The 144179-nt window shown below is 43.7% G+C and overlaps 2 protein-coding genes across 2 annotated transcripts; one reads left to right on the top strand and one right to left on the bottom strand.

Annotated features, from left to right (window-relative positions):
• Nucleotides 1-7550: 7550 nt before the first annotated feature.
• Nucleotides 7551-41427, bottom strand: PSMD9 (proteasome 26S subunit, non-ATPase 9). The gene is made up of 6 exons (XM_030217731.1): nt 41198-41427; nt 37845-37947; nt 36950-37143; nt 15291-15392; nt 11397-11485; nt 7551-7907 (listed from the first exon to the last, which is right to left on the bottom strand). The coding sequence occupies exons 1-6, from the start codon at nt 41306-41308 to the stop codon at nt 7880-7882; spliced, it is 627 nt and encodes a 208-aa protein (XP_030073591.1). The 5' UTR covers nt 41309-41427; the 3' UTR covers nt 7551-7879.
• A 24240-nt stretch (nt 41428-65667) lies between these two features.
• LOC115479662 (4-hydroxyphenylpyruvate dioxygenase-like) lies at nt 65668-125992 on the top strand. The gene is made up of 14 exons (XM_030217730.1): nt 65668-66249; nt 66481-66507; nt 67711-67773; nt 82679-82783; nt 84385-84427; nt 88472-88554; nt 91577-91666; nt 92607-92710; nt 101904-101981; nt 103506-103668; nt 108462-108533; nt 110410-110532; nt 112393-112509; nt 124819-125992. Exons 1-14 carry the CDS (start codon nt 66247-66249, stop codon nt 124927-124929), a joined length of 1182 nt encoding a protein of 393 aa, XP_030073590.1. The 5' UTR covers nt 65668-66246; the 3' UTR covers nt 124930-125992.
• Nucleotides 125993-144179: the final 18187 nt, after the last annotated feature.

Raw genomic sequence — 144179 nt, 5'->3', positions numbered from 1 at the left:
CTATGGTATAATGCAAGTTTTACAGCATGCATTAGCAGTAAATTTGAGAGACTGAGATCATATTCCACATGCTTAAGAGTATGGTTCATTCCTGTCAAAGTATGCACAAAACTAACCCATTTGGAGAAATTGCCCTCAAGAGACTGTGCATACAAATGGCAGATGACATTTAATATGAGCATGTGCAAAGTAATGCATGTAGGGAAGAGGAACCCATACTATAGCCACTTGGTGCAAGGTTCCACATTAGGAGTTACTGTCCAGGAAAATGATTTAGGTGTCAACATTGCTGATATGTTGAAACCCTCTGCTCAGTGTGCAACGGTAGCTATGAAAGCAAATAGAATGTTAAGAATTATTAAAGAAAGGCGTGGAGAACAAATCTGAGAATATGACAACTTTGGATCACTCCATTATGCAGCTGCACCTTGACTATTGTGTGAAATTTTGGTCACAGCGGAAGGTACAGAGATTGACATAAAAAAATGATAAAGAGAAGGGAATGACTTCCCTATGAGGAAAGGCTAAAGAGGCTAGGGCTCTTTGGCTTAGAGAACAGATGGCTGAGAGCAGATATGATAGAAGTCTCTAAAATACTACTACTGCTACTTATTTCTATAGCACTACTACATGTACTCAGAACTGTACACTAAACATGTTAAGAGACCCTGCTCGAAAGAGCATACAATCTAATCAAAACAGGACAAATAAGGGATTAGGGAATTTCTTATGATGGGAATGATAAAACAGACATGGGTCCTTTACAAGTGAATAGGAGTTAAAAGCAGCCTCAAAAAGGTTGGCTTTTAGCCTAGATTTGAATACGGTCAAAGACGAAGCTTGACGTACTGACTTAGGAAGTCTATTCCAGGCATACGGTGCAGCAAGATAAAAGGAATGGAGTCTGGAATTGGCAGTGGAGGACAGGAGTACAGATATGAGGATTTACCTGATGAATGGAGTTCCTGGGGAGGACTATAGAGAGAGATAAGAGTGGAGAGGTACTGAGGAGTTGCAGAGTTAATGCACTTATAAGTCAATAAGAGGAGTTTGAACTATATGCAGAAACATACAGGGAGCCAATGAAGTGACATGAAGAGGGTTAATATGAGCGTAGTGACACTGATGGAATATAAGTTGTGCAGCGGAATTTTGAACAGATTGAAGGGGAGAGATGGCTTAGTAGGAGACCTGTGCGAAACAAGTTGCAGTAGGCTAAGTGTGAGGTGATAAGGGTTTTGGTAGTGCACTCAGAAAGGAAGGGATGAATTTTGGTGATATTATAGAGAAAGAAACAGTGAGGATGAGAGTGTTATGCACAGAGATAAGAGAATGGGGGAAGTGGGTTTAGGGGGGAAAAAATCCGAAATTCAGGCTTGGCCATGTTTAGTATCAGATGGTGGTGAGACATCCAGGCCGAGATTTGGGCCTGGATTCTTGCTGCCTTTGTTGGTGTGGCGAGGTAGATCTGGAAGTCATCAGCATAAAGATGATACTGAAAACCATGGGATGGGATCAACGCAACAAAGGAATAAGTATAGATGGAGAAAAGAAGAGGTCCGAGGTCAGAGCCCTGAGATATACACTAACTGATAGTGGGATAGAAGTGGAGGAGAATCCACCAGAGCATACTAAATGTACGATGGGAGAGATAAGAAAAAAACCCCAAGAAAGAACAGAGCCCTGAAATCCAAGTGAGGACAGCTTATCAATGAGTAGGTGGTGTTCAAGTGTCAAACCAAGGGTGGAAGCAAGACCAAGTCCAAATGACCAGCCCAAGCAATAGAGTGACGCCAGAAGCATTGAAGTGCTAAACAAGCACAGGCAGGATAACGCTGCATTCACAAAGTACACAGTCTCAAGCATCGCTGCTGTAGTTTCATGTTACCCAACCCCTGAGAAAGGCTTGTTGCCGAAACACGGACCGTGTTGGGTCCCAATAAACTTGTTTTGAAGCTCTATTGCTTGGACTGGTCATTTGGACTTGGTCTTGCTTCCACCCTTGGTTTGCTGCGCTTCTGTTGGTGTGGAAGATGTGGACCCCCACCCCCCTTTCCCGTTCCCATCAATCGTCAAAAGCAGCAAATAGATCAAGGATGAAGATAGAATAGAGACCTTTGGATCTAGCAGGAACAGGTCATTGAAGACTAGCACGGGCTGTTTCAGTTGAATGTAAAGGGTGAAAGCCAGACTGAAGTGGATCAAGCATCGCTTAAGATGAAAGAAAGTCAAGACAATAGTGGTGAACAGCATGATCAAGTAGCTTGAATAAGCAAGGGAGGAGGGAGATGGGATGATAGTTGGAAGGGCAGGTTGAAATTTTTTTGAGGAGTGTTGCAACTGAGTGGAGTGTAATTGCTTGTTTACTTTTTTAAAAATTCAAAGACTAGGGGGCACGCAATGAAGTTACTAAACAAATCAGAGAAAACATTTCTTCACTCAATATGTAATTAAACTCTGGCTTTTGTTGCCAGAGAATGTAGTAAAAACAGTTAGCTTAGCAAGGTTTAAAAAAAAGGTTAGGATAAGTTCCTAAAAGAAAAGTCCATAATTGTTACTAAGATGGACTTTTTCCTGGGATAAGCAGCATAAAATCAGTTTTACTCTTTCGGGATCTTGCCAGCTGAATGTGACCTGGCTTGGCCACTGTTGGAAACAGGATATTAGACTTCACGGATCTTCGGTCTGTTCTAGTATGAAGATGCTTATGTACCAAGAAATAGAGAACAAATTTGTTTGTAAAAGATAATACAAATTACAGTGAGTATAGTGAAAACACCATTCCCACAGCCCCTCCCCCACTTCTTTCATTGCCTGTTTGGTACAGAACCTATGGTTCATGATTGAATTGAAGATTGTGTAGTATCATATGCCTCTGTTGTGCTTTAGCTGCAGGATTATTCTCTTATACTCAGAGGGATGCCCCTCCAAATTGAACATTTATGCTCTGCAAAGTGTTTTCCTCATGGCTACAATATGAAAGTGACAGCATCTGTGCAGATCCACATCCTTCTATGTCAGTAGGTACCTCATATGCTTTCAGGTGTGTTCTAAAACTTAGAAGTACTAAAGTTACATGGGTACAAATGCCAGTCCTGACTGGATATCCAAACATTGGTCATGCCATAAAGGCGGAGGCCTGACCTTTCTCATTTTAAACATGACCACGGAGAACTTCCTATGTACCCTAGTCTTTGCACAAAGGTGTCTATCCCCCATTGAATTAACATTTTGCTGTAAAGCAAAGTTACTTACCTGTAGCAGATGTTCTCCAAGGACAACAGGATGCTTAATCTGACTGATGGGTGATAGCATCCAATGGAGCCGTGTGCGGGAACCATTCCCTAGCAATATTTTAGAAACATTTGAGAGCGATGCACCATGCATACACCTTCCCACCTGCCATTGTTGCATTGGACCAGGTCAGTCTATTACTATTGCTAAACTATAGCGTACAGAATACAACTCTAAGGGGAGGTGGGTCGGGTAGCGACATGGAACGCCTCTATAGAATTTGTACTTAATGCGCATCTTCCTAGTGCATAACTCTGGGCACCCTATGCAGAATTTTCTCCATACCCATAAATGCACCTGGGGACGTGATAGGCACTTATGTGTGTATCTAGAAAAAACACCTATATGCATTTTTTAGCAATTCATACACACACACTTACTTCTGACTCGGAGCAGCTGTAACTTTGGGCAAGTGATTTCTGAAAAAGCAAGTCTATAAAGGTTTATAGGCACACGTTGGCCTTACAACAGGTGCAACAGAAACCCTTACGTTTTCAATGCCTAGGTGCACTGCTATAAAAATAGCCCCATGTAGACTACATCCTATAAACAGGGGAAAGCTTATTATGTAAGGCTGTGTCATGTCACTGCCAGCATTAAATCTGCCATCCCATGGTGCAGTCTTCTTTTAAATCTGTGTTAACATCTGCCCCTGTACAGAGTCACTTCGACCATCTGGGTATGACTATCAAGTACATAAAACAGAGATTCTGGAAGACTAGTGCTTTCTTAACTCAGTCTGAGACCCACCCAGCCAATCAGGTATTTAGCACATCTACAATGAATATGTGTAAGATCAATTTGCATACAATGGAGGTCATACATGCATATTTATTGTGTATATCCTGAAAACCTGACTGGCTGAGAACCACTGTGCTAGACAAACAAACTCATGTTCATTACTTTGGAAGGCAGCTGGAGAAAACAGGATTCAAATATAATAGTATGGGCTATCTACAGAACAAATTGGGAACGAGCAATTCTTTTCCTTTAAATCTGAGGTTTTCAATCCAGTACTTGAGAAACACCCAGTCCGTCAGGGGATATCCTGAAAACCTCGATGGGCTGGGTTGAAAGCCTCTGCCTTAAATACTGAATTCATTTTGTGTTTATGCAAATGACATCACAATTGTTTTCTCCTCACATAAATAAAAAATAAGATTCATATTTTTAGGTAGAGGTACAAAACATTAGACTGCCGATAATACTGGGGTTTTGACTCACATCTTGTGAGTGTTTCCACATTGCTTCCATTTCAGGAGAATATATCATATTGAAGTTCAATAATTGAACTGTATAATGTGATGATGTGATGATTATGTTTAACAATGTGGTTGTGGCATATGACTGGGATATAGCTATACCTGGCTATAATCTATTCAGGAAGGACAGGGTAGGAAAAAAGGGTGGAAGAGTGGCATTATATGCTAAGAATAATATTAAAATGACAGAACTGCAGGAAGAAGCGCTGTGGGTCAAACTGGCAAGGGGGAAAGGAAAATGTATTTACATCGGAGTAATATACAGGTCACCTTCACAGTCAGAAGAAATGGACAGAGACTTAACTGAAGACATCCACAAGACTGCTAGGAAAGGGGAAGTAGTACTGATAGGTAATTTTAATAAGCTGGATGTTGACTGGGGCATTCCTGCTGCGGGGTCATCCAGAAGCAAAGGGATCTTGGAAGGAAGAATTGTTTCAGCAGTGAGTAATGGAATCGATGTGGGATGGAGCTATTCTGTACCTGGTGCTTACAAATTGAGAGAATATTTCTGATGTCACCGTGGGAGACCATTTGGCATCTTCTGATCACCGAATGGTGTAGTTCAATATTAAGATAGAGGAGAGAGCTTATTCGAGATTGAAGGTCCTGGATTTCAAAAGAACTAATTTTGCCAAGATAGGGGAATTTCTCAAGGAAGAGTTGGCAGGTTGGAAACAGCTGAAGGATGTAGAACAGCAGTGGACAAGACTGAAAGGAGCTATTTTAAAGGCAACTAACATTTATGTTAATAAATTACATAAAGGAAAGAGGAAAAGAAGGCCGCTCTGGTTCTTGAACATAGTAGTCAAAAAGGTAAGGAAAAGGATTTTAGCCTTCATACGATACAAGATGACTCAGAAGAAGACAGGCGAGAATACCTGGATAAGCTAAAAGAAGCTGGAAAAGCTGTCAGGAAAGCAAAGAGGCAAATGGAAGAAAAGATGGCTAATACAGTAAAATTGGGGGATAAGACTTTTTCAGATATGTAAGCAACAGGAGGAAATGCCAAAACAGCATTGTGAGGCTCAAAGCAGAAGGGGAGGAATATGTGGAAGCTGGTAAGGATAAAGCTGAACTGCTTAACAATTATTTCTGTTCTGTGTTCACGGATGAAAGGCTGAGGGTAGGTCCGCAGAAAACAAATGCAAAAGGGGATGGATGTATGACAGTGTTCGTGAGGAGCTAGCTAAACTAAAAGTAGACAAAGCGATGGGGCCTGATGGGATACATCCGAGGATGCTCAAGGAATCCGGAGAAATTCTGGCGGCTCTGTTGACTGACCTCTTCAATGCTTCCTTAGATTCTGGTGTGATACTGGAGGACTGGAGAATGGTGGATGTGGTCCCTTTGTACAAGAATGGAAGTAAGGAGGAGGTTGGGAATTACAGACCTGTCAGTCTGACCTCGGTGGTGAGTAAACTAATGGAAATGCTTCTAAAGCGGAGAACTGTGAAGTATCTGAATGGCATGCAGGATCCGAAGCAGCATGGTTCACTAGAGGCACGTCAATTCAGACAAATCTGATTGACTTTTTCGATTGTGTGACCAAACAGTTGGACATGGGCGGGGTTCTGGATGTGGTGTATTTGGATTTAAGCAAGGCCTTTGACATGGTTCCGCACAGGCAACTCATAAATAAACTGAGTTCGCTCGGTATGGGACCCAGAGTAACTGACTGGGTTAAAAATTGGTTGAACAGCAGGAGACAGAGGGTAGTGGTAAATGGAGCTTGCTCTGAAGATAAGGACGTTATCAGTGGATGGTCCTAGGGCCGGCTCTTTTTAACATCTTTGTGAGTGTTATTGCGGAAGGGCTGTCAAGTAAGGTTTGTCTCTTTGCGGATGACACCAAACTCTGCAACAGGGTGGACACCCCAGAGGGTGTGGATGACATGAGGAAGGACATAGCGAAGCTTGAGGAATTGTCTGATATTTGGCAACTAAGATTTAATGCTAAAAAATGCAGGGTCACAAGAATCCAAGGGAACAGTACAATATTACTACTACTACTACTATTTAGCATTTCTATAGTGCTACAAGGGATACGCAGCGCTACACAAACATAGAAGAAAGACAGTCCCTGCTCAAAGAGCTTACAATCTAATAGGGGGGTGAATTGCTTTTGTGTACAAAGGAAGAGCGGGACTTGGAGGCGATTGTGTCTGATGACCTTAAAGTGGCCAAACAGGTAGAAAAGGCAATGGTCAAAGCCAGAAGGATGCTTGGGTGCATAGGGATGACCAACAGGAAGAAAGAGGTGATGGTGCCCTTGTATAAGTCTCTGGTGAGGCCCCATTTAGAGTACTGGGTGCAATTCTGGAGACCATACCTACAGAAAGATATAAACAGGTTGAGTAGGTCCTGAGGGCGGCTACAAAATTGGTAAGTGGTCTTGGACATAAAACATATAAGGACAGGCTTATGAACCTCAACACGTATATGCTGGAAGAGAGGAAGGAAAGAGGAGATAAGATAGAAACATTTAAATATCTCAGGGGCATTAATGTACAGGAAGAGAGCGTTTTCAAACGAAGGAAAACTCTAGAATGAGGAGGCATATGATGAAGTTAAGAGGAAACAGGCTTAGGAGGAATCTAAGAAAGTATTTATTTACGGAAAAGGTGGTGGAAGCATGGAATGGCTTCCCAGTGGAGGTTGTGGAGACGAGGACTGTGCTTTTAAATCATGTAACGATGTTATCATATCTACACTCTGTAAGCCACATTGAGCCTGTAAAAAGGTGGGAAAATGTGGGGTACAAATACAATAAATAAATAAATAAATAAAGTAAGCATGGGACAAGCATGTGGGATCCCTTAGGAAAAGGAGGAGTTAAGGGTTACGGAGGATGGGCATACTGGACGGGCCATTTGGCCTTTATCTGCTGTCATATTTCTATGTTTCTATATCATGTCAAGTACACCATGATATACTTGTCATAGCAAAGTCCAGTGACTTTTTTCCAGTCTTTTTCCAAAGATTTTCAATTTATTTTTAAAAAATTAATTTTTACATGCATTTTAAACTTCCACAAGTGTATACCTTTATTGGTAAATTTTATTTCCCTTATGAAAAATGCAAACAAACCTGTCAGAAGATAACACCAAAACAATAGCACAATAAGCACCACAGAGGGAACAGGAATGAGCGCATTCATCCTGCAAGTCATGTCATTCCCTGTGTTCACCGACACCTCTACATCTTCCAAGCCTGAAGATTAAACCTGGGACCCATTTGTACGGCTACTTCAGTGTCAAACCTAGGTTCAAATTGTACCGGAGAATTGAAGCAAGTAGAAACTTATCAGTTCTCATCTCTGTCTCATCTTTGCAATGGAATAATATTGCATCTGGGAAAAAAAAAACCACCAAGTGTTTAAACGATGCCTTTTACCTTTCTAACACATTTATATTATTCCTAACTGAAATGCCCATCTTTAACCAAGCTGGAAGACATCACTGAGTGCAAAGGATTGAGATCATTCTAAGAGTTAATACTAAGAACAAAAATAATTTGTTTTAGGCACCCACTCCTTATATCCAGGAATGTAACATTTTTGTAACCTGACTAGAGGCTATTGATGTACAAACTTAGGAGCCTTCAATGACTTGCCTGCCTCTCTTTGTGATCTTGAGGAGCACCAGAAGATCTGTCTCTCTCTATGCCCAGCACTAAGAGCCACAGGAAAGCCTACCTACTAGAGACTGACACGGGGACAACGTTTGTCCTTGTCCCCACCCCATCCCTGCGAGCTTTGTCCCCGTCCCCGCGAGCTCTGACTCCATCTGCTAATGGATTTCACCAATGATATGTACTGGGGACTGAGTGAAGACACAGCAAGATATCTATGAGGAAGAGGAAGAGGGGTGAGGGAAGAAGCCATACTGGGGACAGCAAGGAAAGAATTTAGGAATGGACTACTTTAAGCCAATTTTGGAACGAACTACTTTAAGCCAGCCTGAGAAATGTATTTCTCCCAGACCACTCCTTTATGACCAGTCACATCCCCTATCCCAACTCTGCTTCTCTTGTACCTCAGACCCTACCATAGCCAGTACAACAGGGGAGCAACTGTGCATTTGGAATTTTCTGAGGCACTGCAGGTGATCTGGCCCTGCCATCTGAAGAGGAGGAGGAAGGCTGGCAGAGATGGGGGTCTGGTGATGGCTACATTACAGCGGAGGAGGGCGAGCCCAGAGTTCGTGGCGCTGAAGAATGGCAGGCATGCCCACCACACTGTAAGTAGCAGCACCTCACTCTCACCCTCTGGAACCCTGAATGGTCTGGGGCTGACAAGCCACGAAATGCCTCGGGTGGTCCCAGGTTCAGTATCTGTTGGACAAAAAACCGTCTCCCTTTCATTCCTCCTCGCCATGGGCAATACTTGCATTTTCCTGCAGCGATTCAATCACAGGCTGATTCTATGCTCTTCTTCCTGCCACGTCCTGCTCTCTCTACTTCAACTTCCAGTTTTGACGCTAAACAGGAAGTTCTAGTAGAGAGGGCGGGACGCAGGAGGAAGAATAAGGAGCCGGCCTGCAACTCTGAATCACTGCCAGCTGCAGGAAAATGTAAGTGACGCCCGCGGGGAGGAGGACAGGAAAGAGGAAAGGGTTTTTTTTTTTAAACCACAGGAACAAGGCTTTTTACCGTTCCCACAGGGTGGTAAAAAGTTTTGTTCCCACATCCGCAGTGATTCTAGTTAGGGTGTGGCCCTTACTGCAGATTTACCATGGTAATGGTAACTGTTATTCTCTACTACCTACCTCTAAATTTGGTCCCAAGGAACTGCAGATGGAATGCCTCTCTTCCCATGCAGCCCTGAGGAGTTGTAAGGTCTACCTGCCTCCTGACCCTGTCCAGTCAGACTCAAGCAAAAATCTCACCTTTTTGTTCCTGTGTTCATCATTTAGAATTCATTTCAGTTTTTCTAGATTTACATTATACCATGCTGCAAATAATGTCAGTGCTAGACAGGTAAAATTTAAGAAGATGAAACTTTCTTTTGATTTAGGCACACCTAAATTTAGACGTACTTTATAGAATAAGCCTAAATATCCACGTGGTTTTTCTACAGATAAACCCTCTTATCGCAGAAAAGGGCTTTTATAAAATGACCTCACATTTTAACATCCATAAAATTACAAGCAGCAGCAAGAAGGCGAACATTTTTATGCAACCTGTGTGTAGGCAGTCCCAGGGGCGTAGTATGGGCAGAGCTCACAAAATATACACCTATGCACGGTCTTCACCTGTGAACACTCATGCCTGCTTTTGAGCAGGCGCCAATGTATGCTGGTGCATTTTAGCCATGACTGTGCAGGTTTTGTGGGGCTTCACTGGCTTCCACTTAGAGCTCACATTGCCTTCAAGTATGTCTGTATGATTTTTCAGGTTTTGTATGGTACTACTTCTGACTTCCTTATTCAAACATTTTCTGACCCTTTTTTTTTTTTTTTCTTCAAGGCTGTGTCATAGTTTCTTATTGCAACTTCTTGTGTTTAATAGCGTTCGATTAAAACACGGCCATGTCGGGTAGTTTTTTTTATATAATAAAGCATTTTTTTGGTATCCTCATTTGTTTTCCTCACTTTTTTGTTCAATTAAAATGCCAATTTGAGGCCTTGTTTTCTTTTCAGGGACTCACTATCTGGAAAGCTCTTACTACATGCTTCTTCTTAAATTTGTTATATAAGTCACATAGAACCTGAGCTTTCTTGGGAAAATGCGGGGTACAAATGTCTAAATTAATCAATCCGATCTGATGTGAATTACATGCAGTTGTGTAAAAAATTGAAAACTTTTTTAATAGATTGTAGGCTGTTCATTGTTATATGTATTTTTGTAATTCCTCACATTGTCTGAGTTATCTTATTTTGTAAACCACCTTGAACCTCACGCTGGGACTAGTGCAGTCTATAAATCTCAGATTAAATTGGCATGTATGCGACTTTATAAAATAACCTCAAAATAGGCGGCTACTTGGACTTCCGCCCTAAGGATCCGTTTCAAAAATCAGCCTCCCTGTGGGTAGTCTTAATTTTAATGTATTTATTTCAGGCATTTGATATACTGGTACTGCCATTAACAAAGTATCAAGACGGTTTACATAGTCCTGTTCAAAGCAGACTTACAAAGGGAAGCTACCATTAATCATTGTGTAACATGACAAAGAGCAAGGTGAGGAATAACAGGACACAAATAACCTAATCCATTCCAGAATAGAAAGGTGAAATCATAGAAAGCTAAGGACTAAGCAGTGAATTTATTAGAATTGTCAAAGGGGAAATACCAACGCAGTTTCAGTTGGAATACTTTGCAATTATACGGATTGTTTGAAAATTGCCCTTAAAATAAACTTAGTAGATGGCAGCAAAACAGAAAGAAATAGGCCCCTCCGGAGGTTCAGGGGAGGAGAATGGGGCGTAGGGATTTTAGGCTTATACTGGATGGGTGTTAATCTGTTTTTCTTTTTGAAAATCTATACAAAATGAAAGTAACAGTGTTACATTACTTGTTTTAGAGATGATGCTAGAGGTTATATTTAGGCTGTTCTCTTATTTTTACATGTTGCTGTTCTGTGCAGTTTGGATTAATTTGTCTGTTATTATTCTCTTGATTTAATATTTAACAAGACTTTCATAAATAAAAAAAAGAAATAGCCCCCTCCAATCTGGCAACTTGTTCCCCTCTAAGCTGATTGCCTGCAGAATATCTTTCCTTATCTGAATCAATTAATGATATCGTTTTCCTTCTTTGGGCCTCTACCGATCAGGACAGATGAGCACACAGATTACAGTTCTATGATCATAAACCAGCTAAATGATAAAAAACTTACCCCAGGAGTCCTTTCCCACTCCATCGTTGGGGCGTGAGCCCTAAATGTACTTTTTTGCCCTCACGGATCACTGTCACACTCAGTGGTTTCTGAAATGTAAATGTATTTCACTCCAACCACAGTACCGAAACAGTACTCATTACCCTCCTAACCAAATTCAAACAAGAAATTGCAACTGGTAAAAGCATACTTCTCCTTCAATTCGACATGTCTAGTGTGTTCGATATGGTAAACCACAAAATACTACTAAACATCCCAGAATACTTCGGGATCGGTGGTAGTGTACTTAGATGGATAAAGGGATTCCTAACCACAAGAACATACCAAGTGATATCGAATTTGAATATATCATCACCATGGAAACCAGAATGTGGAGTACCTCAAGGATCACCGTTATCACCGACCCTTTTCAACCTAATGAGGACCCCACTTGCCAAATCCCTATCCAATCAAGGCCTTAACACTTATATATACACAGATGATGTCACAATAAACATCCCATTCAAACACGATCTAACAGAAATAACAAACAAAATCAAACTCAGTTTCCAAATCATTAACTCATGGGTGGATGCATTCCAACTAAAACTCAACGCAGAAAAAACACACTGCCTCATCCTATCATCCCAATACAACACGAACAAACCCACCAATATAAACACCCCAGACTACACCCTTCCTGTCTCAGATAGCCTGAAAATTCTCGGAGTCACAATCGACCAAAACCTCACGCTAGAAAGCCAAGTGAAAACTACAACAAAGAAAATGTTCCAATCAATGTGGATATAGGAGAAAGTGGGATGTTTGACCAAGGTAAACCAAATCCTGGATAGATAGATGTTAAAAACACTTGCTTATTGATGAAAAAAGACTCAACACAACTGTTGTGTTTTGGCCGTTAGGCCTGCATCAGGAGTCCACAAGATACATATATACACATATACATTAGTAAAAAATGTTGACTGTACAGTCATCACAGATAAAGCAAAAACATATATTCAAAAACTTTAATAAACTAAAGAAATTTATAATGAATAATAGAACTAAACACTAATCAAATGAAACGATAAAAAAATATTCAAAAGCTATATATAAAAATATAAACAAATATAAAAATATGTATCAGTTAAAAAGCAAATAAACAATGTGTATACATCAATTGCTATACATAACCATACCACATTTATATGTGTGTTCTTAAAACATTCTTGTGTCAACCATATTCTTCAGTTTCAAAGTACCATTCTATTATTTTTATATATATTTTTTGAATATTTTTTGATTATCGTTTCATTTGATTAGTGTTTAGTTTGTTCTATTATTCATTATAAATTTCTTTAGTTTATTAAAGTTTTTGAATATATGCTTTTATCTGTGATGACTGTACAGTCAACGTTTTTACTAATGTATATGTGTATATATGTATCTTGTAGACTCCTGATGCAGGCCTAACGGCCGAAACACAACGGTTGTGTCGAGTCTTTTTTCATCAATAAACAAGTGTTTTTAACATCTATCTATCCAGGATTTGGTTTACCTTGGTCAAACATCCCACTTTCTCCTATACCTGTATTCTCCCATGGGGCGTTCGAGTTCTCCGCCCGTTTGTGGATTTGTTTGACCAATCAATGTGGAAACTCAAACAAGTAAAACCTTTCTTCCTGAGGGAAATATTCCGCAGCCTGGTGCAATCAATGGTGCTAAGAGGGGCATAATCGAACGTCGCCGGCGAAATAGGTTGCCGGCGGCGCAACAGCTGGCCGGAACTGTATTTTCGAAAAAGATGGCCGGCCATCTTTTTTTTTCAATAATACGGTTTAGGCCGGCCAAATGCCAGAGTTCGCTGGGTTTCAGATCGCCGGTTTTGTTTTTCAGCGATAATGGAAAAAAATGCGGGCCATCTCAAACCCGGCGAAATCCAAGGCATTTGGTCTTGGGAGGAGCCAGCATTTGTAGTGCACTGGCCCCCCTGACATGCCAGGACACCAATCGGGCACCCAAGGGGGCACTTCTAAAAATTAAAAAAATATATACAAATAGCTCCCAGGTCCATAGCTCCCTTACCTTGGGTGCTGAGCCCCCCAAATCTCCCCAAAACCTACTCCCCACAACTCTACACCATTACCATAGCCCTTATGGGCGAAGGGGGGCACCTACATGTGGGTACAGTGGGTTTTGGGGGGGGGGGGGGTTGTAGGGCTCAACACTTAGCACCACAAGTATAACAGGTGGGGGGGGGGGGGGGGGGGATGGACCTGGGTCTTGTACAGTCTGCCTGCCTGAAGTGCATTGCACCCATTAAAAACTGCTCCAGGGACCTGCATACTGCTGTCAGGGAGCTGGGTATGACATTTGAGGCTGGCATACAGGCTGGCAAAAAAGTGTTTTATTATTTTTTTTTAGTGTGGGAGGGGGTTGGTGACCACTGGGGGAGTATGGGGAGGTCATCCCCCATGCCCTCCGGTGGTCATCTGGTCAATTGGGGCACCTTTTTGAGGCTTGGTTGTGAAAATTAAAGGACCAAGTAAACCCGGCGAAATACTGATTAACGCCGCTTTTTTCCCCCATTATCCGCAAAAGCCGGCCATCTGGTAGCCATGCCCATGCCCGCCCATGTCCTGCCTTCGCTTCGCCGCTGACACACCCCCTTGAACTTTCGCCGGCGCGGCAAAGGGAAAGCGGCGATGCTGTCAAAAAACGCCACTTTCGATTATACCGATTTCACGAGATCGCCAGCCATTTCCCGATTTATGTCGGAAGATGGCTGGCGATCACTTTCGAAAATAAGCTTGTAAGTCACCTAGATTACTGCAATGCAATCTATGCCGGATGCAAAGAACAAATCATTAAGAAACTCCAAACTGCTCACAACACCGCAGCCAGACTCGTATTTGGAAAAACGAGATTCAAAAGTGCCAAACCCCTACAAGAAAAATTGCACTGGCTCCCAATCAAAGAACGAATAGTGTTCAAAATCTGCACCCTGGTGCATAAAATTATTCATGGGGAGACCCCGATATACATGGCAGACCTCATAGACATACCAACCAGAAACACAAAAAGGACAACACGCAAATACCTAAATCTTCACTACCCAAGCTGAAAAGGACTAAAATATAAATCAACCTACGCATCCAGCTTCTGCTACATAAGCACACAACAAATGTCACAAAAACAATGCATGACCTATCAAACTTCTGGAAATCATTAAAGACCAACTTGTTCAAAAAGGCATACCAAAACGATCCAACTTAAACACCAGAAACATGCAACACAACAAAACCTATAATGGAACTGGACAAAACTCAACTCTTCTACTCAATTTACTATACCACTCTTGAACTCTAACGCAATATCACTCTGTATTTCTCATACCGGAATTGGCGATCGCCATCACAGTAAACCACATTGAGCCTGCAAATAGGTGGGAAAATGTGGGATACAAATGCAACAAATAAAATAAATAAAACTATTATGCACCGCTGCTGATTGCACAAAAACAAATAAAAGCATCCCCGATGCAATCCTTCAGGGTTCTCAACCCCGTCCTCGGGACATAACCAGCCAGAAGGTTTTCAGGATACCCACTATGAATATGCACGAGATAAATTTGCATTTACTAACTCCACTGTATGCAAATCTCTCTCATGCATACTCATTGTGACTGACTGGCTGGGTGTGTCTCAAGGACTGGGTTGAGAACCCCTGTTCTAAAGTGAACATCCATCAAAGGCTGTCCCTCTTTTATGATTTGTAAGAAAACATTTCAGTAAAACTTTAATTGGAACTAATATATTTTAATTACATATTCCCAGTGGATATATTCTTTAAGTGATTTGCAGCTGCAGCGTCTCACTGGCTGAAGCAACATGAAAATCAGGAAAAGGCACTCACCCCTTCGCTATGCTGTACAACTATGGCAATGTTCTGTAGTGTTTGGAAGTTACTGGTGTTCACAGAACCAAATTCAATAATCTCATCTCCAATTTGTAATCCCTGAAAACACAGAAACAGACAAAATGACAGCAGATAAGGATTCTAAGACCCATATAAATTTCTTCAATGACACTCCTGGTTAATCAAATTTTAAAACCTTGAACTTCAACTAATCTCCAGTTTTTTTTCCTCTTAATGTTTACTTGGCATATGCAACACTGTACACAAACAGGTAAACTGACAGTCCCTACTTGACAGAGCTTATTTATTCATTTATATTTTTATGCAGTGCTTTTTTTGTAGAAAAAAAGGTGCCAGTACTCATTATGGGCAGAGTCACCACATATGGCTCCATCCCTATGATAGCCACATCCACATTAGCCACACCCCTTATACCAGCCATGGCGCATATAAACAGACATCATTGAAAATATACTGGTATAATAGAAAAACAATAACTTGTGATTTTTTTTTCATTATAAATCGTTTCTGTAAGATGTTACAGCTCCAGTATACCCAGTGCAAAATAAGACAGCAGATGTAAATTCTCAAATTGGACAAATTCCAAACACTAAAATGAAAATAAAATGATTTTTTCTACCTTTGCTGTCTGGTGACTGTTTTCTATCCATACTGGTCCAAGCGTCTGATTCTGCTGCTCTCTATCTGTTCTCTTAACTCCGTTTCCAGGGCTTCCTTTCCATTTATTTCTTTACTTTCCTCCTTTATTCTTCCATGTACAGTATTTTGCCTCTCTCCCTGCCAACCCCTCCATCCATCCATGTCCACAATTCTCCTCTATCTCCTGCTATCCTCTCCATCCATTTCCAGCATTTCTCCTTCCTCCCCTGCCATCTCATCCATGTGCATCTCCTTCCTATCTTACCTCCCCTCCATCCATGTCCAGCATGTCTCCTCTCTCCCCTGCCCTCCCATGTCCAGCGATTCTCCTCTGTCCCGTCCTCTCCTGCCATCCATGTCCAGCGATTCTTCTCTGCCCCCTGCCATCCATGTCCAACGATTCTCTCTTCCCTGCCCTCCCCTCCCAGCAATGTCCAGCAATTCTCCATTCCCTGCCCTCCCCTTCCAGCAATGTCCAGCATTCTCCGTTCCCTCCCCTCCCAGCAATGTCCAGCAATTCTCCGTTCCCTGCCCTCCCCTTCCAGCAATGTCCAGCATTCTCCGTTCCCTCCCACCAGCAATGTCCAGCAATTCTCCGTTCCCTGCCCTCCCCTCCCAGCAATGTCCAGCAATTCTCCGTTCCCTCCCCTCCCAGCAATGTCCAGCAATTCTCTGTTCCCTCCCCTCCCAGCCATGTCCAGCAATTCTCCATTCCCTCCCCTCCCAGCAATGTGCACCAATTCTCCGTTCCCTCCCCTCTCCTCCCAGCAATGTCCAGCAATTCTCTGTTCCCTCCCCTCCCAGCAATGTCCAGCAATTCTCCATTCCCTGCCCTCCCCTCCCAGCAATGTCCACCACCAATTCTCCGTTCCCGCCCCTCTCCTCCCAGCAATGCCCAGCAATTCTGTTCCCTCCCCTCCCAGCCATGTCCAGCAATTCTCCGTTCCCTGCCCTCCCCTCCTAGCCATGTCCAGCAATTCTCTGTTCCCTGCCCTCCCCTCCCCTCCCAGCAATGTCCACCACCAATTCTCCGTTCCCTCCCCTCCCAGCAATGTCCACCACCAATTCTCCGTTCTCTCCCCTCCCAGCAATGTCCAGCAATTCTGTTCCCTCCCCTCCCAGCCATGTCCAGCAATTCTCCGTTCCCTGCCCTCCCCTCCCAGCAATGTCCACCACCAATTCTCCGTTCCCTGTCCTCTCCTCTCCCATGTCCAGCAATTCTTGGACCTTTTTTTTCCCCCCTCCCCCCCCCCCCGGCGACATTCCCGGTGAGTCCTGACCTTAATTTTTTGTTTTTTTAAGACTCCCTCACCCTCTGCGAGTCCCGCCTATGCGGAAACAGGAAGTTGTAACAACGAAGGCGGGACTCGCAGAGGGTGAGGGAAGCTCCGACGCAGACGCCAGACAGCCTCTTTCAATCGCTGCTGGCTGCATCATTCACGCGTTCTGAGTCTTAAAAAAAAAAAAAAAAGTAAGTGCAGGACTCGCCCGGAGTGTCGCGGGGGGGGGGGGGGGGGGGGGGCCCAAAAAAAAAAAGGTGCCGGTACACCGTACCGTTGCGTACCGGCACAAAAAAAGCACTGTTTTTATGAAAAACGTATATACTACCACTAACATTGTCTTCCTAATATAATCACAGCCAATCTCAAATGCATTAATAATTGCTCTGGTAAACATTAGGGCTCCTTATAATTGCCCAAAGTGGTGTACAGCAGGTACAGTTTAACATAAAACTTACAATTTTGTTAACAGCATAACAATAGTAAATAATATAAGCACAAATACAATCAATGAAATAAACTTGGAAATGGCGATTTGAAACCCAGTAATAGGCCTAACATGAAACAGTATCAGAAATATACTCATTTAACAGAACTGTAGAACAATAATATAACAGAAATATCAGTACAATACAAACAATACCATAAGACATGGAAGAACATTCAAATAACAGATATAATATCATGTCAGCATACTAGCAATGGAACATCTAATAAACCTAATATTTAGTTTGTAGAGGTCAGCTGTTTTAAAGCCGCTGACAGCTGTATGCTGAATTAGACCCAGACATTCATGTCCAGGCATCAGCACAAAACACATGGGTCTTATAATCTATTCAAGATAGACAAACAGGACAAACAGAGATGAAAGAGCTTAACTTATTATGGGAATGATTAAAACATCATGGGATTGATATTCAAAGCGATTTAACTGGTTAGAAACGGTTCTTGGCTGGTTAAATCGCTTGTACGGGGCTAACTGCAGATCTACAGTGGCCCTATAACCAGATAGCACCCCTGAAAATGTCTGCTTTGCGCCCAACGTGGCGAATCTGGGAGTATTCCGGGGGTGGAATCAGACTTTGGTCACTTAAATGTTGATATTCAGCACTTAACTAGCCAAGGTAATCACATAAAAGTCAGTCCTAACTTTAGGCCTGTTATCAAGCTGTGCTAGCAGTTCCCGCTTGGCAATGCTGACAAAGCCCATTCAATGTCCAGCATTCAATGTGAATGGGCTTTGCTGGCATTACTGCACCAGGGGCCGCTAGCACAGCTTGATAAGAAGAGGCCCTTTATGTGGTTCACCATAGCCGGTTAAGCGCTGAATATTGCATCTAATTGCTATGTTTTTGCCGGCTCCATAAACCCCGAAATGCAGGAGCCTGGACACGGCCCCGGCATTGAATTTCTGGGCATAACACTGGCGACAGTCAGCAAAATGCTGATCGCTGCCGGCTGAATATTGGGCCCTATGTGTATTAAACAGGTGAATAAAGGGTCAAGAGTTAAAAGCAGCCTCTAGAAGGTAGGCTTTAAGCTTGGATTTGACTAGAGCCACAGAGAAGCATGACATACCAATTCAGGATTCTCTGTATTATCCCAGACTCTCTTGAATTCTGTTACTGTTTTTATCCCAGTAGTAGTAGTATCCCCACTAATTTCCTTTAAGGACTACTGCATGCCTCCACTGCCCTTTCTATGAAAAAGTGGTTTCTAATCTTACGCCCGATTCTGTTCACTATAAGCCTTTTATCTTGTGACCTCTTGTTCTCAAATTCTTTTTTGTTCACAAGCAAACCCAAGTACACCGTAACACAGTAAATGACTATTCTGCCTACCATGTTGTTCTCCTCCCTGGTTTCCTACCCTATGGTGTGTATGAATTCAGTTAAAACTAATACCATTCCCCTTCCTCATCCTGTTTATCCAACCTCTCAACCCTCTCCCTATCACCAAAATCCCTCTGTCCTAATGATGCTCGTTGATGTTGGGTTATAACCATGGCTGTTGGCTGCAGATTATACCACCTTTGTTGGAAAGATAACACAAACATACCATGGCTCTGCCCAACTGGTTTGTATTCATCACCCCCCACCACCACCACTGGTTCTCTTCAAGTTTCATAAGATTAAAGTAGATACTCAGCTTCTGTCTATTCTTCTACCTGTCACCCCACATCTGCCTTTCCCTCTGTGTTCCATGTCTGTCCTGTGCAAGTCTAAATTCAGTCATACATCTCTGGTTGCCACTGCCTCTGCTGATAGATCATTCCAAGCATCCACCACACTCAAGAGATATGCTCGTTTCCCATCCCTTCTTTCCTCCAGTTTGTACATTTATCACAGGCTGTGCCCCTTTTCCAAGTGCACCAGTTAGAAATCTGCTCATTGGTCAGCTATTCTGGTCAGCAAAGTTTGCATTAGTCATGGCAAATTGATTTACTTCTCTTCTCAAATCTGAAAAATATCCAACAAAATATAATGTGACACGATAGATCACTAGACTAGCCAGTTCAAACCCCCTACCACCGATGCCCCCATCTGACTTTGCCCTAGTTACTATCATCAGTAAAACTGATTTCTCTATATTGTACAAGCATCATGCAGTTCAGGTATGCTAATGGGCATCAATCTAGAGGAGGCTGCCCACGGGTTTCTCAAGTAATAAATGGCACCTATTCTCTAAGGGAGAGGAAGGGATTGCAGAGCTTAGTAGACCCTGATGGGTAGATTAGACAGGCTACATGGTCCTTATCTGGGATCATTTCTATATATCTACAAGGGCGGAGGATGCATGGAATAATCTCCCAGTGGAGGTTGGTGAGATGAGGATTGTATCTGAATTCAAGAAAGCATGGGACAAGCATAGAGATCCAGCTTTGACCAATGTTTGTACACCCAAATTCTTATTACCATTTTATTTTTATAAACAGATTTAGGGGACCTAGAAACACAGAAAGGCTAAACAGCTTCTATCGGTACCTGCTGTTGTGCTGTCTCAGGTATTGCTAGACCTGCAGATTTCTCCATTCCTCTGCAACTCAGGTCCCTTTAAATCTATCCCATGCATGCTTAATTCCTTCCACTGTTTTTACTCCTATATCCTTTACTGTAAGTCTGTTCCAGGAGTCCATCACACACCCTCTTAAGTGAAAAAAAAAATGTATCCTCATATTCCTCTAGAGCTTCCTTCCTGTGGCTTTTCACTCTATGGAAAATGCTGTCCTCTGCTACTTGAGTCTGTATTTTCATTTTTCAATTCATGTGTTAATTTATACCTTGCCTATCCTTTCCATGCTAAGTGAGGTACAACATGCATACATAATTCAGGTCAACATACATATCCAATGTATGGTTTCAGGTTTCAGTTTATTCTTGATGTACCGCAAATCATATAAAATATACTTCCAAGCTGTTGTTAAAGTATTTAAAAGGGGAAAAATATAATAGTGTATGCCATCAATAACTTCTATTTGCATCTACCTTGTCAAAGCCCTTTGGACATTGCTAACGAACTGAATACTCAAGATGGGTCTGACAAGAAATTTGTACAGAGGTAATATGACTTCCAATAACAAATCTGAAGAAAATGTTTTGCCTTTCTTAGGGGGACCCAACACTGTTACATAGAGGCTGGAAGGCAGTCACACTAATAGGGCAGGTTTGCAGACAGACTGTACTATTTTAGTACAGAATTTTCAGGAGTCCTAGAGGGTCAAATATTATACTAACAAGGATAGGTACTGCAACCTCACCTCCAAAAAGCAAATAATTAAGCATTAATTAGAATCTACAGCATCACTGGTTCTAATGTTCCACTCTCTAACCGCATGAAAATTTGTCACTTGCTTGAAAGTTCAACTCTGAGACCTTCTGAACATTCCTACACCTTCTGCAGTGCCTCATTTCCTCTTCTGCTTCAAACATCTGCACAAGCGCCCCCCTGACCAAAGCCATAAAAGAAAGTGGAAATTCAATTACTTATGATGCAAGAGTTCTTTTTCTTCTGCCCAGCACTGAAGCAAATGTCTGTGAAAACCAGAATAACAGTCTTGATGAAGACCAGATGGGAATTCTATAAGCGATGGGGAGGGGGGAGAGGCACAGGAGGACATCATTTTAACTGCAGTTCCTGGTATTACAGAAACCTCATCCATGGACAGATTGAGTAATCCCAGGAGACAATCTGCTGTGTGCTAAAGAAAATAGATACAGTAAAGGCAGCTCTCAGCTTCCTACAGCCAAGAGAGAAAAAGCAGAGAACACTACAAGTATGTGACTGCCACACGAAAAACAAAACAAAAAACAGGGAAAACCAGAAAGCAAAGGTACTTACCTGTAGCAGGTGTTTTCCGAGGACAGCAGGCCGATTATTTTCATGTCTAGGTGGCGTCATCCAACACAGCGCGGTGCAGATGCTGGCTAACGAGTAATGTAGAAACTTCTAGCAGCATACCACCGCACATGCACTGGTGCCGCCTTCCTGCCCAATGCGCGAGTGTGGGTCCTCCAGTCAGGTGAAAAAGAAAAAAGCCTATACCATACAACTAAATTCAACTCCTAGGGGAGGTGGGAGGGTATGTGAGAATAATCAGCCTGTTGTACTCGGAGAACACATGCTACAGGTAAGTACCTTTGCTTTCTCCGAGGACAAGCAGGCCTTCTTATTCTCATATCTTGAAATCCCTAGCTACCAGGCTCACCGAAAAGAAGAAAGCTAGGATAATTGAGTCTTGAAATGTTGAGACTAAAACTTCAATCAACCTGAAACTATATACATGCTAGCTGTGTAGATGCAGCCTGGCACAGAACAAAACGGCCTAGGATGGTGGATTTGGATTCTAAACATCAAACTAATTCTGCAGAACTGCCTGTCGTGTCAGGTATCCTGATCAAGACAATAATGGGATGTGAATGTGTGGACTGAAGACCATGTTGCAGCCTTGCAAATCTCCTCTATGGAAGCTGATTTCAAGTGGGTTACCGATGCAGCCACGGCTCTGACATAATGAGCCTTGACTCTGACATAATGAGCCTTGACATGTCCCTCAAGAGTCAGCCCAGCTTGGGCATAAGCAAAGGAGATACAATCTGCTATCCAATTTGAAAATGTGCATTTGTCGATGGCCACCCACCATCTGTTGGGGTCAAAAGAAACTAAAAGCTGGGTGGACTGCCTATGGGCTTCAGTCCGCTACAGACAGAAGGCTAATGCTCACTTGCAATCTAAAGTATGCAGTACACTTTCACCAGGACGGATATGTGGTTTTGGGAAAGATGTTGGTAGAATAATTGACTGGTTAAGATAGAACTCTGACACTACCTTAGGAAGGAACTTAGGGCACATGTAAAGAACTACTCTGTTATGATGAAATTTAGTATATGGTGGATGAGCTACTAGGGCCTGGAGCTCACTGACTCTGTGAGTTGAAGTGACCTCCACCAGAAACACAAATTTACAGGTCAAAAACTTCAGATGACAGGTATTCAGAGGATCAAAAGAGCTGGGTAAGGTCTATGTTGATCTCCCATGACACAGCAAGAGGTTTGGTAGGGGGCTTTGTAAGCAACAAACCTCTTATGAAGCAAACTAAAGCCTGTACAGAGACAGACTCACCTCCTACATGGTGACGATAAGTGCCATTTGTACTAAGGAGAACCCTTACACAGTTGGTTTTCAAACCAAACTCAGAGTGGTATAGAAGGTACTCAAGCAGTTTTTGTGTAGGGCAAGAAAAGGGGTCTAATGCTTTGCCCTACACCAAATGACAAACCTCCTCAACTAAAAAGAGTAACATCTCTTAGTGGAACCTTTCCTAGAAGCCAGCAAAATATGAGACACACTCTCATGGAATCCAAGGGGTTCAAGTTCTACGCTCTAAACATCCAAGCCATGAGGGCCAGAGACTGGAGGTTGGGATGCAAAAGGGAACCCTCTTTCTGCATGATGAGGGTTGGAAAACAGTCCATGGATCTTCAGAGGACAACTCCAGATCTGCCGCAGCCAGTATGGAGCGATCAAAATCATGGTGCCCCATTCTTGCCTGAGTTTCAGTAAACTCTTCTCTATGAGACGTATGGGAGGATACATATACAGGATTCCTCGTCCCCAATGCACGAGAAAGGCACCTGATGCTAGTCTGCCTTGTGACCTGAGACTGAAGCACAACCAAGAGACTTTGATGAGTGGCAAAAAGATCCACTGAGGGTGCCACACTCTAGGAAGATTTTCCGGGCTACGCCCATGTTGAGAGACCACTCATGTGGTTGCAATATTCTGCTCAGTCTGTCTGCCAGGCAGTTCTTGCCAGGAAGGTAAGTGGCACACAAGTCCATAACGTGAAGCAAACCCCACCACCACTTGCCCACTGCTTTCTGACACAAGGGGTAGGAACCGTACCTCTCTGCTTGTTGACATAGAACATCACAATCTAGTTGGGCCTGAATGAAAACAAGTTGGTTCTGGAGTCAATCTCTGAAAGCTTTTAGAGTGTTCCATATGGCCTGGAGCTCAAGGAGATTGATGTGGAACTGAACCTCCTGAGTAGACCACTGGCCTTGAGTGTGAAGCCCATCTACATCAGCTCCCCAACCCAGGCTGGATGCATCCATTGTCAACACCTTCCAAGGCGGTGGAATTTGGAATGGAAGTCCCAGGGTCAAACTGGACCTGATTCTCCACTAGAGAAGGGCATGAGACAATTCTGGGGGAACGTGAATGACATCTGTTAGGTTCCTCGTCACCTGACACCACTGGGAAGCTAGGTCCACTAGGCCACTCTCAAGTGGAGATGCTCCATAGGAGTGACATGCACTGTTGAGGCCATGTGGCCCATCAATATAAACATTTGCGAAGCTGAAGTCTGCTGGCAGCTGTGGACCTGCAAGGCAAAAGTTACCAAGGTATTCGGTCTCGCCTGAGGAAGAAAGGTCCAAGCCTGCACTGTATTGAGCAGGGCTCCTATATATTCCAATTGGCGGACTGGATGTAGGTGGAACTTGGGGTAGTTGATGACAAACCTCAGTAGCTCCAGTACCTGAATAGTTAGGCACATGAACTCCATGGCTCCTTTCTGAGATGTGCTCTTGACCAGCCAATTGTGCTAATAAACTACTACTGTACTTACTGAGCTCGCACTAATAAACTACCATGGGAGACTCACAGGACCCGGCTCGCTGCAACACAGCTAGTGTTTTCTGAACCAAGCCCGCCTCCTCCGATATAAACTTCTGGGATTGGTGCAGGAAGTACTACTGGATCCCATGGTAGTTTATTAATGCGGGTCTGGCACAGGTACACAGGGGTGGGGGGGGGGGGGCGACACTGTGCTGCAGGGTCGCAGTGGATGGGAGGGGAGAGGGAGAGAAATTAGGCAACTAGATGGGTGGGGAGGGGGAGAGAGAGAGAGACAATGACAGAGAGAGATGGCGCTATACTGCATTAGAAGGGAGGGGGAGACAGAGACATTGGCTGGGGGAAGGGAGAAACTGGGCAAGACTGGATGAGAGGGGAAGGAGAGTGAGAGAGAGATGGGGCGATACTGAATAAGGGGTGGGGGAGACAGAGAAATTGGGCAAGACTGGATAGGTGGGGACAAAAGGAGTCAACTTTTCAAAATGACTGAAGATGCTAAACCCAATAGAAATTACCCCTCCATGAACACAGTCAAAGGGTGTGACCCTTGGAAAGAGAGTTAAAAGAAGAAAGGAAAGCAGTAACCAGAGACTGGGACCAACACAGTTAGAAAAATTAAATGGCCAGACAGCAATGATAGAAAAAATAATTTTTTTAAAATTTAGAATGAAGTAATGTGGTAGCCATGTTAGTACACTTTAGAAGTTAATAAATATAAAGAAAAGAAAAGCAAAACAAAAAAATAAGGTGAAACCTTTATATTGAACTATATATATTTTTTGACAAATTTCAGAGACCAAAACTACTACCTGAAGTAGTTCAGGTCAGGACAGTATACTGCTGTCAGGGTCGGTCTTAGGCAGGAGCAAATGGTGCAGCCGCACAGGGCCTCAGGGGCCCCGCACTGCCGACTAAAGACCTGGCTCAGCTGCACAGGAATGGGGCAGATCCAGCATCAGATCTGATCCCTTGCCTCCCTGTAAGTCCGGTGCCTCCCCACCCAAAAAAACCTGCCATGTGGGAGTTCCTGGCTGCCGGCTCGCGCTGTGCTTCCCCTCCATGGCTTTCCTTCCTTTGGCATGACATCACCGCAACGTCACTGGGAATCCCAGCATTGATTGGTGGGGTCACTGCACAAGGCGGCAGGAAGGCTAGAATAAAGAAACACCGCCGAGGAGAGAAGGTCTGACTCCTCTTTGGCGGTAGATGATACAGCTCACAGAAGGCAAGAGCATGGGGGCAGAAAAAAGTAGTTGCAGAAGAGAGCTGGAACTAAACCAGCAGCTTCTTTGCCATGCCGGCAGCGGTAACAGGAACAGGCTGTCTGGACCGTCGCCGATCTGGTCCTTCCCTCTGCAGCGTTCCTCCTGCACTTAAACAGGAAGTTGCATAAAGGCGAGACGCTACAGAAGGAAGGACTGGTTGGCCCAGACAGCCTGTTCCCGTTACTTCTGCTGGCACCAGCAAAGAAATCAGGCTTTGGGAGCTGGGGGGGTGGGGGGGACGGGAGAGGTGCTGCGCTGGATCCATAGCTGGAGAGGAGAGGAAAGGAAACAGAGGGGAACTGAGGGAACGCAGAGCTGCTGGGCTACAAGGGGGAAAGGAAGATACAAGACAATAAGTGCTGGACCATAGGGGTGGAAGGGAAGGGAGGGTGGACAAGTAAATGCATCATAAGGGAGAAGGGTGGGGATCGGAGACAGGGATTTGATGGACCACAATTTGGGGTAGATGGGAAGGGAGAGAGAAGAATCGCTGGACATGGATGGAGAGGAGAGCAGTGGAGAATTGCTGGACATGGATGGATGGAGGGGAGGGAAGGGGAGAAATGCTGGACATGGATGGATGGGGAGAGAAGGCAGAGGAAGGAGATGCACATGGATGGAGGGGATGGGGAGAGAGAAGAATGGAAGTGGAGTTATGGAAGCAGATAGAGAACAGTAGAATCAAAGACTGGGACCAACATGATCAGAAAAACAAAGTCACAAGACAACAAAGGTAGAAAAAAAATCAGTTTATTTTCATTTTAGTGTTTGGAATATGTCCAATTTGAGAACTTACATTTGCTGTCTTATTTTGCAATGTATAGCAATGTTCTGTTTTTCTAGTATTGTGCTCCATGCAGAATCTGTATGCTAATTTGGTTTGTGTCATTTTGGGTATACTGGAGCTGTAACAGCTTACAGAAATTATTTATAATGAAAAAAAAAAAACAAGTTATTTTTCTTCTCCTGTACTGGTATAATATTTTCAATGATTACTGTTTATATGCGTCATGGCTGGTAAACGGGTGTGGCTAAATGTACCAACATTGTCCAGTTCAGCACACTATTAGCAGCCAAGTTCATACAAAGTTAATTATGTTCAGTGGAAAATAAATCTGTTGGCTCAGGCTGCTTGCTAACTGAATATTCAATCACTGTTTCATTATTGCTACCAAGTATAACATATTATGTTTCAACGTTTTTATTGATGATGATTCAACAAAATTACACATTCAATATACCCATTCAATTTAATCTTACTAACATCACAAACCAAGTGAACATAAGAGCATAATAATCAATTAATCACCACAATTTACTTATTTTCTCCCCCATCCCATCCATTCTTACTCCCCCCCCAACCCTCTGATTCTAAAGACAATCTCTAGTAGTATTTCAAATTGGCGTACTTGCTACCACATTAGAGTTATTAAATAGAATGCAATGTATTTTTGCCTCGATCTAAGTCCCCTGTTCCTCCCCCTTACCCCCTACTCTTCCACTAACCTCCCCTCCCCAAGTATTACATATTAAGGGATTCATTTTAATTCATTTATCTAGTCCTTACGTGCATATGGTTTTGCTTTTTAAACCCAAAGGTTTCCTAGTATAGCATTTTTTAAATCTTATTTTTCAAGGCCAACATTGACCCCGGGAGTAAGGAGACTGGCTCAGGAAGTGGCCAGTAGTTCTTTCACCGGCTTTTTTTCAGTCAAGCAAAGTACAGCATTAAGAAAAGACAGTTTGTTATAAGTTAAGGATTGCATTTATATTTAAATTGAATTGGAAGATTTTTTTTAGCCAATGATGAAGAGTAGACCCATACAGAGTTGCATTTAGCTTTATAAACTTTCTGAGGCTATTTTCCTTTCTTTTTTTGCATAGACACTTGATATTTTGCCGTCTCTGGTTCTATGAATGAATATATATTGGTGGATCACTTTTTTACGAGAAGTTGTTTCCACATCCATTTATTGTTATAGAGGATTCTACTAATCTGTACTAATCCAGCTTGTTTTGCTTTCTAATAGGTGTATTAATGTTCTTCAGCCCACTGCAATGCTCAGGGTGGTGTATGTTTTTTTTTTTTTTTTAGAAGGGCCTTGTGAACCCCCCTAGAAGTTTGCTTGTAAACATACTAGATTGTTTGGTCCAACTTATAGTAACACTACTGGAACCAAGCCCGTTTCGTCAAAAATGAAACGGGCCCTAGGAAAGCTCTCGTCTATGCGATTTTTCCCCCTCTCCCCTGCCCTCCCCTCCATATCCAGCGATTCTTCCCTCCCCTCCATGTCCCGCGATTCTCCTCTGCACCGCCCTCCCCTCGGTGTCCTGCAATTTTGGCCTCCCCTCCATGTCCAGCGATTCTCCTCTGCCCTGCCCTCCCCTCCGTGTCCCGCGATTCTGGCCTCCCCTCCATGTCGAATGATTCTCCTTTGCACTGCCCTCCCCTTGGTGTCCCGCGATTCTGGCGTCCCCTCCATGTCCGGCGATTCTCCTCTGCCCTGCCCTCCCCTCCGTATCCCACGACTCTGGCCTCCCCTCCATGTCCAGCGATTGTCCTCTACCCTGCCCTCTCCTCCATGTCCCGTGATTCTCTCCTCTCCTCCCATCCCATCCATGTCCATCGATTCTCCTCTGCCCTGGCCTCCCCTCCATGTCCACCGATTGTTCTCTGCCTTTACCTCCCCTCCATGTCCAGCGATTCTCCTCTGCCCTGTCCTCCCATCCGTGTCCCGCGATTCTCTCCTCTCATCAATGTCAATTCTCCTCTGCCCTCCCCTCCACTTGATGTCCCTCGATTCTGTCCTCCCCTCCATGTCCAGTGTTCCGTTGCTGCCTTCAGTTGGGTTCGTAAAATCCTGACGTCAGCTCGCCTCCAGCGTTCCCTTCCCTCTCATTGTCCCGCCCTCTGGCATCATTTCGTCTTTACGTGAGGGCAGGACAGTGAGAGGGAAGGGAATGCTGGAGGCTTGCTGACGTCAGGATGTTACAAACCCAGCCAGCCAGAGAACGTTGGAGGTACAAATTATATTAGATAGTAGATGACAGCAAAAAAAGACCTGTATGGTCCATCCAGTCTGCCCAACAAGATAAACTCATTACAAAAGGCATTATGTGATACCTGATCTTCATTTGTCCTTGCCATTTTGAGGGCACAGACCATAGAGGTCTGCCTAGCATTGTCCTTGTTCTAAAACTTCTGAAGTTGTCATTGAAGCCCCTGAAAAGTGCTACACCAAACCATCCAAATCTATACAGCCACGATCAGGGCACAGACCATAGAAGTCTGACCAGCACTGGCTTTGTTTCTCAATTACTGGTGTTGCCACCTAATCTCCACTAAGCTTCTTTGGATCCATTCCTTCTAAACAGGATTCCTTTGTGTTTATCCCACACATTTTTAAATTCCATTATGGTTTTCATTTCCATCACCTGCTGCGGGAGGGCATTTCAGGTTATCTACCACCCTCTCAATGAAAAAATACTTCCTGACATTATTCCTGTCGGCCCCCCTTCAACCTTAATTCATATCCTCTAGTTCTATCACCTTCCTGTCTCTGGAAAAGGTTTTTTTTGCAGATTAATACCTTTCAAATATTTGAACATCAGTATCATATCACCCTGTTTCTCCTTTCCTCCAGGGTATACATTTTCAGGTCATCAAGTCTCTCCTCGTACGTCTTGCTACGCAAACCCCATACCATTTTGTCACTTTTCTTTGAACCATTTTAAGCCTTTTTACATCCTTGGCAAGATATGGCCCCCAAAACTGAACACAATACTCCACGTGCGGCCTCAATAACAACTTGTAAGTACAGTGGCATCAACACCTCCTTTCTGCTGCTGGTTATACCCCTCTCTATGCAGTTTCCTCACCTTGAGATCCTCAGACAAAATCACCCCAAGATCCCTCTCCTGAGCGGAGTTTACCAATCTCTCCCTCCTATCTGGTACATCTCTTTTGGATTTCTGCACCCCAAGTGCCTCACTCTGTACTTCTTGGCATTAAATTTTAACTTTAATAAATTAATAAGTACAGTATTCAAATACCAAAAATGAAATATTATAGAGAGAAATGTGCTCAGTCCATATCTATTCAAAACATTACAACCTCAATAAGTCACTGGCTGAACCAAAGGAACCATCGTTGCACACTGCATGTATGTACACAGATCTACCATCCTCCGGATAGGATATACAATCACAGTCCTAAACAACGTTAAACTTACATAGGTGTTACTGCATATTCATACGTACAATATAAATGTGCAATGAAACTATACACTATACAGAGGACCCCAAACTACAATGCAATACTTATCTTACTAATCATACCCAATCCTGCAAATATGCTCAGTTACTCTGGTTCACCTCAGTCCTGTGTGTTCCCAGACCCAGTGAATTTAAAACATGGCACCTCAGCGTTGCACGCCATTCATTCAGCGTCCCCTTGACTGTGGCCCAGTTTCACAATGAAGTTTTCTCAGAAAGGAACCTGCTACAATAATATAAATCCAAACATGATCACAAAAATACAAACACAAAACATTTCTTTCCCCACTAAAAAATAATCTAAATTACTTACTGAAAATAAACTTCAACTTCACTCTTGAACGCTTTCCCTGGGGAGAACCAAAACATGTCCACACTGCACGAGAATGTAACCATGCTCACGCAAGCACAAATTTAAAGACCAAGATTCTTTAAAGAAGCACACCCACCTAATCGGTGTCAAAAGTCACAGCAATTCAGTATCTTTATTTAAACCATAAGGTTGTATAGTGTTCCAAGAAAAAATAAATCATTGTTCTTTGCAGATCAAAATATCAGAGGAGCCCCCAGATCAAGAACCACCTGCAGCAAAACAATGAACTGCAAATTCTCGATTGTATGATTATGTTCTTTCCAGTGAGACAAAAGAGGCTCTTCCGGTTTCATGATCTTAATGTTACTTATATGTTCCCCAATGCGTGTTTTGATCTTACGAGTTGTTTGACCGATATACAGTAAGTCACAGGGGCAGCGAACACAAGAAATGAAATCAGTTCCAGCCTTCAAATAAATTGACATGAAATTTGAGGTATATAAATACTCTTCTCCTCAATCGCATGCTGACAATAAATGCACCTTCCATATTTATTTTACTTTTATTTATTAAATTTGTATCCCACATTTTCCCACCTATTTGCGGGCTCAGTGTGGCTTACAATACATTGTGAATGATGGAAATACAATTTGTTAAAGAACGATTATGAGTTACATTGTGAAGAGTTATGGGAAGACAAAGTCAAAGTCAAAACATCATTTGGGAATAGAACAATGGAATGTAACAATGGGGAAATGATAGGGCGAAAAACAATAGCAAGAGAACATTAGGGTATACAATTTTATCTGTGGGTAGAGTTTTAAGTGTGGTGAAAATACGGGGGGGGAGAGACCCTTATAAAGACCCTTCTCGCCCATCTCCACTGTAACTGTAGATAACAATTCCCCCTGATTTTTGTCTCTACGATATGCAAACCATGACAATTCATGTATGTTTCAACAATTTTTATTGATGAATTCACATAGTATACAAGTCCATATCAATCAATATAAATCTTACAACAAATTATTCTATCGCATGTTAATGAACCTAAAACTTCTATCATCAATGTTTTCCAATCTTTTCTCCCCTATCCCTTCCCTCTTGTCTTCTTATATATTTGTGATGTGTACATATATAATTACAGTACAGTTGCATAACTATTAACAATAAACTTTTTTTTATTTTTTTTATTGTTAATAATTACAATATTCAATAAATCTTGAATAAAATACACGAAATATGCATCATCATCATAGGAAAACAGTAATACAAAGAGAAATAGAAAAAAAAAACTCTTATCGACCACAATTTAGGAATTGATCCAAGAAAAAGAAATTAAATTATAAGCTAATATAACAAAGCCTATTCTCTAATTGTTAAACCAAAGACTGCACCATGCTCTGTTGACTTAATCCAAGCTACTATACAGTGTTGCATTCAGGATTAAATTTTCACAATTACACTCTCTTTGCTTAATAGAAAATCCTCTAACTGCTTAGGTTCAAAAAATTGGTATTGCTTTGTTTGATACAGTATCCTACAAACACAAGGAAATTTCAATTGAAAATTTGCTCCTAAAGCTACTACCCTAGGACGCTGTAAAAGAAATAAGTTTCTTCTCTTTTGGGTTTCCCTGGATAAATCCGGGAAAACCCTTACTTTTGAACCTAAAAATAAAGAATTCAAATGTCTTAAGGACAGTCTGAGTACAGCATCTCTATCTAATTCTAATGCAAATGTCACTCACAAAGTAGTTCTTTGCGTCACAACCTCCAGAGATGATTCCAGGAACTCAGTCATTACACCTTGAGGGTTTAAATTATCTGGGTTTTCCCAGTAATTTGCAAATAGTATGCCCTTGTAATAGGTGGTAAAGAATTTTCAGGTAGTCCCAGGATTTCTACTAAATATTTCTTAACCATTTGTACTGGTGACACAAGTGGAGATTTAGGAAAGTTAATAATTCTTAGGTTAAGTCTCTTTGATTGATTCTCCAAATATTCCAAGCGTTTAGAGGCAAAATTCCTTTCTTTAATTAAAGACTGCTCCACGATTTCCATTTTTTCAAGTTTGCCAGAGAGGGTTTTTACCTCTGCCGCTTGGAGATCATTAATTTGTAATTGTTTCAATGTAGACCCAGCCAAAACCGTGATAGTTTCAGAATTCTTTACTATCATAGTTTGTAAAGCAGAGAGAGTTGTGGAATTTAAATCCCAAAGTGACTCTAATGTCACTACAGCAGGTCTTTCCAACTTCCCCTCAAAAACCAGTGGAGGTGCTTTAGCAACTTGTTCCAGGAGACTCACAGTCACAGCAGGAGTAGAGCTTTCCTCTGGAATATTCAAGCTTACAGTGTTTGTTCCAGCTTCGAGCAAGTTCCCTCCCTGAATGCTCCTTTCACCTGACAGGATTGAAGCAACAGGACTCGCCACAGAGCTCTCTCTTCCTGGTTGGGGTGGTGCTGTACGTGGGACAGGGCTCAAAGAAGCCCCGTTGACACTGTCAGGCAGCTCCGAGGGGCGGACTCCAGCAGCAGGAGTAGAGGTCATACCTGAGCCAGATGCAATTCCAAAGTGTTCGAGCGTCGGCTGTTGGAGCGGGGGTTTATCACCTGGGGAAGAGGGAATCTCCCTGACTTTCCCTCGTCTCTTACCCATCTGAAACAGCAGGTAAGAGGCTCTTTCCAGAGTCAGCTTGAGCACTATTCAGAACGCGTCTGTCGGTGCAAGTCACACCGTCGCCATCTTGGATCCCCCTTAGACCTTTCTAACAAACTTTTATATTAAACTCCAAAAATTATATCTCGTGTTTTACTCTGTGTACTATCCCAACAGTATTTACAGGTGGGCCCTCTGTGTTATTGCAAAGGATTGCTCTCCTAGCTAATAATACACATGTCCTTCCAATATGCATTGAGTATTACCCTTCCTGATTCTATGCCCCCCTCCCCCCCCCCCCGTCTACTCTTATGGAACCTTCTTCTTACTTCATGGTTTAGCTACCTCTACCTCTCCGCGTGCTATAACTACCAGAGTGTAGGTTATTGTTCTTGCTTCATTTGGCACTTTACAACTCTTTCTGTGCATTCCCCAACTAACCTCCCCCAATCTATAGTTCATGGCAACTCATGTAAAGGGGCACGATAACCAAGAATATGCCAAAATTCTAAAATTATGTATGAATGTCATGAGACCTTGAAAAGTAAGGCAGCATACACACAAGCGGGGGAAGATTGATTGCTCTGACCAGAATCCATTAGCCAACACCTGTCCACTTGAAGTGCTCATTTATAAGCTTTTATCACATAGGCAGGATACCCATGTTGAAACCAATTATACATTCATGTAACAAGATGTTTAAACTGAGCCTCAGAAGAATACAGTCATTTCAAATGGAAGAACTGAATTGAGGGAATATTATACCTTAAATGTTTGTGATGAAAACTAGAGTAATATAATAACATATTACGATCAGTATCCTTTCTATAGATCTTAGTACTGAACTCCCCCTCCGATGAAAAGGGTGTGAAGGGTCATTATAAATGCAGTAACACCTATGTAAGTTTAACATTGTTTAGGACTGTGATTGTATATCATATCTGGAGGATGGAGGATCTACGTAAATACATTTAGTAATATTGGAACATGTAATGTGCAATGATGGTTCCTCTGGTTCAACCAATGACCTGTTGAGGTTGTAATGGTTTGGAATAGGTATGAACTAAGAACATTTCTCTCTATTTATAATATTTTGTTTTTGGTACTTATTAATTTACTGAAATTGGTTAGGAGTGCAGAAAGTTTGGGGTTTTTCCCCCCTAGATATTTGTAGTATTACATTTTAACTGCCAGACCTTTGACCATTCTTCTAATTTTTGGAGATCTCTTCTCATGAGTTCTACTCCCTCCGAAGTATCCACTCTATTGGCTATGTTCGTGTCATCCACAAAAAGGCAAACTTTTCCTTCTAACTCTTCAGCAATGTCTCTCACAAATATATTAAACAGAACTGGTCCCAGCACCGACCCATGAGGCACTCCACTGCTCACCTTCCTTTTCTCCGAGTGAATCCCATTTACCTCTGCTGCATGCCAGTCAACAAGTTTCCAATCCAGTTCACCACTTTGGGTGCCAAGTTCAGCCCTCTCAGCTTATTCATGAGTCTTCTGTAAGGGACCGAATCAAAGGCTTTGCTGAAATCCAAGTAGATTACATGTAGTGCACGTCCTTCATCCAGTTCTTTAGTTACCCAGTCAATGAAGTCAATCAGGTTCGTTTGGAAAGATTTTCCTTTGGTAAAGCTGTGTTGCCTCGGATCCTGCAACCTGTTGGCTTCTAGAACATTAACTATCTTCTCCTTCAGCAGTGAATCCATTATTTTTCCTACTACCGATATGATCTATCAAATAAAACCTTAAGAGGTACCGCCAGGACTTCTCTGAGCTCCCTCAGTATCCTGGGATGTATTCCATCCAGCCCCATAGCTTTGTCTACTTTCAGATTTTCAAGCTGTTTATAAATGCTTTCCTCCGTGAACAGCGCAACATCCACTCCATTCCCAGATATACCCTTGGCAGCCTACCTCGGTCCTTCCCCAAGGTTTTCTTCCATGAACAATGAAGAGAAGTATTTAACACATTCGCTTTATCCTCATCATTCTCCACAAAGTCATTCTCAGCATCTTTCAGTCATATAATTCCATTCCTATATTTTCTCCTTACCCCAATATATCTGAAAATAGTCTTGTCACCTCTCTTAACATCTTTAGCCATATTTTCTTCCGCCTGCGCTTTCACTAGTCGTATTTCACTCTTCGCTTCTTTAAGTTTAAGCTGGTAATCATTTCCATGACCCTCTTGTTGAGTTCTTCTTTATTTCTGGAACAAAGCTTCTTTTGCTATTATTTTTTCAGCCATTTCTTTGGAGAACCATATAGGCTTCCTCTTGTTTACTTTCCTTGTTAAAAATACTGTTTTACTTTGTAGTAAAAAAGTAGTTTTAAGAGCTCTCCTTTATTATTTTTACTTGAGTATTTTTTTTTTGGATAAGACTTCCTACTTTTACTTCATTACTTTTGAAGCCAGTATTTTTACTTTTTGCTTAAGTATTTTTAAAAGTTATGAATCCATCTCTGATAACACCAGTAGTGGTCAGCAAAATAATGATCCACCGCCAGCTGAATATCAGGTTCAAAGTTTCTGGAGGAGTCAGCACTCTTAATTTAGGAGTAAGTGACATGGAATTGATCTCTTCAATCAATCTTCCAAGCACTTTCGTGTTACCTGCAATGGCCACTGTTGGACCTAGGATATTGGGCTCATGTTCTTATGCTCAAAATACAGCAAAGATCACAAAGATTTTTTGTTTTCATTTTTTTACAATAAATATTATGAACAATTCAAATAACTAAAAAAAATTATATTGCATTCAGCTTGCCTGTTTTATTTCCCCAACTCTTTTGGTCTAATTTCTAGAAACAGTTTTTTTTCTTAACTATAATGATTTTAACTCTTGTAGTGGACAATAAACAGCTTACAGTGTTCAATGCACAGCAATAAGCACCATTCAAAACCCCAAATTTCAGCCTAAGTTTTAAAAGTCACCCCAAATATCTTTTGCCTTGTTCTTGTTTTCTTTTCTCCTTTCCTTTGGCTCACTGAAAGATCTCCCTGTAGACTGCCTGCAGGTAAGTGAACCCGTCTAGAAGTGAGAAGGAAGGAATGGTAAAGTGGAATAAAACTGGATTTGATCACAGACATCCTGCTCTAGTGCTCTATGTGGCAGCCTCACCAGCATTTTCAGGAGGCAGAACTTGCTCCACTTTCCCAGCTTCACCCACTTGCCCAGTTCTCCACTCACATAAGAATTTGGCCAGTGCTTTCCAGTTCCATTCCAAGGTAAAGCTATTCAGTTGAATTAGCTATCAAAATAGAAAGGAGACTGAAAACCAGGGATGTGAAGGTCCACAAAGAACAAGAAGAAAAAATAAATCTCTTTCTCTACTTTCCCCAAAACTAGAAATGGATATGTTTCCAATTTTTCCAGTTGTAGCCTTGGAAAAACCTAAGCCTTCACATATCATCTATAGATAAACAGAAAAGGCAGGTAGCCCAATAGAATAACAGACACGAGACAGGTTTGGGTTCAAATCCCATTAGTACCACTGGCACTTGCTGTGACCTTGGGCAAGTCACCTTATTTTCCTGTATCTCAAGTCCCCAAATAGAGGCACTTAGGTCTCTGAGGAAGGCATTCTAATGTATTGTAGAATGTCCCAGTCTAGGGAGAATATTTAAATGCCAAAATATTATTATTTATCAAAGAACAAATGAAGACAGACGTACAAGGCAAGTCGGTCCTCGTGTGGCTCATCCATAGGTTTTCTGACAGATGTCAAATCATACAAGTATAAACAAATATTTAAGAGCAACCCAGCATCTGTCTCTTTTTCTTCGCATCATCTCAGCTATATCACTACAAGTATCCAAGCACAATACCACTGGACAATCTTTGCAAATTGCTAAGGAGGGCCAACTTGGAGCAAAAATATTCTCCCAGTAGGTATCACTACAGGCAGAACAAATTTGGAATAAGGCATAAAACCAGAAATGTCATTAATATCCAATTAGATTGGAAGGTGGAGGGTTTTCAAGGATTCCAGGAGAACAGCAACAACTTTCTGCAGAAAGAGCACATGGCTCTTTAATTCCCGTGAAACACTTACCGACATGCTTGCAGGAGAACCGGCAGTGACAGTATCCACTTTAGCAAAAGCGCTCGGCAGGCTTTCCGCCTGGGTCATCGCTTCCACTCGAGCCTCCGCCTCATCCTTTTCTCGTTTCTTCTTCTCGCGGGCATGCAGCTGATGAAGTGCCTCTTCTATTTCCTTCATTATTGTCTTATGATCGTTTTGCAGGCCTATGGGAAAAATAAAACATGTGAACACAGGCAAACGAAAGGAGTATTTGGATCTGATCCACTAAAGCCTTCCCTTATTCTGTGTCTATGAGGAAAAAAAGGAATCAGTCCAATGAAGGGCAAGTCTATAATCTAAGCATATGTGTTACATACATAAAGTCTAGAATCCTAACGCACACATATGTGCACACACACCCAGGTAAAAGTCAGCAGGGTGCTCGGGTGCATTCTGCAAATACTCACTTAACTTGCAAGGTGCATATTTGCAAAGGGGGGGGGCGTACACCATGCGGAGCATGCGCAAGGCTCCCACTTGTGTGTATTAACTTACAAAATACCGCAAGTTACATGCTTCTATGTTGCATTTACAAGCCCCCATTTACGCCAGTTCTTTGGCTGGTATAACTATGAGTGTCAAAATATTAGTTGCAACGATACCAAGTTCTGCTTGTATTCTATAAAGGAATCTGGGTGCTCTATCTCTGTTTTAGAATAGGATCCTACAGCGCAGCTTCTGGGCACAGGTACGGAGGTGCCCAGTTATAGAACTGCCTCCTTAGTGTGTATGGGAGAAAGCACTGAGGGGGTCTTTTACAAAGGCATCTCTAACATTTAGCGCACGCCTTTGTAAAAGGGGCCCTCAGTTCTTACTCTCTTTCATACCTGCACCACTTCAATAGAGGTCTCACAAAATTACTTACAGATGATGCTATGCCTGGCAGTACGAACTTGATATAGATCAATATCTGCACGTGGATATCCTTCAATATCAACCAGTGGCCCATCCATGCCAACTCCTTTTTGCTGTAAAAGGAGAAATATTTCACAGTAACTGATAAATATTTAATTGCACACAGACTTTATTCCAAAGAACTCCTCTCTCTGACCGAGATGCTCTCCTTAACAAAGGTCCCTCTTAGTCTTAGCCATTAGGGGGTAAATTTGTAACTGCACAAACATAAGTACATATGTTCTACATTAATTTATGCACATACACATGTATTTCCAAAGTCTGTGCATCAATTCAAACCCCTCCCTAAACCGCCATGGGAATACCTCACTTTGGGCCCCTTTTACTAAACCGTGCTAGTGATTCCTGGCTTGTAACTGACATGCACTGTATTATATTAACTGCACAGCTGTCCTTCTGAGATTAAAACTAGAGCTTTTAGGGCTAGGTGTACTAAAGGGTTTTCTTCCCTTTAGAGTCTATAGGAAAATATTTAATATAGCTAGCTGTAAGCGATTCCCATAACTAGGGCTAGCTCAAGGAACCCGTGGTGCCCTGGGCCAACTTTTGGTTTGGTGCCCTCCCTTTGGCACGCCCCCCCCCAGGCCATCCTCCCCCTTGGCCTACCTTTAAAGGCAATTTCCCCTTCCTGAATACCGACAGCGTTTCACCTATCACCACCCTCATCAGCCCGTGTCTTCCCTCTGCTGAACTCCCGTGGAAACAGGAAGTTATGTCAAAGGAAGGGCGGGGCATGGCAGGTAGTGTTACATAAAATGCTGTCTGTGTTTGAGAGGGGAAAACTGCCTTTAAAGACTGAAAGGGGAAGGTGGCCTGAGACAGAAAAGAGGAAGGGAGTTGCTGGATCTTCTTTTTTCCCTGCCCACACAATGCTGTCAGATAACCTATATGGCCAGTGACATCACCAGCTCAGGCATTTGGTGCCCTTCATATCCGCATCCTGGGCCACAGCCTCACCTGGTCCATTGGCTATGCTGGCCCTGCTCACAACTGCAATCAATCTGCAGCCACCTGTTTCTGGATCACACTATCACTAAATTATTTAAATGATGGAGGAGTGGCCTAGTGGTTAGGGTGGTGGACTTTGGTCCTGGGGAACTGAGGAACTGAGTTCGATTCCCACTTCAGGCACAGGCAGCTCCTTGTGTTTGGGACAAGTACATGGGATCTCTAAGAGAGTGATAGGGAGAGTAGATGACATGGATGGGCAGACTGGATAGGCCATATGGTTTTTATCTGCCTAAATGTTTCTCTGTTTCTATCTCACTATGCATATTTTAGAAGAAAAGCAGGATAGGGGATATACAATAGAGATATTTAAACACTTCTGTGGTCTAAATGCACAGGAGTCAAGCCTCTTTCAATTGAAAGGAAGCTCTGGAATGATGAGCTATAGCATTAGGGTAAAAGGGGATACATTCAGAAGAAATAGAGTGGAACACCGTTATAACGTGATGTTTGGGATCCATAAAATCATGTTAAATGCAGGGTCACGTTATATCAGGGTCAATTGAGAATGGCACCAGGAGCCAACAAAGCCACTTGGATAAAGAGTCCACATGTGGTAGATGGCAGAATGGCACCTGGAGCTGAAAACAGCTGCATTTATAATGAGCCCACCGGGAGCAGGAAAAACCGCTTAAAGAGTCCACCCATGGTAGATTATTGAACAGCACCTGAAGCTGAAAAAAGCCACATTTATAAAGAGTCCACCGACAGCAGGAAAGTCACGTGGATAATAAGCTGGAAAAAGCCGTGTTTATCAAGAGTCCACCGGGAGAAGGAAAAACTGTGTGGATAATGAACGCACAGAGCCAACCCCACCGTAGCTAAACATTGGCTTCAAGCAGGGTGCCACGACCTGTCACACTAGCTGAAGTGTCAGTTCTTCTGCCATCGCCCAAAAGGACAAGGAGGCAGCCAACGAAGCCCCTGGGGTCTTCACCTGAACAAACCACTGTTCCCCGAGGGTTGAGCCCTCAGGTTTAGGTGGCCAGCAGGACTTGGGATCCTCAGAATGGGGCAGCAAACAAGGCATAGACAGGATACCAAGCAGGGTCACGTCAGGCAGTGAGAAAGGTGCAAAAAATCCCAGCAGGGAAGAGGCAACTCACAGGAGACAGGAGCATCCAGAACCTGTTGCTGCTGCATCGACAGAGCAGTGGAGCCAGCAGAAGGGAGCCACGTATCTGATGTCAGAGCATCATCCTACGTGCCCTGCATCATGCATGGAGGACCGGGAGCAGGTCTGTCCGGAGGGAGGAGGAAGGCATCCATGGGCGCTGGGATGTGCCCTGCAGGTACGAGGGCGTGATACAGGGAAGGGGGTGGGCTTCACCCCAGCATAGCAGGCCTTCGGCTAGAATGGGTTTCAAGCAGGGAAAGGGGTGGGCTTCACCCCAACGTAGCTAGACATTGGCAGAAGAGGAAATGTCAATACAAAAAAAGGTAGCCAATACATGACTGCGTTATAACTGGGTGGGGGGGGGGGGGGGTCCACATTGTATTATTTTACAGAAAGAGCGCTGGAACTGCTTTTCCCAGTGGAAACTGTGAAGACCTTGACTGCATATGAATACAAGAAAGTACAAGATATGCACAGAGGCTCTCTGAAGACAAGGAAAGAATTGTAGAGCTTATTAGCTGTCATGGATTGGCAAACTGGATAAGCCATATGGCCTTTATCTATCGTTTTCTATGTTTAAGCAAAAGGCCAAAATGTCCTGCCACCAGCATAAAAATCTAAACATCTCACATAAGAATGTGCATGGAAATGGCTAATAAACTGTTGCAAATTCTAGTGACAATGAAAAATGGTCGTTTCTTTGTGTGGCCACTCAACAATAATGAGCCAAAAGATACAGTAGTCCATAGGTTCTACTAGTTCCTCGGTGGAGAACTCACGGTAATAAGCAAACTCATTCACTGTGTCCATGAAGTTTATTTTTGCACCCCTTCTCTCCCCCCTTCCTCCCTCATCATTTTGAAAAGCTAGCTTTTATACTGTAATCCATGAGCTTTGGAGCCCACCTAGGTCTGGTATGACCAAAAGACGGACACGAGAAGAACTCATGGACCACGTTACATCTAGGTGGTCCCAGAACCATAGGAACCAACTTTTCAAAATTATTGGGGGTGCTAAGCCCAATGGAAAGAACCCCTCCCTAGATACATACAAGGAATTTTCTCAATATTGGGGGTGCTCAAAAAGCACCCAGAGCCGGTTCCTATGCCCAGAACCCGCAGTTCGTCAGCTCCCACAGCCAGGCCCAGCGGCTCAGAGCCTTGTACCAACGCACTCACATCGTCCAGCACATCGTAGTAAGCTTTAATTTGCGCCTCCAAGTCGTCCTTTTTCTTCATCAGCTTCTGCACATCGCTCACTGTCACAGCCGGCTTCTCGGCCTCGGACATCTTCCTCCTGCCGCGAATTCTCTACAGAAGCCCAGAGAGGAGTCTGGACTGGAGCCCCAAAAACTACAAATACGGGGGCCGCAAGGACTCAAAGCTACGGAAAGCGAAAAGGGAGGGCGATGCGTCTGAATAACACAGTGAAAACGGTGTATGACACATGACATCACTGCGTGAGTGCTTTCGTTTCGCTTCCGTTTGTGGTGCTGCTGCTAGTGTGGGTGTGTAAAGGCGCGAAAAATTCAGAAACAGTATGGTATTACTGTGCTGTAGTGCATTTGGTTATAGACTGGTTTGCTTACCGAGGGCCAAGTTAATAATTTAGTGCTCAAGCGCTATAAATGATTACAATAACTTTTCTGGAATGCTACATGTAGAAAGACATGGTTCCTTAGTTGCCAGATAAACAGCTGATGCCCTTGAAACGTACCTGTTTTTCATCTGCAGTTTGTCTGTACTGTTACGATGTGCTTAATGATAAAGTGCTCGCCTATAAACTATAAATTTGCCATTACTTTTTACTCAGTTCATGAATTCCTCAATGCAACAGATAATGTGTGAGCAAAGGCTGAATTTATTCATAGGTATAGTATATGGTAAAAGTAAAACAACCAAAAGCCCTGGTCACACCGTTGGGCCTGTTGTTTCAAAATGTTTAGCTTCTAAAAATGTGGCCTCTTTTCAGGTAAACTTAGAGGCTCTTAGGGTTGCCGTGCAGTAGTTCCATCCCCAGTGTGCACCATTTCAAGCGCTAGCAGAGATTTGTGAAAAATATTACCGCAGGGGGTTACCCAGCAGTAATTGTGCTTCCTGGTTACTGCCAGATTAGCATGGGAGCACCTACCGCACGGCCATTTCATTCTTTCCAATTTTCACCTGCTGCGGTAAAAGGGGCCCTGGGGTGTGCAAAAATGGCTGCCGCCACTAGCATAAGGCCCCTTTTACTGCAGCTTAGAAACAGGGTCCCTGAATTTATTTATTTATTTGTACCATTTGTATCCCACATTTTCCCACCTATTTGCAGGCTCAATGTGGCTTACATTTGCTGTAATGGCAATTGCCATTTCCGGACTACAAATATGCACATGGTTTTGCAATCAAGTGCGTACATACATGGTGGAAGAATGCATTGTGATCTTGCGTACATATTAGCACATGGTTTTACAATCAAGTGTGTACATACATGGTAGAAGAATACATTGTGATCTTGTGTAGGTGTCAGCATTGTGTAGTTGCTCAGGTGACGACATTAGGGTGAGAGTAATAGTGTTTGGCAGTGAAGTTAGTCGGCATTGTGTGGTTGCATAGTAGTCGATTTTAGATTAGAAGTGGTATTGTTTGTTCATTAAGGTCATTGAGTTTGCTCGGTCGCATGATTAGGGTCGGTCCAATCTTATTCTTCATTCTTATTGTTTAGTAATTAGGACGGTTTGTTGTATGCCTTCTTGAATTAGTCAGTTTTCAGTAGTTTTCGAAAGATAGTTAAATCTTGCGTTGTATTTATGGTCTTCGGAAGCGCGTTCCATAGCTGCGTGCAAATGTAGGAGAAACCGGTTGCGTAAGTGGACTTGTATTTTAATCCTTTGCATTGGGGGTAGTGGAGGTTGAGGAATGTACGTGCTGATCTTTTTGCGTTCCTAGCAGGTAGGTCTATAAGGTCTGTCATATAGGCCGGAGCATCCCCATGTATAATTTTGTGGACCATGGTTCATACTTTGAACACAATTCGTTCTTTTAGTGGGAGCCAGTGTAGTTTTTCTCTTAGGGGTTTGGCGCTTTCGTATTTTGCTTTCCCGAATATGAGTCTAGCTGCTGTATTTTGGGCTGTTTGCAATGACTTGTTCTTTACAACCTGCGTAAATTGCGTTACAATAGTCTAAGTGGCTCAGCACCATTTATTGTACTAGACTGCGGAATATGGCCCTTGTGAAGTAAGGTTTGATTCTTTTAAGTTTCCACATGGCGTAGAACATTTTCTTTGTTGTATTTTTCGCATGGTCTTCTAGTGTGAGATTTCGGTCAATCGTAACTCCCAGAATTTTCAAGTTGTCAGAGACCGGGAGAGTATAGTTTGGAGTGTTTATAGTTTTGTTTTTATTTGAGTTGTATTGTGAAGATAAGATGAGACATTGTGTCTTTTCTGTGTTTAGTTTCAATTGGAATGCATCCGCCCATGAATTCATTATTTGGAGGCTATGTTGGATTTCTTTTGTAATTTCTGTTAGGTCATACTTGAACGGGATGTATATTGTAACATCATCTGCATAAATGTATGGGTTGAGGCCTTGGTTGGATAGCGATTTAGCTAGAGGTGCCATCATTAGGTTGACTAAGGTTGGTGACAACGGTGATCCTTGTGGAACTCCACATTCTGGTGTCCGTGGTAATGACGTTTTTGATTTTGAGATCACTTGAATGCTGCATGGCCTATTTTATACCTATGGGCCACATGGCATTTACCATAGGTTAAACTTTAGTAAAAGGAATCTTTAGGTGCCTAAAGTTGCGGCTAAAAATTAAATTACATTTAGAGGCATAGAAGAATGGCATACCAAAATTTAAAAGCATTTGCCCCAATTCATAAGCCTAATGCTGAAAATTAAAGCTAAGCTAACTTTTATTTCCTTGCTATGCTGCTGTCCACTTTTTTTTTTTTTTTTGCTCCAAAATTCAGGAGCCTGGTGAAATAGAAGCATACATTTAGGAATGCAGCCCTAGTAAATTATCAGAGGCCCATTTAGGACCCTAACCCTCAAAGGTAAGGGCCTAAAAAGTGAAAATCATCCTTTTAAGTATCGGGGTTTAGGGACCATGTTTGCAGGATTCCGAAAAGAGTTATCTTTACTTCTCCTCTGACCCAAGAGTTAAATGTTCAGCATTAAAAGTGTGATGCATTTCATACTTTAATACACCTATCTACTTGGAGGAGAATAATAGCTAATCCATTCATTTAAATGGAATTTGTAAGGAACTACTATAATTTTAGGAACCTTTTGTGCCATAAACATATTTTAAAAACCTAAGTAAAGTTTAACCCACAAAAAGACATACTAAAATGAGAGCAAGAAATGTGTGCTTAGCTTATCATATCTTATTACACTGACTCCTAAATCGCTGCCTATCCCTTCTGCTTGTGCTGGTGAACAGGGCCACCGAGAGACTAGGCCGGGCCCGGGCGCCGCTTGTCACTCCCCCCGCCACTGCCACCCCCTGTAGCTCCCCCCACCGCTGCCGCCCTCTGTCACTCCCCCCGCCGCCAGGCCCCCCTTGGAGGCCCGGGCCCGGGGAATTTTGTCCCCCCTGTCCCCCCCTCTCGGCAGCCCTGCTGGTGAATGGCTGTAAATTACACCCACATAAATGGAAGAATCTCCTCGTTCCAAGAAAATCCACAGTGCCCTTTCCACTACCCCTGCAGCTTTTAGCCAGAGTAACCATCAAAGAAAGGATAAATTGATTATTACCTGCTAATTTCCTTTCCATTAGTCACAATAGATCAGTCCAGATAGTTATGGGTTATGCCCATCTACCAGCAGGTGAAGATAGAACGTCGGAGCTCTGCCATGTAGGTAACCGTGCTGCTGCTTCCAGATAGTATTTCAGTAACAAAGCAGTGAAAGAACTTGAATAAATCTCCTGCCTCTAAGTGAACAATAACATGAGCAATGAACAATGGTAAATAAATAGAAACTGAATGCTATGAGATATCTACATTCGGAGTCTTCTATTTTCTTTGTTGTTTTTTTAATGTCTGAAACCGAGAAAGCTGAAGACACTCCATTATATAGAGCACCAACAGGAATAACAAACAAATAATCAGATAGACAGGGTGGGCTTGTGGATTGATCTGTTGAGACTCATGGAAAAAAATTTGCAGGTAAGAACTAATTTCTCCTTCCATTTCTTTTTATAGATGAATCCAGACACTTCTGGGATGTAGAAAAGCAGTCCTCAAAGCACATGACAATAAAGTGATCTACAACACTGGAGTTGCCAAAACTTCCTGCTCCAAAGGAAGCATCACTCCTAGCCAGAATGTCCATATGGTAATAATAGCACAGTAGATGATGACAGATAAAGACCTGTACAGTCTATCCAGTCTGCCTAACAAGATAAACTCATAGCATAAGGTACAATGCTTCACAAAGGTATGAGAACTAAGTCGCCTATCTGCCTATATCCTCATTAGAAATTGATTGTGATTCAGGTATTGAGGTAACTAGAGCCTTTGTTAAATGGGCCTTAAGGTCCAAGAGAGGCTGATTGCCATCTAGAACGCAGGCCAGAAAGAGAGAATCCTTCAGCCAACAAGCAATAGTTGATACTTGCAGTCCTTTTTTTGGACCTAAAAACAACACTTAGATCTCCTGAATTCATTTGTGACCTTCAAGTACATCAGGAGGACCTTACGAATATCCACACATCTCAAGGAACTGAAATTTCCTATGTGATCTTCCCTGTGGAAGGACGAAAGATAAACTGGCCGATTCAGATGGAAGGTAGAGATTACTTTTGATAGAAAGGGATGAGACCATTCATATCATCATCCTGGCTTCTGAAAAACGAAGGAATTTGCGAGACAGAGCTTGAATCTCAGACCCTCCTAGCTGAAGTGATTGCAAGTAGAAAGACCATTTTAAGAGTGAGATCTTTTAAATTGACTTCCTTCAGAGGCTTAAAGGGAAACCTGCAAGGCTCGTAGAACACGGTTCAGGTTCCTGCTTGGACAGATTTTACATCTCAGAGGCTGCAAATGATTAACACCTCTTAGAAAATGGACAACATCTACATGTGCTGCTGGAGAAGCATGTTGAAGGTGACCTCTGAAACATGCAAGAGCTGTGACCTGCACATTCAGTGAATTCAAAGCCAACCCTTTCTGGAGGGCTGGGTTGTCAGTCCTTCACCCGGATATGTTTCTAGATCTTCGCGGTGTTAGTGTTAGGACCACTGGACTTCTTGCCTGGGATGGGGGGAGCTATTGGCTATGGGAGAGTTGGGGGGTTCGACAGCCATTCTAGTAGTGTTGGCTGCTGCTCTTGTTTGTTGCTTTCTTTGCAGGTCCAGTTACTATGGTGAATCTGGAAGTGCAAGCGGATGCCGGAACTGGCAAGCGCCAGCAATGGAGGCTGAAGAGACCAGGTCCAGCCTCAGCAGAGTCGGCTTCATCAGTGTCCTCTACTGTCCTGGGAGTGGCATGATTATCAGGTTATCGGGTGAGGTGGAGGGATTGTGGGTCCTCTAGGGCAAACACAGGGTGGTTACTCGGTTGCCATGGGTTCACTACTGGTTGTTGCTCCCTGCATCTCTGGGCCTGTCAATTCATCCTCCATTATCTCAAGTGTATAAGTACTTGGGGATAATATGTGTGCCATTGATTGCACCCATGGACAAATGTTATGTTGGGATCATCCCCCTTTTCCTTTTCTTATTCAACTATGATGGGCCAGGTACTGTGGGTTTTTTCGGCACTGTAAGGGGAGTGAAGGTTGCTCGTTTGCAACCGGTCTTTCGTCCAAAGTTCCTTCCTCTTCCTTCTCATCCTCTTAGGGGTCCTTCCCCCAGTGGGGTGCAGTTTGCTGGTTGGTTGATGCCCAACTGGCGGAGTTTCGTTGCTAATGCTTTGGTTTGCTGCTCTATGGTCAACGCCTGTGGTGCTTGCAGTGATCTGACAGGATACCTTCTGTGCTGTGGGAGAAGCACTGTGTTCAATGGTGTGGAGTGGTAACCAGGGTTAGAATAGTAGGTCAAGAATCTGGTGACATAAGTTTACATTCCGCGCTACACAGTCTGTTGGTGAAGGTTGTCTTGCTCCCTTTCAATTAAAAAAAAAAAAAGCACAACACAGAAACATGCAAAATATATTTCTCTCTGTGCTTATTTGGTTATGGAGCAGATGCAGTCCCATTTCTGTAGCCTTCACTTTGTCATGTGCTAGCTTTGCTGGTCAGTTCTTTGATTGTGATAAGCGCTGCAGTCCTGGTTTATTGTCAGCATCAGTTGATATCGAGTTGGCCTTCAAGGGCACCTTCAACGGAGGTCTTTGGTGGTAGACATGTATATTTGCCTGGCAGTCAATGTTAGGTCTAAGCTGGCATTTCAGACCTGGAGGACTGGACCTTGTTGGTTGCTCTAGCTGTTATGGTAGAGTAAACGCTTTATGAGTTTGGTCGGCTTACACTGAACTCTTTGATGGATATGACTGGATGCCCATTTATATTGTGCTTCTTATGTAACCAGTGTGGCCTATCCTATATAATAATTCTCACCTCCAACGTTCTATGCTTGGGACCGTGGATCCCTGGCTGCAAGTGGTCTGCGAGGCAGACACGCACGGACGTCACTGACGTCAACACAGCTGATTCCAAGGCAAGGGGAGGAGTACCTACTCCTCCTACTGCCTCGGAATCAGCTGTCACCCCCCCCCCCCCACGCTATGGCCCCCTCGAAACCCACCCCCTCCCGCGAACCTGTCGATTTCCCCCCCCCCCCCCAGAACGCTGAAAACTGCTGCCACCGCCGCCGCCGTTGTTGTGCTACCTTCCCTTCCCGTAGGTTCTTCAATCATCTTCTTAGAAAGTTTAACTCCGTGCGTCTGACGTCAGACGCACGGAGTTAAACTTTCTAAGAAGATGATTGAAGAACCTACGGGAAGGGAAGGCGGCGGCGGTGGCGGCAGTTTTCGGTGGCACGGGGGGGGGGAACGACAGGTTCGCGGAAGGGGGGGTTCGAGGGGGCCGTAGCACGGGGGGGGGGGGGGGGAATTGCCTGCCTAAGGCCCGTTTCTGTAGGCAAGGAAACGGGCCTTTTTTACTAGTACATCATAATTCTCTACCTGACATTTTCAGTTGCTTGAGAGTGTCATTTTGTTACAGGTATTCCCATGGGGCCAGTCTGTCTCGGTATTTGATGAGGGGCTTGCCCCTGTTTATTCTGGATTAGTCATGCGGCAGTCAGAACTAGATGCCCTCTGTTTCTCCTTGTGGATTGTCTCTTTGTCAGTCCCACAGCATAGGGCAGTTGTCGCTAATTTGATATCAGTTTTGTCACATAGCCGCTGACAGTTTCCCTCAGCGGAGAGGAAATTGGGGTTCTGATAGGATTTACTTGGATATTGAGATTCATACAGTCCACATGGGGACCACTTCGTCTGGGGCTCAGGGCTTGGCCTTGTTTGCCTTGGTTCTTGGTGGAGCTATACAGAAGCTCAACTGTGTGTCACAGGCAGTTTGATTTGGAATCCCTATCTCATTTCCAGCTGGCTCAGTTCTACACTTGTGCGACTGCTGAGGGAATGGGATGCCCCTGTGCCTCTGGGGTACGGGAAGTGGGATGTTGGTTGATGCCGATATGCTGGGTGGCGTAAGTCCATTTGGAGTGCTTACCTAGCAGGTTTGCATAGTATCGCGTTCTTTTAAGTCCATCTGAAGCTGATGATCTGACGGTGCCTACTAGTGGCACTCGGGACATGGCTGAGACACTAGTGCCCATTTCTCTAACTCTGTCAATTGCATTGTGGAGCATGGGTACTCTGCAAGGGGTGGCATGGCTTCTCACTGGTTTTGTGTTGCAGAGGCCAGGGTTGGACATCGCCCAGTGGGGTGATTCTTGGTCCAGCTACGGGGGTTCAGACTCCTCAGCTTGGAGAGGGGGTGCCTGTAGGGGATGATATGACCGAGATCTGCACATTCTGGGTGATGAGTAAAATAAAACAAAAAAAGATTACATTAATTAATAATTATCAACCCTGGCAAATAAATTTTCCTTTATCACTGCTTGCCCCAGGATTGGTAGCATTGATTCTGGCTGCTGTTGAGTTTCTGCCAGGTTCTGGTGCTCTGAACTGGCCGCTGTTGATGACAGGTGACTGGGTTAGATGGGCTATGGGTCTGCCCGGTATGGCGATTCTTATGTTCTTAAGTTTTACGGTTGAGAGTGGTTTGGGCCTCTGCAGCCTGTCGTCTGGCTTCCTGTTACGCCCGATCTTCTGTTAGCCTTTGATGCTACAGCATGAGCCAGGGGTAGCGATGGCCAGGCTGATCTTGCACCGGGATGCTGGTCTGGTGTCTGGTCTGTACTGCAGTGCACTTAGGTTATGGGCCACATACTTCCTTCACCTCGACATTCATTGGTTCATGGGTATGGCATGCTGCTGTGCAGATGCCTGTGTGCAGCCATATGCGAGGGTACTGTCCGACCTTTGGGCTTTTCTTTCCTGCCTTTTATTCCCCAGTTCTTTGCTTTGGGGTGGTGCCCACTGTTATGGATGGGGAAGGGAGGTTGTCAAGAGAGTTGATGCATGGAAGTTTGCTGCTTTACATGGCCAGTTTCGGGATACTTGACATTTTTCTTAAGGCAAGGCCTCTAGCTTCACCCAGTGGAGTACATTGCTCCCCAACTCAATACAGACGTGGAGGTCCACATCTTGAGGGTTAAGCCTTGCTGATATGGTGGTTAAGGAATTGTGGGTTTTAATGCTTTGGCTATGACTATTTAAGAGTAGTTCAGATCGTAGTTAAAGGTGGAGGTCTGTTTGCTGTTGGACTAAGTGTTCTTTTCTCGTAGGAGTGATTTGAAGAGGTGTGCTTTCAGTTGTTTTTTGAATTTTAGGTAGTTATTTATAGATTTTATGTTTTTCAGTACGGAGTTCCAGATTTTGGTGTAGACTTTTGTATTTCATGCCTTCACCTTTGGGGAAGTGACGGGTTAGGTAGGATCTCACGCTCTTGGTTGTGTTGTGTAGTGGAAGGGTAATTCGTTTGGACATGTAGGCTGGGGTGAGGCCAAAGATTATTTTATAGGCCATGGTGTGGATCTTGAATGATATGCGCGATTTAATGGGTAGCCAGTGTAGGTTTCAGAGCAAAGGTCTTGCACTTTTGAATAAATTTTGGGACAAAAGAGATCTGATCATGTTACACCTACCTTGATAGAACTTCATTGGCTTCCTATTAGGGCTTGTGTTTTTCTTTAAATTTGTATGCTAGATCTATAAGATATTTAGAGGTATATGCCTAGACTATTTACTTTCTTTATTTTTTGTTTTTCTTTATCTCCATGTTCATCACGAGATATAGAGGAGCATTTTCAATATGACGTCTAAATCTGACTTTGGACATTTTGTGGAAAACATCCAATAATCCAGTAGTGAACATAGACGCTTTTCAGGTTCAAAAATGTCTTTTTTTTTTTTTTAATAGCCATTTACTAGACATGCTCAATGTATCTAACTTTTTTAGACCATTTTTGGAAACAAAAAAGTCCAAGTGAAAAATGCACAAATCAAGCTATGGGGATGTAGGAGGAGCCAGCCTTCTTAGTAGACTGGGCACTCAGAAATCTCAGCAGAGCTGTGGGGCACTCTAGGGTGCTCTGCAGTGGACTTCATATAAAAGGTCCCAGGTACACATCTCACCGTTACCCACTTATATTGTTTAGTAAGCCCTTCAAAACCCACCAAAAACCTACTGTATATCACTACAATAGCCCTTATTGCTGCGAGTGTCACCTATTGATGGGATTATTCACTATATGTAGGTACAGTAGGCTTTTGATGGGCTTTGGAGGGCTCACACTTTCCACCATAAGTGTAGCAGAATTAGGTTATGGGCCTGGCTCCGGTGCAGTGCACTGGCCACTAGGCTACTCTAGGGACCTGACTGCTGCTCTAACATATTTTGAAACTCACCAGACAGGATTTAACAAAGATCTGGGCTTTCTATCCCACTATAAACCATAAAATTATACTGTTTTGTCACTCTTTTATCAGCCATCCTCTCCCTGTCTCTCACCCACCCAGCTCTCCCTGTTTCTCACCTTACCCACCCCATTCTCTTCCTGTGAGACTGTCATTGGAATGCTTTTGTGTTTCACTTATATATTCTGGTATTTGTCAGCATTTGCTTGTTTCTGATCTGAAGAAGAAAGATTACCTTTGAAAGCCAATCAGAAAATGTCTTGTTAGTTCAATAAAAGTTTCTTTTCTATGTTTTGATTTATTTCTATTTATTACCTTAGAAAGTTGCATGAAAGGACATTTATTTTTTTGTTACACAGCCTATCCAAAATTAAAGGGAACAATGGCTGAGAAAGCATTCCTTTGAATATGAGCATGAAGAGAAATATTCCACAAGAGTGGTCAAATGATAAAGGGGCTGGTGACATTTAATAGACTAACAGATTTATCGAAGCATGAGCTTTTAAGGACAAGATGCATCTGTCAAAGTGGGCACTTGTCCTCGAAAGCTCATGCTCCAATAAATTAGCTAATATAAGTTTCACCAGCCTCTTTATCATAAAGAGAAATAGTAAAAAAAAAAAAAAAAACCCTGAAGATTTCCAGAACATAATTTCTGAATGTTGCTTCATTGGGAGAGGTAGGCGGAGAGCAGTATTAGTTTAGTTTAGCTTATTAGGCTATATGAGGGCTCATTTTCAAAGCACTTAGACTTACAAAGTTCCATAGGTTACTGTGGAGCTCATTTTTAAAGCACTTACTCACCCCCCCTTTACAAAGCTGTGCTAGCAGCTGCCAGTACAGTAATGCCGACACAGTCCATTCACTTTGAATGAGCTGTGTTGGCATTACTACACCGGCAGCAACTAAAGTGGCTTTGTAAAAGGGGAGGGGAGTAGACTTACAAAGTTCCGTAGGTTACTGTGGAACTTTGTAAGTCTGTGCTTTGAAAATACGCTTCTTAATATACCATCTTGTTACAGGTTCAACAAAGCAGTTTATAATAAGCAACAGCAATAAAAGGGAAAGGAAGGCATCTCTGGTTTCTTTTTTAAACATTTTCTGTGTGTTTTTTTTCTTTTTCTATTTTTTTTTTACTTCTGTCATGACTTTCCTGGCAAACAGATGTTTGTCATTCTGCAGGGGCAGTGAGAAATCCGATATTCATTTAGTAATAGCAAAACGCCCCAAGATGTTCTACTGACAAATTTGGAAAAAAACACAAAATCTTGCTTTTTTTTTTGGCGTATTTTCAAAGCACTTAGACTTACAAAGTTCCATAGTAACCTATGAAACTTTATAAGTCTAAGTGCTTTGAAAATAAGCCCCATAGCGTCATAAAAATCAATCAATTTACCCAAGAGTGAGATTGCATAAGGATGAGCTGAAATGCTTTCCACTAACTCTGTTGTCGCTGCCTGAGCCTCTATTTCTGAACCAGTCAGAACTTGTATTGGGGCAACTCCTTCTCTTCTAACCAGTCAACAGAGAACTCACATCCTATTGGTCAAGGCCTTTTCACAGAAAACCACATCCTTTAGCATCAATACATCACTAAAATTACTACCATAACAAAGGAATGGAAGTTTTGCAATTACAATTATAAAATCAACAGATACACTGATCACCAGAATTTCACCTGCCCATCTCACATCAGTACTGAACAACAAGTCATAAAATCAAAATAACAGTACACATGCGCATACCAAATTATTTATATATATATAGACATATATACCCTACCCTCTACCTCCCCCACCCCGATTCAAAAATGGTCTAAAAAATCCAGTAACCATGAATAAACAGGTATTTCCATAGCGTCCCACAGATCAATCCAGAGACGAGTGGGTTATGTCCCCCTACCAGCAGATGGAGATAGAGAGAATGCCAGAGCTCTGCCATAAAGGATACTTAACCGAGATTGGATAGCAGAGCCGGTAGTGGGAGGCGGGGCTGGAGGTTGGGAGGCGGGGATAGTGCGGGGCAGACTTATACGGTCTGTGCCAGAGCCAGTGGTGGGAGGCGGGACTGGAGGTTGGGAGGCGGGGATAGTGCGGGGCAGACTTATACGGTCTGTGCCAGAGCCGGTGGTGGGAGGCGGGGATAGTGCTGGCCAGTCTTATACGGTCTGTGCCAGAGCCGGTGGTTGGGAGGCGGGGCTGGTGGTTGGGAGGCGGGGCTAGTGCTGGGCAGACTTATACGGTCTGTGCCCTGAGGAGCACAGGTACAAATCAAAGTAGGGTATACACAAAAGTAGCACACATGAGTTGTCTTGTTGGGCAGACTGGATGGACCGTGCAGGTCTTTTTCTGCCGTCATCTACTATGTTACTATGTTACTGTGCAGCAGCCTCACTTTCAGTATTCTCTCTATCTCAGCAGGTGGATGGACATATCCTGTGCAGCTCTCTGGATTGAGATTCCTCCTAGCCTGTTCCCTCAGGTTTAGTTGAGCTAAGGGGTCTTGGCTGTGCTTCTCCTGTACGAGGTACACCTGGTGGTGCCAGGTCCCTCCCCTACCCCTTCCCTGCCTCCATGCCTTTGTGGCATTCTTTCAATCTGATCTATTTCTAATACAATCTCCTCACTGGCACTCCTGCCTCAAAAAAAAAAAAAAAAGGAGAGAAGTAGCAGTTATATAAACAACAAGATAACTAGCTATGGGCTCAGCAGAACAGAATTCGTTTCTCTGTGCGTTCGCCTTCACATGGTGAGTGCTAATTTTTTCTGCTCCTGGTGGACCTGTTTGTTTTGTTCGCATGGCCCTGTGAAGGAAATTCTTCCAGTTCTCCCCTTTGCTCGTTGGCTAGCACTTATTTTGAGGAGACCGTGTTGTTATTTTGGCAGGCTTCGGGGAGGTTTGCACTATGGCAGCCGCCATCTTGGGCGGTGCTAATACGAGTCCGGTAAAGTTTTCGACTTCATACGCCCTGGCCTTTGGAGTGCTCGTGCCTCAAATTTGGTGGAGGTACTCGGCAGACATCAAGCCTTCCCACGATTTAGCAGGGCCCGGCGGGGGTTGTGAGCTGCACTATATTTTAGTCAGCTGAATCGACTTTGCAGATCGCTTTCTGATACTTAGATTTTTTAGATCTTGGTCAAGTGCTTGTATCTTTCCACATCGTGCAGCAGTGGCGGTACTTGGGAGTCAGGGGCTGGAATTTGGTGACACGCTGTCTAATTCAAATGCAAATTTTAGCATCTTGCCGGTTTTTGGGAATCATCTCATTTCTTTGTACCTTGGCAAGTATACGTAGGGAGATGTTTTATTTATTCTTCCCTGGTTAGGGAAGGAATATATGGTCTCTTGCGCTTGGATGCAGATTTTCAGCAGCAGAGAGGATGGATTGTTTGGTTCTGTCTATTGTTATAGTATTCCAGTGAAGTAAGGGGCTGTTGGCTCTATGCTGCCATCTTGTTTTGCCTTCAGGGTGCTCCCCTTTGCTTCTGTAGTACCTGGCAAGCCTCTGTTCATGGCTTCTCCGGTGCATTAATGCTGCAATTTGATAGGAATGCTCTTTTTCCTATGTCAGGTTTTGTGTGGACATAGGATTTGCATATGACATATTTCCTGTCGTCTAATGCACTCTTTGCAGAGGGGGGTGCTGAGTTTCTGTAACCTCATGTCCCTTCTTACTACTTTTCCGTGCGCAAGGCTGCCACTTGACTTATGAAATTCCTCTGTCCAGGTAGGTTTTGCCCTGAGCGCTTGGAGAACCAGGGGACTTGTTTGGGCTTGAACCAGGTTCTCTGCATAGCTGTTGCGTCCAGTTCAAATACTTACTTTTTATTCACTGTGGAGTTATTCTCCAAATTTTTGTTTCCCTAGCCTAGCACCTTATTTCCCCACTCTAGGGTTGGTTCTCTTGCTAGTTTTCAGCGTGGGGCAGCGCAGACGGTTTTTCCTTGGAATCTGGTTTCTGTTGTTGCCTCCATGGTGCTGGGTGATATGTTACCATAGTAATCCTACCCCCTTAGTTTCTGACAAGGTGGTATTTTCAGGAGGTGCTCTGTGGGCATTGGGATAGACTTGTGATGCCGGGTCTTCCACCCGAAGGTCTCAGGTGCAGGACTGGTTGACCTTATGTTTGGATGTGGTGGACTCTGCTCTGTTTCCATTGATGCCTATTTTCTTTCTCCTTATTTCAGTTACTTCTTTGCATGTCTGAAGCTCCCATCTCTGAAGTTTTGTACTGACGGTTTGGGGTGACACCTCGGGATGGGGTCTTCTCGCCTGTTACCGGTGTCGCTATGCCGCATTGCTTTAGCTGTGGAGGTCTATGCCTATGAGTGTTCAATTTTGCTCCATTTCTGGACTTTCAACTTCCTCAGCTCCTGACGTCGATCCATTGCTCTGTCGCCGGTCAGCGAGCCCTGCTCCATCTCCGGACGTGGAGCCCTGCCCCGGGACGTCGTCTATGTCTCCTCGGGCTTTGCGCTGTCTCCGGGCATCGACCCTGCTCTGTCTCTTGGATGTTGAGCATACTTTGGACGGTGGAGCCCCTGCCCCGTCTTCGGACGGTGGAGCCCTGCTCTGTTTCGGGGACGTTGGGCGTTTCGCTGTCTCCGGACGTAGAGCATTACTCCGTCTCCAGTTGGATACTTGGAGCCTGCTCTGTCTCTGGAAGTTGAGCCCTGCTTAGTCTCCGTGCGTCGGGCCCTGCTCTGTTTCTGGATGACGAACCTTCCTCTTCTCGGAGAAGCTCCAAATGTCGAGCCTTACTCCCTCCAGGCAGTTGCATCTTCTCCAGACAGCTCCGAACGTCGAGCCTTGCTTCATCTCTGGACAGTTCCGGACGTCGAGCCTCGCTCCTGGGGAGGAAGGAGTTTTCAGACTACTCCTGCCACTGGAGGTTGTCTCTCGCTCCATCTGTGGATGGGCGGCTCCCTTCCGGGTGTGTCATGCCTGTTCCTTTTTCAGGAGGCCGTGGCCCCATCTGAGGGGTCATGCATTGCCCCGTTTGAGCTCTCTCAAGCCATCATTCCTTGGCCCTTTTTTTTCTAGGGGCGGTGCAGTTCTGGCTGCACTGCCCGGTTTCACCTCTGGCAGTCGAGGATCTGGTTGTTTGGGGGGAGGATGATCCCGGGTGGACAGGCTCCACTTCTAATCAGGGGTACAGTCCCTGGCTCTGGAGGTCAATAAGGTCGAAGCAGACCATTCCTCTTTCAAGATCGGCTGAAACACCACCCTGTGTCGGGTCCTACTTTGGTGCTTATACATTTATCTTCCAAGTGGAAGTCATTGTGTCATCCCCTACTTCTTCCATTGCATAGGGCGATATGAGCCACAAAGAGCACTATCCCTCCCTAGTTTGCACAAATAGTAATCCTCTCTAGCTTCATTGAGTCTGGTAGATCTGCACCCCATTAAACACCCGAGTAAGTATCAATTGAGGCCTTATAAAATCCAGATGAAAAGCCTTTCAATCCTGGGGCCTTACTTACTGGTAAAGACTAAATCGTATTACAAACTTCCAGGGGAAAGATGTCTGCTTCTAATTGATCTCCAGTATCCGTTGATAGGGAATTAAGATTCACAGTACCTAAATATTTAGCTATAGCCTCTGAGGTAACCCCACCTTCTTTACTGTACAAGTCTCTATAAAACTGCACAAATCTTTGCTGGATATCCCTTTACTTATAAAGTTAAGGCCCATTCTTTCCTTTAATGCGTAAGATAGCCATCTCCTTTAAATGCTGTTTTAGGCTTCTGTCCAACCATCTTCCCAGTTTATTCCCAAATTCATAATACATTTGTTGGGAAACTTGCAACCTATGTGCAATATCCACCTGGAGGCGACTAAGATCACATTTTAACTGTTGTATCTTAATATATGTTTTATGTGATCCAGTCTGTTTATGTTGAGCCTCATATATGGTAATTTGCTGATAAAGTTCCCTCTCTTTAGGTTTGTAATCGCCCCCCCCCCCCCCTCCGAATTAATAAACACTCCATGAAGGACAGCTTTTAATCCTTCCCAAACCATACCATCCCGAACTTCCCCCCATATCATTGATCTCCAGATAGTTGTGAAGCTCATTGCATATAGCACTAACCATCCTGCAGTAAAGTTTCATTTAAGCGCCCCATGCCTCTGCCGCCCAGAGCAAGCCCCAGTTGAAAAGTAGCTCAATAGGAGCATGATCCGACCAAGTCTGTGCTTCAATACCTGCATTAGTTAGCCTCTAACTACAATAGGGGTCCCCCAAGAATAAATTATGTGAGAATAACTATGATGTTGAGGAGAGTAAAATGAATAATCTCAAGCAGATGGCAAATGGGTCCTCCAAAGGTCAGCCAGTTGAAACTCTTTCATAATCTGTATCCAGTGTTTAAGGGGCCCTTCTCACTATCATTCCCTTTAGAGGCTCTGTCCCATCCCAGATCCAACACCAAGTTAAGTCTCCTCCCAAAATTAAGTCCCCCTCAACTTTAAGCTCCAAGAACACCCTCGGATCCTTCCAAAACTGGGAGGACTGATCACAGGGAGCATAGATATTTACAATAGTTAGCTTCTCCTCCCCAAATTCACCTTTAAGCAATAAGAACTTCCCCCTCATTATCATGCCCCACTGCTTGCATCATAAAAGGAAAATCCTTCCCCCAATAGTTTAGCAACCCTGCAGTTTTCTTAAGAATAGTGTTAGAGCTAAAATATATTTGAGAGTATTTTCTATCCCACAAACGTTTCTCTGCTTTCTGAAGCAGATGTGTTTCTTGTATCAAGGCAATATTGCATGGCAATCTACATAACTCTTTGCTCAAAGCCCTCTTTTGAGGTGAACTAAGACCTTTAACAATATAAGGTACCATCTTACAGTTATAATCTTTTACCTTATGTATACCCCTTCGTACCTGGCCCCCAGACCCTCCTTTATAACACTCTCCTACCACCTCTTTGCTACACCCCCTCCCTTCACTCTCCCTTGCCCTTACCTTTACAGACCCCAATACCCTCCCCCTCACCCGTCTACCACTCCACATCCCAAACTTCCATTGATCATCCCCAGTCACACACATCCATACCCCCTCACACATTTCAGCTTTCTTAGAATGCATGGGCCACTCCTAGCTTTTATGTTTCTTACACAGTCCACCAGAGCTAAAAGCATAGGTCTAGCCAAAAAAAAGAATGATAAACTCCTGTCCTAAAGCAGAAACAGTCACTTAACGACCTTTGTCCCCTCCTTCTGAGAGGCCCTCTGCATTCTCTTGTCCTTGCGTATATGTTGCCACCAAGTGGGCAAACTAGCAGCTTCAGATGATCGAGCTACTGCTCACCATTCAGTTCCACAAGGGCCACCCATGCCTTCCTTGGTGTCTTCACCTTCTTTGTGGCTCCACTAACCTTGACAGTCAAAGCAAAAGGAAACATCCATTTGAAGTGATATCCAGCAGATTGCAGGTATCTAGTGACACCCTGCATCTCCCTGCACCGCTGCAGCATAAGGGGCCAAATCCTGATGAAGTTCCAGTTTATTCTGTTTCCTATCCTGTCATATTGAAAAATCTCTTCCTTCAAGGCATAACTGCCGGTGCACATAACAATATCCCAAGGTTTGTTCTCAGCCTGTCGTCAGGGCTCAATTTGCTCTCTCAATAGGCACAAGTGGCAACTGTTCTCTAGAGCCGCGTGCTAATTGTAGTAGGTCCTGACAAACACCTTGTGCCACTGCCTGGCAGTCCTTATGCTTAAATGTTTTTATTAAGGCATCAACATAACAACCACATGGTGCCATATCGGTCAACACATCTTATTATAAAATCTAACAGTGTGTTGCTAATATCAAACATGTAAGATCTAAAACCAAGTTTTTAAGTTTACTCCCCAACCCCTGCCCCCCCCTCCCCAGCCCTCTCCCCTCAAATAATCACAACTATTAGTAACTTGCACAACTTCCAACTGATACAAATAAAAACAATTTTCAGTCAAAATCTCCCACTTATCTGTAACTGTTAAGCCAATCCCATCCAGTCAAATCCCCATATCCCAAGCTTCAACTCCTCCAACTCCCTCCCAGCCTCCCTCCCTCCATTCCTCGTCACCAGAAACTGTCTCCGCCTCTGCAGAGTGAGGGCTCTTCTTTTTATAGGAGATACTCATTTGCCTCTCCAGCTCAGACTTTAGTTGAAGTCTCCTCGATAATAATCACTCTGCTTTCCTATTAGCTTTAGTAGAGGAGTGTGGTAGCTGTGTTAGTCCACTCTTAAGGTTATCAGTAGAAATCAAACAAAATAAAACGTGGAAAAGAAAATAAGATGATACCTTTTTTATTGGACATAACTTAATACATTTCTTGATTAGCTTTCAAAGGTTGCCCTTCTTCCTCAGATCGGAAATAAGCAAATGTGCTAGCTGACAGTGTATATAAGTGAAAACATTCAAGCATTACTATGACAGTCTGACAGGGTGGGAGAACGTAAGACATTTGAAGTCAGAATGATTGAATATTTTAACACCCAACAGAAAGGACTTAACAAGGATCTGGGGTTCCTAGCCCATCATAAACCATAAAGCTGTATTTCTCTCCACCCCTCACCTATCCACACCCATCCTGTTAGAATATCAATGATATGCTTTGATGTCCCCATGCATACCTCCGACCCACCCCCATCCTCCCACCCTGTCAGACTGTCATAGTAATGCTTGAATGTTTTCACTTATATACACTGTCAGCTAGCACATTTGCTTATTTCCGATCTGACGAAGAAGGGCAACCTTCGAAAGCTAATCAAGAAATGTATTAAGTTATGTCCAATAAAAAAGGTATCATCTTATTTTCTTTTCCATGTTTTATTTTGTTTGATTTCTATTGATAACCTAGCTAGCTTTGAAATTATGTTGGCAACCCGTGTAAACATGTAATTGACCGCAACTATCACGCCTGGCAGTCCTTAAAAGTCTCATCTTCAGGGATACCTCAGAGTCTCACATTATACCACCTCAACCTGTTTTCTAGATCTTCTAGTTTCTCCCATAGCTCAAATTCACCCTTTTCCAGCGTTTCTATCTTAGATTGGGGGTTTTCCACAGCCTCCATTGTGGCCTACACCTTTGATTCAACTTCATCCTGCCTCTGGCTAAGCTTGCGTATTTCCTATTTAATTTCTGCCCAGCGCTCGTTGAATATCTGCCTGTACCAATTGCATCTCTGCTTTCAGTTCCGTGTGTATTTATATATAAACCATGCTATCCAAAAATGTTCAGCTTTCCCCTGCTCATTGAAGTTTGGACTTAATGATCCCTCTCCATTCAGGTTACAAAGTTATCTTGAGTAAAGTGGTGTGGTAGCCGTGTTAGTCCACTTTTAAAGGAAATAAATCAAAACATAGAAAAGAAAATAAGATGATACCTTTTTCATTGACTAAATATATCTTTTAATTAGGTTGTATTGACTAAATACATCTTTTAATTAGCTTTCAAGGTAACCCTTCTTCTTCAGATCAGAAATAAGCAAATGTTGACAAATATCTATTTCACTTATATATTCTGATATCTGTCAACATTTGCTTATTTCCGATCTGAAGAAAAAGGATTATCTTTGAAAGCTAAAGCTAATAAAAAATGTATTAAGTTAGTCCAATAAAAAAGATATCACCTTATTTTCTTTTCTATGTTTTGATTTATTTCTATTTATTAAGAAAGTTATCTTGGAAGCTCTGTGCAATCATAGCACTATTGTTTAGGGTCGTAACCGGTACTCTAATCAAGTTTATTTATATATTGAGATTTATTAACCGTCTTTATGAAGAGATTTACCCAAGGCAATTATACTGATGCCTTTGTGAAGTCCAGTGCAGTTATCAGTACTGTTTAGGGCTGTAACCAGTGCTCCAATCAGGTTACACTGATGCCTTTGTGAAGTCGAGTCCAGACTGCTGTTTTGTTTGTAACTGGGGATGCTTATCAGTGCCAGACCTACTTGACAATGCCTCCTATCTGGAGCCTAGGTGACCTCCATGAACTGTTTGTCTAACTTGAGAATAATCTGACTTGCTGTTCTGTGGTCAGTTTTCTGGGCTTCCCTTCTCTGTTAATTGTTACTTTTCATTTGGAGATCTTATCACCTTTTCTGAATGACTGTTGTTCATTAACATACATACAGAAGAGGTATTTAACCTGGAACTTTCTGAGGTATGACATATTTTTGATTTACTGTCAGTTTTGGTTCAAATGTGACAAAATATTTGGCTTCATTGGTAAGGATCTCTTGGCCCAAAATGTACACAGCTCTGCAGCTGGAATATTACCTTTCCTTTTCTCAGCCTCCTTTTGGCTATGTCCACATTCCTCTAGTGTTTTTCGCATTAGAATGGAAGCACCAGTAGTTGAGAATTAAGGCCTGTAGCAGGCAGACTTCTATGGTCTGTGCCCCAAAAATGTTAGGGAGAGTTGGGGATTAAGTATGTGTATATTACATCACATTCAAAGCATATGTTATGATTGCAGATGCTGCATATGCTACTACTACTACTTAACATTTCTAGAGCGCTACTAGGGTTACGCAGCGCTGTACAAATTAACAAAGAAGGACGGTCCCTGCTCAAAGGAGCTTACAATCTAAAGGACGAAATGTCAAGTTGGGGCAGTCTACATTTCCTGAGTAGAGGTGTAGTGGTTAGGTGCCGAAAGCGACATTGGTGGGCTTTGAGCAATGATTTGAAGATGGGCAGGGAGGGGGCCTGTCGTATGGGCTCAGGGAGTTTGTTCTAAGCATGGGGTGAGGCGAGGCAGAAAGGGCGGAGCCTGGAGTTGGCGGTGGTGGAGAAGGGTACTGAAAGGAGGGATTTGTCTTGAGAGCGGAGATTACAGGTAGGAACGTAAGGGGAGATGAGGGTAGAGAGGTAAGGAGGGGCTGCAGATTGAGTGCATTTGTAGGTTAGTAGGAGAAGCTTGAACTGTATGCGGTATCTGATCGGAAGCCAGTGAAGTGACTTGAGGAGAGGGGTGATATGAGTATATAGATCAAGGCGGAAGATAAGACGTGCAGCAGAGTTCTGAACGGACTGAAGGGGGGATAGATGGCTAAGTGGGAGGCCAGTGAGGAGTAGGTTGCAGTAGTCAAGGCGAGAGGTAATGAGAGAGTGGATGAGAGGTCGGGTGGTGTGCTCAGAGACGAAGGGGTGAATTTTGCTAATGTTATAGAGAGCTAGACATCATAAATTTGATATTAGTGAATAAATGATGCTAGTTAGCAGTGGGGTAGGGTATTGTGGTATTATGTTACAAGATTGCATCATGTAACTGCATATATGGGGGTGCAAAGTTTTGGTGCCTCTTAGCGCTGATTTACTATCCAGCTTATTTTCGAAAGAGAAAGACGTCCAGATTTCGACCCAAATCGGGAGATGGGCGTCTTTCTCCTGTGGGCGTCCAAATCGGTATAACCGAAAGCCGATTTGGGGCATCTTCAACTGCAATCTGTCGCGGAAACGGCCAAAGTTGACGGGGGCATGTCAGAGGCGTGGTAAAGGCGGGGCTGGGGCGTATCTATCGGCCACGGAGAGATGAGTGTCCTCGGCCGATAATCGAAAAAAGAATTGGGTCACTTTTTTTGGACCCTTTTTTTCCACGAACAAGTCCCAAAAAAGTGCCCTAAGTGACCAGATGACCACCGGAGGGAATCGGGGATGACCACCCCTGACTCCCCCAGTGGTCACTAACCCCCTCCCACCCAAAAAAAAACTTTAAAACCTTTTTTTTTCCAGCCTGTATGCCAGCCTCAAATGTCATACCCAGCTCCATCACAGCAGTATGCAGGTCCCTGGAGCAGTTGTTAGTGGGTGCAGTGGACTTCAGGCAGGTGGACCCAGGCCCATCCCCCTCTACCTGTTACACTTGTGGTGGTAAATGGGAGCGCTCCAAAACGCCCTCAAAACCCACTGTACCCACATCTAGGTGCCCCCCTTCAGCCATAAGTGCTATGGTAATGGTGTAGAGTTGTGGGGAGTGGGTTTTGGGGGGGATTTGGGAGGCTCAGCACCCAAGGGAAGGGAGCTATGGACTTCAGAGGTAGTTTGCTTTGTTTTTTTAATTGTTACAAGTGCTCCCTAGGGTGCCCGGTTGGTGTCCTGGCATGTCAGGGGGACCAGTGCACTACGAATCCTGGCCCCTCCCACAACCCAATGCCTTGGATTTGGTCGTTTTTGAGCTGGGCACCTTTGGTTTCCATTATCGCTGAAAAACGAAACCGTCCAGCTCAAATCCGCACAAACCCGATGCATTTGGCTGGCACAAACTGTATTATCGGAAAAAAGATGGACGCCCATTTTTTTCGAAAATACGGTCTGTCCTGCCCCTTCACGTACCTGTTCTCGGAGATAGACGCCCATGGAGATGGGCGTACGCGTTCGATTATGCCCCCCACGTATAGGAGAAAAAAAACCCTACTCTCCTACAGTGTTAAAAAAAAACCCCAAACTTCCAAAATCCTGGTATGAAATAATATAAACTTATGTAAAAATCTAAAAAAAAAAAAAAAAAATCTACAAAACCCTCACAAGAAATGATGCATGCAAATCACACACACTTCTGTGTTAGACCTTTCCATTTGTATTGACAATCTGTTCTTTTGCTACTCTGGCCTGTTATGATAGGGCATTCCATTTCCTTTCCCAATATTTATACTGTACACTGCTTTGACATATAATTTTTCAATTTTCTTTAATTTCTTGCATAGCTTTCAGCAGGGGCAGAATGACCATTTGGGCAACCAGGCAGTGCCCGAGGGCCCAGAGGCTCTGCCCGAATGCCCGTCTTTGCTGCTGCACACTACAGCCTTCCCCATTCCTACCTTGAAAGGAGCACCGTTGGTGATCTAGTGGCCTCTGCAAGGGGGAACACGTTCTTTCCTGCCTGCTGTGCTGCCACTGTTCCCCCTGCCCAGCACTGCCGTATTTTAAAAATGGCAGCTGAGACTCCCTGCGAAAGTTTCACGAGACTGTTGAGACCTGAGAGACTACCGTGGGAAGACTCGGCCGCCATTTTGAAAGCACGGTGGTGCCGGTGGGCAGGCGAATAGCAGCACGCCAGTGGGCCGGAAAGAACGTGCTCCCCCCACAGAGGCCAGTAGACCACCTGGGCCCTTCAGGTAGGAACAGGGCAGTGGGAGCATCAGTTGTGGTGGTAGGGGGGCAACAGCATGGCTGTAAGGGAGGTGTCAGGCAGTGCCCAGACCACTCTTAGTCCGCCCCTGGCTTTCAGGCTTGCAAGTAGTATATCTGTATGTTCATAAGAGGCAGTATAGCAAATATCACATTAAGGGGCCATTTTACTAAAGTTTAGTGCGTGCTAATGGACATTAGTGCACGCTAAATGCTACATGTCCTATTTCATAATTGTGGACCACGTGGCACTTAGCATATGCTAATATCAGTGTGCACCAAGCTTTAGTAAACAGGTCCCTAAATAACATTCTCAGCTGCCAGGAATCTTAGGGGCCAATGCTCAAAAGCTGCCATTAACAGCCACCTGCGTTTATAGCCATTGCTGAACTTACTGAACGTAGAACAGCAATCGATGCGCAAAGGAAATTGTATGCAAATGAGATGCATGGAAAGTCTGCAAGCAGTTCGATAGGTAAAGTGCCTAGCACATGTGCACAATGGTCTTGCAGTAAACATCAGTATTCTGTGTGTAATTCCCCGTTATGATGGGGATTACTATGGTATATGATGTGATGTAGAACTCTCCAGAGGTTGCTGAGGGGGAGGGGAGGATTAGAGGAGTAGGGATCCAGTCTAAGGGGGTGGGTTCTGAAAATAACTTGCAGAGGAATAGTGCTGTGTGTAATGATTGATAGTTGGGGAGGAGTTAGAGTTGATAAAACAGATTACAGTGGATAACACAGGGTCTTTGGTTGCCCAACCCCCCACCAGGACCCTTGGATAGAGGGGGGGTCCTGGAAAAGTAGAATAAACTCATGCTGAGTAAAGAAGTATCTGCTGCCCCTAAATTAGATAACTGTGAAGGAGTGTGGAGCTCTGGGTGGGTAAGGGGAACCCAGCCCAAGAGCAGGAACCAGAGCAGGGGAAGCTTGTTCAAGGCCAGGGTGCAGCTGGAAAAGTGCATTGCTGGAAGGACAGCTAGGAGGGTCTGTGCCTGAAGGAATTGGATTGCAATTTGGAATGGCAAGAGCAGCCTTGTGTAAATACTGAAAGTTGCAAAGAAAATCAAATTGGAAAGTGGTGGAGGTTGTAGTACATAATCTTGAATGGACAGGAGGTTTTCTACTGTACAGATGGAGTTATAAATGGTTCACTTGTGGCAGTAAAGTTCAGTTTGCATCAAATAAAATCCTTGGAAAGCTATGTAGTTCTTTGAAGCGGTTAGTGAAGACGTTTGCTCCCTGGATTGGTCCAAGCGAGAGAAACCTCACAAGAGATCCTGCCATAAAGCAAACTGTTTTTCTTGTGCATCATAGATGGACATCATATGCGTTCACGGAGGATTGCTTTCCTTTTTCTTTTTTGTTTTATTGTTCCAATACGCTTTTCTTCACTGAATGGTAAAAGCAGTGCTGAAACCCTTTGTGCATTTGTCGCACAATAATGTACGCGCAAAAGGGGCTAAAAAAAAACAGTCTAAATGAATTATTATAAGCCTGGTTTGAGCATTGGGCCCTCACAGATTATGGACAGAAACATGCTTTGAAGTGCCCGGGTTGTGCAGTAACTGAGGCAGTCTTCTGTGGATATCTAGATCTCAGAGCTAAGGAATGAAGAGGCCGTGAAAGTGAGCAAGTTTGAAAGCCCAGTGGGTATGCCACAGGGCACGTGTGAGAAGGGAGAGAAGAGGGTGTACATTAGCTTCACATAAACTCTGCTTTCTCTTTATCAGAATTTAACCAGTGATGCAGTCCAGAGATGACAAATCAAAGCAAGATATTTCAGGAATAGGAGCAAACTCCCAAGTTTATTTTGAATACCCCATACAAACATCATCTGGGCCATGAAGAAGAGCTGTAACACCAGTAGAATCAGATTTTTTTTTGTCCTGCATTCTCTATTAAATACAGTTCCCAATTACAAAATCTACATATTTATGAGCCTTCTGGGTCCAGTCTGGATTACTTGAGGCAGATCCTCAAATTACAAAGGTGATGGGCGTATGGGTGGAGGTGGAGCTGTCTCCAGTTACAGGGCTTTATCGAAATCTCAGATCTAGAGTCCGGCAGAGGTGCCAAACTCCCTCTTTTTTTGTTATACAATGGTAAGTTTACAAAATGTTCCTCTTTTCAAGGGTTTTTCTTTCAGCCACAATTTCAAGGTAACATCTTCAACTGAATGATACATACTTTCTGTGAGTTTTATTTATTCCCGAAGATGGTTATACATAGTACATTTAAAATTATTTAATGGGAAATTAATTTTATGTATTATTTTTTCAAGAAGGCTGGATCTTGATACTGTATTTTTAATACTTTTTCAACATAATTTCTAGACATCTTACACAGACAAAGGAGAGAAGGTAAGTGCAAGTTACAAATCTATTCTTTTTATTTTCCAGTAAAGCTTTAGTAAACATTTTACAACAAGGCAGAGATGAGGGCAATTGATGTGAAAACTGATGATAGGAGATTGTGCTTGCCTGACTTCTCTCTGGGCTGCAGAGGTGGGAACCTTACCTAGAATCTGAATTTACGCTTGCATAGGTGATAACCTTTTTATTTGACTAACTTAATGCATTTCTTGTCCAGCTTTTTGCAATCTAATACTCCCTTCATGGGATCAAAAACAAAATGATGATTCATATCGCCCGACAGCAGTGGCACTTTGTGCTGTTGTCGCCAGCACATCAGTTTTTGTGGGGGCACGTCCTGATGCTTTGGGCAGTATTAGCCTGGCAGCTTTGGGCAGTACTAGCCTGCCACTGTACAACTTCCTGGTAGTGTTGGCAGTGGCAGCTGAAAGTGCTGCCGTTGTCTGCAGCTTTTTCATTATACTGCAGTGCTCTGGATTTCTTCAGCTGGCAGGGTTTAGGGATCCTCGCAAGCTTAGCTATTTTTAATTTTAGTTTTGGTGGGTGGCAGGGGATGAGAGAGGGAATAGGAAAGGGAAGGTAAGGAGAGGCTGAGGAAACAGAGTGTTCATTGCCTAGTGCCTCCCCATGTTATCCATTGGCCCCTCAAAACTTTATTTCTAGCTACGCTACTGATTTATGAGCAATATCATTCTATGCTCTTGCCTTTTTTCTGTCTGATGAAGTGTTAGGACTTAAAAACTAGTAAAAACTATTAATTTTTTTTTTTTTTAGAACATGGTGAAACATACAGTCACTAAGAAGGCTTTTTTTCTTTTTTTAAAGGTCAGCATGTGCTGCAGAAAAGTGTAATATAGTTTCTGTGAGCTTTCTTAAGTTTAAGCAGTGTCTGGAGTCATCTGCTGGAGAAGTAATTTACTCAGCAATAATACAGATCTGAGAATTTGTTTTCAAGATATTAGTGACTACAGTAGACAGGATATTTCGGCGGAAGTATATAGTTTAAATCCTTGCTGTAGATATTTTGAATACAATTATGAAGGTGAAACCCACAGACAATATGACATTACTGTCACTCTAGGATTGCCCTTTTGTGGAGAAGGTTCTAGAAATAAAAATCATATGTGTCTGTGTAAATATATGTTTTTCTGAATAATGCAGAATTTGAATCTTTTACTTCCTACCTTTTAGCATGAAAGAGGCAGATTTGTCAGTTTCCATTCCATTACCTTGTGGGTTGGCAATGCGAAACAGGTAGGTTGCAAGTTTTCTTCTATGTTGGAATTCTACAGGAATACATGCATGGATTATTGTTTCGTAACAGAGCTATTTTAATCCCAGGCTTTCTATTGAGTGCTGAAAGGGGCGAGTCTGCTGTTGAAAAATGCTGACAACCCCACATCTGCAGTTAATTATAATCTCAGTTGCTGCATCTGGTGCTCCGACTTAGATAACGGGCATAGCTCCAGCTGTTGTAAGAGAGTGGAATGCTTCACACCACTGGATAGATATTTTGTATCGATTATTGTGGTGCAATGAGTAGACTGATTACAGTATATGAGGTTGGAAGGAAGGTATTGTTATCCCAAGCTCACAATTATGCAGAAACCCAAAGTTATTAAATATAGGAAGTCATGAAGTGGAATTATTGCAGGATGGTCGGCACCAGAGAGAGCGAGTTTAATATTTTCGAGTTTTATCAGTGAGAATTTTGTTAGTGTTTCCCATTCTAGTTCTAGAGGCACACCTTACTGGTTTTATTTTCTGTATAGCTGGAATGAAAAGGCATGAGAGAGATTTGTAAGCACTTGGGACATGCCTCATGCATACGCATTACAGATAGTGAAATTAGGGAACTCCTGGCTGGTGAGTGGATGGATTTTGTTAAGAAAAGAATAGCCGTACTGGGTTAGACCAATGGTCCATCTAGCCCACTATCCTGCTTCCAACAATGGCGAATCCAGATCACAAGTACATAGTAACATAGTAGATGACGGCAGAAAAAGACCTGCACGGTCCATCCAATCTGCCCAACAAGACAACTCATGTGTGCTACTTTTGTGTATACCCTACTTTGATTTGTACCTGTGCTCTTCAGGGCACAGACCATATAAGTCTGCCCAGCACTAGCCCCGCCTCCCAACCACCGGCTCTGGCATAGACCGTATAAGTCTGCCCAGCACTATCCCCGCCTCCCACCACCGGCTCTGGCACAGACCGTATAAGTCTGCCCAGCGCTATCCCTGCCTCCCAACCTCCAGTCCCGCCTCCCACCACTGGCTCTGGCACAGACCGTATAAGTCTGCCCCGCACTATCCCCGCCTCCCACTACCGGCTCTGCTATCCAATCTCAGTTAAGCTCCTGAGGATCCTTTCCTTCTGAACAGGATTCCTTTATGTTTATCCCACGCATGTTTGAATTCCGTTACCGTTTTCCTCTCCACCACCTCCCGCGGGAGGGCATTCCAAGCATCCACCACTCTCTCCGTGAAGAAATACTTCCTGACATTTTTCTTGAGTCTGCCCCTCTTCAATCTCATTTCATGTCCTCTCGTTCTACCGCCTTCGTATCTCCGGAAAAGGTTCGTTTGCGGATTAATACCTTTCAAATATTTGAACGTCTGTATCATATCACCCCTGTTTCTCCTTTCCTCCAGGGTATACATGTTCAGGTCAGCAAGTCTCTCCTCATACGTCCTGTTACGCAAATCCCATACCATTCTCGTAGCTTTTCTTTGCACCGCTTCGATTCTTTTTACATCCTTAGCAAGATACGGCCTCCAAAACTGAACACAATACTCTAGATGGGGCCTCACCAATGACTTATACAGAGGCATCAACACCCCCTTTCTTCTGCTGGTCACACCTCTCTCTATACAGCCCAACAACCTTCTAGATACAGCCACCGCCTTGTCACACTGTTTCGTCACCTTCAAATCCTCAGATACTATCACCCCAAGGTCCCTCTCCCTGTCTGAACCTATCAGACTCTCGCCACCTAACACATACGTCTCCCTGACAGAAACCTTAATAGTAGCAATATTCCATGCTACCAATCCCAGGCAAAGTTGCCAACTCCAGTTTTCCTAAAGCGGCAGCTCCCAAACTGTGCGCTGCGGCACCCTGGTGCGCTGCAGTGAACTCGCAGGGGTTCTGCGGCAAATCCTGAACTCTCAGTGCCACCTGAACTGCTGCTGCTCCCTCATTATGTCTCTTTGTCTCTTCCCTTCCCCGTGCCCTGTGAGTCCTGCATCTCTCCTTCTGCCGGCTCTCCTCTGTAGCCACAGGCCCCTGTACCTCTCTAGTAGCGACGATTGAGACAGTTTTCCACCAACATCGGAGCTGCCCTCTTCTCTGGAGCATCCCGCCTACTTTGATGCAACTTCCTGTTATTTGTGTAGGCAGGGCGTGCCTGAGATGCCCAGATGCTGACGGAAAACTTTCTTAATCATTGCTGCTGCTGGAGAGGTACAGGGGACTGGGGCTATGGAAGAGAGTTGGTGAGAGTGAGAGATGTAGGGCTCACTGGGAGTGAGGAAGAGAGACCTGATTGGAGGAGGAAGGTTGAAGGGGAGAGAAGTCAGACTGTTCAGGGGGTGGGCAGGCCTGGAAAAGAGAGGAAGAGACGTGGCACTCAAGTGGGGTAGGGTGGGCAGGGCAGGATAGTATGAGAAGAAAGGAAAAAAGAAGGGAGAAGCTGAATATAGGGAGAGACAAGGATAAAGAAAAGATGCTGGGCAGGGAGGAACATTGGGACAGGAAAAGGGAGAGCTGGAAACATAGGGGGGCAGAGGAGGCCCCCCAGGGCTGCTCCAGGTGAAGGTGAGCAGTGGAAAAAATGCAGGGGGGGCAGTAGAGTCTGTGGGGGGTGGAGACCTATGTGGCAAGAGGGGGGGGATGCCACAAAAAATTGCTCGGACACTAACGGTGCCGTGAACCGAAAAAGTTTGGGAACCTCTCTCCTAAAGAATTGGGTGGATTTTTAAAGTTGACCATGGGCACTTTTCAACAGTTGCGGGTTGTGACTTTTTGGGCAGCCGCACACTCATGTCAGTTGGTTCCAGCTCTGTCTGTAGTGCTCACCCTATTGGTCAAATTTGGAGCAGGAATGAGGCTTGGTGCATCTCAAGCTTCATTCCAGCTCCAAATTTGACCAACAAGGTGATGAGGTCATCAGCTGTGCTGCAGTGCTCAGCAGCACTGGACAGTGAGGCAGCAAGCAGAGCTGTGATTGACCACGTGGAGTGGATTTTGGAGGAGGCAAAGCAAGCGTACAGCAGCACATAGGTGAGGCAGTAGCTACAGACCGGAGGGGGGGGGGGGGATGACAGACCCCCCTTCCCCCACTCCTCACATTGCTATTTTTGATTGTTAGGCTATTTTTGGGCTGCTTTTGGGCACAAGTTGGGCGGGAACATTTTTCCCCAACTCTGATCCAGGGCAAACAGTGGCTTCCCCCATGTCTGTCTCAATATGGACTGTGGACTTTTCCTCCAGGAACTCATCCAAACCCTTTTTAAACCCAGATATGCTAACCGCTGTTACCAGATCCTCAGGCAATGAGTTCCAGAGCTTAATTATTCATTGAGTGGAAAAATATTTCCTCCTATTTGTTTTAAAAGTATTTCCATGTAATTTCATTGAGTGTCCCTTAGTCTTTACTTTTCTAAAGAGTAAAAAAATCAATTCACTTTTACTCATTCTACACCACTCAAGATTTTATAGACCTCAATCATATCCCCCTTTAGCTGTCTGTTTTCCAAACTAAAGAGCCCTATAACCTCTTTAGCCTTTCCTCATACGAGAGGAGTTCCATCCCCTGTGTCATTTTGGTTGCCCTCCTTTTGACCTTTTCTAATTCCGCTATGTGTTTTTTGAGAATTGAACGCAACACTCAAAGTGAGGTCACAACTTGCATCACTTTGCATTTGTCCACATTAAATTTCACCATCTTATTTGGATGCCCAGTCTTTCAATTTCCTAAGATCTTCCTGCAATTTTTCACAGTCCGCATGTCTTTTAACAACTTTGAATAGTTTTGTGTCATCTGAAAATTTAATCACCTCACTTGTTCTGATTCCCAGATCATTTATGTTAAGTAGCACCAGTCCCAGTACAGATCCCTGTGGCACTCCACTATTCACCCTCCTCCACTGAGAAAAATGATCATTTAACCCTACCCTCTGTTTTCTCCTATCTCATGACATTTTAGTTTTCTCATGAGTCTCTCATGAGGAACTTTGTCAAAAGCTTTTTGAAAATCTAGATACACCACATCAACCAGCTCAGGTTTATCCACATGTTTATTCACTCCCTCAAACAAATGAAGCAAAACTTCCCTTGGCTGAATCCATGTTGACTGTGTCCCATTAAACCATGTTTGTCTATATATTCTATAATTTTATTCTTTATATTAGTTTCCACTATTTTGCCCAGGACTAAAGTCAGGCTTACCAGTCTATAATTTCCCAGATTGTTCCTGGAACCCTTCCTAAAAATTGGCATTACATTGGCCATCATTGGTTTGGCTCTGTACATCTTCAAGGTTCACTGAGATTTCTTTCATTTCCTCCACCTCATCACCCTTGAAATCCATTTTTCTGGTACAGGTAGATCTCTTACATCTTCTTCTTGTCCTCCCTGAGTTCTCTGTGAGGGAATCTATAGGATGCTACCACTTCCTCACAGTATCAGGGGTCCTTAAAACCCTAGCCTTGCCCAAGGGGAAATTGACATGAGGGCGGTGGAGCCAGAAGAGCATGACCCAGGAAGCATAAAGGCTGGGCCAGAGACAGGTTAAAAGAGCCCAGAGGGAAGCAGTGACAGTCATTGCAGATGCCTCCACCCTGAAGCTGAGAAACTGCAATCACTATGTTCAGGTAGGCCAAGTTCAGACTGGAACCTTGAAGAGTTTGTTTTGACTTGGCCACCTGCAGGCCAGCCTTGCATGCCTGCTAGAGACTGTGCTGGTAACTCTGGAACCAGGGACCAGGCCAGAGACTAATAAGAATTGCTGCTTAGGACAAGACATTCATGTATGTTGTGGCTGTGCAGGAGCAGGCCACCCAAAGACACTGTTGTGCTTACAGAATTAGCTTTGGATGTTGTTTTCTCCCCTCCTGTGAAGTAAACAGGAGCTCTTCCCAAACACCTTTAATAAAATATTATTTGTTTTGACCGTAACTTATGGAGTATTTCACCCCCTCACCTGTTTCAGGAAACCACTAGATTCCTGCAGCATTCTATGCCTAGATTCTTGTGAGTCTTTACTTCCTGGTTGCTGCATGGCGCTGACAGATGATCTCACTTCCTGGCTATTTAAGGAAGTGCTGTACACTCCACCAGTGCTTCAGTAACAGGCTTCTAGAGTTGTGTTCGTTGCCTGGCCAATTGCTGCTTCCAGTCCTGCTTGTTCCAGTGTACCCACCCTGTGTGTTCTTGTCTCCAGCGTTGCTGTTCCAGGTACTCCCTGGCCTGCGTTGGGCCAGTCCCCAAGAGCTGTCTTAGAAGCCAGCCCCCAAGGGCTGTCTTAGAAGATTCCTTGGGGTTGGCTCTTAAGACAGCCCTTGGGGGGGTGTCTTCTAAGAGCCAACCTCTGGACTGCCCCTTTTGGGTTCCAGCCAGTCTACTAGGCACCACCTAGTCCTACGCTTCAGTCAGTCTGAGTCAGGTCCTGCCTTCTCCAGCTCCCAGATTACGCCAGGCGGTCCCATCAGCAACCCCCCATTAGAGCCTGGCATAGTGCTTATGCCGCACAGCTGGAGCCAACCTCATCACAGCCCAACAGCTCACCTTCCCCAACCATGACAGTTTGCTAAAGTCATACGCTAAGCCATAAGCTCAGTTGACAAGCCCCCTCTTCAATTCCTCTAGGACCTAGCCCAGGTGGTCCAACAACAGCAGGCTCAGTTACAACAGTTGATAGGAACCCTTCAGGGAGTTTGTGCACAGCTGACAGCGATGCATACTGCAGTTCCAGTGGTGCCTTCAGGGCCCTCCCCAGTGATCCTGCCTCCTCAGGTGCCCAGCTTCAGGTCACGATTCCACTATGCTTTGATGGAGACTCCAAGGCCTCCTGGGGTTTCATTAATCAATGCTTGGTGAACTTCGAACTTCAGCCTGCCTGCTTTTTGACTGACCACATCAAGGTTAACTTCATTGTTTCTCTCCTGTTTGGGCAAACATTGGCATGGGCATCCCCCCTGTGGGAGCAGGATCACCCAATTACGTCCAGCCTGTCGAACTCTCTTACCCATTTACGGCAGGCTGGAAGGGGGAAGAGAAAAAAGGGAGACACTGGTTGGAAGGGAGATGCTGGTTGGAAGGGTAAGGAGAGAGAGAGGGGAGATGCTGACCGGAAGGGTGGGGAAAGAGGGGAGATGGAAGTTAGGATGGGGAGTAAAAGAGGGGAGACACTGGCTGGAAGGATGGGGAGAGAGGGGACACATGGAATGGAAAATGGGTAGAGAGAGAGAGAGAGAAGATGATGGATGGAAGGATGGGGAAAGAAGAGGAGATGCTTTATGGAAAGGTAGGGAGAGAAAGAGGCGATGATGAGGAGAGAAAGAGGGGAAATGCTGGATGGAAGGAAGGGGAGAAAAAGACAGAAAATGATGGATGAAAAGAGGGGGAGAATAGAGTTAGTGAAAGTGGGGAATAGGGGAGAACCAAGGTGAGAGGAAGCGATGGAAAGCTGTAAGTAGACAAAGTAAAAAGAAGGAAATTAAAAACTGGATAGTAAGAATGAATTAAATCTGGACAGAGGCAGAAAAATAAATTGAAGAAAAAGGAGGAGAGATGAAAATGACAAATGGACAGGAAAACCTGGCAAGAGAGTTAAGAGAAGACGAAGGAAAGCAGAAACCAGAGACTAGGATCAACACAATTAGAAAAAGTAAATGGCCAGACAACAAAGGTAGAAAAGAAAGTGTTATCTTTAATTTAGGATGAAGTAATGTGGTAGTTGTGTTAGTAAAAGGTGTGAGCAAAAAATCCAAATAAATAAAATAAAGGTTAATAAGTACAAATAAAATATAAAATGAAAAATAGATGATATCTTTACATTGGACTAATTTTAATACCTTTTTGACTAGTTTTCGAGGTCTAAAACTTCCTGCCTCAGGTCAGGAGAGGATACCATAACAGCAGTATACTGTTTTGACCTGACCTGAAGCAGGAGCTTTTGGCCTCTGAAAGCTGATCAAAAATGTATTAAGTTAGTCCAACAAAAAGGTATCATCTTATTTTCCTTTTTTATTTATATCTGTTAATGTGTATTATACTGATTGGAATATGTCAGTTTTTGAAATTTGTGTCTATATTTTGCACAATATAGGGGAATGTGCATCACCATAAACTAAAGGCTAGCAGAGCCGAAGCCTTGTTGCTATTTGGCAACTTACCGCAGATACTAGACTGGGAAGCTAGGGCTGACTAGAAGCCAAGTGTAAAAGCACCTGCATTTATTTCCTGCAAATACTGTTCTGTTTAATATGTTGTATTATTGTGGTGTGCATTATTTTGATTTGTTGGTATGTAATTCCTGGAATATATTCTGTGTGTAACAGAGGTACTAGAGTACACATTGAAGAGAACCTTCCCTGCTGTGTTCAAAAATGTCTCTGATGTCCCCCCCCCCCCCCCACCCTAAGGATTTTAACGCCCCAGCTTAGCCCATCCCATCCCACCTTAGCTTCCCCAAACAGTTGAGTTGCTGACTGCCTATGCCTTTCTCTCTCCCTTCCTCTCCATCTCCATGGTCCAGCATCTCCTTGTCCCTTCTCTCTTCCTATCCCAGAATCCAGCATCGTCCCTCTCTGTAACCCCCCCAATTCAGCATCTCCTTGTTCCCTCTCTCTCCCTCACTCCCCACAGTCCAGCATCTCCCCTCTTTCTTAACCTTCCTTCCCCTGCCAGTCCAGAATTTTCCCATCCCCTCTCTCTTCCCTTCCACCCCTATGGTTCAGCATCTATCCCTGTCTCTTTTCTCTCACCATCTCCTGAAGTCCAGCATCTCCCTATCTCCTTTCTTCCTTTTCACCCCCTCCGATTACAGTATCTTCCTTCTGTCTCTTGCCCCCTCCCCAGTAGCCCAGCATTTCCCTCTTCTTTATTTCTTTTTAGGGCTTGTGGCAGTGGCAGCAGTAAAGGAGATGGAGGAAAGAAAGAGAAGTGTGGGACCTTTTGAGGACATGCATGTGCTGAAGTTCTGATGTGGCCCTGCCCCTCAGTAGCAGGACACTGCATCAGAAGGGGCAGAGATGCATTGGACCTTCAGCATGCGCATGCCCTGGTACCCGGTCAAAATAGCCCCGACAAGACAAATACGTTACCTGGAGACTAGAGAAAGGGGTGGACTTGGATGCCCCTAGACTGATAATTTCACCGTTGTTCTAGATTGAGATATGGGATTTGTTAGCTTGCCCGATTTACAAGTTATAGAGATCATTGGCAGAATAAAGGGAGGGAGGGGGGAGGGGTTGGGATGTTATTGTAATTGTTGATTACTAGCTGGTGCTATAAACGCATCAGATATGAAAAAAAAATAGCCCCGACATAATAGCCCCTGACATAACAGCCACTGTCAAAACGGCCTACCCACAATATAGCCCTTGACAAATTAACCCCCGGACAAAAGGGCCCGGTCAGACTGCCCAGAATATGGCACTGCACTTTTTTTTTTTAATGTTTTAACTGTTTTATTGATGTCACAGTTTACAACATGCATAGATCAATAAACATATACTTAATACTGATCTCTGTCTTCTTTAACAAAACCTTTAACTGAAGTGTCATCAAACTTTTCTGTGAATTTTTCTCCCTCTCCCCACCCCCCATCCCCCCTATACCCTTGCTTTAATGTTTGTCACATCAACATAATTCAAATAGGCATACATATCATTTTTTAACTTTCCGTTCCTCCCCCCCCCAGTGAGTGAGTTCACCAATAGGCTGCGAGCTCTGCCTGATAGAGCCTGCACATACAGTTCCCAGACTTCCCAGAAACGTTGTTTACTTCTAGGGCTACTGTTCATAGCACGTGCTTCCATCCGCACCAGGGAATGAAGCGAACTCCTCCACTGCCAAAAGGATGGTCCTATTTCTTGTGTCCAGTATTGTAAAATACATTGTTTCCCAATAATGAGTGCCTTATATATAAATAAGCTTTCTTTGTATCGCATAATTGACCCACTTCCCGTCAGTCCTAACACAACAGTTTTAGGCGTGAGCCCAATCTTCTTATGCAGCAGAGCCTCGCAATATTCCAGCACTGGACCCCAAAACTTTTTAATAACAGAACATCCCCAAAACATGTGATACAGTGTTGCTCTCTGAAAATTACATTTACTGCAATATGTTGCTTGCAGTCTACCTGCATAATAAGCCTGTATGGGAGAGAAATATGCTCTCAGAATGATTCTAAATTGTATCTCCCTATGTCTGGCACTAGTCACTTTATGTACAATCTCCTTCAATGACTGGGCTATATCTCCACTGCTAATCTCTACCCTCAAATCCTCAGACCATCGTCTAGCCACTGCCTCATAGCTTCGGTACGGGGCAATCATACTTAGCTGTTTATACAGTGTTGACACCGAAGTCTGTTCTCTTCCCTGAGGCAGAAACAAATTCACCAGTAGCTCATACATCCCTCTATCACATCTTTCTCTATGTAAGTGCTCAATATAGCTATGAAGCTGATAATAATCATACCATGTCACATTCTCTACTCCCACCATATCCTCTAGGGCCTCCCTGGATATAGCCTTCCCCGTTTCTTGCATGACATCTGCCACTAATACCACTCCTTCCTGTGCCCACTTTATTAATTTCGGGTGAGCATTCCCTGGTTCAAATGCTCCATTCCCAACTAGTGGGAGGAGATCCGTACACCGTGGGTTCTTATTTAGTCTCCTCAATATGTATTGCCATATACTTCGCATTGGGTGTAATAAAATATGATGGCGCCATTCCTTAGGTAACATTTTACCCTCAACATGTAACATATAATAGGGATGATATGGTTTAAACAATGCACACTCAATATTCCATGCCGTGTGCTCTTCTGTTTCCAAAACCCAATCCGCTAGGTGCCGAGCCAAGCAGGCCCAATTATATTGCTTAATATCGGGCAGCCCCAAGCCTCCCTCTGTCCTTTTCCCATAAAGATAGTCCAATTTAACTTTAGCCTTTTTCCCACTCCAACAGAACCTAGACATCATTCCTCGAAGCTTCTTTATATCTTTAGTCTGTAATACTATGGGCAGCTGTCTTAGTACATATAGCCATTTTGGAAAGAGCATCATTGCATACAAACCAACTCGCCCACTTAATGTTATAGGTAGCCCCTCCCATACTGCTAACTTATCTCTCGTATACTGTAGTAACTTGTCAACATTCTGTCTATATAATCTACTCAGGTCTCCAGTTAGTGTTATGCCTAGGTATTTAAACTCCTTATTCGCCCATCGCAGTGGAAACTTTCCCTTCCATTGCTCCCTTACCGTATTGGTTGTGGGCAATCCCTCTGATTTTTGAAAATTCAATTTAAATCCCGAGAAGGCCCCATATTCTTCAAAAACCTCCATCAACACCGGCAGCGATCTCTCCGGTCTAGCTAGATGAACCAAAATGTCATCGGCAAACGCCGAGATTTTAAATTCTCTGGTTCCCAATTTTATACCTTCAATCTCAGTGTTACCCATAATTTCCCTGATCAAGGGGTCCAACGTTATAGCAAAAAGTAAAGGGGACAGAGGGCATCCCTGTCTGGTTTCTCTATTAATTACAAAGCTTCGAGAGTACGCTCCGTTGACCAACACTCTCGCCATAGGGTTCTTATATAATATGGAGATTGCTTGTGTGAAATAGCCTTCAAAGCCATATGCCCTTAATGATGCAAACAGGAACTCCCACTCAACCCGATCAAACGCCTTTTCGGCATCGAAACTGATAAAGAGGGAATCCCCACCTTCCCTGCGCACACTCTCCATTGATGCCAATATCAGCCTAATATTTTTCCCACTCTGTCTCCCTTGCACAAAACCTACCTGAGGGGCCGCAACTATGCTCGGTAACACTTTTGCCAATCTCGAGGCCAAAATTTTAGCCAACAACTTGGCCTCATAGCTAATCAAAGAGATTGGTCTGTAAGAATCTGGTAAGGTCGGATCTCTCTAGGGTTTCGGAAAGACCATTATATCCGCTAGTCGCAAAGACTGCGGAAGCTCCCCTAATTCAACTGATCTATTAAAGGCCTTAGTCAAGGGGTCTCCTATGTCCTGCATTAAGATTTTATATAATTCAGCCCTAAATCCATCTGGCCCCGCAGCCTTATGTAATGCACTGCCTTTTATTTCTCTAAGGACCTCATCCGTCTCAATCGGTTTGTTTAGCTCCCTCTTCTGTTGCTCTGAGATCTTTGGCTTAGTGACATTCTCTAGATATATATCAGGATCTAAATCATCATCATCATTTTTAGCATATAGCCTAGCATAGTAATCCCTAAACACATCTCGTATCTCTATGTCATTATGTACCAGGCCTCCCATCCGTGTCTTAACCACCAACACTCTCCTCTGCCCCTTCGCCTTCCTCACTAGACCTGCCATCATCTTCCCTGGTTTGTTGCCAAACCTATATAGTTGATATCTATAGTATTCAGCAGATTTACTTGCTCGCTGATGTAACAGCTCATTTAGGGCTACCTGGGTGGCTAATAATTGTTCTCGGGTATGATTTGTGGACTTTTGTCCATACGACCTCCTCAATTGCACCAACTGTTCCCCCAATCTGATGATCTCTCGATCTCTCTGTTTTTTCTTTCTGACACTGTACGCTATAATCTCACCCCGTAAAACAGCCTTCCCAGCTTCCCAGAACAGTATCGGTGTATCTACATGAGATGCATTATGTAGTGTATATTCTTCCCATTTCCCCCTAATATATGTCCAAAAGTCCTGATCATAATACAGGTCCATGGGAAATATCCATCTAAACTGTCTACTTTGTGAATTCTGATCTTTAAATTCAACAAATATTGCCGCATGATCCGATATAATCGTAGGATCAATTGCAGCCTCTGAGATGCCTGCAAAACTTTCTTCATCTATCAGTAGGTAATCTATTCGTGATTGCGTGTGGTGGGCCCTAGAGTAGTGCGTATAGTCTTTGGTATTTGGGTTTAAAACCCTCCACACGTCAACCACTCCCAAGGCTCCACACATCAGATTGATACCTTTATCCATCTCCCCTATCGCACCTGCTACATTATGTGATTTATCCATGGTGGAATCCGCTACCACATTGAAGTCCCCCCCAATTATCCTCTGCGGAACATTAAAGTGCTGTATCTTGCTGATGAGAGTATGGAAGAATTTCTTACAGTACACATTAGGGGCATAAATATTACTGATAAGGTATGTAGTGTCATTCACCTTGACCTGTGCCAAAATGTATCTCCCTTCAGGATCAACACACATCTGCCCCACCTCGACCTGAAGGGATTTGTGGAACAATATCACCACCCCGGCCTTCTTCCCCACCACTGGGGCCTCCAACACTGTCCCCACCCACCAGGTTTTGAGTTTGTCATGCTCCTGAGACGATAAATGTGTCTTCTGGAGGAGTGCTATATCTGCCTTTTTCTTTTTAAGACTATGAAGTATTTTCTTTCGTTTAATGGGGGATGAAATACCTCCCACATTCCAGGAGTATACTTTTAGTCCCATCAATCTCCTATATCTCTCTCTTGCATCAATATATGTTCCACATCTATAGGAATGCAGTCATGGTGTCCCAGCAGCACCACTCCTACTATTCTTTTCATCAGCCACTCATCATTCAGCTCACTCACGTACCTCTTCTGACCCCATATACCTAATCGAAATTCTGTTAACCAAACCCTGAATTTCCCCCATCCTCCCACCCACCCCCCTCTCTCCCCCCTATCTCCCATCCTTTAAATCCTCCCTCCCTCCCTCCTGTTCAAAGAACTAGTCACTTATTAACACCTGCACTCACCCTGCAGTTACCGTTTACCCATCCAACCCTTTCCAGGCCCCGCAACCTAACCATTCACAATTTTACAGGTCACTTCTCATATACCAGTCTTTGATCATCTTCTTTTTCATCGGCCAGGAAATAGTTCAACGATTCCAAGCTGGATCTCAGTTCTATGTGATCATTCAGCCGTATTCTGCAGGTCGCCATGCCATGCCCATAAGTCTGCAGAAATCCAACATTTTATTCCTCGGTCCATATCCGTTTCCCCTGTTGTCATGTTATGTATTGTCTCGTCCGTAAGACCCCTTATCTTCAAGCTCTGTTCATATCATACAATAAGTTACAACTCAATCCTTCAGTATTCAAGACTTGGAGAACTCATGTCAGCCCCCCTAAAGTAGCTCTCCATGTTAAGATAGACCCAAATAATTCACTGTCCTGAGTTTATCCACTATATGCTTCTATAGTTGTATCCTTCCTCCTGGAGGGTCTATTCACCCCCATGTTGTTGGATATATGCTTTAGCTGCTTCAACTGTGTCGAAAAATTTTGTGGCTCCATTAATCGTGAGGCGCAGCTTAGCAGGATATAGAAGCGCAAATTTTATTTTTTTTGTTGAAAAGATCCGTACATAAAGGCGCGAAGGACTTCCTCCTCATTTGCACCTGCTGTGAGTAATCCTGAAAACAAAGGATCCTCTTATCTTGATAGGTGAGGGTACTACCTCCTCGTATCGCGTCCAGAATATGTTGTTTATGACGAAAGTTAAGAGATTTTAATATGACCACTCGCGGCCTGGTCACTGGCTGTCGCAGAGGCCCAACTCTATGAGCCCGTTCAACACAAAATCTCTGTAATTTGTCCTCAATGTGTAAAGACTGCAGCAGCCATTCCTCTAGAAAGGTAGGCAGATCTTTATCCAAGAGCGATTCTGGAAGTCCAACCAGACGCAGGTTATTTCGCCTGCTCCTATTCTCCACATCATCGATCTTTGTCTCCAAATCCTGGACCCGCCGCTTTAATTTCTTATTAATCTCCTTCTGCGCCCCCACAGTCTCCTCCATCTCTGAAATCCGCTGTAGACCTTCATCTAGCTCCAGATTCATACTATCAATACGCTCATGAGCCTCCTCCGTCCGATCAAACAATTGCTGAAGTTTCTTATCCAACGCCGCCTCGACCGCAGCTGTTACCTCGGCCGTAATCTCCGTCAGCCATGCGGATCCCACCGCTAGTTCTCCGGGATCACGCTGGTCGGCCATCTTGTTATCAGGCAGTTTCGATTTGTCTCGCTCTCTCCTCACCGTTTTCGCTGCCATTCTGTTGTTCTCTGCCAGATCTTTGATCACTAATCGTTCTCTCACCTTATATGAGCAAGGCTGTAGCGTTTCGCACCTTGGGTACGCCAAATTATCAGATTTTCGGGTGAATGTGCGCGGAGCCTAGCTTTCCAGCGTCAGCCCTGCACCATGGCGTCACGTGACCCTCGCACTTTTTTTCCTAATAATCTTACCTTGCCAAACAGGATAAGGTTGTTAAGACTATGAAAATGATGACAATATTGTTGTTGTTTTTTTTAATTAGCATGTTGATGGAAGAATAGTTTCCTTAAACAGCAGAACAGATCATGAATACCAGTTGGTAGCTATACAATTTTGTTTATATATGCTTTATACAATGCAGTGCTGGTAGGAGCCTTTATCAGTGAAGATTTCACTTGTAGTTTATCATCTTTTTTTGTGATGTGTTATTTTTTTCTAGGGGGCTATTTTATCAAGGGTTATTTTGTAAGAGGGGCTATTTTGTTAGGGGCTGATTTGTCAAGGGCTATTTTGTTACAAGGCTGTTTTGTCAGGGCTATTATGTCGGGGTGCCGCTTGCCCTCGAAGGTTCCATGCCACCACTGAGTTCCATTTTTGCCTGCTGCCCACCACCTGCCACTAATTATGGGTTTGTCCAAGTTGCTGTGCTATATCACCCTCTCAGAGCTGCTCTCTGTGATCATGGAGCATAGGGATTGTGCATGGAATATTCCATAGAGACACTTGAGATGGCAAAGCACAGGGAGGCATCAAAGAAGCTTTGGATCAGCTTTGACTTTTGTTTTACATTAATGGTATTTCAATATTTATAACATGCTGCTCTCCCTTCAAAGGCGGCTTCATTTTATTGCAACAAGATGGGATTTGAACCATTGGCCTACAAAGGCCTAGAGACCAACAGCAGAGAACTGGTGTCCCACGTGGTGAAACAGGACAAGGTAAGGTCATGAGCTGGAGGGGCAATGATTGCGAAACTGCTCTGTGAATTGTCCCACAGGTCAATATTCAGATTCCAGAAGTCAATATTCATTGAAACACCACGGCATCTGAAGTTAAATCCAGATATTCAGTGCCAACTGCTATCTGTATAGTGGCACTAAATATCTGGGTATAATGGGCAGAGCTGCAATATTGAGCGCAGATGGCTGGATAACCATCCGAATAATGGAGGGTAGCTTTTCTTGCTCTTCTGCGTTATCTGGATGGTTATCCGGGTATCGGTGCTGAATATTGCTGGCCTCTAGTTAGCTCCAGGCTCCACCCCTGAGCAATTCTGGTGCTATCCAGGTAGCGTTTGAGCAATCTACAGAGATTTTCAGCACCATTATCCAGATAATGCCTCTGAAAATTCAGGCATGTCCTCAGCCTGAGGCACTTATCCGGTTAGCCAAATCAGCTAAACTCTCTGGGAATTGGGAAGTGCCCACAGTACCTGAACATAACTTGCCTTGGGCTACAACTGAAAAGGCATGAGCAAAATCCAAAAATAAACCCCTCAAAATATCTGGATGCCCAGAATGAGATGACCCCAAGAACTAGGTCTGTGCTATAAAAAATAAATATTAATTGCTTGTCATGTTGAGCTTGTGGTCATATTTTTATCTTATCATTTTGTTTCATATTTAAAATGGCATCAGTCCAGGTCCCTCTCTCCCCCCACCAGCCCTTTTCCACTTTTCTATTAAAAAAAGTTAAGTTTAAGTATCGGTACCTGTTTGTTTTTTCCTCTCACTCACTCCATCTTCAACCAATCTGTGGTCACAATTTGGCTCAGGCTTCTGGCCACCCCATCCCTTATTCACCACTTTGCCTCCTCAGAAATCCCAAAACTCCATACACAGATTTGGCAGGAGGACTTCTTTTACTTGTTGTAGTCCAGCATCCAGCATGAGTCTGACATTGCCAACCTAGTGTAGAGTCACTCGACAATACAGTGCTACACTAACTCTTTAAACACAAGAAAAAGATGGTCCTTGAGACAGTTTAGAAAGCAAGAGTGGTGAGCTTGAACAGAAAAGTCCACAAGCTGGTTATTCGGAAACTGATACAAGCTGATATATTATCGTACCTCTTAGCTGATAAGAACTATTAAGAAATTGGAAAGAAATATATATGTTTAAGTCATTTTTATTGGTAAACAGCATATGAGAGATATACATTGTATAACTTCTTCTGGGTCAACTATTATTCACATTGGTCCATGGTTTATTAAACAGAGATTTTAATTTTCACCCCCCCCCCCCCCCCCTCTTACCTAATTCTAACATTTCCTTTTAAGTCTAAAATATTAACTTGGTAGTAAACATCAGATCTGAAGTCTCTTGTCCTCCCTCCCGGAAAGAAATATATATAAAAACATTTTTTTTAAACCTAAGAAAAATGGATATATCTTAAGAAACCACACATAAAACAGTGTGATGGTGATTAATGTATCTTTGGGTCCACTTTTGAAAATCTGAAGAGATAACATTTAGTAATAATTATTGAGCAGGATATTTGGAATGCATGCCATAAGCTATATTTATTGTTTATGTTTCAGATAATATTTGTCTTTGTTTCTGCTCTCAATCCTGGAAACCAAAGTAAGTAAAATAAAATAGATAGATGAACACAACAAAGTCATCTTTGAGTGTTCATCCCTGCATGCAGAAGTGAAATCTAGCACCAGTACAAAAGACATCTCTTCCAGTGTTCAGAACCCTGCACGCAGAAAGTGAAATCTAGCACTACTGCAAAAGGCATCGTTTTAAGGGACAGATACACTAAACCTAAGGAGCCAGCAACGTGGCTTTTAAACTAGTTCTAGCCAGTTTAGCGAGCAAGGAGTAAAACGTGGCATGCACAAAAGGGCTCTCTCCTATCATGGTATTAGCTAACGAAAACGGAAATCAAAGCTATTATAATGAGCTAATTACTACACAGATGTGCTAGAAAGGCAGTGCACAGCCATTTTCCAACTGGAGGCACAGACGCAAACCCTACCTTCAGCACTGAAATCTTAACGTGAGGTCTGGAGCTCTCGTTAATGCCTAAATTCAGCAAAGTGCCCATGAACAAGAAGCAAACTAGCAGCCACCGTGACCCTCCTCCGTCTGATTTCTGGTGTTTCTTATCTCCCAAAGTAAGATGTGGAGGGTTGCAGAACTGTGCTGAGGATCCACATGGAAAATGTATTAAAATGGTCACAGCGCTATTGCCGGTGGGTTGATTAAGCTGTGAGCTAGAAATATGAACAAAATCACTGCAGCTCGGAACCAGTCACCCCCCCCCCCCCCCCCACCCGGGAGCTCCCTGCTCCTGCCATTCCAGCTGGTCTCTCTCATCCAGTCACAGCGCTTTTAGCTGACACCAGTGTCAGCTAAACGCACTATGATTGGCTGGCAGGCAGGCACTTCGAGGCAGGAGGCAGGCAGGATCAGAGGCTGTAGATGGCTATTATACACACAGCTCGAAGTGCCTGCCTGCCAGCCAGTCGTAGTGCGTTTAGCTGACACTGGTGTCAGCTAAAAGCACTGTGACTGAGAGAGACCAGCTGGAATGGCAGGAGCAGGGAGCTCCCGGGGGGGGGGGGGGGTGACTGGTTCCAAGCTGCAGTGATTTTGTTCATATTTCTAGCTCACAGCTTAAGGCACTTCGAGGCAGGAGGGAGGCAGGAGGCAGGCAGGATCAGAGGCTGTAGATGGCCATTATACACGCAACTTGTCTGCGTGTATGAAGCCGCCTGTGGCATGCGCAGAGCAGCCACGCTTAATGTATGGCTGCTCTGCGCATGCTCAACTGACCAACTGGCAGGAAGGAAATCGCATGCAAATGTGCTAACAGCGAGCAGCTCATTTGCATGTGATTTCCTTCATGCATCCCCGTTGTTTTTCAAATTGGTACGCAGCAACGGGGGGGGGGGGGGGGGGGGGGGGTCAGTAAGGGAAGGGCTTTAACGTTTTGTTAGTGCATCTGGCTGTGAGTGTTCACAATCCTGCATGCAGAAAATACAATGTAGCACTAGCACAAAAGCTTGTAACACTGCTGAAATATTGCTTCTACATTTCTCTGGAGCTGTGCTAGCAAACAGGATTGAATTGAGGAGGGCAAGGTAGGAAGCAATCTCTCAGCATTCCAGGCTCCTTAGATTCATAGTGTAGACTTAACTAGAGCTTCATATTGGGTAAATTTTACTAGGCCTGCCAATTTGCTAAAACACCACTGAATTGTCCTCATGCATTTAAAGGTTAAGGGACTAATGGACACTTAAGTGCAGAAATCTTTTTGTGGTACCACATGTTAAATGCACAGGCTAACAGGCTGTGCACTAGTTGTTGTGTTGTAACACAGAAAAAATTCTTTACCAGACCTGATGAGAAGGCAGTAAGTGCACCCGTGCTAACTGCACAAGTGACAGCATATGGTAAAGTACTATATGCACCAGCTGCAATGTGCAGTCAATGCCCATTCTCCACCCATTTCCCACCCCTTAACATGGCAGGTAGTTAGCATGCAAATTAGCATATGCTGTTAGCATAGTAACTATTATATGCTGGTATGATAGCATACGCTAATTTGCAAGCTAACTACATGCTAAATCCAGTGCTGAGAATGAAACTAAACGTCAACATCTTAATTTCCCAGTGAACAACTAGAGGAATGATTCAGACCTAACTTGCTCAGGTACAACTTTCTATGCTGCGGTCAGTCTTTTAAACCAACAACGACTGCAGAATTTATATAACAGGAAGATAGAGTCCAATTATACATTTTTGCAAGATTTTCTAGGAAGGATGCTCTTAGGAGGGAGCCTAGGAACCAGAGAGTTAATTAAGGTTGAATATTTCTATATTTTTGATACTGTTTCACATTAGTTGTATTATTAGGTTTCAATTTACTGTTTTCAAGTTTACCTCATTTATTGTATTTAGTTTATTCTTGGTTATTTTACTATTGTTATACTGTTAACAAAATTGTAAGTTTTATGTTAAACTGTATCTGTTGTATACCTCCTTGGGTGAATTTCTTCATAAAGGTGGTTAATAAATCCCAATAAATAAATAAATAAATAGGGTTCCTAATATTCTTGCACCAGTTCTAAATCCAAATGAGAGACCTGGCCTGTGTTCACTCATTCTTTTCTCAGTAGAAGGTGATAGAAACAGTGGTATTGTAGGACTGAGGGCCAGATGCACTAAACTTAACGAGCCAGCAACATGGTTTTTAAACTGGTTCTAGCCAGTTTAGCGCGCAAGTAGTAAACTGGGACATGCACAAAAGGGTTCTCCGAGCCATTTTCCTGTCACGGTAGCAGCTAACAAAAACGGAATGCAAATGAGCTAATTTTTATTATAATGTGAATGCGATGCGATGCACTACCGTTTCTGACTCCATGCACAAAAGCAGTCCTTATTTACCTTTACCGTGGAAATTTTAACGGGAGGTGTGGACTTGCCGGTTCTTCATTATTGCAAGTAGGAGAAGGGGAGAAACAAGGCAAGGAAGATGGAGCACAAAAAAATTAAAAAAGTTTAACAGCTTACATGCAGCTTCTTTGCGTGTATGAAAGCCTTGCCACATATGTTTCTTTTTCAAATTACATTTACTGGCAAGAAATGGGGGGGGGGGGGGGGAGTACTGAAATGTAAAGTGTAAAAGTAATGGTGACTTACCAAAAATGTAAGGAAGTTAAGGGTCCATCAAAGAAACAGCGTCTGTGGGACACGGGCTTGGTTCCACCCCCAGCTGTTCCTGCTACTTCCTTCTATTGGCCGGCTGACATCCTAGAACGCTCACCTCCCTGAAGATGGACTCTCATTGGCTGGCTGCTGTCCCTACTCCTCCTCCCTGCAGGGCTTTCCTGATGACATCGCTTTAGAGCTGTGAACTGATTGGATCTGAACTTCCTGGTGTCCCTCTCCACAGAGAGGGGCTAAACCAATTGGACAGCATCAGCCTGGGATGTCCCGCCCACTCATTACTGGAGGGGGACACCAGAAACGTCAGATCCAATCAGTTCACAGCTCTAAAGTGATGTCATCAGGGAAGTCCTACAGGGAGGAGGAGTTGGGACAGCAGCCAGCCAATGAGAGTCTGTCTTCAGGGAGATGGGCGTTCTAGGATGTCAGCCAGCCAATAGAAGGAAGCAGCAGGAACAGCTGGGGGTGGAACCAAGCCCTGATGCTGCTGATTCCTCACAGAAGAGCGGAGAGCAGCAGAGCAAGATTTTTCTCACTTTTTCCCAGCAGTCGGAGGCAGGGAGCTGCAATACATGTATGCCCATCCAAAAAAAAGCGCTTTTGTGTCTGCCAAAAAAAAAGGGTAAATCTACTGCTATCATAGACACAGCTTGTCTGCGTGTATGAGAGCCGTCTGTAGCATGCGCAGAGCAGCCACGCATAGTGATTGACTGTTCTGCGCATGCTCAGCTCACTGACTTGCTTCCCCCATATCGCATTAAATGAGCTGGGTCGCAAAAGCAACGAACAGCTCATTTGCATGCGATTTTCTTAGTGAATCCCTCTGTGTTTCTAAATCGGTAAATTTTTACCGATTTGGAAACGCAGACGGATCTTTGACGAGACCTTTGTGCATCTGGCTCTGAATCAGCCAGTTGTCGCATGTTGATCTTTTGCCCTCTTTTGTAGAACTTGGAGAACACTTGATGAAACATGGAGATGGCGTGAAAGATGTGGCATTTGAAGTAGAGGACTGTGATTTCATTGTGCAGGTAAATCAAGTCGCTTCATTTCTACATATCACTGCTTCCCTGTAGGTCTTTGTACTCTGCTTTCCACTTTATGTTATTTCTTTCCCCTTAAACAATGGTTTCATCTTTGCACATATGGAAATGAAATAATTCCCCAAGGCCTGTAACCAGGGCTGTGGAGTCAGTACATCAAACCTTTGACTCCGACTTTTTAATCTCTATTTTTTCTACTAGCCGATTTCGACTATGTATAAGTAAATCTAAGAGAAATTTGATTAATTACCAAAGCATAGGATATTTCTTTATGTACAAAATTAGGACTAATGGACCACAAAATATATTTGAAGTCTGAACTAAGAACCTGAACAAAAAAATAAATAAATGCAAGTTTAAAAGGATAATTTTTGCATATATTATAATATAGTAAGTTTTTATTTTGAAGCTGGAATCGGAGTTGGTACATTTTTATCAACTTTGACTCCACCCAAAATTGCTTCCAACTCCGACTCCAAAGCTCTGCCTATAACAGCAGCATACATTTTCTACATCAGATCAGTGGAAATTCGTAAGCTATTTAATAGAAGAATAGAAACATGCTTTAATGCAACTAGACAGGATTTTTAGGTTCTGATGGGTTTGAGCAACAGAATGCAAAAACCAACAGCTTGAAAATGCAAATGACACCATGAAGCCTTTAGTACTTCTGTAAAAATAAACTGACCCTAACCTGTAGTAGTTCACCTTAGATACTCTCTGGTGATTTAAAATCACAGTAAGGAGAGTAGATAAGACACCGATAGGTCCACGGTTTGAGCTAAAAATAATCTGACTTTCGAATCTCAGACCCTCCCCCATCTAGTTTTTTAGTTTCTTTGAGATGCCTTCTCTATGTGTTAAGATCCAGTGCTAGAACACATCTCCTGCATGGAAATGAATAGACACTTTCTGCCCGATGTTCAGCGCTATTTAATCTGCCTGGAACGGCTCTTGGCCAGTTAAATAGTGCTTAACCAGCTATTTGTGAATATTCAGTGGGACACAGGCAGTTAATCTCCCCCCCCTGAATGTTTGCGGTCAGCGTTTTGCAGATAATTGACTATATTGCGTGATATAGCTGGCTATCCAGGGCTGCCGAGAGACTAAGCTGAGCACGGGGCAGGACCACCGCCAGGCCTGCCCCCCAGGATCATCATCACCTCCCCCTAAGGATTGTCACTGCTGCCACCCCTTGGCTGGCATGGATCCCAAGGCCCCACCAGCAGGGAAGTCTTCCTCTAGCACTGCTCTTCTTCACTCTGCAACCTGGCCTGCCCCTGTGGCTGCTTTTTCTCTCAGGTCACACATGCTCTGTTTCAAAACCAAGCTTGTGCGGCCTGAAGGGAAAATCAGCCACTTGGAAGGCAATGCGACAGACTGTGAAGAAGAGCAGCGCTGGAGGAAGATCTCTTCTGCTGGCAGGGCCCCCTGCTGTGTCTCCTCGTCCGGGCCCTCCCCAACCTCCAAGGGGGGCTCCGCGCCGGAGTTTTCTCTCTCCTTTGCCTGTCGGGACGCGATCACCCGGGTCCCATCAGGAGCAGGAGAGAGGCAGAGACCCCGGCGCCAGGCCCCCCTTGGAAGCCTGGGCCCAGAAAGTTTTGCCCCCCTCTTGGTGGCGCTGTGGCTGTTCGCTAAAATTCCTACACATCTGTGGAGCGAAACCCATAAAAAACAGTCCCTGCTCAGTAGAACTTACAATCCAGCCCATAAGGTTTGGTGGAATTTAACTGAGGGAAGGGAGTACCTCTGAGAGTCTGTGTAAGAAAAAAACAGGAAGAAGGTGTGGGGTAGAGGGGGGTGGGCTCTTCATTTGTACAACAGAGGGGCCGTTGAGCTAGAGCCATGTGCCAATTGCTGAGCGCATGGCTTCTAACACAAATGCAGTTTTGCCCACTGATGCAATAAGCTAATTATATGCAAACTTGTGTGCTAATCAGGGTAAGCCTATCAGATGCATGTGCATAAGGTTCTCCGCGGAGGGCAGCTAGTAATGTGCACATATCTGAGCAAAATGAAAGTGTCAGCACATCTGCACATGTGCTGGAATGTTATTCTGCACATAAAGATCAGCCTTACAAAAGTTTCTTGCACATAACATTTTTGCAATGTTTATGCACAGAACTACATTCCTGTATGTGTGTGGATACAAGGTTTTATCCTGCTCAGACCTGTGCACAGAACTGTCACCTCCCTCATTCTGTCTTAAAAATTACGGGTACTGTTATGTTAACAGCAGAAAGTTAAAACCAGCATTAAAGCCACTCAGACACTATTGCAGAAGAATGAACTAATCCTTCTACACCTCCTCAGACCTGGCGTTCAAGTTCCATCATTGTTGTCTTAAAAGTCTTCTGCGTACTTCTCTGCATTGGTGTCAGATAGCTAATGGCCTCATTACCATTCATTTTAATAAGCTGTGCGCCAGTGTCCTAAACATCGATTTGTGCAGCAACATCTGTGTGAATCACTTCTGTATGTTGTGCGGCTATAAAATTGCGTGCAGACGTCTTGAAACCTGCGCGCTTCCACCCACACTGGCTTTCTGCGTTGGCCCCAGAGTCAATTGGTTATCTGCCCAGAATACTGGCCAAATGGAGCCACAGTGCAATCTGGAAAACTAAGCCCTAAAATTAGTTACAGCTGAAGCTTACATAAATGTTAACCAATTAGACAATTTTAAACCTTAATAACTCAGCTAAAATCTTTTTCTGAGGACATATTTGAGCAGAAACTGAATTTTTGTGTTTCTCCTTATTTCTCTATCATGCGTTGCAGAGATAGATTCACTCATATAGACTATAGAATTGTAGTCAAAGTGCAAACTGAATGAGCTCTTCACACTCTTTGATGCTGAAAGGGAGAAATATCATCCTGCACATTACTGAATGATCAGCAATGGTGTCCTGATGTCCTCCCGGATTTGAGGTTCTCATTTACATTTGCACTGTGTACAAGATCAGACATTATTCCATCCTAATAGCAAGCTGTGCCATTTTCTGTTGTACAGAAAGCCAGAGAACAAGGAGCAGTGATCATAAAAGAACCTTGGATAGAGGAAGACAAGTACGGAAAAGTGAAACTTGCAGTGCTTCAAACGGTAAAGAAATATCAAGAGGTCATTTTAGAGTTTGATATATGTGGCGGGCAATTTATCTATATTTAGAGGCCTAGAGGGCACCTATGGGGCACCTATACTATACTTTCCTGTATAGAATCCAAGTATAACCGGCTGTACTGTGAGACCAGCGGAGCAAGGGGTAGGAGCAAGGGGGCTGTGCGTCTGTCCCCAATGACCCTGCTACACTATTAGGGATACAGGTAGGCCCAGAGGGAGGGCCTGCCTGCATGGCTGGGGGGCGGGGGGGGGAGAATCTTCCGGGGGGCAGAGGGTCTTGATGTGGGCTGGGAGGGACAGAACAGGACATTGGCAGGGGGGCTTGAGAGGGCTCAGGGCTTTGGTAAAAAAAAAAAAAAAATAAAATACGAGTCAACTAGTCCAATAATCAGCCCATGCAAAAAAATTCCCGATATTTAGTGCCAGTGTCCAGACGTGGCCTCTGGCACTGAATATCGGGGGATAAGTTAGCCGGTGATGATCAGCGTTTAACACTGACCGCTGCCGGCTGAATTTCGGAGGGATTATCTCTGACCTGGTAATCAATTGCCCCTGAAGCAACCCCTTGGGTGAAACATGGCCTTGTGAGACGTGTGTGTAGAACCCGAGAGTATGAAGTAGTGAGTAAAGTCTGCCATAATATACAGTCTGCTCTTCTTTTTCACCCACTTTGGATCTTGCAAACCATCTGCCTTGTAGTTTTATCAGATTAGCATTTTCTCAAGCAAGTTGTAATTTTAATATTTTCCAAATGTTTAAGGCAATACAAGTTCTGACTTAAATCATGACTAAATGTGAAGTTAACTTGTGTTTCTTTAACCTGTTGCTTGAAAATAAATCTGCAGTTGTGTTTAACATATGTACACTTGCAATCTATCATGCTCTCTCAGATATGACAACAGTGTTTTAATTTCTTTCCTAGTATGGAGACACAACACATACATTAGTGGAAAAGGCAGATTACAAGGGGCTTTTCTTGCCAGGTTATGAGGCTCCGCTCTTCAAGGACCCACTATTACCTAAGCTGTAAGTACACACGGACAAAATCAAAAACTTGGGGGAAATCCACCACTTATTTCTGGGATAAGCAGCATAAAATGTATTGAACTTTTTTGGGATCTTGCCATGTATTTCCGACCTGGATTGGCCACTGTTGGAAACAGAATACTGGGCTTGATAGACCTTTGATCTGTCCCAGTGTGGCATTACTTGTGTGTTTTGTTTTTTTTTATTGTATTTTGAAAAAAAATGTCTGCTAGATAGAAAAAGAACACACAGAAAAATGTTGTAATTTAATTTAATCGACACTTCCATGTTGTCCTGGAGATCAATCCAGAAACGTGTGGGTTATGCCTAGTTATGCCCGTCCACCAGCGGGTGGAGATAGAGAGAATGCCAGAGCTTTGCCACATGAAACCCTGTGCAGCAGGCAGCAGCCTCATTTTCAGTATTCTGTCTAGCAAGTGGATGGACATAACCTGTTCAGCTCTTAGCTGATACTGGCTCCTGGCCTATCTCACAGGTTAAGAATCCTTTGTGGGCTTTGGGGTACACCTGGTGGTGCTACGTCCCTCCTACCCCTTCCCCCCTCTGCTGCTGCTGTGCTTATCAGGTTTAGTTTGAAAAAAAAAATAGAGATCATCTCCTGCCTCTGGAAACAAAAACAAAGAAAGCCTGACACCAGCTGAAGCTACTTTTAAAAGAGCCAGCAGTGCTATTTGACAGTTGGGGTCAAATTTCCTTTCATTGCTCTGCCTCTGCTAACATCAGGTTGACTGACTCTTCTAAACATGAGTATGACTGTATTTCTTTGCTCCTCTTTGATGGCTGCTCTTGCTGAAGCAGTTAAGCGTTGCTTCAGGTGTGGAGACCGGACAGCAGCATTGGGGACTTCAATTCAGTTCTTGTATAGTGCTAATATTCCCTTTCCAGGGTTCAGTGCGGTTTACATTCTAGGTGAGAAACATTAGAGACCATTGTGTATTGCGTGAGACTAAAAACATTAAAGGAAAGGATAATGGATGATACTAGGTAGTAGAAGTCATGATGGATTATTATGAAGCAGTCTTTGGGAAGAGAAAGGTTTTTAGCATCTTCCTAAAGTTGAGGTATCTGTTTTCTGTTTTGATGGGAATAGGCAGGGCTTTTTTTGAGGGGGTACCGAGTACCGGCACCTTTTCCATTGTCTGCTAAAATTGACCCATGGTCCCCAAGTTTTAATAAAAGAGCTCAGGCCCTACACACCAATTCTGCCTTGTCATAGATTCTGTGACTGGTTGCAGGGGGCCTGGCTATTGTGGGGTGGGTCCCTTAGTGATCACCCCACCCCCTGAAGGGTGGCCTGGCATTTGAGTACCGGCACCTTTTTCGCTAGAAAATATGCACCGGGAATAGGTAGAGAGTTCCATATTTTGACTCCAAGTACGGGGAATAGAGAGAGCTGAAAATTGTTTGATTTCGAATTGTCTTTTGAAATGGTGATGCTAGCATTAGTTGTTGTTTCAATCTGTTAGACTGAACCAGATATAGCGAAGCGGCCTTAGTCAGCAGTTCAGAGGTGAAGCCCTGTAAGATCTGAAAAACTAAACAAGCAGCTTTGAACCTGAGTCTTTCTGCTATGGGAAGCCAGTGCAGTTTGTTTAGATGAGTTGAAATACTAGTATACTTAGTCAATCTGTGTATTAGTCTTGCAGCTGTATTCTGTATGATTTGCATTTTTTTCTGATATTGACAATACCAAGAAATAGAAGGTTACAGTAATCCAAGTGAGGTAGGACTAACATTTGGACTAGTAGTGCGAAGGCTTTTTGGTCAAAGAATGGTCTGACTAGATGTAGCTGTATCATTTTGAATAGTGTTTTCTTCCATAGCTGATTAATATGGGAAGAGAAGGTGAGTGAAGAATCAAGCAAGACCCCTAATACTCTGGTTTCAGATTTGACTGTAAAGCTTTGACCATTGGACAAAGATATTGATGATAGAACCTCAACAGTCGTTTCGGGGGGATAGACATGCTTTGACCTCCATTGCTCAGTTGTCCCTGGCCGCCCATGCCTGGGGTCTCAGTCCAATCCTCAGAGCTCAACATCGAGGGACGGCTGTCTCTCTTTCTAGAGAAGTAGACCAAAATTACATCAGACCAGTGGGTCTTGGAGGTGATTGGAGATAGTTACAAGTTGGAGTTTGCTCGTCCTTTGGCGGATTATTATCCTCATTCAAATCTTCCGCCAAGGTTCTTGCTGTTCAGTCCATCCTCAGCGATCTTGTGCGCGTGGGCGCCATGAACAAAAATGCCTGCTTCGGAGGTGGGGCAAGGCCACTATTCTGTCTATTTTGTGGTGCCATAGAAGGGCAGTTCTTTTCATCCCATGCTTGACCTCAAGAATGTCAACAAGGCTTTTAAGGTCAGGCACCTCTATATGGAAACCTTGCAGTCAGTCATCGCATCTGTGCAGCCCGAGAATTTTGGCCTTCTGGACCTCAAACAGGCATATTTGTATAATCTGATTTGGCTGCCGCATCAGTGTTTTCTGTGATTCTTTGTGCTTGGAGAGCACTTTCAGTTTTGAGCCATGCAGACCTTCTCCAAGGTGAATAGTGGTGGTCGCTGCCTTTCTTCCGGTTCCATCCTTACCTAGATGATTGGCTTATAAGGGTCTTTACCAGGCAGGAGAGTGTTCAAGCGACAAACAGGGTTGTCGGTCTCTTTCGTTCACTTGGGTGGGTAGTGAACCTCACCAAGAATCGTGTAACCCCCTCTCAATCCCTCGAGTATCTCGGGGATGATCTTCGATACACAGTCGGGGAAGGTTTTCCTTCTGGAGGCTCAACAGATGAAGATCCATTCTCAAGTATCTGACCTTCTCTGGCTTCCAGTCCTGTGAGCATGGAAGTACATGCAAGTGTTGTGTTCAATGATCTTCATCTTAGACATTCTATCATGGGTGCAATTCCACATGAGGACTTTACAGCTTTCACTTCTTGGGCATTGGTCTCCTAGTCCTTTGACAGATGATTATCTTGTTTGAATTCCGTAAACTGCTCAGGCTAAATTCAACATGCGGTGATGGTTGAGCATGGACAGTCTGGGGGCTGGAACATCCCTGGTGACACTGGATTGGGTGGTGGTGACCACAAACACCAGTCTCATTGTCGGGGCCAGATGGCCCAGGGTCTTTGGTCACAGGAGGAGGAGTCATGGTCTATGGACATCTGGAGCTGAGAGCGGTCTGGTATGCCTTGTGGGCTTTTCTGCACTTGTTGCAAGGCCAAGCGATTTGGGCCCTCTACACCAACATGACAGTAGTGGCATAGATCAGTAGGCAGGGGGAATCGTCCCTTCTCTGTCAGTGGGCAGAGGTTCACATTGATCCAGCTGTTGGGGGCACACATAGCAGGAAATATGAATGTTCAGGTGGATTTTCTCAGTTGGAATATATTGGATTCGGGAAGAGTGGGAACTCTCCTGGGAGGCCTTTCATCATATCAAAGTCATCTGATGGCCTTGGAGGGTCAATACCAAGGTTCCCAGATTTTTCAGAAGAAAGAAGGAATGTGGCATGGAGGCCTTAGACGCTTTTTTCAGAAGGCATTTGACAAAGTACCTCATGGAAGACTCCAGGGGAAATTGAAAAGTCATGGGATAGGAAGTAGTGTCCTATTGTGGATTAAAAACTAAAGATAGAAAATGGAGAGTAGGGTTAAATGATCAGTATTCTCAATGGAGAAGGCTAGATAGTGGGGTTCCCCAGGGGTCTGTGCAGGGACCGCTACATTTTAACATATTTATAAATGATCTAGAGATGGGAGTAATTAGTGAGGTAATTAAATTTGCTGACAACACAAAGTTATTCAAAGTTGTTAAATCACAAGAGGATTGTGAAAAATTACAAGAAGACCTTATGAGACTGGTAGACTGGGCATCTAAATGGCAGTTGAAATTTAATGCGAGCAAGTGCAAAATGATGCATGTGGGAAAGAGGAACCCAATTTATAGCTACGTAATGCAAGGTTCCATGTTAGGAGTCACTGATCAGGAAAGGGATCTAGGCGTTGGCGTTGATACATTGAAACCTTCTGCTCAGTGTGCGGTGGCGGCAGCTAAGAAAGCAAATAGAATGTTAGGTATTATTAGAAAAGGAATTGAAAACAAAAATGAGGCCGTTATAATGTCCCATATACACAGGAATTGTCCCATATACATAGGAATTGTCCCATATACACAGGAGCCGACTCTGTGTGTGCTCAAAAATCCCCCGATACTTTTGTAAAGTTACTATGTTTGTATCTATGTACGGCAAGTGGATAGAGACTGATCACCTCTATCCACTCTATCCATCTGCTACCAAATGTTTTATGCGCCAGTATGCTGATCTTGCACACATAAACCTTATAGATGATGCTCTTAATGAAAGTGATATTTAATGTATTCATGCAAGATTATCGTCCCTTGTAACCAAGTGCCAATGGGTAAACTTAATAAGACCATGGGTGGGTGTTTTAAAGGGTTCTACTTACACCTTATTGTCTTGCTACACATTACCCTCTATCTGTTGTACATCCTAGCCACTGTACCTCACAATTATAGTACACTAGTGTCTCTCCTATTTACTATCCACCTCCTGGTGCTCATGCAATTGCCTAGCCATAACGGGTAAGTGAGGACTTTCCCCCTACTACGGGATTCTCAGTCCTGCAACCTAAGACAGCCTGGAATTGAAGCACTAATCATCTGCTTGCTGAAAACACACAGATCTTGAGGTGTGAATATTCACCTAGAAGTAGGACTAGGTGTCATATAAAAAAACACTGGTAACTCCCAACTTTGGTGAAGGTCTTGCTTATAAAGACCTTCAAGGGAGGAACTGTTTATATGGGACATGCAGGTTATGAACCGTAAAATAACTTTACAACAGTAACTGAGAATTATGAGCAAAGCTAGGCCTCTGTGAACAGGCTATTAACAGGTTAAGAGTCACTGAGAAGCTAAATAATAAGAATCTCATGTCAGCTTGCCCTTCTGTTGGAGAGACAGGCAGATATGGAGTCATAACAGAGGTATGAGGAGAGACTTGCTGACCTGAACATGTATACCCTGGAGGAAAGGAGGAACAGGGGTGATATGATACAGACGTTCAAATATTTGAAAGGTATTAATCCACAAACAAATCTTTTCTGGAGATGGGAAGGTGGTAGAACGAGAGGACATGAAATGAGGTTGAAGGGGGGCAGCCTCAGGAAAGATGTCAGGAAGTATTTTTTCACAGAGAGGGTGGTGGATGCTTGGAATGCCCTCCCGCGGGAGGTGGTGGAGATGAAAACGGTTACGGAATTCAAACATGCTTGGGATATGCATAAAGGAATCCTGTGCAGAAGGAATGGATCCTCAGAAGCTTAGCCGAAATTGGGTGGCGGAGCAGGTGGGGGGAAGAGGGGTTGGTGGTTGGGGGCGAGGATAGTGGAGGGCAGACGTATACGGTCTGTGCCAGAGCCGGTGATGGGAGGCGGGACTGGTGGTTGGGAGGCGGAAAGTACTGCTGCGCAGACTTGTTCGGTCTGTGCCCTGAATAAGGCAGGTACAAATCAAGGTAAGGTTTACACATATGTTTGTCTTGTTGGGCAGACTGGATGGACCGTGTAGGTCTTTTTCTGCCGTCATCTACTATGTTACTATATGTGTAGAAGGAGAATACTGTACATGAATATAGTAATGTAAGGGGAAATTTGCTGCTGACCATGGTTGCTGGGAAGATGGTTTTTGCAAAGTAGGATAACCTTACTGACCTTACTTATGATAAGCAAATATGTTATGAAGAACTTTGCTTCTATAAGATAGAATTTACTAGAATATGCTGGAATATGTTAGAATATGCTGACTTCCAATACTAGTCTATGGGAGAAAAGGGTATAAAAGGAGCATCATGGACAGAGGCAATCAGAGAGCTAATGTCAGCGGTTGCTATCTCATATGAGAATTAATTATATTATGTAGTCTAATTGTAGTCCTGATTGGTAAGTGTAATAAACAATTACTGATTATTCTCATATTACTATAGCCTTCTGTGTCTTTCTGTCTCTCCACCTGGTGGTGTTAGGACCATATTCCCTGGAGTTACAGGTAACTAGTACCTTTATACCTGGGAGAGGACAGAAAGATAAACACACTCCATGGTGCGACCGCACTTGAATATTGTGTTCAATTCTGGTCGCTGCATCTCAAAAAAGATATAGTGGCATTCTTGTCCAGTACTTGGAAGTCACCAATGAATTCTGGAGCTCTGATCATTTTTCTCTACTGTTTGCTAGCCAGAATAAGGGTAACCAGGCTTCTAAAACTACTATTGTACAGTGGCTTAAGGAAGCCGATCTCTTCTGCTTACTTGTTGGTGGGTAAGGCCCTGCCTTTGCATTCTAAAGCGCGCTCCAGAAGCAACATCTTTTGCAGGATCGCAGTCTGTTCCTATTGATGAGATTTGCAGATCAACTATGTGGTCCTCAGTTCACACTTTTTTGAAGCATTACCTCCTGGATGTCTTGTCTCGGGGCGATTCTGCCTTTGGAGCCTCGGTGCTGGCTAAAAAGAAAAACAAAAAAGGCAACAGTCTACTTGCTACATAACAGACTGTTATAAAAAGTAGACCGATACACATATATAAAAACAAAGAAATAATTTATTCAAACCAAGATAAAAGCAGTACCCGACGTGGCCACGTTTCGCCCTCAGGCTGCGTCAGGGCTAAAACTAAAAATCAGGGGTGATCAACATACCCCTTCAAAAAAAGCTGTGCTTGTTAACAGACACTGCTCTGGATCAAAGTGCAACAGCCTGAGGGCGAAACGTGGCCACGTCGGGTACTGCTTTATCTTGGTTTGAATAAATTATTTCTTTGATTTTATATATGTGTATCGGTCTACTTTTTATAACAGGCCTCGGTGCTGGCGTCAGAGATTTCCAGGTCCTGCCCTTCTTTGAGGACTGCTTTGTTGCATCCCGCAAGTCTCTGGATTGATCTGCAGGACAACATGGAAGGAAAAATTAGTTTCTTAACTGATAATTTTCTTTCCATTAGTGCCGACAGATCAATCCAGAGGCCCAGCCTGTTACCGAGCTCTTTGGGCTTGGCATTTCAGTCTGTCTGTGTGAATGGGTATGTTGTTGACTTGGTGTTCTATTTGCAGATGCAGTATAGCAACATACAAAAAAAACCTGAAAAAGGGAAAGAAGGAACACGTCTAATGACACAAACTCTGCATGTTCCCTTTGCAACTTCTCGTTGGTGATGCTGCTTGTTGTTTTCACTGTAAGCTAAGTTGTTTGCTCTCTTTGGAGTTTGGTTTATTCAATTCTTTCTCGACAGAGGCAGGAGATTTCTCTCTTGTTCCTTCTATCCTTATTGCTTTATCATCAAAAATGCTGAAAGTTAGGCTGTTGCACAGGGTCTTATGTTGCAAAGCTCTAGCATTCTCTCCATCTTCACCTGCTGGTAGATGAGCATAACTGGCCATAATCTGCAAGTCTCTCGATTGATCTTTCGGGACTAATGGAAAGGAGTGGTGGACTTTGGTCCTGGGGAACTGGGTTCGATTCCCACTGCAGGCACAGGCAGCTCCTTGTGACTCTGGGCAAGTCACTTAACCTTCCATTGCCCCAGGTACAAATAAGTAAGCTGCATTGAACCTGCTATGAGTGGGAAAGCGCGGGGTACAAACGTAAGAAAGAAACTAATTTTCCTTTATATTTTACTTCTACCAATACAACTGATTCAAGAAGGGTTACCAAAATAAGAACATCACAGTAAATAAAGTTAAGCAGTAGCAAAACATAATAAAGTTAAAAACACAGTGCATAATCAATAAAAACGTGTTGTATAATATTACCTAAAAGCTCTGTATAGATCATAATTCAACTAAAGAATATAATCAGATCAAAATCAAGCTGATATTTGATACAATAACTAAGCTTTTACCTTTTTAACAGGATATTTCATAACTGGGTTCCCATTTGAACTCTGCTTGAAGGGAATTCCAAATTTATAGCACTCTGTCCTGAAGAGTTTTATTATGACTTGAGGTTATCAATAGAAATCAAACAAAATAAAACATGGAAAAGAAAATAAGATGATACCTTTTTTATTGGACATAACTTAATACATTTCTTGATTAGCTTTCGAAGGTTGCCCTTCTTCCTCAGATCGGAAATAAGCAAATGTGCTAGCTGACAGTGTATATAAGTGAAAACATTCAAGCATTACTATGACAGTCTGACAGGGTGGGAGGAGGGGGGTGGGTAGGAAGTATGCATGGGGACATCAAAGCATATCATTGATATTCTAACAGGGTGGGTGTGGATAGGTGAGGGGAGGGTGATCAACAGAGACATACAGCTTTATGGTTTATAATGGGCTAGGAGCCTTATGACTTGAAAAATCTTATGGGCATTTTCCTTTGGAAATTTTTGTGGAAAGTCCATAGAAAAAGTACCCACATGCTTTGCACCAGTGCGGGTTGTTTTGAAAGTTGCCTTGAACGTGCAAATTGTGATTGTATATAGTCTAATCTGTTGGCAGATTGTGTAGTTCAGTGCATTGATGAGCATATCTTGCATTGTTCTATGCGGCAGAAGGCAAATTCATTTAACTACACTCGATCAAAGTCAGCCACAAACTGGCTACAAGCCTGTAAGCAATGTGGCCTCTAAAGAGATCTAAGCCTCAAATTCTGTTAAATACAATCTCCAGCATGAGGTGGGGAAATAATCTCTCTTTTTAATCTTAGGTGCCAATCCAAATTATTTGAGTGGCTAAAATGCAAACACATGTTTATTCAGCAATACATCGCTGATGAGTTTGTTAGACAAAGCCTAATATTTGGTAATAATAGGTGTACCAAAACTGGTTTCCCAATTATCTGATGTAACACTGGAATCCTAAGGAAGCAATCCTTAAAAGAAAAGAATCTGATATCCAGATACGTCATTAAGAACAAATTCTAATGCAAATTCACAGCACTGACCTCTGTTGAGCGAGTTGAGAAAATCTATTCATATATTGCCTGAACATATATCCCCTTATTCTTCCATGTTCTGATCCATATCACCCAATATTTTCATTGTGGCTGCTGCTTTCTCAGGTGGGAGCTAGTTATAGAGATATTCAGACAGTCTGCCTGAAAATATTTGTCATTTTATACATTTATCTGCTCTGTATTTTCGGCTATTCAGACCACGTGGCAAGTTGAATTTCATCGATCATGTAGTGGGCAACCAGGCTGATAATGAAATGCTTCCAGTTGTAGAATGGTAAGAACCTGAGTCTTTGTAAAAGACCCACACGTGACACAAGCTGCATTACACTAACAGATTAATTGTATGGTGAAAGGAAGGGGATCTTCTCAACTGACGGATGGTCGGGAGAGTAAGGCAGGAAAAAAGCACACTGTTTGCTATGTGTTGAATGCTCTTGCACCAAGCATTTGCAAACCACCAAGGTTTTGGTTTTGCCCTGATGGGAATTAAATTTCCAATACATTTCTAACACTTTCCAGGTGTCCCTCCTGGCATGCACAGCTATGGCTGGTGTTGATCTTATCTCTTGAGGCTTGATCGACTGTGTGTGCCTTAAAAGACTAGAAGGTACAGCAAGAGGTTCTAGAAGAGATTATAACACATTTTCATGGAAAAGAGAGACTCGTTACATTTTAGGAGGAGTCGCCTAATGGTTAGGCAGTGGGCTTTGCTCTTGGCAACCTGAGTTCAGTTCCCACTGCTGCTCCTTGTGACCTTGGGCAAGTTACTTAAACCTTCTATTGCCCCAGGTACAAAAACTTCGATTGTGAGTCCTCTAGAGAAAGTACCGGCATATGAGTGTACAGCACTGCGTACATCAAGTAGCGCTATAGAAATGATTTGTAGTAGTAACATTTTGCCTGATCATCACTGAAGTCTTAGCCTTAATTTTTGATCTTTTTTTTGTTGTGTTTTTTTAAATTGCTTTGATACTGGCTTGGTAATTGTGGCAGTATAACAAATGACATACATAAGGTTAAAATACACTGAACCCTTGGAGGGAACAGACACATCTCTCAGCTTTGGGGGGGCTATAGCTGTCCAAGAGATGACGTTCACTGCTTTCAAAGAATCTGAGGCCACAATCAGCAAAGACTAGCTGTTGAGCAGATTTGCAAAGTCTTTTTCAGTAAAGAGAGAAAGTGGCCAGGTACAATTGAATGTTTTCATTAGAAATAGGGTCACTAAGATGTAGGTGATGCTTTTATTAGCTCATGTATCTGTGGCTAGCATTTCATGGGTTTTGATAGATGTACAGTATTCCATTAGTCCAATACAGGTAACAACTACAGATCATATTTTTCCATGTTCTCGTGGACAAGACAAGAACCATAATACCTTGTTTTTATGGTGAATCTCACAGGCAGAAATGCTGAGACCATACACGTGCATTTTCTGCTGCAGGACCTATATTGTGGGATAAGCTCCTAGGACATTTTGAGATTCTGTGTTAATATTCAGCAATTTAAGAATTTTGAAAGCCCATTGTTTTTGTGAAGGCTTTCTTGGAGGGATTAATTTTAAAAATGTTACAACTGTATTGATTGCATTCAGAGAGTATGGACTAAATGTTGCTTGATTGATAAGGTAATTTTAAATTGTGCATGTTTGTTTTGCGACCCACTTTGATTAAAGCAGGGTATAAATGTAATAATAATAATAACGTTTTTGAAAGACATTCAGAAAGCAGTGATGCTGTGCACAGACTTGGGAGTGTATGATCCTAGTGCATTAAATCCACCTTGTTGCTTCCATTAGGTACCAGAGAAACCTCCTCTTCCATCGCTTTTGGTCTGTGGATGACAAGCAGCTTCATACAGAGTTCAGTTCCCTTCGCTCCATTGTAGTGGCCAACTATGAAGAGACCGTCAAAATGCCAATCAATGAGCCTGCCCTGGGCAAGAAAAAATCACAGATTCAGGTACCTCTCCCCACCCCTCCCCGTTCAGGTGTTACTAAAAAAGTACAGTGAAAACCAATGGTCTGGTTTCAGTAAGAATGTAGAGGATGATGGACACTGTGCCAAGCACAAGGGGGGGGGGGGGGGGGGGTAGGGTTATAAAGACATTTTCACACACATGTGGTACAGTGGAGTACCCAGATGTTCAATTTTGAGTGGGCCTGAACCCAAAGTGGATGGGCACAAAATTTTGCCCATTCCCACTTGCCACCTGCTCTCTGTACCCCCTTCATGACTCACAACTCAAATTGTAAATAGCCAGGCTGGTGGGGATCCCCAAGCCCTGATAGTGGAACAAGTCATGCTCAGTTTTTGCATGTATTATATTGGATTATTTATTTATTTAATTGACCATTCGATATACTACCATTCGAAAAACATCATGGTTTCAGAGTATAAAGTAGGGTATAAAAATGTCCAGCAACTTAAAACAAACACAGACAAGGCTAAAACAAACTCAAAGGTGACCATTGTAGGTAGGGTAGATCTGAACAGCATGATATGATATTACCCATGTAGCCCAGGCCTTGCAGTCCCCCGCTAGCTCAGGTCCCACCTGGGCCCATAAACAACATCCAAGGGGGTCCAAAATTCTCTCGCTAGTACTTAACTTTATTCACCAATGCCCCATGTTGGGCACCAGTTTTATGTAACCCCAGTCTCACCAATTACTCAGCTCAGTTCCATCTTCCGACCCGGGTCACAGGGAAATCTTACACACAGTTTTTTTGTCTTCATGCTCTATTCACTCTCCACTCAGCTTACCACTTATACAGTCACAGTCAATCATCCATGAGCTGGGAGTGGGTCAATGGTATGGAATAGAGATCCTGGGTGTTGGGAGTATGACAAGAAATGCCAGAGTGCCACTTCTCTCAGTCCAGGGACACCTGCTCTCATTATCTTTCCAAAGATCGCACTACACTCCAATCATTTATGAAATGCAAACCAACTTTACTGGTGCTTCTGTAACTGGCATATGAACCAGGGGCGTATCTGAACTGCGGCGGTAGGGGGGGGCCAGGGCCAGAGTGAGGGGGCACATTATAGCCCCCCGCCGCTGCCATTGCCGATCCCCTCCCCCCAGCTGCTGCCATTGCCAACCTCCCCCCCGCGTTGCTGTCGCCTACCTTCGCTGGCAGGGGACCCCAACCCCCCGCCAGCCGAGGTCCGCTTCCTCCTGCCGCTGCCGGCTGCCTTTAAAAGAATTCCTTCAGGTGGCGGGGGACCCCCAACCCCCGCCAGCCAAGCCGAGGTCCTTTCATTTCTTCCACTGCAGTCTGCAAAGCTGGCGCCGAAAGTTTCTTCTGAGTCTGACGTCGCTGCACATTGTACGTGCAGGACGTCAGACTCAGAAACTAATTCTGGTTGGGGGTCCCCCGCCAGCTGAAGGAATTCTTTTAAAGGCAGCCGGCAGCGGCAGGAGGAAGCGGACCTCGGCTGGCGGGGGTTGGGGGTTCCCCGCCAGCAAAGGTAGGCGACAGCAACGGCGGGGGAGGGTTGGCGGCGGTAGGGGGGTCCAGGACGAAATCTGCGGGGGCCCTGGCCCCTGTGGCCCCACGCAGATACGCCCCTGATATGAACATGTAAAACCTTTAGATATTTACAGTCCCATTCACCCACAGGCGGGATGAATTTATGCACTCTGCTTACCCTACAATTGGTTCCACTTTGTACATATTTACATAGACTTCTGCCCTTTTCCCATCGTTTCATGATAGGAATAAATTCAAGACTTTCCACCCTCCCAGTATCAACCCGAACTCCTGCAGGCACAGACTCTTTATGCTGTCCTTCCAGCAGTGCACCTCTCAGGGCTACACTCTGGCCTTGGATAGACTTCCCCTGTCCCCATCCCACTTCCAGGCTGGACTCCCCTTATCCACCTGTAGCTCAGACGCTTCCAGTTGCCAGTTAAAGGGACAGCAACTACGTCTGTTGCCAGCCTGCATTTACTTTCCTCACTCCAGGCTCTCCCAATGCTCCCAAGGGTCCTGGCAGGGGTACAGGCAACCAGAGACCTTGTGTACCTCACCACAACTCCTTTTATTAAACCCAAACTCCACCCCTACTGTCACTGTCCACAGGGGGACACTCTGCAACTTATTTCAACGCCAGTCCTCTTGGGCTGGGCTTCCTCGCACCCAGGGACATCCCAACTCTCCAACCCACTGGCAAGGACCTCCCTCCCCCCAGGGCCTCCAGAAAAGTCTAACACTGCATTTTCTAGTAATTCCCAGATCTTGGGGTATTACATCCATAAGACAAGGCTAAGGCTAATACAGAAGACAGGGGGAGGGATCAGAGGGGGGAAGATTGTTGCTGCTGTTAAGCAAAGATAGGATGGCAGAAGACAGTTACAAATTAGGTGAGTAATGAAAGGAAAACATGAGAAACAGCAAAGTCTTTAGGGTTGCCTTGAATTTGTTTTAGAAAGCTCTAATTGCAGAACTAGAGGAAGGGAATTCCAAAGCATAGGGTCATTTCAGCAAAAGGCTGAGGAGTGTGAAGAATGTAATCAGAGCTTAGTCACAAAGGACACAAAGAAAATTCTTATTTGCAGATCTAAGGAAGCAAGCAGGACCATAAGGAATAAACATGGCAGATATATATAAAGTGGGATGCTAGAAAAATATGTATGATGTGAATGCAACAGTATTTTTTGTTGAATTGTTACTGAGAAGCAGCCAATGTTACTCTACCAATAACAGAGTAACATGGTTGAATCTTCTTGCATTGTATGACAACTTTACAGCAATATTTTGTAAAACTTGCAAGTGTAGGATGATACAAAGGGAGGTCTGAGAGCAAAGCATTGCAATAATCTACTCAACTTATTATAAATGCACACACCAAGCTCTTAGAGCTGTAGAGTCTAGGTAGGGCCCCAGTGGATCTTACCCGTTTTAGGGAAAAAGGTCATTTGGATCATCCGGGAAATATGAGGTTCAAATGCCCCCTAAATTACAGTCAGGGCCGGTCTTAGGCAGAGGCGGCCGCATAGGGCCCCGCGCTTAAGGGAGCCCCGCGCAGCACGCCTTAACTCTCTGCCTGTCCCTCCGACCCCTGCTCGCTCGGACCGCATCATCATCAATCATGATCCCGCTCGCGCCGATTCGCTCTGCTGCCTCCCACTCCCGCCACGCCACCGGTGCCCACACAGCCCACCCACCCCCCGGTTCTGCTCAGCCCGCCGTCAGCTCCCGCCTCCCAGTCCCAGCAGGACAACAACAGTGCAGAACGTGCAGCGACGGCCCGGCCCAGACAAACAGACAGTTGCAGCACAGCAGCAGCAGGCACGACGGACGGCTCACCCCAACTTTTCCCTTCCGCCTTCCCGCGAATCCCGCTCAATGTCCCGCCTCCTTCTGATGGTATTTCCTGTTTCCGCGAGGGCGAGCGGGAGTCATTGAGCGGGAAGGGAAAAGGAGTTGGAGCGTGGTCGTCGGAGCCTTGAGGTGAGCCATCGATTCTGGGGGAGTCGTGCGACTAGAAAGTCTCAAGTGGAGCACCCACCACCGCCGCCTGGAGCAAGTTTGCCCAGTGCCATTCGGGCAAGGAAGGTATGAACGATGATGCTACAGACTTTTGGTTGAGAGACACAGACATCAAGTTCTTTCTGGAACCCTGCATGTGTGCTTTTAGCCAATAGGTGTGTTGTACAGTTGCTCTGACTCCCTGGGTAGGTGTTAAAGCTGCAACTACAGCTGCTCCAGCGCTGGTTAGAAGCTTAGCTCTGGAGTCAAACCCAGGTCTTCTACATAGCAGATTAACTGGGCTGGCCTCTAAACCAAACGTTTTAATGCATAAAGGTTCTTTAAAATACCATAAATAAGACAGTGGTTATTTATTTATTTATTTGTTTGTTTGTTTGTTTATTAAAAATAAAACCAAACCAAGTTAACAACTATAATCTAGCATGGAACCAGATTTTTGTTGGTGGCAAGTTTCATAAGTCACAAGACAACTAACAATAGAAAATGTTATTTCTGTTGAGGAGATGCGTAAAATGTACAATATGTTTTTGCTTGTATGATTGTAATAACTGCTTTGAGTTTTTGAGGAGGAAAGCAACAGTTTATTTCAAGGCAAAGTGCTGTGTGGTGTATGAGAATTGGAACTACTAAGTGGACTTGAACTGAATAATTTCTGGGGAGGGGAGTTTTCATGAAAGCATTGTGCTTATTATTTCAATCAGTTTTTTTTGTACAAGTTTAGCTTCATTTGTCTTTATTTGAAATTTCATAAATAAAAAAGTTTTCTAAAAATGGAATAATCTTATCAATGGGGTGGAGCTAGGGTGGGGCGGAGCTAGGATGGGGGCGGGGCTATGGTGGGGCGGGGCTAGGATGGGGCCCCACCAAATTGGTCTGCATAGGGCCCCGCATTTGCTAAGACCGGCCCTGATTACAGTATGTAAAAAATCAATAAATAAACATAAAAAAACATTTACTGACACTGCTACTGTAAGAGATGTTCACTTGCTTCTCCCAGAAGTTTCTTTCTGTTTTCTGACTTCCTCTACCTTGCTTCTCCCAGAAGTTTCTTTCTGTTTTCTGACTTCCTCTACTTAAATCAACAGCCACAGAATGTCTCTAAACCTCTACCTGCTCGTTGTATTTCTTTTTTCTTTTTTTTTAATTCCACAATAGCCTGGATAACAGTTTATAGTGATGTATTTTTTTCTTGGTGTGAGATTTTGTTATAAATGTTGCTTTCTGCTGTGGGAATTGATTAACTCTGTGTTTCTTTAGGAATATGTCGATTATTACGGAGGTGCAGGCGTCCAGCACATTGCACTGAATACTTCTGACATAATTACTGCTGTAAGTATTTAAACATCAGCTTATCGCTCACAGTCTGCGCACTCACCAGCGCATAAGGAAATAAGGAGTACTGGATCCTTGGGGGTGGATGCTCATGGTTACCAGAGTGCCTTCAGAATATATTTCTATTTGAAGTATCTTTTAAAAATAGTAACAGAGAAAAAGTATCATTACACCAATGTAGTATGCAATCCCATATATCTCTGGCTTTTATTTCACTTTCACCAGCAAACATTACCGGCCTCTTTCCCTCCATTCCCAGTCTTTTGCTTTGGCTCTGTTCATTTTCCAGAGCTTTGAGTACTCAGTTAAATCATTTCATGGATTACAGTTCAGGTCAGGTATGAGCAAAGGATGGGAATATCAAAATGTATTTAAGTGAGACATGAAAAAGCATTCTAATGATAGTTTCAAGGGAAGGTGTGGGAGGGGAGAGGAGGATGGGTAATCAGAAAGTGGCAAGGCAGTATTGTGCAGATGCTCAAAACTCTGGCGCTGTTCTGAACAGTGCCGGAGTTTTACCACCCAATTAGCATGGCTGATCAGCTCCCTCATGCCCAACGGTAATGACACGGAAATTTAATTGTGGTCATAATGTTGAGCATGAGGGACAACTGCGGGTGGATTGTGCCTGGGCACGGATCTTGAGCGTATGCCCAGAAAGCATAGAAGAAAAGCCCTGACCTGTCAGAGCTGGTTTGACAGGTCTGGGCTTAAGGTCTGGTGGTCTGGTGGACCCCAGGCCATCTCCTGCCCCCCAAAATAACATTTAAACCTGGTAGTCCAGTGGGACCCCGACTCCACCCCCAAAGATGTGAGGGCCTGGTGGTTTAGTAGTCCCAGGCCCCTGCCCGCTTCTCAAAATAATATTTAAACCTATTGTTCCAGTGGAACCCCTTAATCCCCAAAGTACTTTAACCCTGGTGGTCCAGAGGGACCCCAGCCATGTCCACCCCCTGTATATTCCTCCAAGATGTTCCAACAGAAATACGTGTTCAGAGAGGAAGGACACCAGGTGTTTCATACTACTTATCTGTTAGCTGGTTTTCCACGCTGTGATCACACGTTACTGATAAGGAATTAGCCAGTTGTCACAAAGTGTACATGTGAACACAAGTAGGTGTCACGATTGTGAATGTTTCCTTGTCGGTGCTCACCTCGCCCTCTGGTGGCCAGAACCGGTGGCTACTATGAACTGCCATAGACTGTCTTGCTGTTCCTACCCGTTCCAGACTTTAGCCCAGTCAAGTCCAGATCGTCCAGGCTGCCAGACTTGTCTGTTTTGTTTGACCCTGCACTGCACCCGTAGCTGCCTGATGATTGCTGCAGCTGAAGCTCAGCTGCTGCTGGGCTTATTAGCCATTTGTAACCTCTCTGCCTTTGCCTTTGCATTGTGTCTAAGGCCCTGGTATGTTGGGGTGCTGGTGCACTTCTGCTGTTTCCAGTTTCTAGTTTATTCCTGCCTTGAGCCGGCCCTGATTACCTTTAAAGTTGACTAGCATGGTAACCACACCATGGATTCCAGTGTAAGAGCTGGACCAGTCTTTTTGGCAGCAAAAGCGTAGCCAGGTTGAGGGCAAAGGGGGAGTGGAGAGCGGATTGCTGAGTGCGACGGCACATATTTTAAACGCAACAGATCATGTAAAAAATAGGCGCCAGCGCCATCGGAAGTCTGGGGGAACGGCCATTCCCCTGGCGACCCGCCTAGCTATGCTCTGCTTGGCAGCTCAGCAGTTTTTCTCATTACACATTTCTGCTTGGCACACATTATGTTGATAAAATCTCTAGCAAAGTATGCAGGTTGCTGAAAATGGATAAGGCAAAAGCTTGGATTTGCTGGCGAACACTTGTGAGACTGAGTGACTTTTTCTTGTAGATCACAAACCTTAAAGAGCGAGGCATGGAGTTCATGGCAGTCTCACCCACTTACTACAAGATGTTGAGGGAGAAGCTGAAAACATCCAAGATTCAGATTAAGGAGGATCTCGACAAACTTGAGGTCAGTTTTAAAGAGTTGAGCAGTCACCAATTCACTGTAACTTGGCAGCAATCTATTGGGGACCTGTTAAGATTTCAAAGAGTGATGCTAGTTACAATAATGGAGGTGAAAGGTGGGGGTGGGGGGGTAGATGGAATCTGCTTTTTAATAAGGGTGATCTATCTCACAGTGGAGTGGTATGACAAGTACCATTTTAACAGCATTGTGTATCTGTACTGAAATGATATAAAAGTTTTTGCTGACTGGAGACCGGCCCGGCTGGTTCTTCTGGCTAAAACTTACAGAGTACTGTAGCCTTTAATTTTGTATTGGTTGTCTGTTTTATTGTGATATTGAAATTACTGGTGAGCCAGCCTACTGGCTCAGGTGGGTAAGTGTTGGTCAATACCATGTGAAAGGTCCCCAGCTTGATTCCTAGTTGTGTCATGGTTCTGGGCTGTGCCCCGCGCTCTCCCAACTTACTGGCATGAGGTTGAGTCAGGAAGTGCGGCAGCGATCCGGCGTGGTAGGCCGCCAGCATCATGGCCTTCAGCGTACTCTACAGCACTTCTTCTAGTTGGCGCCCCTAGGCACGCATTTACACACGTACCTAACCCCCTTTTAAAGGGCCTGCAGCACGGAGATAGGAGAAGCACACGCTAGTGATGTCAGACACCCTTTCCTTTTAGGGCAGCTGCTCCTCTTTCTCACTGCCTTTGCAACGAGCAGTTTCCTGCTTCCTGCTTGGCCTTGTCTTCACTTCCGAGTCCTGCCTCGTCTCCAGCCCAGCCTTGGTGTTCCTGTCCGCAGTCCGGCGGGTCTGCTGGGCCTGCCCCCAAGGGTCCTTTTCAGGGCCATCCCAGGTCCTGACTCCACAGGGCCTGCCCCCAAAGGCCCTTTTCTGGGTCATCCCAGGCCTTTTCCCAAGGGTCCTTTTCAGGGTCATTCCAGGCCTGCCTCCAAGAGCCCTTTTCAGGGCCATCCGTGGGACACCTCCAGTCAAGAGTGACATCTGCCGGGACCCTCCTGACCTATGGGTTGGGAACTTGACAATGGTCCAAGGGGTCACCTTCCAGACCATTGAAAGGTTGGCAGGAGCTGAGGCTGGGGATACTGCAAAGGAGCATTCACAGCCCTTGGCAAGGGGAATAGGTAGAGGAGAATCCTGGTCATTACTATAAAGAGTGATATCTAGTGTCTGTGATTTCAGGGTTCTAAAAAAAGAAAAAAGAACAGGGATGAAAGGGGAGAATCCTGGTTATTGCTTTAGAGTGACATCTAGTGGCCAGTTTCAGGGTCTATCATTTCAGGATTCTGGGAGGAACCCAGGGGGACAAGGGGAGAGTTATGGTCATTGCTTTAGAGTAACATCTAATGTCCAGTTTTAGGATTTGTGATTTTAGGATTCTGGAAGGAGGCCTGGGAGGGGAGAGTCCTGGTCGTTGCTTTAGAGTGCCCATTTTCAGGTTCTGTGGTTTAAGTGTTCTGGAAATAACCCTAGCAGATGAACATACACTGAGGGTTGTCATTGCAATGACTAGACCACATGTGTTGGTGATGCATATAAAATATACGGAAAACCCTTCAACTGAGATGAAAGTATAAAAGTGCAGGAGGAAAGTTCCAGTTCAAAAAGAAAATTACTGGCTTTATACATAGTCAGTGAGACAGAAGAGAGTTTATTTCTATTTATAGATCTTTGGCCACTCTTTAAAAGAATGTTTTCCCTATTTTTCAAGGAATTGAAGATCTTGGTGGATTAATTCCAGATCAAAAAGAAAATTACTGACTTTATACATGGACAGTGAGACATAAAAGAGTTTATTTCTATTTATAGATCTTTGGCCACCCTTTAAAAGAATGTTTTTCCTATTTTCCAAGGAATTGAAGATCTTGGTGGATTATGATGAGAAGGGCTATCTGCTGCAGATTTTCACCAAACCAGTACAGGACAGGCCAACTCTGTTTCTGGAAGTCATCCAGCGACATAACCACCAGGTCAGTTCTTCACCCTAAGGGCAAGAACAATCGATCTGTTCTCTCTATAGGGCAGGATTAACTCTTCAGTGGATCCTAGGCAAACCAGTCCATTGTGTCCCCCCACTGTAATATAAATGCTAAGGCTGTATATTTAGAGTCCCTTTTACCGAGTTATGGTAAAAAAAGGCCCTGGGTAGCATCAGGAGGCCCCCTTTTACCGCAGTAGGTAAAAGGCTTTTTTGTTGTTGTTTAAAAAAAAAAAAGGGAAATGGCCCAGCTGTAAGTGAACCACGTGCTGCGCAGCCATTTCCCGGGGGAGCCCTTACCCCATATTTAGGAGGCGGTAAGGGCTCCTGTGCTACCCCAGCAATAACCAGGCAGTGTGCAGCGCTGACCAATTACCGCTGAGTAAGCCCACGGTGCTAGAAAATAAAAATGCATTGTCTAGCCTGGATGAGGTGAAGGTGCAGGGAGGAGAGTTTTAGATTTGTAAGGAACTGGGCAACGTTCTGGGGAAGTGGGAGCCTATTCTGGAATGATGGGCTCCACTTTAACCAGGGTGGGACCAGGCTGCTGGCATTGGATTTAAAAAGGAGATAGAGCAGTTTTAAAACTAGAACCTGGGGGAAGGCCAACAGTCATTCAAAAGTGCATGGTTCGGAACAAGGTATCTTTCAAAGATATCACCAAAACAGGGAAGATAGGGTATCCCAATAGCGAGGTTGCAATAGAGACCATAGTAGACCAGGGGGCATATTTTCAAAGCACTTTGGGAGGCTAAGTTCCATAGGTTTCTATGGAACTTTGGGAGGCTAAGTGCTTTGAAAATGAGCCTCCTAGTGTCTTTAAATAAAAAGTAATTTATGAAAAAGTAGGAAAGAAAAGCCTCAAAGTTGCGCAAACCTTGTTAAAACACAGGGAGCAATGACGATCCAAACAGATCACGGCTTCATCATCAACAAAAACCTTGCATTAACATACCATGCAGTGCTCAGCAAAAAAAGTGCTCGAAAAAGTGTTGAATTTTCAAAATAACATCAAAGAGCAACTTATCTTAGGGCTAAATAGCTTGAAGACAACTTCAGTCAGGTAAGTAATGATGATGACTTGCCCCCGGGCCAACGGTGGCCAGCGTTTCGTAAGAACTGCATCAGGGTTCAGTTGGCAAGTATATCGACAAAAAGGAAATATGCAATCAGTATTTCATAGCATGAGAAAAGAAAAACAGAATCTACTTGTAACACACCCACTCGGCACCAGAACATCCGCCGGGTCGTCCACTGTATGCAGGCATGACAATGCAGGAAAATGGCCGGCCTTTAAAAAAAGAGATGACATCAGACGCCAAAACTTCATCAGCCAATCATGTGGAACCTGCAAATTAAAGGGCACATGTAGGCAATGTGCCTAATATGTTAGAAAAAATGACACCAGTCAAGGCGTGTGTTTAATCACTTTGGTTCAAGCGAATTGTCTAAAAATCCATCTTTGCTCAGATTGAAGGAGAGTGCGTTGCTGGTCACCTCCTGTATTAAACGGGGGAATACACTGTAAAGCTACACCGCGTAACTGTTGAAAGAGATGGCCCCGTCGAGAGCAGTGCAAAACCAGAGGGAGATCGGGCTTATTGGTATGTACGGCACTTCTATGCTCTATCAAGCGTGTAACCAATGCATGAGATGTTTGTCCTACGTGTATACCAGGTTGCATGGAAAAATTAATCAATAAATGATGTAATCAGATTTGCAAGAAGTGTTGGTCTTGAGAAGATATCATTTGCGATCTTCCGAATTCACGAAAACTGCAGTTTCAATCATATCACATACCGAACGGGTGTTATATTTGAAATGACAAAACAGGTCTAATGTCCATAGCGGGTTCTGATTGCGGAGATCGTAAAACAGCAAGGCTGAGATGTTCCTTCAAGTTCCTTGTACGACAAAAAGAGAAGCATAAATGCTTCATTGAAAATAGGTCTAGTCCGCACCAGATCCCAAGGCTTCCTCACCGCTGAAACAATGCGGTTTGAAAGAAAACTATATTGCATGACATAAGTCAGCGTATGGTCATCTTCTGAGTATGCTCGTGTCCTTGATGTAAGCAAATGTACTCAATGATTGTAGCATGCTCTGCGATAAGCAGCACACACCGCTGCTGGTGGATAACCACGTGACAAAAGTTTAGTAGATAAAAAGCGGGACTGCATCTTGAAATCCTCGTCAGAGGAACAAATCCTGCAATATTGCAAAAATTGCGAGAAAGGCAGAGTTTTCTTTAAAGATACTGGATGGCTACTTCTATAGAATAATAAAAGGTATTCCGGTCCGTACTCTTCTGAAAAACCGTCGTATTAAATCCAGTACCGGTCTTTTTGACAAGAATATCTAAAAAAGATAATTCAGAAACATCCAAATGGGACACGAACTGTATGCAGGGATGACATTGATTCAAAAATGATACAAACTGATGCAAGAGATCCGGAGGACCTTCCCACAACAAAAAGTGTCGTCAATGTAGCAGACCCACAAACGAACTCTGCTGTACAAATTCGCCGAATAAACAAATTTGTGTTCAAACGCAGTCATGAACAAATTGGCTACAGAAGGATACAATGTCACCCTCATAGCGACCCCAGACACCTGTTGGTACATTGTAGTGTCACATTTGAAAAAATTCTGTTTCATAGCTATACTTGCCAACTGTAAAACAAAAGAGGTGGGAATCTGATCTTTTCAAGACCAACACTTCTTGCAAATCTGATTACGTCGTTTATTGCTTAATTTGGCCATGCAACCTGGTATACGTTGGACAAACATCTCATGCATTGGTTACACACTTGATTGAGCATAGAAGTGCCATACATACTAATAAGCCCAATCTCCCTCTGGTTTTGCACTGCTCTCGATGGGGCCATCTCTTTCAACAGCTACGCTGTGTAGCTTTACAGTATATTTCCCCGTTTAATAGAGGAGGCAACGCACTCTCCTTCAATCTGAGCAAAGATGGATTTTTAGACTTAATTCTCTTGAACCAAAGGGATTAAACACATGCCTTGACTGGTGTTATTTTTTCTAACATATTAGGCATTTTGCCTAGATGTGCCCTTTAATTTGCAGGTTCTACATGATTGGCTGATGAAGTTTTGGTGTCTGATGTCATCTCTTTTTTTTTTAAAGGCGGGCCGTTTTCCTGCATTGTCGTGCCTGCACACTGTAGGTAGTATAAATAAGTCTTATAGGAAAACAACTCCCAACAGAATTATTTATGCCAAGGTCCTTCCCGTTTGGGAAGCTCGCCAGGTGCCCTTGGCCTGGATTGGCCGCTGTTGTGGACAGGATGCTGGGCTCGATGGACCTTTGGTCTTTTCCCAGTGTGGCATTACTTATGTACTTATGTACTTAGATTACAGAACTCTGTCTAAGCAAATATTCTGGACTTATGCTAGGGGAAACAGGACCTTACTCTGGCACCTAACCAAAAGTAGCTGAGTTAGAGAAAACGCCACCAAAGCCACAGATAGTATATATATATTTATGATAAAATATAGAGAATATGTATAAATAGAACAGCAGCAAGGCTTAGCAAAATACAAGATATATAACTTGCTAATAAAACTAGATTACTACCAAAAATAAAGACTATGCAAAATGATTCTTACTGGAATACTAGGTAATTACACAATCCTGATTGGTTAGTTATCATGAAAACTTATACTACACCTCTTATGCAAAATACCAGGTTAGCAGCGTATTCTCTGACCACGAGCTTTGACCTAACCAGTCTTTATCTCAGATAAACACCAATCACTAATTCCCGACATCTATAGAAGTAAATCCTGTTATCTCACCATGCTGTCTGTTAGGCAGTCTCTCGATGAGGTAGGTGCTGATTTCTTCTTAGGCTCTAGCTATATCCACAGCGAGTCTGTCTCGGATTCAGTTCAGGGTTTATCTTCTGAAAGCAGGTATCACAGTCATTCAGTGCCGTATTTCAGAGCTGATGTAGCTGATCCAATCTGTATTTTCACAAGGTTAGAACACCACAGTCTCTTGCTCCCTCCGAGTCTTCTAACCTTGCTTGTCTTCTTAGGTCGTTCTTGTCAGTCCCAACTGTCTGATGGTCTCCGAACAACTCACTTTCTTTAGTTCCCGCTTTCTTAGTACCTCTCCGTGAGATGATCCTCCGGGACCAATCATAAGCCTGTCCAGCTAACTCCATAAGCATGAAGAGTCCTTTGTTCGTGACCCTGAAGTGGAAACTTTCTGGTCTGCATATCTGTCTCCAACCAGGCTTACTGGAGCCATGAGTCTCACTCCCCTTTCAGCTTCTCAGGGTGATAACAGGGTGGTTGTAACACAGAATGTCCTTGGCTGTGGCATGCCTGCCAGTGATTTTCCAAAAGCTGAAAAGCTGGATCTTGCTGACACAGATGTTCAGGTCAGAGGTTGTAGAATTCATCTTGTAACAGGATGTCAGGCTTGTATGAACCAAGACCAGCTCAGGTGAGATCTCAGGTAAATACCCCTACAATACTGTGGACGACCCAGCGGATGTTCTGGTGCCAAGTGGGTGTGTTACAAGTAGATTCTGCTCCTTTTTGTAGATATACTTGCCAACTGAACCCTGACACAGTTCTTACGAAACGCTGGCCACCGTTGGCCTGGAGGCAAGTCACCATCATTACTTACCTGACTGAAGTCGTCTTCAAGCTATTTAGCCCTCTTTGATGTTATTTTGAAAATTCAACACTTTTTTAAGCACTTTGAGTTTTGCTGAATGAACACTGCATAGTATATTAATGGAAGGTTTTTGCCGATGATGAATCCGTGATCTGTTTGGATCGTCATTGCTCCCTGTATTTTAACAAGGTTTGAGTGACTTTGAGGCTTTTCCTTCCCACTTTTTCATAATTTACTTTTGGATTTCATAGTCACACCTGTAGATGATTTTTATGTTATAGCTCTTTTCATCAGTTATTCCACACCCCTTGAGTTTCTATAGTTGATTCTAGCCTTTAAATAAAAAGCAGACAAAAGATTGCAAATTAACACTGTCAACAGCTGGAGCAACAAACATATCATTTAAAATGTCTCTATGCAAATGCTAGAAGTCTAAGAAATAAGATGGGAGAGTTAGAATATATTGCACTCAATGAAAAATTAGATATAATAGGCATATCTGACACTTGGTGGAAGGAGGATAACCAGTGGGACACTGTCCAACCAGGGTAAAAATTATATCGTAGTGATAGGGTGGATTGATGGAGGGGTCGTATTGTATGTTAAGGAGGGTCTTGAATCAAATGGATTGAAAATTCTGCAGGAAACAAAACATCGTGGAATCCCTATGGATTTATATTCCATGTGTAAAGGGGAAAAGGATAGTGATAGGAGTGTACTACCGTCCACCTGGCCAGGATGAACAGACGGATGTAGAAATGTTATTAGAAATTAGGGAGGCTAACAAACTGGGGAACACAGTAATAATGGGTGATTTCAATTATCAAAAACTAAAGGAAAAGTAGAAACTATATCACTAATTATACTCAATTTTCTACTATAAACAACCCTGTATTGCAGGTGCCAATGCACATGTATGTATGAAAAAATACGTGGAGAAAAAAAGACTTCAGAGCCCTCAGGAATAATTCTCTTTACAATGATATGTTTCAAGACAAGAGAACTCCTTACTTCAATCATTAGTCTTCACAAAAAAAACTCCACTCTTCTGATTCACAAAATACTAGTGCATGCACTTCAAACAATACAAAAGGTAGAGGCTGTTTCTCACGCCATAAAGCCGGTGAACACTATCAAAATTGTAACTTAGCTTGTGTCTTCTAAATGTCCATTCTTTTCCAAAATGTCAGCTACAGAAACGCCCAACAGGAGAACCCTGTTTCGCCACCACCGGGCTATTTCAAGGGCTAGAATTTTCTTTCTTCAAACAATATTATTCCACCACTGCTTTGCCCCTTAATGGCGTCTTTAAACTTCGAATGGCTTCCTTACTCATTATATAACTGACTCTCCCCCGTCACTTCCTCTGACGTCATATCCTTCTTGACGTCCAATGCTTTCCAGGATCCCCAACCCGTCACTACAGGTTAGGAGTGCATCATAAAAAGGCTTTCCATTCTATCGATATATTTAACCCCTTTGGGATCACAGTTTGTAAAGAAAAAATCCATCGTTGTTCTTTTTGTCTAAGCATTTTTCTCACATCTCCTCTCCTCTCAGTTACAGCAATCTGTTCCAACACAATACAGCGTAGATCTGAAAATTCATGATTTTTCAGTAAACAATGAGAAACCAAGGGTTCATATGTTTTTCTGGCTTGTATGCAGTGACGATGTTCAATCAACCTTGTCTTCAACATTCGAGATGTTTGCCCCACATAATACAATACACAAGGACATTTCAATAAATAAATCACATTTTTTGATTGACAATCTGTGATGGCTTTCAGCATAATTTTCCTGCTAGTACGAACATCCTCAAATGCATGCTCGTTCAACATATTTGGACATACTGAACAATGGCCACAACCCCCATGATGGCCTATAATTCTGTCCCTCCCACTCTGTCTGTTCCATGTATCCGCTCGACACAAAACATCTTTTAAATTACTCTGTCTTTGATATGAAAACATAACCTGAAGATCCTGAAAACAAGGGTAAATCCTCAATATATGCATGTGTTTCTTAATCAAGTTCACCATCTGGTTAGAATGTACATTGTATTTCATAACAAAGGTAACAACTTCATCTTGCCCGTTATTATGTCTCATAGGTTGCAATAACCACTCTCTATGATTAAACAAGGCACGTTTCCTTGCCTTGCTAACCAATTTATCAGGATATCCTCTTTCCCTCAATTTTTGTTGAAGATGAAATGTCTGATGATGATACATGTCAGTGGAGGAACAAATTCTACGGTACCTCAAAAATTGAGCAAAAGGAATGTTAGTTTTGCAGTGACTCGGGTGCATGCTATGGAAATGCAGCGTGGTGTTACGATCAGTAGCTTTAACATGTACCGATGTTTGCCATTGATTTTCTATCTTCGTCAATTGTACATCTAAAAAAGAAATGGCTACAGCACTACTGCAATATTCAAATTTGATATTAGCATGACACCCATTTAAATATGTCACGAAAGCTTGTAATTGCAAAATTGTACCGTCCCATAACATAAAAATGTCATCTATATACCTCCACCAACTTTTAATGTATCTCTTCCAAATGGATTCATATACCCATTGACATGTATCATCATCAGACATTTCATCTTCAACAAAAATTGAGGGAAAGAGGATATCCTGATAAATTGGTTAGCAAGGCAAGGAAACGTGCCTTGTTTAATCATAGAGAGTGGTTATTGCAACCTATGAGACATAATAACGGGCAAGATGAAGTTGTTACCTTTGTTATGAAATACAATGTACATTCTAACCAGATGGTGAACTTGATTAAGAAACACATGCATATATTGAGGATTTACCCTTGTTTTCAGGATCTTCAGGTTATGTTTTCATATCAAAGACAGAGTAATTTAAAAGATGTTTTGTGTCGAGCGGATACATGGAACAGACAGAGTGGGAGGGACAGAATTATAGGCCATCATGGGGGTTGTGGCCATTGTTCAGTATGTCCAAATATGTTGAACGAGCATGCATTTGAGGATGTTCGTACTAGCAGGAAAATTATGCTGAAAGCCATCACAGATTGTCAATCAAAAAATGTGATTTATTTATTGAAATGTCCTTGTGTATTGTATTATGTGGGGCAAACATCTCGAATGTTGAAGACAAGGTTGATTGAACATCGTCACTGCATACAAGCCAGAAAAACATATGAACCCTTGGTTTCTCATTGTTTACTGAAAAATCATGAATTTTCAGATCTACGCTGTATTGTGTTGGAACAGATTGCTGTAACTGAGAGGAGAGGAGATGTGAGAAAAATGCTTAGACAAAAAGAACAACGATGGATTTTTTCTTTATAAACTGTGATCCCAAAGGGGTTAAATATATCGATAGAATGGAAAGCCTTTTTATGATGCACTCCTAACCTGTAGTGACGGGTTGGGGATCCTGGAAAGCATTGGACGTCAAGAAGGATATGACGTCAGAGGAAGTGACGGGGGAGAGTCAGTTATATAATGAGTAAGGAAGCCATTCGAAGTTTAAAGACGCCATTAAGGGGCAAAGCAGTGGTGGAATAATATTGTTTGAAGAAAGAAAATTCTAGCCCTTGAAATAGCCCGGTGGTGGCGAAACAGGGTTCTCCTGTTGGGCGTTTCTGTAGCTGACATTTTGGAAAAGAATGGACATTTAGAAGACACAAGCTAAGTTACAATTTTGATAGTGTTCACCGGCTTTATGGCGTGAGAAACAGCCTCTACCTTTTGTATTGTTTGAAGTGCATGCACTAGTATTTTGTGAATCAGAAGAGTGGAGTTTTTTTTGTGAAGACTAATGATTGAAGTAAGGAGTTCTCTTGTCTTGAAACATATCATTGTAAAGAGAATTATTCCTGAGGGCTCTGAAGTCTTTTTTTCTCCACGTATTTTTTCATACATACATGTGCATTGGCACCTGCAATACAGGGTTGTTTATAGTAGAAAATTGAGTATAATTAGTGATTTCAATTATCCCAATATTGACTGAGTAAATGTAACATCAGGGCATGCTAGGGAGGTAAAATTCCTTGATGAAATCAAGGACTGTATTATGGAGCAATTGACACAGGAGCCAACAAGTGGAGGAAAATTTCTAGACATAGTCCTTAGTGGAGCGCAAGATCTGGTGCAGGAGGTAATGGTAATGGGGCCACTTGATAAAAGCGATCATAATATGATCAGATTTGATATTGGCTTTGGAGTAAATACACACAGAAAATCCAATACGTTAGCATTTAACTTTCAAAAAGGAGACTATGATAAAATGAGAAGAATGGTGAAAAAAAACTCAAGAAGAGCAGCTATGAAGGTCAAAAATTTACATCAGGAGTGGATGCTGTTCAAAAATACCATCCTGGAAGCCCAGGTCAAATATATTCCGTGTATTAAAAAAGGAAGAAGGAAGACCAAATGACAGCTGGCATGGTTAAAAAGTGAGGTGAAGGAAACTATGAGAGCTAAAAGAAAATCCTTCGGAAAATGGAAGCAGGATCCGACTGAAAATAATAAGAAACAGCATAAGGAATGGCAAGTCAAATGCAAAGCACTGATAAGGAAAGCAAAGAGGGACTTTGGAAAAAGATTGCATTGGAGGCAAAAACACATAGTAAAACTTTTTTAGGTATATTAAAAGCATGAAACCAGCAAAAGAATCAGTTGGACCGCTAGATGGCCGAGGGGTAAAAGGAGCATTCAGGGAAGACAAAACCATAGCGGAGAGATTAAATGAATTCTTTGCTTTGGTCTTCATCCAGGAAGATTTGGGAGAGATACCAGTGCCAGAAAAGATATTCAAAGCTGACGCATCAGAGAAACTGATTGAAATCTCTATAAACCTGGAAGATGTAGTGGCGCAATTTGATAAATTGAAGAGTAGCAAATCGCCTGGACTGGATGGCATTCGTCCCAGAGTATTGATAGAATTGAAAAAGGAACTTTCAGAATTATTGTTAGTAATATGTAATTTAAAATCAAGCATGGTTCCGGAAGATTGGAGGGTGGCCAATTTAACGCCAGAGGTGATCCGTGAAATTATAGACTGGTGAGCCTGACGTCGGTGCCAGGCATAATGGTAGAGACTATTTATTATAAAGAACACAATTATATAGCATATTCAAAAGCATGGATTAATGAGACAAAGCCAACATGGATTTAGTGAAAGGAAATCTTGCCTCACCAATCCTTTCTTTGAATTGGTGAACCAACATGTGGATAAAGGTGAGCCGGTCGATATTGTGTATCTGGATTTTCAAAAGGCATTTGACAAAGTACCTCATGAAAGACTCCAGAGGAAATTGGAGAGCCATGGGATCGGAGGTAGTGTACTATTGTGGATTAAAAAGTGGTTAAAAGATAGAAAACAGACAGTAGGTTTAAATGGTCAGTATTTTCAATGGAGAAGGGTAGATAGTGGGGATCCCCAGGGGTCTGTGCTGGGACCATTGCTTTTTAACATATTTATAAATGATCTAGAGATGGGAGTAACTAGTGAGGTAATTAAATTTGCTGACGACGCAACATTATTCAAAGTTGTTAAATCGCAAGAGGATTGTGAAAAATTACAAGAGGACCTTGAGAGACTGAGCATCCAAATGGCAGATGATATTTAATGTGAGCAAGTGCAAAGTGATGCATGTGGGAAAGAGGAACCTGAAGTATAGTTACATCATGCAAGGGTCTACATTGGAAGTCACTGACCAGGAAAGGGATCTAAGTGTCATCGTTGATGATATGTTGAAACCCTCTGCTCTCTGTGCAGTGGCAGTACCTAAGAAAGCAAATAGAATGTTAGGAATTATTAGGAAAGGAATGGAAAACAAAAATGAGGCTGTTATAATGCCTTTGTATCGCTCAATGGTGTGACCACACCACGAATATTGTGTGCAGTTCTGGTCACATCTCACAAATGATAAATTGGAATTAGAAAAGATACAGAGAAGGGAAACGAAAATGATAAAGAGGATGGGATGACTTCCCTATGAGGACAGGCTACAATGGCTAGGGCTGTTTAGCTTGGAGAAGAGACGGCTGAGGGGAGATATGATAGAGGTCTTTAAAATAATGAGTGGAATGGAACAGGTAGATGTGAATCGTTTGTTTAATCTTTCCAAAAATACTAGGAAATGGAATAGGGGGCATGCAATGAAGCTACAAAGTAGTAAATGTAAAATGAATCAGAGAAAATATTTCTTCACTCAGCATGTAATTAAACTCTGGAATTCGTTGCCAGAGAATGTAGTAAAAGCAATTAGATTAGCGAGGTTTAAAAAAGGTTTGGATAGCTTCCTAAAAGAAAAGTCCATAAGCCATTATTAAAATGGACTTGGGGAAAATCCACTGCTTATATCTAGGATAAGCAGCATAAAATGTATTGTACTGTTTTGGGATCTTGCAAGGTACTTGTGAGCTGGATTGGCCACTGTTGGAAACAGGATGCTGGGCTTGATGGACCTTTGGTCTGTCCCAGTATGACAATACTTATGTAGTGCTGGAGTTAGTGCACGGCTAGGCAGGGACTACCGCCGGGCTCATGTTGTAGCCCAGCAGTAGACCCAATTTGCCACGCGCCAATGTGGCAGTAGTTCTACCACCCTTTAGGGGCCCTTTTACTAAAGGGCAGTAGGGCTACCCCTGCCACACATCAAATCTGGTGCTAGACAATGCATTTTTATTTTATAGCATCAGTGCCATGCGCAAACTGGTTAGCACCAGGGTAGCGCAGGAGCCCTTACCACCTCCTAAATGGGTGGCGGTAAGGGATTCCCCAGGAAATGACCACATAGCAAGTGGTTCACTTACCATAGAGCCATTTCCCTTAAAAAAAAAAAAAAAAACTTTTATCCGCTGTGGTAAAAGGGACCCTTGGCACACAATGAATACATGTGCTGATGCTACCAGAGGGCCCCTTTCTGTTGCGCTCCAAGCCTCTATCTGTAGCGTCCTGCCTCCTCTGACACAATTTCCTGTTTACAGGCAGAGAAAGAAGCAGTATAGTTCAGCGCTGCAAGTCAGAGGGCCTAGAGGTGCTGGGACAAAGGAAGGAGATAGAAATGGAGACTGCTGGGTGGGTGGGGGGAGGGTTAGGGAATGCAGCAAGAGGTGCCCAGTGACAGAGGGAGAGAGAAAGAAAGAGAGAGAGAGAGAGATGTGGACCGTGGGGAGTGGGGGGGGGGAGTGTTTAGGAATGCAGAAAGAGGGAACGAGAGAGATGCGGACTGAGGGGGAGGTAAGGTGGGGCCAGGAGTGGAGAAAGAGGTGTCAGGAGGGGGAGAGAGAGATATGGATTGGGGAGGGGGTTGTTTGAGAGGGTCAGATGCTGGAAATAGGGGATGGAAAAAAACAAAGAAGGGAGATAGTGACTGTGGAGTGGACCAAAGGGAAGGGAAGAAATGATGACCCATGAAGGGGAGAGGAGATGGTGCCCTTGGAGAGGAGAAGGGCAAGAGGAATGAAGAGAGACTGGAGGAGATATCTTGTATTTTTCAGAGATGGGTTACGACAGGTAATGTTTTTACTTTATCCAAAATTGTTTCAGATTTTGGAATCGGTGGATTCTTTGCTGGGGTCCACGGCATCCCATGACTGAAATACTTTGCAGGCTCTTGTCTGTTCTCACTTTGATATCTTTGTTCTGTGCCTGCTCCAGGGATTTGGTGCTGGAAACTTCAAATCTCTTTTCCAAGCAATAGAAGCTGACCAGGCTGCGAGAGGAAACCTCACCACAGAGACCCTTAATGGCGAGTGTGAGTTGATATAGAGAGCATTGGACCTGCACTGCTTTCTGGTACCATCTACTCAACATCAAAGTCTGCCTACCCCAGATACACAAAGGAAGACCATGCAATCTGAGTTCCAGGACATTTTCCATAAAAAGCGTTCATCATTTCACTTTTTTTTGCATACCAAGTTTTTGTAGATTTCACACTTTCAGTATTTAATACTGTCAGACCTTAAAAAATGTAAAAACAGATCCTCAGAGAGTAAGAATAAGTTACTTCTTGTCACATAATAACTCAGAATAATTCTTGTAGTGCTGACATCAAAAGAAATCCATGTGCCTTATAACCATTACTCAAAATTTTAATTTGCTACATTTTCTGTGTGTGTATGGGGAGGAAGGGGAAGGAATTGTAGGAGTAACCAGGAATTTTCAACAGGGGGTGTGTCTCTAGCCGGATCAGGGTTATTGCACAATTCCTAGGCTCTTGCACTCACACACAACACACTTATTGTTCTGTACTTTACGGACTGTTGATGTAAGGAATACAAACTTATGAAAATCGTAGTCCAAGCTTATAAAGGATATGCAGCCATCAAAGTAGACTGACTAAAACAAAAATGTTACTTAATTGTGAAATGATTAAAAATAATTCGTTTAAACTGGCCCAAAATTTAAAAGTGTGGTAAAATAATGTATACATATATAATCCACTGGACAGAAATCACATCATTATAATTGCCCACAAGCCAACTTATATACAACTATATTTGCAAAGTGACCCCAAAGATCACAAAAGAAAGTAAACTATACAGTCACCTTTGAAAAACATAACACATCAAAAAGTGATGTGATTTTCAATATAATAAACTAACCTTGTAGATTCTTTCTTTGTTGTTGCTAATAGTCCACATGAAAAAAAAAAAAACTATGGGTGCTTCTATGGTAGTCAAGTATTGTGTAAATGAATTTCCACAGGATCTAAATAATTAAAAAACTGGAATAAACACCAGAGCCAATTATAAGAGCACTGGATGTGATAACTAATATAATATTACCACTAAAACAAAAAAAAGGGAGGGGGATTTGTTATAGAATGGAACACAAGCTAACATATGGGTTACGATTTCTCAGAAGTTGTCTGCATAAATTGTATTAAAAATGAAGTATATAATATCACATTCATTGTTGATTTAAATCTTGAATTGATAATAAATGTGACTGTTGGGTAGACTGGATGAACCATTCAGGTCTTTATCTGCCATCACTTACTATGTTACTATGGAGCTCATTTTCAAAAGACAAAAACATCCAAATTGGTATTTTCAAAAACAATTTTTAGATGTTTTTCTATGAAGTCCATCAGCAGTGCGTTCAGATCACAAGGGGGCGTGTTAAGGATGGGATCTGGGCGTTCCTAACACTTGGACATTTTTCAGCCATAATGGAAGGAAACAAAACTGTCCACGACTAAAACTGAGATGTTTTGAGCTAGACCTGTTTTTATAACGAATAAGGCACAAAAAGGTGCCTTAAATGACTAGATGACCACTGGAGGGAATCAGGGATGACCTCACCTTACTCCCCCAGTGGTCACTAACCCACTCCCCCCCCCCAAATGTGATTTAAAACATTACTTGCCAGCCTCAGATGTTTTACTAAGGTACATTAGAACAGCATGCAGGTCACTGGAATAGTCTAGTGGTGAGTACAGTGTGCTGCAGGCAGGTGGGCCCAGGCTCATACCTCCCCCTACCTGTTACACTTGTGAAGGAAACTGTGAGCCCCACTATCCCACCAGTCCTCCATTTCAGCCCCAGCCCTTTTCTCCCACCAGTCCCGAGCTTCAGCCCCCTAGCCACTTCTCCCTATCCCGTTTTCAGCCTCCAGTCCCAGTACTAGCCCCCTTATCCCACCTACCCTCCTTTTCAGCCCCCAGTTCCAGCCCCCTTCATCCACATGCCTTGTATTAGGGCCCCCTTTTCAGAACCATTCTCCCACCTGACCCACGCATGCCCCATTTTCCCACCAGCCCCAGGCATGGCCCCCATTTTCCCATATGGCCCCAGTGCCAGCCCCCTTCTCCCATCCGAGAACCCACTCCCCAGTCCCCTTCTCCCATCCAAGAACCCCAGTTCCCTCCCCACCCGTCCCCTTTAACCATCCAAGAATCCCCTCCCCACCCCCTTCTCCCATCCGTGAACCCCCTCCCCACCTCAGCTTTAGAAATGTTAAGTAGTAGTCTCCTTCCCATTTGAGAACCCCCTCCCCACCCTTCCCCCACCTGAGAACCCCCCCCCCCCCCGACCTACCTACTAGCTTTGTTTTCCTGCCGCCCACCACCCTCACTGGCTTTAAAAAAAGAATTTGGAAGCGCCAGAGGGACAGGCAGCGCCTCGTGTCTGCCCTCCCTGCTACTAAAAATGTCTTCGACGTCGTCATTGGGCCTTCTCACATTGAGTCCCGCCCACCCTCGCAGTAATTGGAAGTTAGTAGCAGGGCAGACGGGAGGCGCTGCCTGTCACTCCGGCGCTGCCAAATTCTTTTTTTAAAGGTAGGACAGGGTGAGAGCAGCGGGTGCAGGGCACCCCCCACCCGCTGACATCCGGGGGGACCGCCCCCACCACTCCGCCATCGCGCGCCATCCGAGGGAGGGAGGGAGGGAGGGAGGACTGGAACTCGGGCGGTCGGGGCGGGGCGACCTTAGGCGCGCCGCGCGGGGCCCCCCTGAGTGCGGGGCCCTATGCGGCCGCCTCGGTCGCCTTGCCTTAAGACCAGCCCTGCCCGGCAGTAATCGGCAGTTAGCGTGCACTGGACGATTACCTCATGGTGTCGTTAAGGGCTGAGGCCTTAAATAGATGCACTCTGGTTTTAATTTTGCTGCACATCCCTTCCCCTCCCCCCCCCCAAAAAAAACCCCCTTTTTTCCCAGACGCTGTGGAGAAATGGCCCCGTGTGCATCCAATACGCGTGCCCACACTACCACAAGTCACTTTTTGGCGTGCCTTTGTAAAAAGGGCCCCTAAATGCTCTTATGAAAAAAAGAGAGCCTCATTCTGAGAGCTACTGCTAGCTGCTGCCGATGTATAAATGCATAATTTAAAAAGCTTTGTGTGTCAAGGTATCTGAAAAATAGATATGCGGATTGGAATAGTCCTTGTGACTTGGATACTTGCACGCAAAATATGAAAAAATGATTGTTCTGACAGATCTTGACATAAATCATTGAGCTCAGTAATTGACTGACAGGGGGTGGGTATGCAATACACTCATCTTGAATGGCTATACCACTGCACAGAACTATGCCCAACAGTGCACAAATGTACACTTAGTCTGAAGGGGTAAATGTGGCATGTGGACTCATTACAACCAGGGCCACCGAGGGGGGCGTTGGGGGAGGGGCAAAATTCCCTGAGCCTGGCCTCCAAGGAGGGGAGGGGGGCCAGCGCTGGCGAGCTTCTTCCGGGTCTGTCTCTCTCCTGCTCTTGTGTGTCGGGCGGAACCCGGATGATTGCATTAATTCAGATGACTCAGGATATCACATTATTTATTTATTAGGATTTATTTACTACCATTTTGAAGGAATTCACTCAAGGCGGTGTACAGTAAGAATAAATCAAACATGTGCAAAAGGGAATTACAGCTAAAAATATTAAAATAACAATACAAAGTATAGCATAGAGGGGCATTTTCGAAAGAAAGGTCTAAATCAGAATTTGGACATTTTACAAAGACGTCCAAATTCTGAACAGGAAAGAAGGTCATTTTCGAAAAAGATGGACATCTATCTTTTGTGTTCAAAAATACTATGGACGTCCTGTGATTTGGACGTCTTTGTTTTTTGGCCATTAAAAAAAAAAAACGTCCACGTGTAAAACATCCAAATTCAAGCCATTGGGACGTAGGAGGAGCCAGCATTTTTAGTAGACTGGTCCCCCCTGACATCCTAGGACAGCAACAGGGCACCCTAGGGGGCACTGCAGTGGACTTCATAAAATGCTCCCAGGTACACATCTGACCATTGCTCCCTTACCTTGTGTGCTGAGCCCCCCCAAAACCCACTACCCCCAACTGTACACCACTACCATAGCCTTTATGGGTGAAGGAGGCACCTATATGTGGGTACAGTGGGTTTCTGGTGAGTTTTGGAGGGGTCACAGTTTCATCCACAAGTGAACAGGTAGTGGGGGTATGGGCCTGGGTCCACCTGCCTGAAGTGCACTGCACCTCTTACTAAACTACTCCAGGGATCTGCATGCTGCTGTAATGGACCTGAGGCTGACAAGTAATGTTATTCAACACACTTTTTGAGGGTGGGAGGGGGTTAGTGACCACTGGGGGAGTAAGGGGGTGGTCATTCTTGATTCCCTCAAGTGGTCATTTGGGGCACCTTTTTGTGCCTTTTTCGTAATAAAAACAGGTCTAGCTCAAAATGTCTTAGTGCTGGACGTTTTTGCTTTGTTCCATTATGGCTGAAAGACATCCAAGTCTTAGGAACACCCAAGTCCCACCTTGAACACGCCACTGATACTCCCCCTTGAGATTTGGACATTCTTTTGATGGACTTCGGAGAAAGACATCCAAAACGAGGTTTCGATTATACCGATTTAGACGTTTCTGTGAGATGGACATCCAAATGCTGACATGTCACTTTTTGGACATCTATCTCTTTCGAAAATGAGCCTGATAGTATACTACTTACAATGTCAACACAATACGTAATAGAACATTTTAATTGACAGTGAAGGGTATAAGCAAAGATGGAACATTTAGATAGGTAAGAGAGTAAGAGGAGTTAGAAAATAAGGTGACTAAAGAAAGGTGCATATGGGATCAGAGAGATGGTTTAATATTGTATCAGCTAGGGTAAGAGTGGATAAACATGTCCTACTGCAGTATGTGCAGCCTGTGTCACTCGTGTGTGAGTGAAACTAACAAGTTAGTTATTTCTTCCATTAAGGCCTGGTTGAAGAGCCAAGCTTTTACCTTCTTCCTGAAGTAGAGATAGTCTTGTGTTAAGCGGAGCCTTTCAGGCAGTGCTTTCCAGAGTGTTGGGCTCAGGGGCGTAGCCACGGGTGGGCCTGGACGGGCCCAGGCCCAGCCAGTTTCCCTCCAGGCCCGCCCAGCCCCGGGTGTCAGCAGGTGGGGAGGGGGGTGCTCTGCTGGTGCTGCAGTCCCCACCTGCCTACCAGCTCCACGATCGACGAGCAGACGACCCTCGTCTTCCATCCGGCATCGAATCTTAAAAAAAAAGCCCGGAGAAACGCCTCGCGTCTGCTGTGCACTGCTGTAAAGCAAGCAGCAAATCGTTTCGTCTATCCTTCCTTCACTGTGCCCGCCCTTGCGGAAATAGGAAGTTACATCAGAGGGCGGGACACAGTGAAGGAAGGACCGACGAGACGATTTGCTGCTTGCTTTACAGCAGTGCACAGCAGATGCGAGGCGTTTCTCCGGGCTTTTTTTTTTTAACTCGATGCCGGATGGAAGACGAGGGTCGTCTGCTCGTCGATCGTGGAGCTGGTAAGCAGGTGGGGACTGGGTCGTGCAGGGGGGCTCAGATGGGATGTCGGGGTGAGGTGGGGTGGGGAGGGGTTCAAATTTATAGTATTTAACTTTTAAAGTTCATGGGGTGGGGGGGGGGTAGAGAAGGGAAGAAGAAATGCATGCCCACTCAAAAATTACATTCTGGCTACGCCACTGGTTGGGCTTACTCCGGAGAAGGCTCGATTGTGAATATCACATCATGTAATGTCTTTTGGAGAGGGTGTGGTCAGTGATAGTCCTTGAGAGGACCTTAGTGTCCTTGGAGGTGTGTAGAGGACTCATGGTACTCATGGCCATTTCCTTTGTGGGTTTTAAAGATCAGACATAGAGTTTTAAATTTAGCTCTGTATTGTACTGGTAGCCAATGAAGGTTTTGCAAAAATGGTGTGATGTGGTCATGTCACTTGCAACTTTCAATGAGTCTTGCTGCAGCATTCTGAATCAACTGGAGCTGGTGCAGGCCCTTTGTAGCCAGACCATTGTATAGTGCACTGCAGTTAATCCAGTCTTGATTACAGATAATGTAATCATCCGGGTCCCGGCACGCAGGAGCAGGAACAGTCAGACGCAGAAGGTAAGGGAGCAGCGGGGGGGGGGGGGGGGGGGGGTCTTGCCCCAACCCTGGCTGTGTCTCTCGGCGGCCCTGACCAAACCATACCCTAGAGATGCCTACATGTTATGGACCTTATTTCCAAAGCCTTATTTGTGATTTATAGGTGTAAGTGGAAGCATTTTGATATATGTATATCACAGTGGCATAGCCAGCAACAAATTTTTTTTTTTTTTTGGGGGGGGGGGGGGGGCAGGAGTTCAATGTTTTACATGGCTGGGTCCTAGGCACCCAATTTCTTCTTCCCTGCCTCCCCTTAACCCCTGACAAAATTAAAAATTAGACATATTTTGCCTTGCCAACTGAAGAAATGTGTAGCCTGCTGAGTCGTAATAGCACAGCCATCAGTGGCAGCACTTTGAGCCAGTAATGCTGCACTGTGAACGTGCTGGAGTAGCCTAATAGTATGTGCGGTGGCCTGAGAACCTGGGGAGTTGGGATCCATTCTCAAAAAACAATCTAAAATTACAATTGCACTGTGATCAACTTATAGCTGGATGAGAGAAAAAAGACCTCAGAAGCCTTTGCTTGAATAGGCTGGGCATTTCTTTCATTAGTCATAAATTCCCATATGACACAATAGCAGAATCGAACCAGGGAAAGAAGAGTGGGCAAGAGTTCATCCAAACAAGATTTTATTGGAAATAAGACCCGACCTGGCCAAGTTTTGGACAGTCCTTCATCAGGGTTCACATAGATTTCCAAACCAAATCAATTAGGCTTAAAGCAGGGGCTTTGATTCCTGCCCAATAGTTCTTCGGTGCAAATGCCAAAAAACAGCTGGTCATGTTTCCAATAAAATCTTGTTTGGAAGAACTCTTGTCCACCCTTCTTTCCCTGGATCGCTTCTGTTGTTGTGTCATTTGCTTCTATTCTGCAGTGGTCTTGTCTCCTGTTTGTTTTCATAAATTCCCATAGCCATTTTTATTTAATCTTTCAAGTGCTCTAATTCCTGCATACACTTTGTGTTCCTAATAAGTGTATTTAAATCTTCCCAGTTTCAAATTTCTAACGCCAGTTCCAAACTTTTCTAATCATATATGTATATGAGCAGTGCTGGCTATAAGAACTGTTTTCAGTTGAAAACTTTTCAAATTATATTATCAAATACTGGATGCAAAAACTGTTTGAAAAGTTTTCAACTGAAAACAGTTCTTATAGCCAGCACTGCTCATATACATATATGATTAGAAAAGTTTGGAACTGCAATTAAGATTTGTAGTATACTTATTAGGACTACAAAGTGAACACAAACCCTGGATTCTATATATGGAATCCAGATTTGCATGCCCAAATTTGGGTGCACAAGTTAATTGAATAATGAGCTAAAAAACATCAATAATTGGGGGGCTAACAATTATTGATGTTAATTGGCACCCAATAAAATTGGTGGCACACATCTAGCTGCATGCTATTCTATAAGGCAGGACGCCTAACTCCCATAGCGCATATCTCAAAAGGGAGTGTGGCCATGGGAGGGGCATGGATGTGTCAAGGGTGTTCTAAAATATTGCGCATGTAGTTATAGAATACTGGGTTAGCGCACCCAACTTGGGCGCCAGCATTTACACTAGGTTTCAGCAGGCATAAGTCTGGTGCTTAATGGATCCTCCTCCTCTTTACTACATAATTCACAATCAGGTTTCAGGCCATCCTATAGCTGAGAGACCATAATAATGCTTATGGATAATTTCAGGAGAGAAATTAGTACAGGTAGGAAGTCTATAGTGCTCCAGTTCGACATGTCTAGCACGTTTGATGTGGTAGACCATGACATACTGAATATATGTAAACCGCTTTGAGTGTAGTTGGAAAAACCTCAGAAAGGCAGTATATCAAGTTCCATTCCCCCCCCCCCCCCCCCCCCTTTATAGAATCATGCTTAGCATCTATTTTTGGGTATTATTTATAGAATTCCCCCCAAAGTGTGTGCGGGAATTAGAGCACTTGAAAAATTATATTAAAATGGTTGTGGGAATTGATTTTATGACTACTGAAAGAAATGTTCAGCTTAATTTGCTGAGAAATTTCAATGTTAATCTCTTCAAAGTCTTCTAAAGTTTTTTTTCTCTCATCCAGCTATATGTTGATCAAAATGCAACTGTAATTTCAGACTGTTTTTTAAAGGTTTGATTGAAAAATAATCTGCCTTTTGGTTTGATTCCCACTGCTGTTCCTTGTGACCCTGGGTAGGTAACTCAACCCTCCATTTCCCCAGGTACAAAACTTAGACTGTGAGCCCACTAAGGACAGAGAAAGTATATGCAAATTGCTTTGGTTTTACCACAAAAAGGCAATATATCAAATCCAAGACCCTTTACCTTTACATGCTCAGTTCTCAAGGGGCCATGAGATCGGCTCAAAGCGCTGCCGCTGACTGCTGCGCTGTTCTGACTTGAGATGGGCTCCGCACTTCTTCAGCTGCCAATGCTTAGAGATCGCCACCAGCTACAGAAATGGGGTGACTGGCCACTGGGTGGGCCTGAGACAAAAGTGGAGGTGCTCACCCTGGCCCAGGCCTATCCATGGCTGTGTCCCTGGTATATCACGTATATGTGCAAAACCCAATTTCAGAAAGCTGCTATTTACACACGTAAATCCTCACTACATAGAAGTATCAAGAAGGCGTGATTTGGACAGAACTAAAATCTCTTGTTTCAAAAAGAGAATACGCATGTGGGAAAATTCACACATCCAGATTTACAGCTGTTCAAATGCATGTATAAGGTTTGAAAAGTGCTCATTTTGGCCAGTCCTTTCTAGGATGGCTAAGGGAAGTTATCTTGTTAATTCCTGTTGTTCATTTCCCTCTCAGAATAAAAGCAAATAAATGATTGTGGATTCTGTGCAATTAGCAATCACAGGCGTAGCTTTGCAAAATGGCTGACACACAGTTCCGATGTGTACACATGAAATACCGCCATAAATGTGTAAGTTGTTGAGTTACCGCCATTGCTGCTTCTCAGTATGTATCCTTGTAACATGGTAGCTCATGTGGCACAAGCCTGAACACACTCATGCTCTCCTGCATATATTGTAGAAAAAGCTCTGCACTGGCAGATCCTATTCTAAAATACCATGGGAATTGTAAACATTCCAACCTGGATGCCTCAACTTCCATTTCTATGATCTATCTTAAGCAGAGGAGTGTGGTAGCCGTGTTAGTCCACTCTTAAGGTTATCAATAGAAATCAAACAAAATAAAACATGGAAAAGAAAATAAGATGATACCTTTTTTATTGGACATAACTTAATACATTTCTTGATTAGCTTTCGAAGGTTGCCCTTCTTCCGATCTGACGAAGAAGGGCAACCTTCGAAAGCTAATCAAGAAATGTATTAAGTTATGTCCAATAAAAAAGGTATCATCTTGTTTTCTTTTCCATGTTTTATTTTGTTTGATTTCTATATGATCTATCTAAAATAGGCAATCTTGGCATGTGTACTTAGATGCATGTATTCAGCTTTACAATTTTGTAAGAACCATTTTCCATGTTTAACCCATGGAAATGGATTATAAATTTACCTCTTTTTGTGTACTTGGTTTAATAAAAGTTATGTTCTGAATGCTTTAACGCCCCACACCTAGGGGGCAATTCTATAAGATAAGGTCTAATATTTATGTGTCTAATATGCATGTAAAGTTTACAATAATGGCATTTATGCACAAATGGTTCAATTTGAAAATGTTTATTCAAAAATAGGATACTGCCACTGTTATTCCAAAAACAAAAAATTGTTAACCAACTCAAGTGGCCAAAACCAATTCAACAGTTGCTGTTTGTTAATGGAGGAAAAAAAGCCTCTGTATTCCCGTTTCAGAACATATTCGTGTCTGTTACTTCGGGATGAAATCATCATTGGCTAAAAAAACCTCCAGTATAACTTTAATGAACAGTAATCACATCTAACAAACACTTATCTTTGGTGTTGCCAAAATAATTGCAATCAGGTTTCACTCTTGTGGCCCGACGGAGTCCCGTTTTGCCGTCGTAGGCTTTTTCAAGGGAACATCCTCATGTTGCAATGTGAATCTGCTCTGTGTTGTGCAATGTTTGTGAACAAACCAATTTGAAAAAATTTGAAAAAGGTCAAAGTGTAATCGCGGGGGTAAAGTCACAGTATAAATCAATTAAATCCCAACACAAGTAATCATTTAGAGATACAAAAGTTATTTAACATCTACTCATGTACTGTGTGTATATATATATATATATATATATATATATAAATATATATATATTATCTCTGTAGTGACTTGTTTCACATGAGAATTCATCTCATGATTCGCTCAAATCTTCATTGGTCAATAATTTTAGCATCTTATAAACAGCGTCTTAATAAACTGAATTTTCTTATTCAGCACTATGGAGATTAGTGAATTAATTTAGGACTTAGCTTTCAAAGCAAGACCAATATGCCAAAATTATTTCAATAATCCCTATAGTGCTGAATAAGAAAATTTGCTTTATTAAGATGCTGTTGATATAATAAAATTATTGACCAATGAAGATTTGAGTGAATCATGAGGTGAGTTCTCATATGAAACAAGTCACTACAAAAAAATTAAATTACATTTACAAAAAAAAAAATATATATATATATATATATATATATATACACACATACACACGAAAACATAGGAGTAGATGTTAAACGCCTTTTCTATCTCTGATTACTCACGCTGGGATTTAATTGATTTATGCACAAATCTGCGCATGTATGTACCTCACTGTCCAAATGTTGCCAAAGCAGGGCTGTCGAGAGGGAGGGGGGGGGGCAAAATTCCCCAGGCCCGGGCCCTCCTTGGAGTCTCTCATCCTTTCCTGCTTCCAGGCCGCTGGCACCACAGTCCCGTGTCCACCTGCCTACCCTCAGCTCCCTTCTGTCTGTCCTCCGACCCCCTGCATTTAAAAAAAATCTCTAAAGCAGCAGCGTACATGGTTTGGTGTGGAGTATCTCGAATGATACTATTGAAAGCAAAAGCAGCAGATCACCTCAGGCGGGCCTTCCCTCACTGTGTCCCGCCTTCCTCTGATGTAACTTCCTATTTCTGTGAGGGCAGGACACAGTGAGGGAAGGCCCGCCTGAGGCAATCTGCTGCTTTCACAGAGAAGGTGCTGCAAGGGAGGTTTACATGAGGGCAGAACATAGGTGGGGCTCAAACTTATGCACATAACTTACACAGGTATCTACAGCACTTAGGTGCCAATGCTTACACCAGCTCTATGGCTGCCACAAGTGCTCACACCTAAGCACCTGTGTAATGTTTTGCTGTACTCTGCCTAGTAGATAGTGCAGGCTATAAGTAAGCAAATAATATATACTTGGTTCTACTACTGCTCTATAAAGGACAGTAGGCCCTTCAGGCACCCTGTTACGGACTTACCCTACCAGTATAATGCTGGCAATTCTGTAAAGTAGCGCTTAATGTTAAGCATAACAAAGAGGCGTGCTTGGCGTCAATTCTATAACAGCTCTGGGGCGCACCTCTCCTCTCACTTCCATCCATGGTGAAGCTTGTCCCCCATCTCTCCCTCCCATCCATGTGCAGCTCTTTCCCACTTTTCTCCCTCCCATCCATGTGCAGTTCTTGCCCCCTTCTCTCCCTCCAATCCATGAACAGCTTATCCCCTCCCCCTCCCATCCATGTGCAGCATATCAACCCCCTTCCCTCCCCTACCTTACAGCTCTGGTGGTCTATAGACCTCTTCGGGCCAGGAAAGAACCTCATTCTTTCTTACCTGCTGCCTCTGCTTCTTTAAAATGGCTGCCAAGATTTCAAGCAGTAGCCTCACAAGACTTCCACAGAAGTCTCGGCAGCCATTTAAAAAAGAAGCAGCGGCAGCAGGCCACTAGACCACCAGGGCGCGTTACGGTAGGTTCAGGTGGGGGAGAGAGAAGGCCCACCTGACAGCCAGCCCCCCTGTCTGTCTATCTGTCTGCCAGCCAGCCTGTCCGCCCATAAACTCGGACAAACGGGCAGACTGGTAAAAACCACCATATCCTCTGACAGTCCCCTGAAAAAGAGAACATGTCCGGGGGAATCCGGAAGTATGGTAACCCTAACCATACAATATAAGGGGGTGACAGATGTGTACCTGGGACCTTTCATGTGAAGTCCACAGCAGTGACCCCTAGGGTGCCCCACTGCTGTGCTGGAATGTCTGTGTGGCCAGTTTACTAAGAATGCTGGCTCTTCCTATCTCCCAATGGCTTGATTTTGTGCGTTTTTCACTAGGACTTTTTTTTTTTTTTTAAAATGGTCCAAAAAGATAGATGCGCTGAGCACAACAACATCCAGTGAATGGTCATTTTTGAAAAAAAATAAAGATATTTTTCAGATTCGAAAATGGCTATGTTCGCTACTGGATTTTTGGATGTTTTCTGCAAAATATCTAAAGTTGGATTTAGATGTCATATTGAAAATGCCCCTCCATATCACACAGGCATAAACACATTTTTAACAGCAACCCTGCATCTGTCTCTCTCTCTCTCTCTTCACATTATCTCAGATACATCACTGCAGGTACCCAAGAAGATTACCTTTGGACAATCTTTGTTCTGACCCACGGTGTCCATGTTTATATTTATTTGAATTGTTCTTATATAAACTCTGCAGCACTATGAGATTCTCTTCCTGCTTGGTTCTGTAACCTGCACTCTGATAGGATGGTCTTATATTTCATCCAATCACAGAAGTACTAGCAGAGACTTGTTTCATTTGGCTTTAGTGTCGTCACTGTGCCTTAGTTCAAGCACATTGCTATTGGCTTGCCTCAGCTTTCTGTCACACATACTCTTTGCTCATTGGTCTTGGCCTATCATGCCTTGTTTTTATTCTATTTGCCTTCCCGCCTTGTGTGTCTAGCGCTCAAACTGGCTATCTGTTTGGAGAAAACTTGGTGCAGTATTCTACAATTTCGTAAGTGGTTGTTTTATATCAGATATGCCAAGTTGCACACATTAGGTGTGTGACACACACATTTGGGTCCCTTCTCAGGCTCACACACCTAAAGGTGCTTGTCACACACATTGGCGGCTGCACCCCACCCCCACAGATGGACATGTTTCTCGCTCCCCTTCTAACATCCTCCTGGCTCAGCATCTCTCACTTCCACCTCTCCCGACAGACCACAAAATTTCTTCTTATAGCTGCTAGCATCAAACCAATGCTGCTTTCAGCCAGCACAGGCTCCCTTTCCTCTGCCATGCTGGGGCAGGGGGAAAGGGGAGAGCGAGAAATGCTGGGGGGGGGGGGGGGAAGAGTGAGAGATGCCATGCCAGGTCCGGCTAGAGAGTGAGAGATGCTGGACCAGGCTGGAGTGGAGGGGGGACAGTTAGAGAGGCCGGGCCTATGGGGGAGTGATGGGTGAGGAGTGAGAAATACTGGACTGACAATTGCTGTGGCAAGCCCTGGAAAATGTAGACTAGAACAAGAAGCAAGGGGAAGAAGAGGTGTCCACGGGGGCCCTCAGTGGACACATTCAGAGCAGCTCCTCCGTAATGTCAAGTGCTCTAGAGGGCTGCCCATTCAAGAAGGATTCAATGTGCCCTGCATCACGAGAAGGCCCAGTGAGCTTTGGCCAGATATGCCCCTGCCAGATCCTGGGGGCATCCCAGCCCCACAAGTGGTGAGGAGCAGTGGCATAGCTAGATGGGATGCAAATGAATTTTTAGGGGAAACTGCACCAATGCGCACCGTTCCCTTTAAGCTAAATGGCCAAGAACCTGCCTCACTTCCCTCCCGCCGCTGCTGCTTCAGTGCAGTGGTAACAGCAGCAAAACAAAGTAGTGCTATTGTGGAGCCGCACTATGCAGACTCATGGCTGCCAGTCCCTGCCCTGGAACAAGAAATGATGTTGGAGGGGGCAGGAACAAGCAGCTGTGAATCTCCACAGTGAGGCCCTATGATAGCGCTACTTTGTTGTGCTGCTACTGGCCTGGACTGGAGTAGTAAAGGAGGGAGTAGTAGCAGCAGCGGTGGGGGTGTTGGAGTGAGGGGAAGGGAGAGAAGTCAGACGCTATAAGGAAGGGGGCAGATGGGACAGGCGCTGGATGGGAGGGTCAGAGGGAGCGAGAGAAGGGACATGTGCTGGATAGAAGGATGGAAAGAGAGGACAAATCCTGGAAGGAAGGGCCAGAGAGAAGGGAGAGCTGGAAGGGACAGTTGCTGGATGGAAGGATGGACAGTGGGAAGGGACAGGTGCTGGATGGAAGGAGGGGGAGAGAGGATAGATCCTGGAAGGAAATATCAGAGAGAAGGAGGAGGGAGAGCTGGAAGGGACAGTTCCTGGATGGAGGGCGGGAAGGGACAGTTGCTGGATGGGATAGAGGGGACAAACACTGGAAGGAAGGGTCAGAGAAGGGACTGGCGCTGGAAGGAAGAGTCGGTGAGATGGATTAAAGAGGGGACAGATGGTGAAAGGAAGGTGGGAGAGAAGGAACAGATTCTGAAAGAGAGAAGGGGCAGATGCTGATGGAACAGTAGAGAGAGAGGACAGACACGGATGGAAAGCAGAAGAAAAAGAGAGTGAACACGAGATGGAAGAGGGATAGGGAGCAGACACTGGATGGAAGGGGGAGAGAGGGGTAGATGCTGGATGAAAGGGATAGAGGGGGGCAGACACTAGATGGGATAGCGGCAGACGGAAGGGGGAGGGAGGGGCATCCTATTATTTCATTGTTTCTTTTTTTTTTTTTTTACTAACTCTCCCCTCTCTTCCAGCACCTTCTCTTCCCCCCTACTACACAGCATCCTCTTTCTATTTTCACTCCTCTAACTCCAGTATATTCTCTTTCATTTCCTCCCACCCCCTCCATTCAGGATGTCCTCTTTCCCTCACATCCATCCAGCATCTCTCCCTGACACCCTATACACCCCTTGTATCCATCATTCCTCTGTGTCCTCTCTTTCCCATGTCAGCATCTCCCCTATATCACTACTACTCCCATGTCCAGCATACTCCTCCTCGGTCCTCATCCCTGTGCAATGTTCAGTACCCCTTTTGGGGTTTTTTTTATTCCCCTTGTCCAGCTGGATGGAAGGGGATAGGTCTCTAAAGGGGTTGAATGTGGACAAATGCTGGCTTGGAAGAGAGGGGGGGGGAAGAGATAATGCTAGATCAGGTAGGAAGGAAAAGGAATATTGGAGGATGCTGGACATGGGGTGAGTAGGAAGACAAGAGAGATGCTGGACAAGAGGGAATTAAAAAAACAAAGGTGGGTACTGGACATTGCACAGAGATGAGGACCAAGAAGGGGTATCCTGCACATGGGAGGAGTAGGGATATAGGGGAGATGCAGACATTGAAAGGAGAGGACACTGAGGAATGCTGGATGCGAGGGGGGAGTAGGGTGTCGGGGAGAGATGCTGGATGGAAGTGAGGGAAAGATGACATCCTGGACGGAGGGTGGTGAGAGAAAACGAGAGAGAATATACTTGTCAGAGGAGTGAAAATAGAAAAAGGGTGCTGCACAGAAGGGAGGAATGAGAAGGTGCTGGAAGAGAGGGGAGAGTGGCAAAAAAAAAAAAAGAATAGGATGAAGAATGGGAGGGCTGGAGTAAGGGAGATGAAAACTGTAGGCAGATGTGGTTAAAAATAAAAAGGAACATTGAAGACTGAATAGTAAGAATGGATGAAATCTAAGAGGCAGAAAACTAAATGAAGGAAAGCGGAAAAGATCAAAGTCGGAGTTGGATATAGGACAGGAAGTGGTAGATGGAATGGAGATCGTGTGAAGAAAGTTAAGAAAAGCCAGATGAAAGCAGAAACTGGAGACTGGGACAAACATGATCTGAAAAAACCCCGAAACAACCAGACAACAAAGGTAGAAAGAAAAATTTTATTTTAATTCACTGAATTAAAAATGTCAGTTTACATTGCTTTCTCTATATTTTGCAGAGTGAAGGGTGCTGTTTCAATTTCTCTTTCTCTACAGTTGCACTGCATGCAGTGCGGCTTCTTGGGTTTTAAATTTAAGTTTTGTCTACGTATTCATATTTTAACTTTGTGGTAATTTATTTTGTACCTGGCAAGGGTGTTCAGTGTTTGTGACCGAGGCATCTAGTTTCTATTTAAGCATCTGTAATAATTCAACTTGTTCCAGTTTTCCACTGTAGTATTTCCTGTGTTGCATTTTTCTAGATAAGATCTTTGTCGTGTTACTTCTATATATTAGTGGGTGTTATGGTAGATTATATAGGTTTTGAGTGACTTTTGTAGGCTTTCTATTACAGGTACAGCTGTTCCTTGGCAGAGTGCAGGAGTGTTCCTGCTGCTGGTGTCGCCAGACTCATGGCTGAAGAATGGAGCGTTGGTGCTGCTGAAGCACAGCAGAAGGGTCAGCGCCAGTGGCACCAACACTGCACTCTTCAGCCATGATCATGACAACACTAGCAGCACAAGCACTACTCCTGGTTGACAGAGTATGAGTTGCAGCTAAGTGCTAAAGAGCCAACGTGGGGTGTGGATGCTCTAAGTTAGAGTGTGAATGGTAATTGACTGCAAATACTTTGCTTCATAGTTCAGGAAAAATTCAGTGCAAGATGCTATGGCAATTCATAACATTGTGTTACCGAGCAGCATTCTTAGATGACTATTAGCTAACTAAGCGTAACAAAAATAACATCAATTTTTCTATTGTGTAATGCCTCCAACAATGATATGATCTGGAGGAGGAAGATAAATTCTGCTATATTTATTTATTTATTTATTTTATTGCATTTGTATCCCACATTTTCCCACCTATTTGCGGCCTCAGTGTGGCTTACAATACATTGTGAATAATGGAAATACAATTTGTTACAAATCAGTTATGGATTACATTGTGAGAAGTTAAGCGAAGACAAAGTCAAAGTATCGTTGGGGAATAGGACAAGGAAAAGAACAAAGGAACAGTGGAAAGAGACAACGGGAAATTGATAGGGTAATAGAACATTAGAAAAAGAACATTCCATATAACATTTTCTGTGAGTAGAGGTATAAATGTGATAAAATTACGGGGGATGGGTGTTCAGAAGAGCATGTATTGGTGTATTTCTGAAACAGTGAGTGTGGGTTTCATGTGTATTGATCCTTAATAAATTTTATCAAAGAGATGAGTCTTCAGTAGTTTGCGGAAGTTGGTTAGTTCGTGGATCGTTTTCAAGTTGCATGGTAGTATATTTCAGAATTGCGTGCTTATGTAAGAAAAGGTTGATGCTCTATATACACAGTTTAATAAAACAGCATCAGCTGGCCCTAAACAGATCAGAGTTTGATAAGATGTGGCCACAGGAAGGGGTGGATAATTGACTGAGAGGCTGTTTTTAGTCGGCATATATGCATACTTGTTACACCACCTAATATCAACAGACAATAGCAAAGTGGGCCCCTGTAGTGAGCAAAGATTATGGGGATACTGATTTTTGCGAAGGGATTAGAGGGAGAGAAACAGTAGTGGAGAGTATGCAATTGAGAGAATTACATTATAAAGTTCTTCATTGCGTGCGTATGCATCCTGGATAGACATATAACGTTTTGGCCAGCAATCTCTGGCAACTGCTTGAAGTGCTCAAGCCAGGATGGCACTTCATACATTGTGGGGAAAGCCCTCAAATTAAACAATATTGGATAGAGCTTTGGGCACAGTTGGAACATATGATGGGTCAAACTCTACCTAAATCTTTGGATTTATGCGTATTGGATAGTCATGATGACCTGGAGTTGGAGAGTGCGAAAAAAAAAAAAAAAAGCATACTGTATGCATGGATACAACCAGATCCCCCCCACAGTTATAATGTGGAGGAAGGAAGTGAGGGGGGGGGGGGCGGGTTTTAACCAGACTAAGGAAATTTTTGTACTGTTCTATAAGAAAAACTTTGTATTGGTGATGTTGTTTGATTGCTATTACTGTACACTTTAATAAAGATAGTTTACCACAAAACAGCTGATTCGCTACTGTTTCCAAAAATGTTTACATTTTGCATATATGTATACTGTGTAGATGGAATGGGGTAAATATTCAGCTGGCTGTACCCAGTGTTTTTGTGGCTGCCGCTAGAGTTTTGCCCAGATATTCAATTCTGGAGCATGTCCAGACACCAGCACTGAATATCCAGTTTTGTGTAGCCAGCTATCTGTTATCTGGTTAAGTGCGATATTTAGCACTTAACCGCCTAAGTGAAACTGAACACAGAAAGGAGTGAATTTTATGCGGTCTGATTTGTCCAGATATTGCTAGGTTCTTGAGCAAACTTTATAATAAGTCCTGTTTCTTTGATACTTGTCCTTCTTATTTTTTTAAATCAGATACCAAATAATATTTTTTATTTGGTTAACTAAGGGGTCCTTATACTAAGCTGTAGGAAAAAGGGCCCTGCGGTAGCGGTGGGGGCCATTTTTCCCACACGCCTGGGCCCTTTATACTGCAGCCAGTAAAATGCCCCCCAAAAAATGGCCACGCGGGAAGATAACCCTTACAGCATGACCTTGCGGTGGGCTGTAAGGGCTTGTGCATTAACCCCCATGGCAACCGGGCAGTGTGTGGCGATACCCAATTACTGCTGGGTTAGTGCCATGCTCCACAAAAAAAACATTTCTGGAACACTGGAAATGGTGCAAGCTTCAGCTGGAACTACCGCCAGTGGCTGTGTTGAGCTAGCGGTAGTTCTGGATTAGCGAGCAGTAAGCCTGCGTTAGGCTTACCAACTCTTTGTAAAAGAACCCCTAATTTTGTTAATACAGCTTTATTTATTTATTTGTTGCGTTTGTATCCCACATTTTCCCACCTATTTGTAGGCTCAATGTGGCTTACATAGTACCGGAGAGGCGTTTCCAGACTCCGGTGTAAACAAATACAAAGTGATGTTGTGACATACATAGAGGGGCATAATTGAACAAAAACATCTATCTCCATGGGCGTTTATCTCCGAGAACGGGTCCGTGAAGGGGCGGACCGAACCGTATTTTCGAAAAAAATAGACGTCCATGTTTTATTCAACAATGTGTGAGCTGGGCGTTTTGTTTTTCAGCGATAATGGAAAATGAAAGCGCCCAGCTCAAAAACGAATAAATCCAAGGCATTTGTTCGTGGGAGGGGCCAGGATTCGTAGTGCACTGGTCCCCCTCACATGCCAGGACACCAACCGGGC

The sequence above is a fragment of the Microcaecilia unicolor genome, chromosome 11 (assembly GCF_901765095.1).
Source record: "Microcaecilia unicolor chromosome 11, aMicUni1.1, whole genome shotgun sequence".
Classification (NCBI taxonomy): Eukaryota; Metazoa; Chordata; class Amphibia; order Gymnophiona; family Siphonopidae; genus Microcaecilia; species Microcaecilia unicolor.
This window is presented reverse-complemented; position numbering and strand designations above follow the sequence as displayed.

Bases quoted from the DNA above. Each gene is read 5' to 3' on its own strand.
- PSMD9 (XM_030217731.1), bottom strand. From the start codon at position 41,308: ATGTCCGAGGCCGAGAAGCCGGCTGTGACAGTGAGCGATGTGCAGAAG. The intron at 37,948-41,197 runs GTGAGTGCGTTG...CTCCTTTTACAG, and splicing joins ACTACGATGTGCTGGACGAT to CAAAAAGGAGTTGGCATGGA. The intron at 37,144-37,844 runs GTAAGTAATTTT...TTTTTCCCATAG, and splicing joins TGCCAGGCATAGCATCATCT to GCCTGCAAAACGATCATAAG.
- LOC115479662 (XM_030217730.1), top strand. The intron at 108,534-110,409 runs GTAAGTATTTAA...TTTTTCTTGTAG, and splicing joins CTTCTGACATAATTACTGCT to ATCACAAACCTTAAAGAGCG. The intron at 112,510-124,818 runs GTCAGTTCTTCA...TGCCTGCTCCAG, and splicing joins TCCAGCGACATAACCACCAG to GGATTTGGTGCTGGAAACTT.